Source organism: Dreissena polymorpha, chromosome 3 (assembly GCF_020536995.1).
Source record: "Dreissena polymorpha isolate Duluth1 chromosome 3, UMN_Dpol_1.0, whole genome shotgun sequence".
NCBI classification, from domain to species: domain Eukaryota; kingdom Metazoa; phylum Mollusca; class Bivalvia; order Myida; family Dreissenidae; genus Dreissena; species Dreissena polymorpha.
In genome coordinates, this window is record NC_068357.1 from 51,488,287 (window position 1) to 51,632,465 (window position 144,179).

A 144,179-nucleotide genomic window follows, 5' to 3' on the forward strand; every position below is an offset into this window, starting at 1 on the left:
TGCAAATTTGTAGGTAGGCTTTCCATGCTTTAAAAAAAAAAAATACTGTTTTTTTCAAAACCACCCCCACGCTCAGCTTTTGTACAGTTTATTTTCACCCCTGGGGTATATAAAAGTTCCATAATTCATTCAAATTTCCAAATATGGGCATGCTGTTGGTGTGTATAGATGCAGTAAAGGTGTTTAAAATTTAAACAAGATGAAATAAGTATTCTTTTACAGACATTTATTTTTTTAACAAATTTTTATCTATGGAAGAGCGCCATGAAATGTAAGTGATTTCAGCCAAGTAAAAATTGGGTCGGTTAAAAACAAAGTGTCATAAAATTCAAAATAGTATCATTTAAGTTATATTTTAAACATAGTTTTTATAGAAACACTATATACAGCAAAAATACCAAGAAATAGACAGATTTACCATTTACTTTTTGAAATAAAAATAAAAATGCAACATGCATCATTCGTATTTTCAGCAGTAAATCACCCAATTTAGCCATAACGTTGTTTTAATTTTAAAAATTGAAGGATGTGCATAAAAATTTCAACATATTAAACAAAAAACATAACATATATGCTACATTGAATCAAATTACTTTAGAAAAGAAATAAAACGTGTCGCAAAAAGTATGCGATGTCGGCAGGATTCGAACCTGCGCGGGAAGATCCCAAAAGATTTGTAGACCATCGCCTTAACCACTAGGCAACGACAACTTCACATTTTTGCGCAAGCTTAAATTAGATATCCATAAGTAAACAGGTAAAAAAACTTTGAAGAAATCGCGAAATCATTTTTTTTCAGATGATATTTGGATCAAAGTCAATATTTATTGTGAAAATAATGTATTCTAAAGGGATTGCGTAAACATATAACAAAATTTGAACTTTGAAAAAAATAAAATGCATCTCTCGGAAATGACCGATCATTGAAGATCGGCAATGATCGTAAAATAAATCGCGGGAAATCATTAGAGGTGCGCTACCTTAAGTGCAATTAATTCATATCATGACTTTTATTGACTAAATGCAGTCATATGAATATTCTGCCCATAATATATATCGTCACAAAACATTGCTTCAGTTTGGTTCATTCTGAAGAGGACTACCGGTATGTTGATAATGATGACAAGAAGCTTGTAACTTGAAGAAAAACAAACTAACAAAACAATATAGCAGAGTAGTATTAAATTGCTGTTAGTTGTTTGCTTAATTCAAATGAAATAGTTTCAAGTCTTCAAAATGCTGTGAAAACAATCAGACATCTTTACAAATGAACCTTAAAGGGACTGTCAACCATGATGACAAAAAAAAGTTGTAAAATACCGTATTTTTTTTCAATTATTAGTTTATATTGATTGAAATATCACAACTGGTATATTACATTACTTGAAAAAAGTTGTTAAGTTTTCATATATTCAGTATATTTGGCAATAAATTTTACTGGGTATGTCTACCAGGTAGTCAACTATAAATAACGCCAGTAGATTGATCATCGACACGTGGTAAACCCAGAAATGCATATAAATAAAGCCAGTAGATTAATCATCATCGACACGTGGTAAACCCAGAAATGCAAATTGTGCATGTGTAGTGAATTGTATATATATGTATATATATATATGTATGTATATATTTTATATAAAATTATCAATCTACTTGCGTTATTTATAGCGTGTAAATCGTTACATCACCTATTTTCGCGATGAACTTTCGATTTCACAACACAAAATTATATTACTGAAAATATTAACTTTTTTCAAGTTGTTATATACCAGTCGTGATATTTCAATCAATATTCACAAACAATTGTAAAAAATACGGTATTTTAGAACTTTTCTTTTTTCGTCATTCGTGGTTGACAGTCCCATTAAATCCTCTAAAAAAGGTGTCTGTCTTGTTTGTGGGTATTGTTTGTTGGACCAACTTTGTTTGTCTCATACAGGTTAACATTTGGGCAAGGTTATTTCAATACCTTGATCGCTTGAGGAAGTTACAGTCCAGACCAGTTTAAGGACTCTAATATAACAAGGGCTGTTTGTAAAACATGCATGCCCCCCATATGGGCTGTCCGTTGTAGTGGCAGCCATTGTGTGAATACGATTTTTGTCACTGTGACCTTGACCTTTGACCTAGTGACCTGAAAATCAATAGGGGTCATCTGCTTGCACGATCAATGTACCTATGAAGTGTCAGTGATCCTAGGCAAAAGCGTTCTTGAGTTATCATCCGAAAATCATTTTACTATTTCGGGTCACCGTGACCTTTGACCTTGTGACCTCAAAATCAATAGAGGTAATCTGCAAGTCATGATCAATCTACCTATGAAGTTTCATGATCCTAGGCGTATGCGTTCTTGAGTTATCATCCGAAAACCATTTTACTATTTCGGGTCACCGTGACCTTGACCTTGACCTAGTGACCTCAAAATCAATAGGGGTCATCTGCGAGTCATGATCAATCTACCCATAAAGTTTCATGATCCTAGGCGTATGCGTTCTTGAGTAATCATCCGGAAACCATTTTACTATTTGGTCACCGTGACCTTGACCTTTGACCTAGTGACCTCAAAATCAATAGGGGTCATCTGCGAGTCATGATCAATGTACCTATGAAGTTTCATGATCCTAGGCCCAAGCGTTCTTGAGTTATCGTCTGACAACCACCTGGTGGACGGACCGACCGGCAGACCGACATGAGCAAAGCAATATACCCCCTCTTCTTCGAAGGGGGGCATAATAATAATTAAGTGACTCTAATATAGCTTCACCCTGCCTATGTAATTTCTGTAGTCAATCATGACCATATAAATATTGCCCGTTTCATATCTTTTTGAAACATCTCATGTGGATATTGTTGTTTTATGGAGATAATTAACAACAAACATTCATCATTGAAAACGTTTTATTTTCTGAAGTCCTACAATTCGACAAAAAACTGAGAAACTTTTAACATGATAGAAACTATGCATTACGTCACATACAACTGAAGGAATAAATGTACACATTCATACAAGCTGGTATATATATTCCAGAATCATATTTATCACTGCTTGAATAAAAGTTGTAGACAAATATAGTAATGCTATAACGGTTAACGTATTTATTTTTTAAATTAAATATATTTCATTTTCACCAAGGGTTTTACAGTGTAGTTGCCATATTTGTATAGCAATTAGTGCATGCATGAACATGCACAACATTTTTATTGTCTTCGTTTAACACTCACTAACGACAAAAAGGATTTAATGAAAGCACTTAACAATCAAACATCTAACAAAATATAGGAAACAATATCAAAGTATACTTGTTTAATTATTACAAAAATAGTTCATATTGTACAACAGTTAAAGAAGCCCAATATGACATAGAATTAAACCACACATCTTTGAACAAAAAATAACAATTCGAAAATGACATATCCATACAATTTATAATTATGTCAAGCAAAATGAATGATTTCTTGAAAGGACAGACAATACATGTCACTTTATGAAATTTAGTAACAAACAAGCCCTAGTCCATTTCTATATTTGCACAGTCAACAATTATGTGCTTTTATGCCATTTTCATACTCTTCAACTCATCTATCCTAATTTCATCTAGCTTATCAACAAGTCTTCAAAACATTCTATGTTACATTTCCTGATTATAACAGAATTATTTACATATTTTAAAGACATTCGCACCTATTAAAGACTGAAAGTTTAAATATACATCTAAGTCAATGAACAAAATATAAATATGACAAAGCTTCATTTAATATTAAACTACATATTTGTTAACAATCGAACATTACTAGTCGTCTAGCACAGGTAAGCGCGGTTATGGCTATACAATTGTTACTTTACAATTAGATCATATGAGCATTGTTATGAGAAAACTGGGCTTAATGCATGTGCATAAAGTGTCATCCAAGATTAGCCTGTGCAGTCGCACAGGCTAATCAGGAACGACACTTTCCGCCTAAACTTGATTTTCGGTAAGGAAACTAAAACTACCATAAAAGTGGAAAGTGTGGTCCCTGATTAGCCTGTGCGGACTGCACAGGCTTATATGTGACAACACTTAACGCACATGCATTATGCCCAGTTTTCTCAGAACACGACTCATATTTAATCTGACTGACATCATGCAGTCAACAAGTGCTATTTGGTAAGATTCAACAACATCACATTCAAACAAATAAACGGCTACATAAACAAGTTCATGCTGAATTTAATCAAATATCAAAATTTTGCATGGGATGACCCAAAAACACTGGCCGCACTATTCTATCAAGAGGATATTCAATACGCAGTATGCTAAATATTTGGCATCATGTTTGTTTCATGAAGTTAAACAAACTCCGGACATATCGTCTACTGAATGTAATATCCTTTGTATTTAAACTTACGAACAAATATTTTGTATATACATGAATTGTATACATTTAAGAAAAGACGTATACATTAAAGAAAAGATATCATCTTTGTTCAAGTATTCAAATACCACATGTAAGCAACTCAAAATTACAAACAAATAGTCTGCAGCAGTTATTGTGAATTTTAAAATCATGATGTAATAAACCACTTTGCATTATATTTTGCAAATCATTAAAAATTCCTTGAAAATCAAACATGTGCTGTTGCTTTTCAAAAATAGACTCATTCGATTATTTCAACAAAAATCACATCACTTCTTTCCAATCCAATCATTTTGATTTCCAACAGAGCTGAATTTCCCAACTTACAAACAGAACTATGCATATCTATGATCGAGAAGGGTGATGGTGTTTTATTACAAAATGAAACTGATTCCACCAGCTCAGTCATGTGCACAAAATGGTTCATACACAGAAATACCGCGAGTGATCATATGCTCATGATACAACTTCATGCAAATGTATGCACAACTCACTCATTTGCAGCATAAAGTGAATGAAATAACATTTCTTTTCATTTTGTTCATTTATATCTCACAATAAATTAACACAGAAGGTAATAAAGTATAACTCTATTTTGAAGACAAAGTAAATCAAAAAAAGAATTATATGCTGATAATTAATTAATGCAGAAGGTAATAAAGTATACCGTAATTCTATTATGAAGACTTTTAATCAAAGAGACAATTACATTTTGTATATGCTGATTGTGTCTGTAAAAGACATATAAATACTCCTTTACAGCTTACAGGTGCAGTTTTCATAGCAGATAAATTGCACCCGCACTGCTGTAAACAAGGCTTAGATCCCTTGGGTAAAGAGTAGGCTCCCTGTATTATATAAATAACAAATCAAAGCTAATTCCATAAGTGCTCATATAATTCAATATCTGACACTAAAACAAATGTAAGTTAAATTCTCTGTAAGAAATATACCTTAATTCTCTTATGCTTAACTGCAAAACCCTATACAAGAATATTGCAGAGTTAACACACTCTAAATCTTCCGATCCAATTTACTTTTAAACCAACGGCCTGACAAGTCCAACAAAATAGCTCTCTGTAAACTGCGAGGAAATATCGACAGAAAGCCTGAAGTCTATATCAGCAGCACACAAACCGGAACACTGTCCAAACTTTCCATGCAAAACTGCACGAACACGTTCCATAATGCCTCTGGTTTGTGTCGCACATAATGTTCGGCTGTTCACTGTCCTCTAGAAGTCTGCAAAATCCTTTGAACATTTCTCAGTTGATGAGATCCGCAGAGGCTCCTCTTCGTAGTCGTCGAAGTTGCTCGTGTCACCCGGTCCTTTGCATTTTGGAACGAACGGAGCTTCAACCTGGAATGGTGCAGACACTGGCATGAAATTGCAGACAAATGATCAAATCTCGTAATCACATCTTGGAGGACAGTGCGCTTGAATCCTCTCACAATTTGCAGGCATATTTGCTCTCATTCTCTTAAGCAGTATGTGGCTCTCTTTAAAACCAACCTTAAGGACAGTAGAGGCCAGTGAAACAAAATTCCATTATTGAGTTAACAGGAAGCATGTTGTTACACTGGTAATCACTAAATTCAGACTTGCCCAGCCATAATATGAACATAAATTACATGATCAAAGGGAATTAATTCAACTTTGGTTCTTAAGGGCAAAAAAAGTGTAAATCACTTAACATCCAACCAAGCAACATTTATTAGTTGCAAATGAAGAAATAATTATATGAAACGGTGGGATCCTTGGGAAATTTATAAATTTTATATATCTTTACCTACAGAGCTTGGTAAAAACATCTCCAGGACAAGATTACCTTTTTCTGGTAGATTGCAATCCAGTCTGTGGTAGAGAACCACTTGTGGTTCTTGATGTCGTTGACGCCGTTCTTCAAGTTGCCGAAGCGCTTTGTGAGGTCCACCTGGAGAAGACTGCGCAACAAGTCCTTGAGGTCTGAGCTGAAGTGCGAGGGGAACCGGACCTGAAACACAAAACAACACTCCTTGTACTGAACACGTCAATCAGTCAACTTAACTAAATGATTAACTAACAAGAGGGCCTCAAAGGCCCAAAGTCGCTCACCTGAGATAAAAAGAAATGACCTGTTCTTTGCAGCCCAAGATATCAATGAAACACAATAATGTTCTAACCAAGTTTCATGAAGAATAAACAACAAATGGCCCCCTGGCGGCCATGTTTTTTTTAACAGACCTAAACCATTTTTGAACTCTTCCAAGATATGTCCAAATTTCATGAAGATAATTTGTCTTCTAGACTGTTCACATGTTTTCACTTTATACATATAAAGAAAACTACCCCACCACCTGGTGCCCATGTTTTTCCACTTATCACGACCATTTTCAAACTTGTCCGAGACATCCACATAGCTAATGTTTTGACAAAATTTCATGATGATTAGGCAAAAAATGTGACTTCTAGAGTGTTCACAAGCTTTTTTACTATATAAATATAAGAAAAAAGACTCCCCCTAGCAGCCATGTTTTTTTACTGATCCAAACCATTTCGAACTCAACTGTAGTATCCAGGTGTGGTATTGCGGTCTTGTTTGCTTACGCAAGTGAACCGGTCACGGGATGGTTACGGGTTATGTTACTTTGTGAGCACTTATGTAATGCGGAAATATTTATTCGACAAACGCTTATTTCCGGTCAGAATGACACCGCTGATTGGGAATTTTACCCTTTCCCCCATAAGAAGCAAAGTAAAAATGGCTTTTGTAACCAGCATAAAACCAGAACAGCCTTCGAGTAACACAAGTAACTTGCCGTCTGTCAAGGATTTAGGCTGTTTGCTGTCCATCAGTAACTAAGGGTTGGAAATGAAGCCTTTAAAACTTGAATTTACCCCGGTAGTAAGAAAGGTATTGACTTAAATATAACTTTTTAAAGAGATACAAGTGCGTAAAAGTAGGTCTCTAAGTGGTAAAGGGTTAACCCATTTATGCCTAGCATCTAGAAAAAAGGCCTTGGCAAACAGCGTAGATCCAAATGAGACACCGCATAATGCGACGTCTCAACAGGGTCTGCGCTGTTTGCTTAACGGAATTTCTTTAAGAAATATTCTAAATATAGAAATAAATAAACTAGACATCCCTAATTTTGGAAATACATTGATCCAATTTAGAAGAATGGGAGAGTCCACTAGGCATAAATGGGCTAATTAACCTACTACCAAACTTCTGACACAGGGCATATTGATGCACAGGTAAGATAAGACAATCTAATTTAATCAGTCTATAATTTGATGATAGGATCTGGAACATTTACACTGTAACCTCTTGCTACAATGTTGACCTTGTGACCTGTACATGTATTTGGCCATTATTATAAGTATCCTAGTTGAAATTCAGTTGGAAATGTTCAACTCGGGGATAAGGGCAATCATAAACAAACACAAGAGATATACCTATTTAAAGTTGAACTTTAAGACAATCACTGTTATTATAGGTGAATCAACAAATGTTTGCTTACATTACAATAAAACATTAATGATTTTGGGGCAAACAAGTGGAGTACATGAAAACGTATCTGTCATTCACCTTCTTAGTGCTGTCATTAAAGGTAATGGTTTGGCTATTGACTCTTAAAACTATTTGTCTGTGAAAAATCTGGATTAAATATCTTAAGCTTTGTTTTCTTTAGCTGTCAGATTTTATGGTCATTATTTGGTTAGAGATTATAAAAGTTTCTTTTTCCCCAAAATCCAGTCCCAAAATTCCCACTTGATGGACTTTCATAAAAATGGAAATAGTGTTGTTGGTTTGGAAATAAAGACTTAAGAGAATTCAAGTTATATCATTTAGTACTAATCAATTATACTTTTTTCCCAATTTTAAATCAATTGACACTAATTTTCACTCGTTTACGGGTATTAGACATAAACATCCCAAAAGGTGGAAAAATGAGTAATGATTTTAACTGGTAATTTACAATTTTTAACTCAACAACTAGTCAATTTTACGTTTGCCTAACTACTTTTCCATTATGCTGCCAAACCTTGCATGCAAATGACTTATTAACAATACATGAACCTGGTAAACAGTTTTATTATGTCTGGAATAAACTGTTAACAAATCAATACACATTGATGAAACAAGCAAGATTTTCTACAATGGCAGGCTTATGCATTCTAAGAAATTATTGTCAAGCAGGTTAGTTTTGTGAAGCCAAATATTGTATACTTTTCAGGGGTGGCGAAATCAAATGTCCAAGTTGCCCGAGTCGTACATTTGCTTGTCTGGGCAACTGATATTTTTCAATTAAGTTGTCCGTGGACAACAATTTTTTAAAAGTTGGGTCCAGGTATACAAAAAAATACATTGTATTAAAGCCGTAATTAAGTTTTACAAAACCGGATGTTGACATGCGATTACATTGTCAGTGCTATTTGCGGAGCAATCAAGCTAAAATACGGGCACTCTCCTGCGCAGTGATCTCCATTATTCTATAAGAGACCAGGAGCATGCCGCATTTTAAACATTCGGCCCGACTGTTAGACAGTGTACAGACTGGTTTCTTTATTTTTACAATCAGACGGAAATAAAAAGTATCAAAGTAAGATAATCAAAACACGGTCTACCTTGTTATTTAAGACGACTTTAATGGTAAAAATGGAACATTTAGTTTTTTTTAATCTTCAACAACGGAGCAGTAACCCGAAGCTTTGAGCAGTCCACCTCCCAAAAAAACTAAGAAAGATTATGATAAAAAATATGATCTATTAAACGCACCAGAACTTTTCAAGAAACTTGGCTCACAGATTTTCAATGGTTACCAGTTGATGATAATCAAATTGCTACCAGTAAAACAGAGCCTCAGTCTGATGAGGTCGACATATTGAACTAGTTTAATTTGTTAAGATTACGTTGTACTTATGTTCAACACATGTTTTAATAACACTTATATTTGCAAGATTAAAAGTTTTAGAAAGTCTTTATATTGTTTATAATATACTGCTATAATGAATGTACTTTTGAAATACAACTATAAACAAAACTAGCAAATCATACTCATTTTGGTATATTCCACATTGTTTTACATTAATCAATAAATGCATTTATAATTTATATAAACATTAACGGACAAGTGTAGTTCAGCAACAGACAAGTTAAATTTCCTAAATGGTTGTCCGTGGACAAGTATAGTTTTTTGAGATTTCGCCACCCCTGCTTTTGAACATTATTTTTGAAATTGTTATTTTGAAAATCTATGAGCAAGTACCTTTAAGACTCATTGATTTGCTATAACACCTTCATATCAAGGTGCTTTCTATTTCCGTTACATTAATTATGCACTTGAAATGTAATAAAATTTAATGTTACGCATAAGAGCCTCAAATAGAATTGCATTTCATCTATTTTGAATCAATGAAGGCAACGACCATAAATTTTATTGCACATAAAGTTGCACCATCCTGACAAAAATAGATTAGATTTGCATGTAAATTAATTGTTTTCGGCTATTTACACCCAAGGCATGTTTTAAATTAGCAATAATAATATATTTTTTGTCGTTTGGTTTACCACAAACAGGTAAAACATTAATTGCCAACTTTATGTACGTAAATATAATTGTGGTTTGGTAATTTCATATGATTCAGAGAGCACAAATGGGAAGTTCATGTTATATCTCACAATGCATGGACCCACTGCAAAGTGCATAAGAAATATGATATTATTCTATGGATATATATAGTTCTATTGTTCGAGCACAGGTAAATCTCCAATTGTTTGACAAATGTAATGTTTACATAGAGCCACAGAAAAGTAATCCATTGAATTTAGTAAAAATGAACCTAGCCTGCTCAACAGCATGCAACACATAAACAACATTTTTTTAAAGAAATAATAACACTTTTTAATTAGTGGGAAATGTCTCTTGCATCAGATTTTGAGGACATTTGTCAGAGGTTGCAAAGAAACACCCATTTTTGCACATTTTTATACTAAGGTAAAATAAACCAGAGTTGTCTCCAAAGGATGACATATGCCCTCGATAAACGCTTTGATAGAAATTATGTCATTTTTCAAAACCTAAACGCATTTTTCGAAATCTAAACGCGGACCCTAAGTTCAAGGTCGAATTCAAAGGGGTCGAAATGTGTGTGCGTATGTAAAGGCCTTGTCCATAAACACATGCATACCAAATATGAATGTTACATCTGAAGTGACATAGAAGTTATGAGCATTTTTCAAACCTAAACGCAAAGTGTGACGGACAGTGCGATCACTATATGACCTCTTTCGGGGGCATACAAATTGGAACCTGAATCACAATTATTAATAGACTATCCACCACTGTACAGAGAAACCATCCTCTAGAAACCGGACAACACATCCACAATGCATACCTTCCCAGAGACGATCTTTTCGTATATCTGGATGGGCTGGTCAGCAAAGAATGGCGGATAGCCGGCGGCCATTTCATACACAAGCACTCCAAGAGCCCACCAGTCCACAGCCTTGTTGTAGCCCTGTTGGGAGAAAAACATAAACATCTGAGCCTCGCTCCGGGAAAAGGTGGTTAAATACATGTGCCTGAAATGTCCTCCAAGATTAGCCTATGCAGTCTGCACAGGCTTAAAAGAGACAAGAATTTCTGCCTTTATGGTACTTTTTGTTTAAAGGAAGTCCATTTTTAGCTTATAGTTTAGACAGAAACTGTCATCCCTAATAAGCCTGTGCATACCACACAGGCTTCAGGGCTCACGCTGGGCTCAAATTTTAGGGAGAAGTGACTTCTCCCTGGACACTGATTTAGGGAGAAGTGAGGAGACTCTAGGGAGAAGTGGAGAGACTCGGACACAAGGGTTTGCATGTAGGGCGTTACAACACACATATATGTGTATCACATTATTGAAGTATACCACTGTAGAACACATAATTATATTTTTTTGTGTATCTTAATTTTTCCAGCAGTTCTAATTACCCAAGTTATAATAGACACGACAGATAAATAACTAAAATTTTACTAGCTCTATATTCAATCCATTTTGATGTAAATATCATATTATACAGATTAAAGTATTTCAAAGATAATATGTTTATGAAGCAGTAGATAACATAAGCTTAATAAAACTGTCAGACCAGATAAATATTTATGTTTGAAATATGACATTTAGCATATGCTTTCTTAATAATTATTTGTTATGTTTTATAGTCTTTCCAATTGCAATTTCATGTGAATACAATTTGAAATATGATAAACCACACCGTCCGCATCACCCCATCTATATTCTTCATTCTATTTCTTTTTTAAAGAACTTCGAAATTAAATTATCATCGACGAAAAATAATGTATCCGTAAATTTGTACGCGTTACGCACATGAAACAAATTGTGCATATCGTTTGACAGCAAAAAAATGAAAATCAGAAACCTAGCAAATACGTAATTAATATACAATTTAATTGACATATTGCTTTACAATAGCATAGTTTGTGGGTAAAAAAACTACTTAATTATCACCTTTTAATTTCAAACAATAATTGGCAGAAAGGTGTAACATCATTGACATAGATCTAATTATTTATTTATCATCCTTTTGTTAATTCAGATCTATAGTCGGTAGAAATGTAAAGTGATCAACTTAGAAATACATTTTTTTTATCCTTAGGCTCCTTTTTATTTGTTTATCTTTAAATAAGACGTTTGCCATCGGCCGCTGTGTTGGCGGACGACAGTATCAACTGTGTATTTCCAGGTATACAGTGTCTGCGCATGAATGACCCAATATTATGTGTGAGCAAATTCAATGTTGATTGGCCAGCCACCATGTGACTTGAATGCTGACTTGACCAATATCGATCTCCGATTAGATAAGTTCGGAGGTTGGGAGAATCGGAGCGGGGTTTACCTTAAAATACCTGTCGCTCATTTGCGACACACTCCGGGCTGCGACAGTGTGTATTGGAAAATTGAGTCAGACCTTGACATCGAGAAAACCGGATGTAAACAAATTCCGATAAGAGGGAGACTGGAAGTCGCTTTTTATCTACAATTTCTTATATTTTAGGCGACGTTTGGCGTAAGAAAGCGGCTTAGTCGCTCACGTCACCCCCTAGCGCGAGCCCTGGGCTTATCTGGGACAACCCTCAACACACAAGAATTAAGCCCTGTTTTCCCAGAATGTGGCACATATAAAGCTGCCCTTTTGGTAAGGTTAACTAAGAGGTGGTAGTGGGGGGGGGGGGGGGGGGACTTGTACAAGCACTTTGAGAAATTACTACTTCAGGGGAATTTTGTGGCCTTGTCAGGGCAGAGAAAAGGAAACATACCAGTCCTGCACTTATCAATAGTATTCTGGTCTTGTGGAAGAGTGAAACATTATAATACGGTCATCAAATATCACAGGGGTACAGGAGAATGTTTGAAAGGGGGATGGATTTTAGGCAGTATTCAGTACTATTCAAGTCATATCAGAGTGCCCAGTAAATCTACTCAATCTTTCACTGGATAATCCTAGCCAATCTAAACATCAAAGCCGTTATATAATCAGCACTAGTGCACTTACTTATGCAAGTAACTGACCACTGCCTTTTATACGTATCTATGTAATTGTATTTCTGATTTATTGATAAATTATCCAAGATTTCCAATGTAAAGGTTACTTATTAAGAAATAAATCTATAAGTAAAACAGTTACGTACAATGCAGGTGTTGTTTACTCGACAGGATTTATCACTTTTGTTAGATATGGAATTGATGTGAGAGAACAAATAACCCAACAGACAAACGAATTCATATTGGAGACTAATGACCCAAACAATAAACTTCATAGTAATTTTCATAATTATATTGTTTGGAAAAACTTGCCATTTCAAAGTGCCCAAACCCAACTGTATTTGTCCCAAACTAGGTTATAAACCCTCTCTAAAGATTATTGGGGTACCTAAAACTGTACTGAAAAAATAATGATGTTGTTCTGAACAACAGCAAAGATAAATGTTCTATTACTTTGTGATAGCGCAAAACAACTTTATTTATCAAAATAAACATTTCAGGAACCAACTTGTCAGAAGTGCCTGGAAATCAAAACAGGTAAAATTGCGCTATAAAATATGAACTCTGATGACTTGATGCTATTTCTTATCTATCAAGGAAACATGGACTGCTGCCAAGCAAGCAAACAATGGAAACGTGTAAATGGCAGAACAATTATTTTTATTGATAAATTTCTGGGAAACTCCAATGTCCTGGACACCAACATATGCTAGGAATTAGAAGCATATGATATACCGTACTTAACAACGAATAACGAGCAGCCGTCTGATTTTTTAATGCCAAATGATAAGTTATAATAAAAAACCCAATGCTTGTATATTAAGAAAAAGGCAAAGGTTTATAGTCTGATTATGATACTAGACTCATCTTCTACCGACTTCTACATTTATCCCTCGATCACTGGGATATAAGTCGTCCCTTTACATTCGGCGCAGTATGCAGCCACTGCACATTGGCTTATTTCCCTCACAGGTACCCATTTATGCTCCAAGAGACCATGTGCTTTTTTCTATTCTTTATATTATCTTTTCATTGGTATGTCTTATTTACATATTTTGCTATAATTAAGTTAAAATACAATGTTATTATATAAACATATGGTAACTTTGTACTAAAACTTTCACTTTATTTCACAATATGATAATTAACCGGGCCATTAATCAGCAAATGAATTTTTTCAATGTAAATTACATTTAGTTGCAATTAAGTAACTGCACTTTTTTATCTCCAAGGCCATTAGAAACCCATGTCTGGGAAGTATAACAAAGCCAACAAACTGCTACAAAAACAATCCAATTATGGATCAATACCGGTAGTTGCACAGTGGGGTTTTACAAGCCTCACTGGTTGACTTGCATTTGCACCTACACTGACTTAGAACCATCATAATAAGCCTTGTATAGGATTATGGCGATGTTTACAGCAACAGAACCATTTTTACAAAACTGTGGGACCAAATGTCTGTAATTTTAGTCGGTCTCATTCAAACCCAATCAGACTCAAACCGAAAAAAAGTAAATAATAACTCCAGTGTCTATATTTACATGTTAAAAACTTTCAACGGTCAATTAAGGAAAGCAAAAACACAAACAAAGACATTTTCATATTCAGGGATGGAAATAAGTGGTTGCCCGTGAGCCCGGGGCCAGTACATTTTTGCCTGGGCAACTCAAATTCAAAAGTTTGCAGTCCGGCTGGGCAACTTGCTTTTTAAGCTTAAACCAATTGAGTGCAATTAAAAATTTTAATGAAATTGGCGAATGTGAGTTAATAATTTGTTTAATAAAATTCATTAATCGAAGCCAATGAAATGAGTTAACTCAGACTTATATTAGGACATAATACACAGAAAGTTTGTCAATTAAGCAATGCTGTTGTTTAGTTATCTTTAATTTTATTTAAAGCAAGTCTTGCATACACATGACACTACATGAACATCGTACTGGGCTCGTTAGTCTTTAGCTAGGCAACCAAAATATTAAAGATGGTTGCCTGTGTGGGCAACCAATTGTTGAACGTTAAGTTTCCATCCCTGATATTGCTTTCTCATTCACACCAACAGTTACCCAGAATCCTTATGTCAATAACAGGAATTTCAGCCTTAGAGATAATAGGGTATAGTCTTCAAGATATCAATCATGGTGTCTATAATGAATATTTATGCACAATGACTTTTTGGCTGATTAATTTAACAGCAAGATTAGCATAACATCAATGCATACATGTATAACGACCCGGGAAAATACTTTATACATTTTAAACTGTTTAAATTGAAATTTCGCAGTAAAAAAGCGTGTTATACACAGTAACTATGGTACTTGTGATTCTTAAAACAATCCAGATTCCTGCTTTAATAAAGTCTGTAATTAGATAGAGGTCATGTTTCTCTTCTGAGTTATTGAGAGTGGATTTTTAATATAATTATTTAAACTGAAAATTTGAGATGGTTCTGTTTTTCATTGCAAATCTACCAATAAAACGTGTATTGCTTAAAGGAAAAGGAAATGTGTGTGTTTTCAAAACCAATCAACAAGGAAATAAAACATTGTACACACCAATATCTTTTTTGTTTGTTAAAAAACAACAAAAACTGAAGCTACATAAGAATTCTATGAGATTTTTCTCAGAATTCACAAATGAAAACCTATATTGGGAAAAAAAATCTCCATTAAAGAATACAACTATGGTGTTTCATCCAATTTGATTTTCATGACAATCTTTTGGACACATCCATTATTGGAAGCCCCACAAATCCTAAATCTGGTCACATTTGAGCTTTAGTTTAACATTACACTATAAATATATCAATTCCAATTAGCCAACATCAATTGTGTTATTCATGAAAACAGCTGAGACAAAATTAGCCAATACTTGTTTATAAAACTCTAAGGGTAGCTTTGCACTTTGTGATCACTTTTAAGGAAATTATGGGATGTAGATGTATAGCAAACAACACGGTTTCACAGTACATTGACTCTGCATAATAGGATGTTGCAAAAGTCACATTATATTGGTAAGGGGTGGATGACATGGCAAAAAAACACCATTCTCAGTGTATCTAATGTCTGGCAGAGACTGTCAATACTTATACCTAGTACATTCAACCACAAATGTCCAAAGCCCCCACACCACATCGGTTTCATAACACATGCAGCGTATTGATCATTTTGAGTTTTATATATGGTAATCAATCACATGTTCTTAATTATATATTTGGTATTCTATCAGAAATAATTACCTATTTCTGTAGTATTATTTGCATTTAAGATCTGCTTTTACCACTGCCCCTGCTGATCACCTAAGCATATGACATTACCAATGGGATTATGTCAAAGGCAATATCCGAACATCCATCTGGAACTGTCATTTCCAGACAGGTTTGAATGTTAACCCTTTGCATGCTGGGAAATTTGTCTTCTGCTAAAATGTCTTCTGCTGAATTTCTAAAATTAGCATTTTCTGTGATTTTTTTCAAAGAACACTATCAGAATAGCAAACAGTTTGGATCCTGATGAGATGCCACGTTCTGTGGCGTCTCATCTGGATATAAACTGTTTGCAAAGGCCTTCAAAATTCGGTTCCAGCACTGAAAGGGTTAATGGCATTGTCCTCTAGTGCTGGATTTCAGACATTACAAAATGACCAGTGCTTCACCAGACAATAATTGTGTATGTCAGTTATTATGTAGACAGCATGATCATTTATGGTTTTCTAATATCATGATACTCCTAATGAGAATAAGGCCCTTGTATCAGAACCAGTGATAACAAGAAACCATCGGAGACGGGTGATGCTCCCCAAGGTTGTTTTTTGTCACAATATTGCACTATATATTCAGATAAAAGGAAATGTCTTGAGGGCACAGTAGTTGGGGGGAGGAATTTTTTATAGAAAATTTCAAAGGGCCATGACCAAAACCCGCTGATAATATGCACATCTTCTCTTGGTAGTGAAGCTTCCCATAAAGTTTCATTGAATTCCGGTCATTAGTTGCTGAGAAATAGCCCGGACAAAAATTGTGCACAGACGGACACACGGATGGACAGACGAAGTGGCGACTATATGCTCCCCCCAAGATAAATTTAGGAGGAGCATAAAAATCAGCAGTCCCAACAAAAAAGCCCAAAGTCTGATATGAGCCTTATTCAGAGATAACTGGACTTAATGCAATCGCGTTATTTGTTGTCCCAGATTTGACTGTGCAGTCCACGCAGGCTAATCGGGGACAATCCTTTCCATTTTTATGGAATTTTTGGTGTATAAGAAATCTCTTTTAAACAAAAATCAAGTTAAGATAGAAAGTGTCAGCCCTGAGTTTGCACAGATAGCGCAGTTTGCACAGGCTAATCAGGGACAAAACTTTACAAACATGCATTTAGCCCAGTTTTACCAGAAAAAGGCTCATCTCATTACTTGACACCAAGGAAATGTCAACCCCTGCCTATATGTAACAAGAGCAACCTCAGCAAATCCATTTCTATATTTTAATACAAGTACAGGGCTGGCATGTTGTACTTGGTCGGATAATTGCTTTCCCACCACAAGATTCATTTATAAGCACTGCCCCTTACCTTGCTTAGGATGATTTCTGGGGCCAGGTACTCAGGGGTACCACATAGGGTCCAAGTGCGCCCTTTTACTCGCTTCGCAAACCCAAAGTCTGTCACCTAGATGATGAAAACAAGACGATTAGTGTTAATTATTGCAGAAACATTGCAGTCTGTTTCAAAGACTGGCATCACATTTGATTCTTTTAAAACATATGGGCTGTGCTCTGTGAAAAGGGGATTTCATGCATGTGGGTAAAGTGTCATCCCAGATTAGCCTGTGAAGTATGCACGGGCTAATCAGGGACGATACTTTCTGCTTTTTTGATATTTTGGTTTAAAGAATGTCTCTTCTTAGCAAAAATTAAGTTTAGGCAAAAAGTGTCGTCCTTGATTAGCCTGTGCGGACTGCACGGGCTATTCTGGGACAACACTTTACACACTGCACGGGCTATTCTGGGACAACACTTTACACACATGCATTAAGTCTCCTTTTCACAGAGCACGGTTTCTATTCATTACAAGTATAAATCTTCCAGTATATTCAAAACTGTTTCAAATCGTAAAATTAGATCTTTAAATTATATAAGTGTCTTTAAATTGGATTATATCATAATGTCTAAGAAATTGCTGTATTTTGTTAACAACCAAAGATAAACATAGAAATACATTCAAACATTGTAGAAAACTGCCTTTAAATAAGTTTCTCTAAATTAAGATACTGGTCAACATCAGTTCATCAAGGCATAAGCATTTCTTCTTGTATTTAAAGTACACTTTGATTTTTCTTTAAAACATGTAATTGAAGTTTAAAGTAAAAGATAAAATGAAGTTAAAATGGTCCGCATGATTAAAAAGCAGTCTAATAACATTTGACTTTTCAAATCACAAGTTTAAGAATTTAGCAAGATATAATTAGCATATGTATAAGATTCATTAGTCTACACATCAACTTGTAGTTATTCCAAATATAAATCATGATAAAAGTGTAATTACTTGTAACTTTGTGTGTAAGGAGTCAACTGTATGTGCCAGTATGCTGTTAAGTGGAAAGATAAACTAAATGAAGTTTAAATTAATTGCAATTTTCAAAAAAAGCTTTTCTTATCAAAACTGATAAAATGGAGATGTAACAAACTGTTTTGTATATATTGAAGCATTCACACAATGTGTTCATTACACAGGTTGTACATTTATACATATATCCACTTTTGTAAAATGCGTCGGTCAAACAAATGGAGACATTTTACTCATTCGTTGAAAAGTCAAATGATTTTTAGAACATTTATTTCATTTAAATGTACCTATTTATTTAGCATAGTATAAGGATGCTTTCGAAGAGTATATTAATATCATAAAACTATGTTACTATCAGCTGCAAGAAGGAAAACAACTGCATGTATACAGCAACAAGAAAATCAATACAGTTTGATCAATACAAGAAATGGTTATCGTTTTCTCAAATTTCTGTGCACCATAATCACCTGTCTGAGATTGTTTTGAATGTAAAGGAATACATTTAAATGTCAAACACAGAGTAGGTTTTACGTCATCAGAACACATGATAAACAAACAGGGTGATAAAATGACACCTTGTGAAAGGACATCAGCAAACTGTTTTGTCTTTTAAGAAAAATAAAATAAATTGTGGTTTGCATGATAAACAACAAAAATTTAATGTTTATTAATTGATTAATAGATTATATTATCCCATATAATAATAATGTAAGTTGATTCATCCAAAATAGTGATTACTTATTACACCCTGTATGTTTGCAACACACAATTAAATGAAAGTCCATCTTAGAAACAGTCTGATCATTGAAATGGAAAAATTGCCTACTGCTAGTTATTTTAAATTCAAATATTTAAAACTATAATAAATTAAACTTGATTGAATGTATTAAAATTGTTATAGATCAATTTTCAGAATAAGCGACAGGATTACCATTAAATATTTGAAACTTTTAATAACAACAAATTAAATGCACAGATTGTTTCAATCAGTGACATTCATGTAATTGTGTGTTTCTTTACAAAGAAGTACCGGTACTAGCGCTTACACTTTTCTAGCATAATGTTTGGAGACTGAAATTATACTTTATTGTTTTTAACCCTTTGCATGCTGGGAAATTTTGTCGTCTGTTAAAATGTTGTCTGCTGAATTTCTAAAATTAGCATTTTCTTCGATTTTTTTCAAAGAATACTATCAGAATAGCAAACAGTTTGGATCCTGATGAGATGCCACATTCTGTGGCGTCTCATCTGGATCCAAACTGTTTGCAAAGGCCTTCAAAATTTGGTTCCCGCACTGAAAGGGTTAAAGCTCTTCAAAATAAAACGAAAATTCTGTCTATTGGACAATTTGAATAAATGTGCTTATAACATGTATAATTTATTATTGTCATTAAAGAGTAAAGTATCCTTACACATTAATAACATAAGATTTTATATAGACTAAAAATGCATTCAGTGAGTGAACAAATAATGACTAGAAGCTTTTTTATCATTAATCAAACCGACACCATCAAAAATAAAAATAGAAAACTAAATTGATTAATTCAAACATAAAAACAAGTCAGTTGTTATTTCTCACATTAGTGCTGTTAGTGCACTAATCAGATCTGAAAAAAGATTGCCAATTAGTAAATTACGTCTTGTTTTGAAAAAACTGGGCATAAGCATGTGCGCAAAGTGTCGTCCCAGATTAGCCACTATTTTGCTTTTTTTTAGTTTCAAGGAAGTCCCTCCTTACCGAAAATCAAGTTTAGGTGGAAAGTGCCGTCCCTGATTAACCTGTGCGGACTGCACAGGCTTATCTAGGACGGCACTTTACGCACATGCATTATGCCCAGTTTTCTCAGAACACGGCTCAAATTAAGATTTTGGAAAATACAAGTTTACAAGCCTTCAAACGAGGTGATTACAAAAATGCATATTTTACATGAGTTTCACAACATTGAGCTAGGTTACATAACACTCAAATGGAAACATAAATATAAAAGTATAAACCCAAAATTACACATTTTAAATACAATCCTGTACAAAGGAACTGAAATTGAATGTTAAATCTAAGAAATACATTGTTTTTTTTGTTGTTTTTTTAAACCGGAAACTCAAGACAATATTTTTCTCATGTCATGATTTACGTAAAAGTTGATTTTGATTATAACATGCTTCTTTTAATTAGCAAACAACTTTATTAAACATTGCACTACTCAGGTTATAATTATGACATTTATGATTATTGATATTTTATTGTATTGTCTCAGATATGTGTTTTCTTTTTCAATAAAGCAATCAGTGTATGAAGAGCTATTTTGACAAGTTTGCTATTGTCAATTTTTGAAAGGAGATTGACATTCATGTCTATCAATAAATTATAGAAACATTCTTTTTAATGTAAACATAGCTACCACTTTAAAGTATATTACTTTTATTGGCTTCTGATTTGACCAGGTGTGCAGTATTAATGGACATTAACGGAGAAAACTTGTAAAAACTAAACACGAGTCTACTACTAAACCTCATGAAAAATATTACTTCTCCTTATATTGTTTACATTTCAATGATAATTGAGGCACCAGAGTGATTGCCTTGGGCAAAGGACATTTGTTAATGTTTGCACTAAAATATGGTTCAAATGGCTCGAAGTTTTCAACTGGAAGTCAATATTTAAACGGATCCTCTTTTGTTCGAATGAAATTCGTGCTTTAAATATGCATTTATAAACATCAAAAGGAAGTCAAAATTTGTCTTGACAAATTAAACAATATAAACATTATAATGAAACTGCTAAATCTGGCTTATGCTAAACAACCAAAGGCAAAAAGTGATTTTCTTAAACCAAATGAGGCTTGTTATTATATACGACAGACTTTGATAATGTATGTAATTTGGGGGAAATAAGTTTCTCTCCTTAAAGTAAACTAATGGTTGTGTGTTTGAGTTATACTCTGCATTATATTAACCTCATGTGATCCAAAAATAGTTACATCATTAGAGGAAAATACTACTTCTGTAGTCCACTAAATCTAAGAACAAAGGTCCTAGTGTAATGTAAATTGAAAGTATACTATTTGAACAGTACACACTGTTGAACACTGAACAGAAATCAAATTTCTTGTTATTTTTATTAACATTGCTGTTTTTACATTTACCAATGTCCTATCATGTATATTTGTTAGTTTGTGTGAATGTCTGCAATATTTAACATTATTTCAGTCATATAACAATAGTAAGTAAACCTACACAGATTTCCTGGGTAAGCTGGTTTACCAGTCCTAAGTTGACATAATTAAATGTGCCAGTTATTGGTAACTGACCTACTTTAACCCAAGAATGCCTAGTGGACTCTCCCATCCTTCTAAATTGGATCAATTTATTTCCAACATTAGGGATCTCTAATATATTTATTTCTATATTTAGAATATTTCTTACAGAAATTCCTTTAAGCTAACAGCGCAGACACTGATGAGACGCCGCATCATGCAGTGTCTCATCTGGGTCTACGCTGTTTGCCAAGGCCTTTTTTCTTGACGCTAGGCATAAATGGGTTAATTAGATGTAGGCAAAGAATGACCATATAAATAATAAATTGACCAATGCCAGGCTAGGAACCAAACCACCGAGATCCTCTAATGTGTAGAACAGCACTACATCAACTGTGCTAGCGGGGTATATGTACAAAAAAATTCTATTTCTTTTGTCTTAATGTTATAAAATCAAAAAACTTACTTTTAAATATGATATTTGAAATTAATTTTATGTAATTATTGTTTCTAATGAAATAGTGCTTTTAGTATAAACTATAATTTGTTGTTGATTTCATGCAAATTTTGTCAGAAACACAATGCCCCCTATTGCGCCGCTTTGAAGCCATATATTTGACCTTTGACCTGGAAGGATGACCTTGACCTTTCACCACTCAAAATGTGCAGCTCCATGAGATACGCATGCATGCCAAATATCAGGTTGCTATCTTCAATAATGCAAAAGTTATTGCAAAACTTTAAGGTTAAGGATAAAGTTTTGGGACACACACATACAATAAATGACAGACAGACAGAAAGACAGACAGACAGGCCAAATACAATATGCCCCCGATCTTTGGATCTGGGGGCATAAAAAAAAACACTAGTTCAAACATAATGAAATGAAATTGCTTGTGTACGATTATCAAAAAGACTTTATTTACTTGTCAGCTTAGAAAAAGTATGTTGCCTGATTCATAATGTCTATACAGGAACCAAATAAACAGCTGTTATCGCCACATGAAGACAAAAACAACGGCTGTGACAGAAAATACGTTATCGATTTTCCATGAGATTTGTTTGATGGTCCTGTAAGCACCCTGCTCAGAAATAATGCATCAGTTGTTAGGATCAATAACCCCAGCAAAAGTAATCCCTTGGCCTCTGGTAGAGCATTACTAGGAAACTTGGAGAAAAGGCTGGCAAATGACTGAGCATGCTTGGTGATATCCTCTCAATAACAAATCTCACTTCTGGGAATTGTTTGCCCATATAATTGGACCATTTTAATGTCAATTGTATTGGGTTTCTTTTGTGATGAGACAGCTATTTTTTATTTTTTTGTGTGCATGTATTAACCCATTTATGCCTAGTGTCTAGAAAAAAGGCCTTGGCAAACAATGTAGACCCAGATGAGACGCCGCATGATGCGGTGTCTCATCTGGGTCTGCGCTGTTTTCTTAAAGGAATTTCTGTAACAAATATTCTAAATATTGAAATTAATATACTAGACATCCCTAATTTTGGAAATAAATTGATCCAATTTAGAAAGATGGGAGAGTCCACTAGGCATAAATGGGTTAAATCTTGTTCAAAATTATTGTTCTAAATTGCAGTGCCATTTTTAACAAATGACTGTCTTTAGTAAGAAAGATCATTCTTTTCCACATTCTCTATATTGTTCATGTCATAAACAACAAGATGTGTTTGAGAAACACTATGTCCCCGTATATGATGTTTGACCTTGGAGGATGACCTTGACCTTTCACCACTCAAAATGTGCAGCTCCATGAGATACACATGCATGTCAAATATAAAACTGCTAGCTTCAATTGCAAAATGACATTACATGAGCAATTTTGACCCATATATTTGACCTTGAAGGATGACCTTGACCTTTCACCACTCAAAATGTGCAGCTCCATGAGATACACATGCATGCCAAATATCAAGTTGCTATCTTCAATATTGCAAAAGTACTCATCAAATGAGCAATTTTGGCCACATATATTTGACCTCTGACCTTGAAGGATGACCTTGACCTTTCACCACTCAAAATGTGCAGCTCCATGAGATACACATGCATGCCAACTATCAAGTTGCTATTTTCAATAATGCAAAAGTTATTGCAAATGTTAAAGTTGGCGCAAACAAACCAACAGACCAACAGACAGGGCAAAAACAATATGTCCCCCACTACTAAAGTGGGGGACATAAAAATCAACAACAATATTCAAGAAAGGCATGTTTTTATAGACAATAGAAATCTCTTCATAATAATATATTTTTCATTTCCTTTTTGCCCATTTAACAACACAACAGGGCATATAAACATCATACTTATGTTGTCCTGAAGCAGTTAACGCTTGATTTACTGATTTAGGTCAGTGCACAGGTAACAATTAGCTTGAAAAGATGCACACCTGACTGAATTATACAAACAGAAGAGAAGTTGGACTTTTGACAGGCCCTTTACAAATGTATAGTAACATGTCATGCGCTGTATTCTGGTTTTATTCATTTGTAAAACTCAATATTGTTGTCATTTTTATATGATAAAAAAGGCTATAAGTGAATAATATATGCACCAAAATACAACTGGTTAAACTAAAACCTTGTATATATTTAGTTTGCAATGAAAAATGCAGTAAGTATTTTCAAAAGAATATTTGTTGTTGAAAATTGAGAGTTGGTTATACAATTAAGTTAATAACAAACACATTTTTTTGGCAAAAATATTTCAACAAAAATAATTGATTTGCACAAGTGTTTTAATATTCTTGAAAAATTAATGTAAATGAAACTCATGTACAATTTTCAGAATGTCTTTTACAGCATGAACATTTCACAAATCAGTGCTCACGCTGCTGCCAGACATTATCGCCAATGGCGATTATTTTATCCAACTGGCTATTATTTCTTAAAATTGTCTAGAAAAAATGGCGATTATTTTATCCTCCTACATCAAAAAACAAATTGCCTCTTAATGTTGTCCGGCGAATGCGAAACGCCTGCAAATCGGGCCATCAAGCAGGAAAAATCGATAAACGAGATTACCTGTGTACACACTCGACCCTGTGTATCAAAAAACAATTGCCTCTTAATGTTGTCCGGCAAATGCGAAACGCCTGCAAATCGGGCCATCAAGCAGGATAATCGATAAACGAGATTACCTGTGTACACACTCGACCCTGTGTATTGTCATACACGCGTCAATAACTTTTGCGACATTGTGGCCTGGAGCGTTTTTCTCAATCAGTGTCCGACAGCAGTGATATATTTCGGAAAAAACGTTTTTAATCTCCCCGTGCTTTACCAATTATCGGTAACTGTTAGATCTTTGATAAATTTTCGCCAATTATTATTTAATCGTCATGAAATCGCCGCTTATATTGTCGGCTGGTTTAATTTTTCACGCCGTTTTTTCTGCAATTAGATTACGTTGAACATTGCTTGATGAAATAATTATTTAATCGCCATCAACTAATTATCCCCGTAATTACCGCTGTTGTCGTCTGCTTTAACATAATGATTTCAATTTTTAACCAGGTAACCTGGTTTTTCCAATTCAAAGGGACCCGGCATATTCCATGGCCAGCAAACACGTGTTTGGAATTACACTGAGGTGGTGTATTTTAACTCACGCGCTGTGACGTTAATTGATGGAATAAATCATTTACAATTGATATTGGCCTCTGCCTACAATATTGCGGCCGATGGCAAACGTCGTATAAAGAGATAAAGTAGTCGAACGATATGCACATTTTTGATTTTGCATATTAATATTTTATATTATGCATATTTCATGTGCAAAACGCGTACAATTTTTCGGATTACCGTTTTCGGATTCTGTATTTTTTCGTCGATTATGATTTATTTTCGAAGTTCATAATAGCAAAAATAGAATGACGAATACACATGCGGTGATACGGAAGGTGTGGTTGATATTATTGAGTTGTATTCACCAAAAATTGCAATTGGAAAAACTATAAAAAATAGTATAGCCCAGGGCTCTGGGTGGGTTGGGGCCTCTGCCCTTAATTCTTATGTGTATGTAACAGGCGCTTAGATCTGGTTTGTTAAGTCACACCCACATCATTGAATGTATTCTTTATTGTAAAGCCATGATAATATTTTATAAGAAAATGACACACTGATATTATGCTTGTTTTTAAGTATATATTTATATTATAACTTAAAACCAATAGATATACATTTCATAAAACATAGATAAAATGAGATTCATTGTTTTTCTTTTTTTTTTGCCTTCAGTACCGTTTTGCGGAAAAGTCCGCATATGTTTTGGCTATTATTTTTTTAAGGAAAAAAATTATGGCTATTATTTTCTGAAGGCCAGAGTGAGCACTGACAAATATTGGCAAAATTGCATTAAAAAAAAACACCTAAATAATAAACGTTACAAATTTCATACTCTTAATGCAAAGAATTAAGATTATAAAGAAATACTTGGAAAGTTCTGAAATAAATCTGATTAATATTCAGGCAGTCACTAAAAGCGGCACACACTTAATACAAGGTAGAGATGCCAACACACAGCAAGATGCACTGGAAGAGATTTCCAGAAATCACAAAGTAAATAAATCAAGCAAAGAATGAAAACTTTATAGACTTCACATTACTATGCATAAAGAAGCTGGTTGGCAAACATTATTCCCTCCTTTGCTGAGAGTGATTTTGTCAACCTTAATTTTAATTAAATACTAATGTTTATTTTAATTTATGCCTGCAAATATTGCTTCAAAACCTCAAAGTTAAAGTAAAAATTCTGTCAAGAGCCATTGTGAGATGTTGTTGCAAAAAGCCCAATGACCAATATAAATTTTACAAGATGTGTTTGTGAAACACAATGTCCCCCTATATGATGTTTGACCTTGTAGGATGACCTTGACCCTTCACCATTCAAAATGTGCAGCTCTATGAGATACACATGCATCTCAAATATAAAATTGCTAGCTTCAGTATTGCAAAAGTGACATTACATAAGCAATTTTGACCCATATATTTGACCTTGAAGGATGACCTTGACCCTTCACCACTAAAAATGTGCAGCTCCATGAGATACACATGCATGCCAAATATCAAGTTGCTATCTTCAATATTGCAAATGTATTCATAAAATTAGCGATTTGGGCCACATATATTTGACCTCTGACCTTGAAGGATGACCTTGACCTTTCACCACTAAAAATGTGCAGCTCCATGAGATACACATGCATGCCAAATATCAAGTTGCTATCTTCAATATTGCAAAAGTACTCATAAAATGAGCGATTTTGGCCACATATATTTGACATCTGACCTTGAAGGATGACCTTGACCTTGACCTTTCACCACTCAAATTGTGCAGCTCCATGAGATACACATGCATCCCAAATATCAAGTTGCTATCTTGAATATTAAAAATACTGCAAAAGTGTACATTAAATGAGCGGTTTTGACCTATATATTTGACCTTTGACCTTGAAGGATGACCTTGACCTTTCACCACTCAAAATGTGCAGCTCTATGAGATACATATGCATGCCAAATATCAAGTTCCTATCTTCAATATTGCAAAAGTTATTGAAAATGTTAAAGTTGGCGCAAACCAACCAACAGACCAACAGACAGGGCAAAAACAATATGTCCCCCACTACTTTAGTGGGGGACATAAAAATTACACCAAGACCATATATCATACATAATAAACTTTATTTTGTTATGACCAGTTTGTCCTTGGGCTTTCTAATTAAATATTTTCATGGTATTCTTCAGTTTTGTATTTTGCAGTTTTATTATCAAGAAGGTACCTACATTTGTATATGTGTGTTCTTGTATTTTTAAGTGTGTAAATAGCTTATTCAGCGAAATAGATTGATATTTTTACAAAACTGCTTTTGAAACTCTTATTTCCACAATAAAAGGGGAAGTGATCAAATTTTTACATACTAAATTGTATTATTTAAATACAAAACCTCAAGGTTACATTAGAAACAGCATTGATCTCTTCTACAAAAGAACCTCCTACTTCAAAATGCACGAATTTTTCTATAAATTATATTAAATGCCCCAAGCACATTTAGCAAATATTCTAAAATTAACTTTAAATTAACTTAAAATGATCTTAATATGATCTTAAACAAACTTTGTGAATACAGGTCAAGAATAAGAATTATGAAACAAGAGGGCCAAACGGTCTAAAGCACTCACCTCAGACCACAAGGAACATAACTGCTTTGAGAAGGTAGTGTTCCCAAGGTTTCACAATAGACTACTAAGGAAAACTGCCAACACATTGCTGCCATGTTATTGAACAACCAACAGTCATTTTCTAACCAAAATTTACATTATTTTCAAATGTTTTCAACAATTTTCAAGATGAATTGGAATTATGTTAAATTTTTGAGTGTTCAATTGGTTTAACTTAAGCCACATAAGGAAAACTGCCCGCCTCATTCTGGCCATACTTTTCAATTGACATGGACAACATCTTTCTCGTCTGAGAAATCATTGCAAGAATGAAAGAGAAAGTTTCATGAAGATTGTGCAAATTAACATGACTTCTAGAATGTTCACAAGCTATTCCTTCATTTTTACCCAATGAACTAGTTTTTTATGTCACATGACCTAGTTTTGAAATTGTTTGGACCAAGTTTTATGAAAATTGGGTTATAAAAATTGCCTCTAGAGTTCACACGCTTTTTCATAAATTTGACCTTTTGAGTTACCTAGTGTTTTGGGAAAATCTTCTGAAATAGTCTGATGATGATTTGGGGATAAATGTGGCCTTAATAGTGTTAACAAACTTTTTTTAACTTTTACCCAGATTTTTAACCCACATGGCCCATTTCAGGACATTTTGGAGGCCCAGTTTCAATTTCAGCCACAATTTCTTTGGCACAAACCTTCTGACAAAGATTCACAAGGATGGAGTTATAAGAAATGCTGATAGAGTGTAGAATGTTCACAAGACTTCTTTTATATGACCTTGTGACCTAGTACTTCACCCTACACAACACATTTAAAATCGGCTGAGCTATCATTTGGACAAATGTTCTGACCAAGTTTCATGAACATGTTGGGCAGTTAATGTGTTCTCAAAAGTGTTCACAAGCCAATGATTGACTTGTGTCTGTTGTTTGTTGTGTGTGGTCTCCACACACAACAAACAACAGACACAAGTCAATCACAAAAACTCACCATGAAAAATTTGTGCTTAAGTGAGCTAAAAAGTATACTGAAGAAATATATTCATGGAAGATGGAGTTTTAAGTTGATTGAACTTGTAGGGTTTGTAGGTTAAAGCAATAAGGAATATCAAAACAGACTGGCTTTCCTTTTGCCTCTTGGCAAATTAAATGCAAACAAATTAACATTGGATTTTACTAACTCGTGCATAATGTTGACATCTTGTGTCTTCAGTGCAGGAAAGTAAGACGTGCTCATGCATAACTTAAATATATATAAACAAGAGGGCCGGAAAGGCCCAAAGTCGCTCACCTGAAATAAAAAGAAATGACCAGTTCTTTGCAGCCCATGATATCAATGGAACAAAGTTCTAACCAAGTATCATGAAGAATGAACAACAAATGGCCCCTTGGCGTCCATGTTTTTAACAGACCTGAATCATTTTTTAACTCTTCCAAGGTATGTCCAAATTTCATGAAGATTGGGAAAAAAATGTGTCTTCTAGCCTGTTCACATGTTGTCACTATATACATATAAAGAAAACTGCCCCACTCCCTGGTGGCCATGTTTTTTCACTGATCATGACCATTTTCAAACTCGTCTGAGACATCCACATAACTACCGTATTTTACCATGTATAGCGCGCTACCATGTATAACGCGCATGCGATTTTTTAAAGCCAAAATGGAGAAAAAAAAGAATTCAAGACCAAAAACCTGAAAATTTGGCCGAAAATGGCCGCCATTCTTATATTGCGCAATCATTTAATCTGAGTTTTTCGGGCGCTTAATTTTTTGTTTTAAAGTAGGGAGCGTTTATACGATCAGGAGCATGGGTTGCAAAGCACTATATTTTCGACAATTTTTAAGATTATTCTCTCGAGAACACCGTTATGTCCTTATTGCCGCTGCGCATGTTTGCGTTAAATTCGAACCACTATTACCTATTCCTCACATTTGAACAGTGTAACATTTTCATTACCTGCCACTCACAACATCGTATGACATCTTCTTCTGCAGACCCGCAACATCTCAATGTCCAATTTTACGCAAATCGTCCGTGGATCCCATTTTATTTTTCATCGACTTAAATATTTCCCCATTAAGAGATGCTCCCCAATAAATCCAGTTTGACCCGGTATTTCGCGCCTTCACTGCGTCTAGTTGATAAGTATTTATAGTAAGACAAACAATACACCCGAACGCTCAATTCCATACAGTTGGCGTTATCCGCGTAAAGCCATTTGACAAATATCATTTTTTTGTCTCTATTGAAAGAAAATAAAACGAGTCTATATCTCTATTGTTGGTTTGTAACCTACGTAGTATACTCGCACAGTAGCATATTTATGCAGAGATCGGAAAATCATTGATAAATGTATTCGTCGTTTCAATGCTTAGGGCCTAGTAATTTCGGCAAATCGGAACTCAACTTACGTAAAACACTTGCTCAATTAACCGTTGAACTCCACCTCCGTTCTTTGCAAAAGGTTCGAAGGTGGAGCTTTGCACGTGCTATTATTTAATTGGACGATTGCCATTGAGGAACAAACACACGATTGGTTCGGCATGTTGATTGCTAGACAAAGGAAGCCAATTTTGTCGGCGAGAAACTTGTCGCTTTATTGCTTCAGACAGGAAGCGGCTTTCCTTTGATGACGTCAAACTGTCAATTCACATAGAGTGCAAATTTTCGGAAATGCTAACATTAAACTTTGGATTAAATTATCAAAATAAAGCAAAAGCGAAGTTGAGAAATACTTATTGAAATAATTAGCCTTAGTTCAAATAAGACGTTTTGCGTTGTAAATCAACGAGTTTTCATGACAACGAAAACTTTAACAAACAATACCGCGGCGCACAGGGATCGATATACCTCGATTTTTTTTAATGAACAATCAATGAAGAAGTGTGAAAACACCAACAAAGACATTTTTTTCATCTTTTAATTTTTGTCAAAACTATTACTACCCCGTTCATTCCTAACCTTTCCCGCTATTTGTTGTTTCGACAACGGCCCCTTCAGTCTATAACATTATAGGGTGTAGTTTTTTTGCAATAACAAAAATGGCGGCAATTGTGAAGATTTACGATTACGAAATGGATTTTTTGCAATTTAGCAACCAGGAAAGCGTTGTGTCAATGTATTACGCGCACTGAATTTTTATTTTGAAATTTGAAGGTAAAAAACTGCGCGCTATGCATGGTAAAATACGGTAATGTTTTTACAAAATTTCATACAGTTCAGAAGAGATCAATGGCAGAGTAGTCAATTTTCCCTCAGCATTTATCAATGATCAATATCTTCCCAAATTCCAGAGCAGAACTAAAAATAGATTACTGAACCAGGTTAAACAAGGGAGATAAATACTGCATAAATACTACAAAATCATGTACATGTTGTCTTTCTTTCAGTATCTTAGTTGAAAGGCTTATCTTAAGTGTTAATGACTAAAACAGTTATGTTAACTATGAAAATTCTGTGTTATGAAAAATTACATAATACAGTTAATGTCACATAATATTGACATAATAAAACCAAACTTTACTACACAGGAAACAAATGTTCTGACCAAATTTCATGAAGATTGAGCAAACTAGAAAGTTAACAAGATTTTACTATAGCCATATAAGGAAAAATGCCCCGCCCCTTGGCAGCCATGTTTTTCAAGCCAAGGTTACCAATTTTGAACTCATCCAAGATATCATTGGGACAAATCATCTGAGCAAGTTTCATGAAGATCGGAAAATAAATGTGGCCTCTAGAGTGTTAACAAGGTTTTACTATAGCCATATAAGGAAAAATGCCCCGCCCCCTGGCGGCCATGTTTTTCAACCAACCGACATCATTTTCGAACTCTTCCAAGATATCATTGGGATGAATCTTCTGACCAAGTTTCATGAGTATCGGACAATAAATGTGGCCTCTAAAGTGTTAACAAGATTTTGCTATAGCCATAAATAGCCATATAAGGATAAATGCCCGGCCCTTTGGCAGCCATGTTTTTCAAGCAAACGCAACCATTTTCGAACTCATCCAATATATCGTTGAAAGCAATCTTCTGACCAAATTTCATGAAGATTGGACAATAAATGTGGCCTCTAGAGAGTGAACAAGGTAAATGTTGACGTCGCACAACGGACAACGCACGACGGATAACGCACGGTGGACGACGGACAAATGGCGATCACAAAAGCTCACCATGAGCACGTTGTGCTCAGGTGAGCTAAAAATACAGTTAAACTTAATGCACTAACAGCCATAATTATTTATTTGTTATGATACAATAACATGGTGAATTGTTGATAGTGTAAGTTGTGTTTTTTGCAAGGTGAAAGCATAATTATACAAATTATAATGTAAACAAGATAAACTGTACAACAATGTGTCAAAAATACACACAAAACTTTGTTTAAAATAAATATTTTGTATAAATTGCTAAGCGCAAAAGTTAAATTTCATTAAAATATTGTAATTACACTCTGCACAGTTTTTCACTCAAGCATTACATTTTTGTGAATGCCATCTTTATTCACTGCTAAAGTCTTTGATGACTTCTATTTTATATTTTAATGTGTGTTTTTCACCATTTTAAAATAGGGCTGTGGCTTTTGGAGTGAGTAATGTTTATGTGAAAAAAATTGGGAAATTGGTGTTGACATTTTTTTGCTAACAAATACTTTATAACTGGGAATAAAAGTGTTTTTAATACTACAATAACATTAAAATCTCAAATAAGAAAGCTGGATAGGGGAATGAACTAAAAGTAAAAAAATATATTTTTAAATTAAATTTGATTTGGCATTTTAGGCAATCATTTGTGATTTTTTTATACTTTTTGTGATTACAATTGGGGCCAATTTTTTTTTGCCCCAAATTTTACCAAAAAACCCAATGCTTGCACACATAAAAGATAGCCAAAACTAAACATAATGTGATTTAAAAAATGAAAAACATTGACAGCAAGTGTCTGCCACCAGAGAAGATCAAAAGAAAAAACTAAAACATGTGAGAAATTGTTAGCAAACACATACATAGCCAACATGTATTATTAACACTGACCCCTGCACCAAGTCAGTGCGAACATAAAAAGCAAACCATCGACCGATGAATAACCAGTGCTTGGGCATTGCGATAGCGACAGAATGGTGGGGTAGTATTTGCTGCTATACATGTTCAAAAATAGCATCACAGCCTTGCCATACCTTGCAGTACCCAAGAATATCAAGAAGCACATTCTCGGGTTTTAAATCCCTGTACATAATTTCTAGGTGGTGTAAGTACTCCAACACCAAGACGATTTGAGCGGCATAAAACCGCGAGTGAGGCTCACTGTCGGGGAAAAAAGGATGAAAAGAAAAACATTAATACTGTTACAACTGGTCTTAGCACATATCCTGACCTTTAAGCATGAGAAGGGCCTATCAAACTAGAGTTAAAGGATTGATAGGGTCCTTAGCAGAACTCAGGTGGCGATATACGTCTATGTGTGCGTAAAGGCTAAAACTGAAACGAACAATACACGTAACTAACAAAAACTTATCGAGCCATAAAATGCTGGCCCGTGTAGGCTAACAAGACAACATGCATCTGAGCTAAACTCTGTGAAAACGGGGCTAAATGCAAGTGTGGAAAGTCTCATCCCTGATTAGACTGTGCAGCCTGCACAGTCTGATCACAGACAACACTTTAAACCTAGGCTGGATTTTAGTTTAGAATAGACTTCCTTAAAACAAAAAAAATCATTTAAGCAGAAAGTGTTGTTTCACATTAGCCTGAGTGGCCTTCACAGGCTAATCTGGCACTACACTTTACGTGCATACATTAAGCCCAGTTTGTCCAGTACACCACTCGTATATAAGCTGGCAGATCTGTAGGAGAAGGAGGATACATTCGGCACCATGGTCACTGCACGGAGGATCACACACGCTGACATACAAGAAACGAAAACTAAATATGACAAATAAACATCAACAGCTGTAGAAAAATAGGAACTGTTAAATAAACCATAAAAAGCATAACACAATTAAATGCATACAATTTATCAACCCTGATGACAACAAATTAATACACATTTAGAATCATGCACCACATTTTACTGAGCCTGGTAAGTTTTGAAACAGGAAATTTCCCATTTTAAGCCTTTCCCCAGCATTAATTGTTTAAGCACAGGGGAAAAGACCCGAAGGTGGCTGCAGCAATAGGATGAACTTTTTGTAAGTGCCCTGTATTAATTTCTTCATTATTTCAGAGCTTAAACATAAAGAACAAAATATACTATTATGGAAATAAAGGGACACAGGGGCAACCCAATGCTTTGGAAATTCAGGGGTACCCGTGTGCTTAAGGGCCCTGTGGAAAGGCCTGGTTCATGTATATTGTATAAGGAGTCAAATTGAAACCCATGAAACAGACTGTGCTCAGTGGCCCACAGATGATTCTAAAGGTGATTTATCATCAAAGTTGAAAGTATGGAACAAAAATATAGGGTACATATACATGACTACTACACTGACCTACACTGCTATAGGCCACAATGAGTGGGTGGGGTAAATCTAAGCCCCAGCCGTTACTTACTTTCAGGTACCCTGTTGAGTCAATTAGAAGGTTCTCAGGCTTTAGATCTCGGTATATGAGATCCAAATAATGCAGATACTCAAAAGCCAAGACAATTTGTGCTGCGTAAAATCGGGAATGTGGTTCACTGTAGAGGCAAAGAAAAACAAAATGGCATCATTTATATGAAATTTCACGAGCTGAATAAAAGACAATGCACAATTGTTCAACGCAAATGGTACAAACAGCAGAGTAAGAATAGTTTTACAGTATCAGATGGATGCAAGTTTTCTTGCCGTTGCGCAATAACTTGGATAATGGTTAATGTGGAAAACTGCGCAGGGATGACAAACAAATCATGGCTCAGTACATAATTGCTGAAATGAAGAAAGCAGCAACCGCATACATGTAGCATGTTTTAGATGGGAACAAGCACCAATTACAAGCTTAACTGCACAACAATCAGTGACAGGAGGATCATTCAACACTACATTTGCTGGATGTCAGTTACAAGAAACATGTTTTATGTTGGTTACTTTGTTAGCATCAAGAAATTTAATGCAAATCAGATATTTATGATCAGAAATTTAATTTATTGCTGACATTTAAGATATACATTGGCAAAACAAAGAAAGAATGTTCAACTTTATATTATTTTTGCCTTATTATGATAAGATTTAGTTTATATTAATGTGATAGTGGTTTATTTTCCATCAGCACCAAAATATTTAAATATACCAGAATTTGAGTATCTTTCATCATTAAAGTACCCATTCTTGTACATATCACTGACTTTTAGCAAGTGGAATGGCACAGTGATGTTAATGTATACTTATGTTAGTAAATCCACCTTCACCCAAGTTCTGCATAATTATGGACATTTTTAACAAATAAGATTGCCTTTTTTTACAGAAATTCAGTAAGAAAGTTAAAGCTTGAACACAAAAGTAACTTCAATGAAAAGAAATGTCTGATATGTACACATTTGCATAATCCCTGCAGAACTTTGAAAGAAGTCGGAATGTCAATCATTTTGTAACGAAGGTATTCAAACTGTTTACTGTGGATTCAAACTGTGGATTTTCAAGGACTAAATTCAATTCACAAACAGTGAAAATGGGTTTTGGCGACCAATGGTAAGAACTTACACTACAATAACCGTCAGGGCCAATTAGGATGTTCTCAGGTTTCAAATCTCTATACACAATGTCCAGGGAATGTAGATACTCAAAACTGAGCACAATTTGGGAAGCATAGAACCTCGAATGACTCTCACTAAATAAGAAAACGTAAATCAGCGGTTACGGACAGTATTATACATTGTTTACATGTATTTTACATGTATACAGAAACACTCGAAATGTTTGAACTAGAAAAGTTCTTGGACATGGTTATAGACTTTCCATGGGCCAAAGAAAACTTACACTGTTAATAAAACAATTAATTTGCAATATTATTTTGATATTTGTTGTATCTACTTGACAATTTGCACCACACCAAATAAAAAGATATACAGATGTTAGCCTTATAGTGAACTATAGTGATCTTTATAGAAAATGTTGAGTCATGGCATGCTTTATTCATAATTTTGTCGAGGGAAAAAGCAGCAGCTGGGACATTCTGAAACTATATTAATGATATGCAAGCATGCTACTAATTAATATACACCATTAAACCACATTCAGAACTTAGATATTGATGAGCATATTGGACAAATACGTCTGCTGAAGAGAGATACTATAAATGGAAATACAAAAATGGTTGCTTCAGGTTACAGTAAAAATTTTAATAACAATAATAATCAATAACAATATCCTTTAAAGTAATTTTGAAGAGGTTGCTACTGTATAACACAAAACACTAAAAAATTCTACATATAAAATAAAAAGAGATGTGTTTGTCAGAAAAACAATGCCCCCTATTGCGCCGCTTTGAAGCCATATATTTGACCTTTGACCTTAAAGGATGATCTTGACCTTTCAACACTCAAAATGTGCAGCTCTATGAGATACACATGCATGCCAAATATCAAGTTGCTATCTTCAATATAGCAAAAGTTATGGTTAATGTAAAAGCTTTTGGACAGCCGCACATTCTGACAGATAGAAGGACAGTTCAACTGTTATATGCCACCCTACCGTGGGGCATAAAAACGAAAAAAAGAAATCTGACAACATTAATAAACATTTTTGTCTTAATGGCTTTTATGCCATTGACTGAATAAACTGAAACAAACGTATTTTTATGCCAGACATTAGACTGTTCACAGTAAGTTTCTTATCTATGGTCATCTATGAAAATATAAACAAGTCTTTTGTTGAAAAAAATACTTCAGTAAAAAAGCAAGAATTAATACATCTTTTTGTAAACACTAGGAAAAAATGCTAAACTTAAGCAAAATAGGATTGAAAAAAATCTAATAATCAAAAAATTAAACTATGTAAAGAGGTTGGTACTTTATTTAAACGGAGCACTTCCAGACTTTTGACAACCTTTCTACTTCCGATAGCCCTTTCCCACTTAGAAGCAAAGTGAAAATGGCTATGTGCAAACAGCATAAAACCAGAACAGCCTGCAAGTTACTAGCAGTATGTTCAGGTTTTAAGCTGTTTGCTGCTCAACAGTATCTAAGGGTTGAAAATTTTAAACTTCCATCTAGTAAGACAGGTCCTTAATTAAACAAGCAAATTTGTTGAATTGATATCCCACGCCAATATACTTCTGGACACAAAAGTTTTCTGGACACACACAAAAAAGCATTTTTTCAAGATACAAAGGGCCATACCGTTATTATCCGATGGTCTACAATGCCATTTGGCGTGCATCATCCTCTTATCCATACATATATATATATACTCATACCAAGTCTCAATGAAATCCGCCAAAGCACTTCCAAGATATGGCTGCGGACACAAAAAAGCATTTTTTCAAGATACCAAGGGCCAAAACTCCGTTATTAACAGATGGTTTACAATGCCATTTGGCGTGCATCATCAACTTATCCATATATATACTCATTCAAAGGTTCAATGAAATCCGCCGAAGCACTTCCAAGATATGGCTCCAGACACAAAAGTGCCGGACGGAAGGACGGACAACGCCAAAACAATATCCCTCCACCTATGGCGGGGGATAATTAAACTTTCTGCTGGACTACAAATGCGTCAAAATACGTTTTTAAGTGGTAAAGGTTTAACTTGTAAATTCCTGATGTTCTCTCTTTACCAAAGATACTACTCATTCTCACAAACCTATCTTAACAATATTAACATAGACAGGTTAACAAGTACTTAGCAGTATGTTATTCAATTATTTATAATAGAAACATGTGTTTTTTAAAGCAGGCATGTTTTCTTCATAATAAATGTATCACCTACAAGCAGGGCAACTTAAAGATGAACACAAGAAACTTTGGGATGGACATAAAAAACTTAGGGATGGACATAGCATTCATCATGCGTATCTTTGAAAATAATAGTAGTAATAACTCTGTAAAAAAAATATTATATCTTGTATATACCTGTTTTACATTATTCTAAGCAATAGCCCTATACCTGCAAATGTTCTCTTTAAAAAGAAAAGGAACAAACATCTATATACAGTATTTAATGTGAAACAGCCGAATTTTCTTTGCATTCCAATATCAGATTCAAAAGTTTCAAACTAAATTCTCAATATGTAGCTACTTATAATTAGCCGTATCAAGAATTATTATGCACACACCTAATTAAATATGTTTTTAAATAAACCATGTATCAGCTTGCCATTCACATCAATAGGTCAACATGCAGGATACAACAGCCTTTTTAAGAATTTCTCTTTTGATATTTATCAAATACATACTAATAAGTAGGCCCCAGTATTATGCTTTTATTCTTTTTATAACTGTGTCTACCTAACAAAATGCTATTCATCATGATTTAAATTGGCAATATCTTTGACATTCTGTGATTTACATAGTGTCATGTGAGTATACATACAGTACTATTTTAAGACTATTTCAACATTTTCAAAGCCCTCCGCTATGATCGTATATCAATATAAAGAAATTGCATGGCCCTATGACAAACCATAGCTGGCATAATGGGCGAGTGACACTTGTGTTCACAATATGTAATGAGATGTAAGTACTTTATTACTATATTTAAACTCTATATACTTGTATACTGTTATAAATTACAATCCACTTTTTTAATCTGCCCACGATTGCATTTTTATTTTAAAATACAGCATAAACATAACAGTGTAAATACATGTAGTTTACATTGATATGGAACGTTGCTTTAGTCAAACCATATTTAAATCTATTTTCAACGATTTTCAGATAAAGTAATAAAATTCAGCAAACATTTCCTTGGTAATTTAATGTATCACTTTCCATAACTGCAACAACAAAGCTGACTTGACAACAATTCTGGATGTTTCATATATTGCACCAGACAACCTTGTCTACCCTTGTGTCTAACAAAAACAGGCACATTCTTGCCACGTGCCACATGCCACATCTCAGTGATACAGTTCTTGGCAAAATCAATTACGCTTTATTATATTACACACAAAAGCCAGAGCCTGCACAAAACCTCATTCATTGTTGAAGTCTTGCAAAAATTACACAAATTACAGAAATTAACAAATTCTGTGTTCCCGTGTTAAGACTCTATTAAAGGGATCTTTTCACGCTTTGGTAAATTGACAAAATTGAAAAAAGTTGTTTCAGATTCGCAAATTTTCTTTTTAGTTAGGATATTTGTGAGGAAACAGTAATACTGAACATTTACCATGGTCTAATAGAGCCATTATATGCATCTTTTGACGATTTTAAAACCTAAAAATTATAAAGCGTTGCAACGCGAAACGATTGAATAATTTGGAGAGTTCTGTTTTTGTCGTTAAATTTTGTGAAACTACGAAGATTGCTTATATAGGGTATAAAATACGTTCAGCATGTGTACTCGGCGGAATAGTTCAGTAGGCTAAAGCGTTTTTACTTCAGGACTCTGGCAGGACACCAGGGGTCACTGGTTCGAAACCTGCTCCGGGCAATGTTCTTTTCCTTTTTTTATTTTTTTTCTTGATTTTTTACTGGAGCTTTTACGATCCAATGTTTACATTTATCAATATAAAGCATTTAATGAATAAGTTTAAAAAATGCCAAAATCTGTGAAAAGGCCCCTTTAAGAGTATGTCAAAACAAAAGAAATATGGACTGTCAGAAGAGTGAATATATCAAACTTGTGAAAGACCTTCAGTAAACAAACATAATTACTGAATATAGGCAATAAAATCATAATTAATCATTTGACAACATAAAACACATTGGAAAAAAACATTTAGGAAATTAGTAATTTTCCATACCACTTGTCATAAGACATATATTAATGGTATAAGCACATGGAGTGGCTAAAATAATGAGTCAAAACTGCTGTCATAATTTCATTCGTGGTTGGTTTGGTTTTGTTGTAACTTTTAATGAGGGGTCTTGAATGTCAGAGGCTTTTTATTTGTAAAGAATATGTAATTCAAAGATTGCCAATCAACGAAAAATCACATTGTTACTGACAATTACAAAATTGTCAACAACCCCTTTAAACTCAAACTACATGTATGATGTTAACTAGCAAAATATAACTATCCAACATTCAAACGGCTTAGAATAGAATGCTCTTATCCATTTTTATTGCAATATTGTCTCAAAGACTGCATGATGTTTTATTGATATGGGGAATACAAAAATGATTTAGTGTGCGCATTTTAGAGAACATTTCCAAGGTATGGGATATTGCTTTACATATCATAAATCTAAGAATAAATATTGATTTATGCATGTACACAGTCAAAAGTGCGTTGAAGGTAATACAGTACACTTTTTATAATCATTCAATACAGTTTAGACATGACAAGTATTAAACATTTTAGCAAAACAAACAAACAAGTTTTAAATTAGAATAAAAACATTTAAAACAATAATATTTAATGTTAATGCTTCTGAAGTTTTGTTCATTTTCTATTTTATCAAAATGATCTTCATGAAATGTTAAAATTAACATACCTAAACCGTCCTATCCGTCTTAAATGGGAGAACATTTCACCGCCTGTGACGAATTCTAACACCATATACAAGTTGGAGTTATCCTGGAAGAGAAACAAGACACAAATGAGCACACATATCAAAGAATCAGGGACGACACTTTCCCTTTTTTATCACATTTTTATTTTAAAGAGAGTCTCTTCTGAACTAAATTCCAGTGGAGGCTGAACATGTTGTCCTTGAAAAGCCTGTGCAGACTGCACAGGCTTATCTGGGGCGACATGTTACGCACATGCATTAAGCCCATTTTGCAAAGAAAAGGCTCCATTAAACAATATTCTACAATATTTGATAGACATTGGGGAATACCAATAACACAGTATACAGGTATATGAAGTCATCAAAATTAGCAGTTTGCCAAAACAAGTCAAAATATGAATACTTTCACTTAACCAAGAAATGTTAATAGCCTGCCCATATGGAACCTGGAATCTAGGCAAGAAAGTCGGGTTAAAATTTACCCATGCAGGGCTAGCAGGCTGGGGATGGCATCTGTCACTACTTTACTGTTTGCTGCGGTAAGATAAAACTATAAATGTGTGACTTGAGTTGATATGCTATTTATCCCTACCCTACAGTCTTGGCAGAAGTGGTCCAGTGCAACTTGACCCAATTATCTTCACTGATCTCCTAACCAGTGCTTTCCACAGGATTTTTGTCCCCTCCCGACGTAGATTTTTTTAAAATTTAACGTGTAAATTCACGTTCTGTGGTGTGTTATAACTAAAAGAAAAACAGCGTCAAAAGATGTCATTTTGTGCACTATGACTCTTCAAGAAAATCCCCCAGTCATTAAAAAATATATATAATTTTTTTAATTGTTTAATTGTTTTTAAACTTTCCCGCACAGATAGTAAAATCCCGACTCGAACGATTCCCCAATACATCTGTTTCAACCTAACTCTTTTACTGTAAACTTACTACTTTTCAAGTTTCTATTTATTACCCGATAATCCCGTTTATTCCGAAATCATTTTCTGGTAAATATTTACGATAAAAGCTCTCAATTATTTCTTTAACACAAACCTTGCCATTTTTCTATATTATCAAATAAATTTTAAGTGACTATTTATAGATTTGATGAAATATTGCCTCTGCACATGCGTCAATCCCCTGACGTGTTGTGTGCTTGTTAAAACGCTCAATACACGCACGCTTTCTTAGTAAGCAAATGACATGACGTTGTACATGCTGCATAATTTTTGCGCTCTTTTTAATTGAGAAAAAGATTCGACACAAAATAAATTTGCACTGCTAATTTGAAGCAAGAAATATTTTAACGTTGCTGTAACATTTACATTTGGAAGTGTGTTTCAGATTAAAAACGCGTTAACATCATCTTACGGGAATGGGTTTCGGATAACAAATTTAATTATTCCCATTTGAGATTTCAACAAATATTAACAGTTGCGTTATGAATTCAACGATAATTTGTTTAAAGACTTTATGAGTCGAATAAATGTTTTGACAGAATTATGCATGAAATTGACGTTGTCCACGAGGATTACGGCCGGTTGCCATCATCAGTCTTAAAAGTATCGATTACCGAACGAAACATTTACAAATGTGCGTAATTAATTCAACGAAAATTTGTTAAAGCGCATTACGTGTCGAATAATTCAGAAAAATGAGGTGAATGAGTTCTATAAATGGACATGATGAAATATACATGTACTGGAATTAAATTGTTATCGCATAATTGTAACCGGGACTTATTTGCACAACTTACTCGCTAAAAGTAATTAATTGTTTACCACTTGCAATTAATTTCTCGTATTAATTATGAGTCATATGTAACACTTGTTTATAGTAAAAAGGTGTGATGATGATGCCCGAAACAGTCTTAAATGTACTGTTCTAGTTACCGGTTTTATATTACGTAAACGGTACAACTTCTTGCTAATCAAGCTGCAATATACTCTAACTTCCTGCTCGACGTCAATAAAAAATAATGGTCGATAGTTAACCCCGCCCTCATAAGCATTCACATAACCGATTGGACGATGAACATCACAGTTTGACGACTGGAAAGTTACCTGATACATCCTTGTCAGCATTTAAATGACTGTGTAATGTGGCTAGAATAATCGATGCGCGCGTCATGCTATTCTCTTATCAGTGGATTATCCATTACGCCATGTGGTGTTTATGGCGATTACTTGTGACTGTAGGTACCGAGTGCTCTTTTAAACAGGGAATATTGATGCACTGAAGGAGAAACCTTGATTGTTTTTGACAATCTCCACTTTCTTTTACTGAAAAATACACTAATCGCAAAATTTCAAGCGCCCCGGGGACTCTGATTTCGAAATTCAAGCGCCCCGGCGAGGGATAGTTAAATGGCCTGTGGAAAGCCCTGCTAACAGTTTCTCATTAGCACTGTTGTTTATGATGATTAGATGAAAACAGATGAACAAAAATGTTTATTGGGTTCTGTAAAATCAGCTCAAATTTTCCTCCTGAACTTACTTCCTGATTGTTTTTTGTCATCCACCTTAACAAATAAATCCAATCAACTTTTATAAAATATCCTGAAATGCTGAATATTTTAGTTTCTAAAACCTTTTGGGTAATTGGTAAAACAGAAAAACTATATGTAGGAAGTAATTAAGGATGCAATTTGAAGAACATTGAATGATTCCCTTTTAAAGAAGACAATAAGCTTGAATATCTTCACAGGAACTTTGGTTGAAAATAATATCTCATCACAATAAATGGTAGTCAGCTCTGTTTTACAAATGCCATCTGTCGGTACTGGACAGGCTATTGCTAAGACAAGGTAAAGTTAGGTCAAGGTCAGAGAGTCAGAGAGGATTATTAATAACAGTGGAAAGGGTTCGGCCATGAGCAAATTTATTTACCAAAGCAATAAGTTCTGGTGCTAGAGAAAGTGGTTAGGTTTTATTCAACCCTTTCCCACTCAGAAGCAAAGTGAAAATGGCTCTGTGCAAACAGCATAAAACCAGAACAGCCTGCAAGTAACTCGCAGTCTGTTCAGGTTTTATTGCTGTTTGCTGCTCATCATTATCTAAGTGATGGAAATGAAGCCTTTAAAACTTGAATCTAGTAAGAAAGGTCTTACATTAAATTTAACTTTCTGAGGGACTACAAATGCTCAAAAATACACATCTAAGTGGTGAAGGGTTAACATGTCAATGATGCAAAGACATAATGACCAACAGGATTATCCCTTCTTATCCTAACAAAAGATTTGATTAGATTATGTTTTTGCTTTATACTATAACTGTTCACCAAAAAAAAGTTTATTAAACAATAAAAATTATGTCTTTGCTTTGAAATAATAAACCAATGGTGCATGTTCCACCAAATGGCTAAATGTACTGTTCCATGTTCACATAAAAAATGTACTGAAAAATTGTGGCTTTCTTTTCTAATGTAAACATCTCCTATCTAAGTGTGTTTTGATGTAATTTGTTTTTACTACTCTTTTGAATATTCTCAAGTGGTTTGTTCAAATGTCATTTAAAACTACAAACTAAAACATGGCCATTTATGTAGGCAATTTTCTTCAGACATAGAACTTAATCTTTAAAAATTCCGTAAAATGATCAATAAAAACAATCCGCCCTCACATAATTCCCAGACAATACAAAACAAGGATCAAATGGAAATTAAAAAAGATTACATCAATTAAATCTGATTTCGTTCATGTAGTAATCACATAAGCAATACAAAATGCTGGCTAAATATGGGACCGATATGTGACAACTCAATTTGTTGATGAAGCTCTCCTGGAGAGAAATATTGGATTTCAAAGCATTACAGTATTCTTGGACGTATCTTTGGCTGCATCCTTGATTATAATTTTGAAAACAATGTGTCGATTTAAGGATAAATGTCCACAATTGAGTTACAACATGGAGGAAACAGGCATTCTATTCGCACCAAATGTATTAGTGAACGCGGTTATTCAGATCTCAATATATCAATGTTTTAATTATTGAAACGAATATTTGTCTGAATACTTATTTTTTTTATATAAAATGTCCACCATTTATTTAAATAAGAAAATTTGTTAAATTTGCATCATAAATTGTTTACATCTTGCCTGGAACCAAAGTAACAGACATTCATAAAGACTGACATTCAGTATGGATGATCGTTTCAATGGAAAAACAATAAAAAAAAGCAATTTGAAACCTTGACCAACAGAACTGCAGTTACATAAAGTAGCATTTGGACTGTGAACAAAGCAGAGATAAAAATTATAAAGCATAAATTTCATCAAAAGCTTCTTACCTTAAAGTGGTATTCTAAACTAACAAGAAATGGAAACGTGATGGCCTGTAAAATTCTCTTCTCATTCAGTGTGTGTTCAACCTGTTTTAACTTGACCACCTGAAAAAGGGAATAACACATGGATATCACAAGCCGTGAAGCGTTTTAACAGCATTTGATTCTTGAATGCTAGATTGGTGAGGAGAAATACAAGTGACATGCCAAAATGTATGATACAAAAACACTATATAGGCCTTACAAGTTGCCAAAATAGCCATTAGCTATCAAATTTCCTATTGGCTGCTATTTTGTGCAAAAATGATTCACAATAATGCTTAATTCTGGAGGAAAGTATTTGCTATTTAGGAATATTTCAAACATGAATGTGTGACAGTAATTCAACTAGTCTCAATAAGCCCAATCGCATTATAGATGTGATGTCTACCTAGCAATCAGAAAATGTCTGGTTTTATCCCCATGCTTAGAGAGCATTCAAAATACATGTATCTTGCCATAAGACACCCAAGTACTGATTTTACCCAGGACAAGAGATGTGTTGTCAGAAACACAATGCCCCCTATTGTGCCACTTTGAAATTAAATTTCAATATATCATTTGGCAGGTTGAGAAATTACATGTATCTCCATTTTTTAAGCTTATTACTTCCCTTGGATTGTATTTTTTTACTTTTGACCTTGAAGGATGACCTTGACCTTTCACCACTAAAAATGTGCAGCTTCATCAGATACACATGCATGCCAAATATCAAGTTGCTATCTTCAATATTGCAAAAATTATGGCAAATGTCAAAGTTTTCGGACGGACGCACAGACTGACAGACGGACTGACAGTTCAACTGCTATATGCCACCCTACCGGGGGAGGGGGGGGGGATGGGATGGGGGGGGGGCATAAAAACAGACTCAAGATGCAGAGGAGCTAAAATAATTAGGTTAAAACTACAGTGATAAAATAGGTATTAACTTTGGCTAGTGGTAGTGCCAGACCATGCCTATTTTCACTGATGTATGGATTGTATTTGTATTTAAGTGCTTCTGGAAAATGTAAACACCTATGCTTTTAAACATACCGTTAAATGTACTTTAATTTCCTGTTTTTCAGGATATACAGTTCACCTCTTCCAATCTGAAAATGCTGGCAAAGCCAGTTCAGGGAGTTGCCTCAAAGAGAAAATCAAAACCAACTTGTGTTTACAGATCTGTCCTTATCTAATTCATTTCTGTAGGGGATGTTTGGAAAATAGATATACCACCCAATCTATGCAACTCTATTAAAAACAAGACTATTGCCAAGCAATACTTGTCCCCTACCAGCTCCACCATTGTCAGATATTCCAAAATTGTCAGATTATGTTTTTTTATTTGTTGCCATAGCAACCAGAATTTTTGACGTAGGAACAAAATGAAATGACGTGCATAATGTCCATATTGCCATCTATCCATGTTTCAAGTTTCATGAAAAAATATGAAGAACTTTTAAAGTTATAGCAGGATCCAGAAAACCACCATTTTCAGCAGTATTTCTAGTCTAGTTGTTGCCATAGCAACCAGAATTTTTGACATAGGAACAAAACGAAATGACGTGCATAATGTCCATATTGCCATCTATCCATGTTTCAAGTTTCATGAAAAAATATGAAGATCTTTTAAAGTTATCACAGGATCCAGAAAAGTGTGACAGACAGACAGACAGACGCACAAAGCACAAACCATAGGTCCCCTCCGGTGAAACCGGTAGGGGACAAAAATGCAACAGGGTAGCTCTATGCTCTACTGGTTATTTTCTTTCAGATTCTGTAGATACCCATAACAAACACCACTAAATAAGGTCCCCATCTCCTAGTTTAATCGTGCCCCCATTTTTACCCCCATGCCTTCTTAAAATGATAAACCGAACTCAAGTGCTTTACAGTGGGGTTTTTTCATTCAAAATTGGGTCCGGTAATCAGCCACATTCCCAATGGAAAAAAGTGTATATTTTTCCCAAATGGGAGTTAAAAATTACCAACAGAAGGTTTCCAACAAAAAAAAGAAATATGCCAACAAATGTTTTCATGAAGTTTTGTGAAGATCAATTTACCAAAACCAGCACAGTAAAGAAATTACCATCGTCAATACGTGTACGTGGCATTGTAGATATCCATAAAATTGTTGCATGCATTGTTGTAGACGTATTCAAATACTTTCAGTTTCTGTAATTGTATGTGTGGATGATTTGAATGAGAGTACCTTTTACATAAATAATCAAGATTCATTGATCTACATTGTAGCATTGAAAGATCATCATGCAAAAACGAGGTGTACATGTAAATAACATCGGAAATCTATAACATGGAATTATGAACACCTTGTGCTAAATACATGTAGGCTTGTATGTTTTCTTAAAACCTCTGTGAACATTGTCAGAAATAATTGTAGTTTTCTGCTGTTTGTCCATACCTTTTGTTTGTCTAATATTTTCATGGCATAGTACTCCTTGTTTTCTTTACGTTGCACCAGCATCACTCTGCCAAATGAACCTGTACCCAGTGTTTTGATTCTTTCGAAATCGTCCAGCCCTGCGGTGTTCTAAAAACAGATATACACACTTTGAAAGTAGATCGGTAACACGACTTTAAAAATCAATAAACATTTAACCAACACAAAGACAGTGCTTCAATGCCTATAACCAATTCCAAGATTTTTTAAGATTTTTTTTACTTCACATTTATTAAGTTGGGAAAAATTCAAATCATTGACAAGTTAAGAATGGTTTCCTAAACTAATACGTTTATTTAACATTTTTTCAATAATTGCTTTACAAAAAAATAAGATTAAAATTATCAAATATTGAATATCTGAATATGAATTTTTTAAGGGACAGTTCAACAAAAAATGAAAGGATTTGAAGTCAAACATTATGTACTGCACTGTTGGTCAAAATATAAGTTCCACCACATGTACATGTAGAAGTTCCACCACATGTACATGTAGAGTGAAAATGCCCTAGGCCTATTAAGTTTATAGTGGATCGCCTCCAAATTGCAAGACATTTAGCTTCAACCATGTTAACAACCACTTAGTAGCTTACAGCAACTGCCCAATGAAAGCTTGCTATTTATAGATTGTATCCCGCTCATTGATGTTATCTACATATGCTATCGACAAGTACTGAAGGCTGCTTTTGTGGACACAATCTTTATTACACTGATCAAAAGTCCTTGACAAAATAACATCACAAGCTTTCTCAATACATTTGTGTATGCTCATATCAACTTAAAATGGTGTATTTACATGTACCTACATGTACCTTATTTAAAGTGACACTGAGTTCCACGTGTGAGTTGATTTTGGAGTTCAAAAATAGTTATCAAAAATGGAACTTAACAACTAAAGTTACCAGAAACTATCAAAACATTTTATTTAGAGTTTTTGGTTGCCATACAGTGATTTTTTTACGTGCAAGCCCTGTGTCCTGGACTCACAAAAACCTCTGGGGATGCAAAGTTTCGATATTATGTGAGTCCCAAAAATGCATTAAAATTTCTCAAAAAAATAATATCTTTTAATATTTAGTTTAAACCTATTTATTTTTAGCTTGATTGCATCGAAAGCCTTAGGCTTATATAAACGCTCTCGAGTCCGTTTCCTGGGCCTAGAACCAGTACTTGGTGTCTTTGGGGGAGATCTAAAGCACGCTTCCACGGTGGGGATTGAACCCGTGACCTCCCGGTCGCTAGGCGGACATCATCTCCATAACACCACGGCGACCTGTTAATATTTGGACTCATTCTTTTAACTCAGGGACTCATAGATTTGCAAGTTATAGAGTTCCAGGACTCTGATGAGAAAATTTGTAAAAATATCACTGGCCATATTATTTTCATATTTTGATAATTTAGGAGTATTGTGATTTTCAAGTTTTATATATTCTAAGACAGTATGTATTTCATGTAGTTTTTTTTCTATAAAAATGTTAGCACAATCAATCTGCATGCAAGCTATAAAAAAATAACAAAAGATATATTATAATTTTTTATCACAATAATGCATTTTTAGAACAAAACTTTGTTAAGCCAAAACATATATCTCTAACAGCATCATGATGTTATGTTAATTCAAAGACTCTAAACTGATTCTTAACCAGCTTTGCTATTTTAACAGCTTAACTGTCAACAGTTAGTCGTCTTCAAACAATAAAAGCTCAATTTAAGGAGCACACCATTTTTTAGCAGAATATAACACCTTTCAAACACAGTATGGTTCAACCTGTAATGGAGTTAAGAATTGTTATCCGTTTGAATTCCATCCCTTGTGAAAAAGAGCCATATATGTTGTTTAAACCCAACAAGCTTACATGTGCATTACCCTAACCCAAAAGCATTTGCTACTTGCTAGATAATCTCTAGTGGATATTTCCTGTTATGAGCTATAATAGACTATCATGTTTTTCAAGACCTGTGTTAGACTCAGTGATCAAATTCTTAATAATTGTGTCATGACCTTAAAATGTGACTGTGTGCAAACTGTTATTTGACAAATTATATATAACTGTATGAAATATTCTGTCAATTATTATTCTAAATTAAGATACACTTGTTCGTGAAAGACTGAACACTTTCTACATTATTTCTCACATAAGTAACTGTAAATAACAACACTGTCACCTTACTGTTTTCTAATTATTTATCCAAGATTCCCATGATCATGCAAATTTGTTCACAACTTCATGTTTAGTCAACCTCTTTCTGAGATACAATTTCCCAGCCCAACATCAATATAACTCGTTAATTTACCTGGCCTGGGTGATCCCATTTTGCTGTGAAATCTTCCTTAGCCTTCGCAAGGAACTCTTTGACTGGAAATATAAGAACAACAGATTACATATTTTTCTTCATGGCATCATGACATGTCTTCCGAAACCTATAGCTTCAGCTTGAGGTACAATTACATGTGGCATAATAGTTAAACAACAGATGATTTGCATAATTTCCTGCATTTATTACATACAACTGTGTTTGTTATGTATCACACAGCTTTGTCTATAAGAAATCAAAATTGTGTTCATGCATACTAGTGCATGCATGATAGTGTTTGCCACAAACTTACATTCCAAGAGTAAGGGTAACAGCATAAATTGATACATGTAACTGACAAATGACAGTTTGCAATACAGCAAACAAATTAAATATTTTCTGCATTTGCTATATGTCCTCATTTATTTTTTAACTTTAAGCAAATCAAAACCAGCAGATAAGGAACACAATTCATATACTGCAAGATATTTTTCTTAAAATTAAAATGATGATAAAAAAAGTTATTGCCAAGATGATGTTGACCATATTCAGGGAATTATCTAGAATTTACTATCTTTGGGTCCCTGAACTTGCAGATTTTAGACCAATGTGTCCCAGACCAAAATTACCTTGAAAACGAATGGGTCCCAAATTTTGAAAGATACCAAGTTAGTAGTGAAGAAAATATGTCTAAATCACACTTGCTCAATAACTATACTGGCATTAAACTTGTAATAATCTCAAAAACTTGTTGAAACCAAAAAAAAAAAAATTCAGAGTTATCACTATCTTGTTTGCCTTCACATAGGCTATAACATTATCTGTTACATGAATGTAACCTGTTATAACATTTCAACTTGATTCAAATCGATGATAATATTATTGTTAACATCCGAATTGCGAGCTTGATAATATTATTGTTTACGTCCGAATTGCGAGCCTTTGACCTACCATTATTAAAGTTTAGATTTGTTTGTTTTGGATTAAGCGTCAACACCTTATTTCGGAGGCATTTTATTCTGTATTATTTATGACTAAGTTACACAAAGTTAAAGCAGGTTTTCATCCGGAGACTCGAGAAAATATCATAACACATTCTATTGAAAAGGTCGATTCTAATTGGTTCCTATTATACATCAGCGGCTCGACTAGAGCCAATCAAAAGACTTGCCGGAGTCTTCAGGCCTCATTTGGTTAAACTCTGCGTTCATTGCTACACTTTTGACTCGTACACAGGATGGTTCGTACTTATCGTGATTCCCGTATGCGTTAATGGATACAGTTCAGCAATGCGTCGACTCCGAGTGGACGCACATATTTCAAAACGATGCGTCTATTTCGATATTTGTGCGTCATAGACGCGGAACGCAGATGTAGATTATTCCCTGCATATTAATCAATTGAAATATAAGTCATGAACTAATGATGATTTATATCATAGCCAAATATTGCAAGACAGTCCATAATGATTTTATAGTATTGAAGAGACTGTTATGATGTAAATTTAGCATAGTTGAAGTTTTGATAATTAAATTTGTCTACAATTGAAATATGCTTTAAGATTTATATCTGTACATGTACATGAGGAAATTATCATTCATCATCATGATAAAGTTGATACTTAAGTGACATTTGTAAACATCTTGTTTTCCAATGAACTTTAATATTAAAAGTGACTCACATAACATAAAGAAATATAAATAATGTCATGCTTTTATACAACTATATATAATTCCATGGCCGTTGCTTTGCCACTTTCTCTGCATAATTACTAAGGTCATGACAGTAATGAGAACAGAAAACACTGAATTTTACCATTTTCAGCTGGGTCCCCTTTCTTTGCATTAGCTGAATTACCCATGACAGCACAAGGTTTGTATACAGATTAAAATCCACCAAGTGTCTTAGTTGTAAACACCATATAAAGCAGAAATCACTAGACAAAACTAAATTGCCAACTGTAATCCAATATGAACCTAATCATCTATGCAAGGTGCTTGCTAGATTGTTGACAGCAGTATGTATTCCTGTACTAGACAAGCAAACAAATAACACACAATTATTTATCATCTATTGTGGTTGTAAACATATTTCTAATTCCGGAAACATTTGCTTTTTTAATTAACGATAGCAAATGAATATTATACTGTGTGGTATAATCAAACATACACATATACTGGGACTATTTTTGCCGCGGAGGTAAAAGTTCGATACACAGGATAGAAAATGTGATTTATGATTCTTATGTGTGCTAAAAATAGATTCCAATCGCCATTTTTAGCACACTTATTTCAGTTTGTTTACAAAAACGGTTAAAAGCGAACTCGTGCAGATTTCATAAAACTAATAGCGAGAAAAACATACACCATGGATCTAAATTGCGTTCGTAGTCGCTTTCTTCTTCTGCTTTTCCCATGCTTTCATAAAAATCAACTTTATGTTGACAACTTTTGCGCAGACGGTTTTCCTATGAAGAGCGCTGTAAAAGGGAGCTTACTCTAAACAACGAGTCAAAGAATAGCTCTCACTTCTTATGTCCCATGCGCATAATAGTTGATGGCCTAACGTAAGTTTTTAAGAGCTTAATATATTTAATTAAACTATATATTTATTTATGCTTTTAGTTATTTTTACATTTTATTTTTACATTAATTTATTATTGCATACATTCATGGATTATTCATCATCACAGCAGTCGTTTGAACACGTCGTGATATTCATTTCTTCCATAAAAAATAACGATCAACTTTAATTTCAGTCGAGTTATTTATTTAAAAAAAACTAAGCAGCAAGGTTTATTCACCAACCGGTAGTACAGTCGACAAAGTATGTCATCTTGTATACTAGCGCCAGTTCAGATTCCGTTCTCGAGTGGGTCATTTATATTTGGATATGTTTATATTTATAAAAATATCTGTAAAAAATACGGCGGTGATATTGCTTTTAGTGGACACGGATCCGGAACGATCCGGAAGTATCCGTGGACTTTTTTTAATTGTTTAGCGTCCAACCTGTACCAACACGGACAGTCCCAGCAGCAATATGCAATCAACACGGCGTCCACACGGACTGTCCCGGACCAACACGGCAGGAACACGGATAGCACATGTATATCTAAAACGTCAAAATGGCAGCCAAAAGGAAGCGTAATGTAAAAGTGGACATTTCAGTCCCCAAACGTTCGTTACGAGCACCATGCATTTACGATGCAGAACCGCAGAAACAAGAAGAAATTAGCTCGACGTCCAGATCGCCATCAGCTTCACGAGTAGATCGAAATGTATCGACTCCACCCACGGAAAATGATGCTAAAAGTAAAATGTACACGTCCTGATATTAATTGGTTTTTGTTGTTTAAAACGATAGTGAATACAATCAAAGGGTAATGATCAATATTCCTGGTGTTTTTCTGAACAAGTGTAAGCCCCATTACATCAACATAAAAATATGGACCGTGCTCTGTGGAAAGGGGGTTTAATGCATGTGCGTAGAGTGTCGTTCCGGATTAGCATGTGTAGTTCGCACAGGCTAATCAGGGACGACACCGCTTTTATGTTGGTTTTGTTTTCGCTTAAAGAAAGTCTCTAATTTGAAAAAATCCAGTTTAGGTGGAAAGTGTCCCAGATTAGCCTGTGCGAACTGCACAGGCTAATGTGGGACGACACCTAACGCACATGCATTAAACCACCTTTTCACAGAGCACGGGCAATAGATATTCAGATTTATGTCGAAAAGTAACATTTCTTTCATCCGTGTTTGTCAAGCCCTACGCCACGCGCATCGCATTCATTTTAATTAAATATCCAACATACCAGGTAAACAAGGTTTACTTCACGCTCGAATTATAGTGTGAGTTTTTTTACTGTGACGTACATAGCCTGTAGGGCGTCATTTATGCGACCAATTGTTTATTGTAACTCATACATCCTTGTCATAGTAATAAATACCGTCACGGGCTTCTCTGAAATAAACATACGGATATATGAAGTCTTTATATAGCTATACCGCATTCTAAAGGGCGAATTTACCATAGTTGTGCTACTAGTGGTTTTCTTGTATTGTGTATTCATGTTTACCAATGCATAATTCGGAAAACGGTAATTAATGAACGCTTGATGTCATGTCATTTTTGCTCAAATCAGAGATCAGATGAAGTTTTGCGTATAACAAAGACATCAATGGCAGCGCTTTTCAACATTGTCAACATTTACATAAAATACAATTCATATTAACAACAAATTATAACTTGATTCTCGCAGATTATGTTTGCAACAATAGAATTGCGTATATCAGGGAAATTTTAAACGTCGTTTATGTATGCACTATGTTTATGAAACACTGTTATATTAAAGATAGTACAGAAGGACCAAAATTGATCATATTACATATAATATATGTCATTTACTAGACAGAGGTCGTGGTGACATTGATCTTTTAACCATGACTTGTTCACATATTTTTGCATTTTTGAAAAATGTTATTAAGTATGTTTACTAAGAAATCTATAATGTTATCAATAATCGTAACTCATGATAGTGGCATATAAAATGTTGAATACCAAATAATGCAATCTCTGGGATGCGAACCCTCTGGAAGCAATATATGGTGACCTATATCTGCGCCACGCAGGCAGTTATCTTTGTATTACAAACGGTAAGAAAGAAGTATATATGTTATGTCAGTTCTTAACGAATTATCTTAATTTTCGAAGAAAAGTGTCACAAACAATGCATGATTTTACCGTGTGTAAACTATGATTGCACAGTGTTTTTACCGTGGTTGAACGATGATTTCACAGTGTTTTCATCGTGTTTTAACTATGATTGCACAGTGTTTTTATCGTATTTGAACAATGATTGCACAGTGTTTTTACCGTGGTTAAACGATGATTGCACAGTGTTTTTACCGTGGTTGAACGATGAATGCACAGTGTTTTTACCGTGGTTGAACGATGATTGCACAGTGTTTTTACCGTGGTTGAACGATGGTTGCACAGTGTTTTTACCGTGGTTGAACGATGATTGCACAGTGTTTTTACCGTGGTTGAACGATGATTGCACAGCGTGTTTTCGCTTCTTTAAACGTTATTTATAAAATCTGTTTTGAATCAATGACAATTATTTTGCAAATCATTATTTTACCAAATTGTGAACAAGATCCTATCAAACGCATGTTTCTTTAAACAATTTTGCATCAACGCGTAGTATTCTTACGTAATTTAGTGTTATCATTTAGTCGAGGGCAGTTAATACACGTCAACACAACCGCAATGCCGTCCTACTTGACGTTATTCTATACATTACACAATTATCCTGTACGCGTATATGTATGTGAATGAAAAAGCAAAAGATTAGGTACACGACCAAAAACACAAGATCAGTATCCCCCCACAATCCACTATTACAAAAAAAAAACTTATTCTTGTTTAGTCCATTCTGGCGTATATAGAATTTAATAAGGCGTTTGAACCCGAAGAGTACAGTTCATAAATTTCATCGGTCATTGACTTCTTATTTACATACTTGTGCATATTACATTAAAGGGCGTTCGCTTTTCGGTCAACGCCAAATAACGTTAAAATGGTACATATGGTTAATGAAACGGAACGCATTTTCTTAATTTTCTGTAAAACCTCATGTTCACCTGTCTGTGGATATGGAATGCCACATATGGCATTGGGTGGAATAACTGCTTAAACCGAAAGACAAACGACTTTAAAGGGCCTGGGGCCTTTTCACAGATATTGGCATGTATTAAAGTTTGTCATTAAATGCTTTATATTGATAAATGTAAACATTGGATATAAAAAGCTCCAGTAAAAAACCAAGAATACAATTAAAGAAAGAAAAAATGTAACCCTCAACTGGACTCGAACCACTGACACCTGGAGTCTATCGCTTAGACAACTCGGCCATCCGTGCTCGTAAATTGAGTTTTGGTTTTTAAACTTTATGTAAGCAATCCTCGTAGTATCAAAAAATAAAACGACAACAACAGAACTCTCCAAAATATTCAAGCGTTTCGCGTTGCAACGTTTTATAATTTTCAGGTTTTCAAATCGTCAAAAGATGCATAATTATCATGGATATTTTAGAGCATGGTAAATGTTCAGTACCACTGTTTTCTCACACATATCATAACTAAAACAAAAATTTGCGAATCTGAAACAACTTTTCTTAATTTTGACAATTTACTAAAACGTGAGAAGGCTTAAGTGTTCATAACAAAAATTGCGTTCATACCAATTTAAAGCACTATAATATTCAACACGATCAATATAGGTATACACACTACCTGACATAATTATACCTTTACATATATATTATAGGCAATTAACGTATAGATATGAACGTGCACGTGTATGTGCAATTAAAAGTAAGGTTGTTTGTAATTACTTACAAAACCGTTCATGTTCTAATGTTTTCTGTGATTTTGGCTTATCCTTGTCCTTAGCCTTTCTCTTCTCCGACTTTTCTTTGTCAATCATGTCAAGTAAGAAATCCATGGCGTCTTAAGATAGTCTTACGATTTCACTTTAAGTTTCTAAGGATGTCACGACAGATTTCTTACGATGTCACTACAGATTTCTTACGAGGTCAATACAGATTTCTTACGATGTCACTTCAGATTTCTTACGATGTCACTACAGATTTCTAACGATGTCACTACAGATTTCTTACGATGTCACTACAGATTTCTTACTATGTCACTGCAAATTTCTTACGATGTCACTACAAATGTCTATTGAAACATTCGTATTCACAGTAGATAGTCTTACAATGCCAGTTTAGGTTTCTTACGATGTTACTTTAGATTTCTTACGATGTCACTCCTGATTTCTTACGATGTCAGTACAGCTTTCTATTAAAACCTTCGTATTCTCAATAGTCTAGATAATTATTTTAATCGTTTCGTATGTACAGTAGGTTTCAACCATTTCTTAACAGCTAAGTTTTGTTTCGCTTGCTCTGTCGATAAAGTTGTTGTTGTTGCTGCCGATGACGTTCATTTTGATGCTGATAATGGCTGATGTGTCGGTGTATGTTTAGGTATATTTATGTCTCCAAAAACGCGTCCATAAAACTGATTCAAATCCAAATCAAAATAAAGCCCGAATATAATCCTCGCTGTGAATTGGAAGTAGAGCTACATGCAAATTTCTGGTCAACGCGTTTATTTTATTTTTTAACCAACGCTGTAAATGATGATTTAGCGCACCGATTCTTATCCGAATAGTTCACTGACCGTTCTACATATTGCGAACAACAGACACAAATGTTGTTGACAGCTCTGAAGTTCACTAAAAGTTCTAAAATCTCCAACACACTTTAATCGCATGAAATAATCAGTATAAAAATTACGACGATGTCATTAAAGTGCTACATTGAAGAGCTCTAAATTATAATGTTGCCCACTCGACTACAGCTATTTTACTAAATCACAAATATATTTATAAACATTTTTTTACATCCGCATACTCAGATTCACGCTCACGCTTCGTGAAAAAGAAATACTTGGATTCTTGAATAACGATAAGTTTAAAAGCGTTCTATTCGTGGATACGTATAATGTGACAATGTACCTTTTTTGTTGTCACAGTTTACGAATAACAGGTAGGTAGATTTATCGGGAGGGGGATTTTATGTCGCAAAAACACAAGTTAACCCATTTATGCCTAGTGGTTTCTCCCATCCTTCTAAATTGGATCAATTTATTTCCAAAATTAGGAATGTCTAGTATATTTATTTCTATATTTAGAATATTTATTTCAGAAATTTCTTTAAGCAAACAGCGCAGACCCTGATGAAACGCCGCATCATGTGACGTCTCATCTGGGTCTACGCTGTTTGCCAAGGCCTTTTTTCTAGACGCTAGGCATTAATGGGTAAATGTGCATCTTGTCACCTGCATTAATAACTCAATGGCAAACACAAGATGAGCCATGCTCTGACAAAAACGGGACTTAAACACATGCGCGTAAAATGTCATCCCAGATTTGCCTGTGCAGTCCGTACAGTCTAATCCGGAGCGACATTTTCCGCTTTTTGTGTTTTTTTTCTTTTTAAGGAATTTTCTTCTAATAGATAATACAGCATAGGGGACAGTGTCGTCCATGATAAGCCTATGCGGACTGCACAGGCTAATCTGGGACATTTTACACTGAAGCATATTAAGTCACGTTTTTTACAGAACATTGCTCATATAATTGGGTTAAGCCCCAACAGTGACACGCAGCATACTTTGCATTTTTGTTCGCCTTTCATGTCATGTTTGTATCAATCGGTTCAGATGCGTTCATGTTTCTTGCAGGCAGTAACTTGAGTAAGGACAGCTTAATGCATTAAACATTTACATTTTAAGTTGCTGTCAAATCTATTTATCCTTTCAAATATATTCATGCGCAACGTTTAAAAAAATGGTACTGTTTCACATTACACAAAGCATGGGTGGCATTATTGGCAGGATTCTTAAAACGCGGAAAAAACAGCATTGGCAGTACAAAAAAGCTGCAACCTGTTCTGGCTTTCTGTTGTTGTTTTTTTTACATTTGAATCGTATGCTTTGGCGATTATGTCCGAGAAAATTCATGAAAAAGTAGATAAGGAATACTCAGAAAACTAAGGCTTTCAAGGATAGAAATCGCCGTGGTGTAATGGATATGGTGTCCGCCTAGCGACCGGGAGGTCACGGGTTCGATCCCCACCGTGGGAACGTTCTTTAGATCTCCCCCAAAGACACCAAGTACTGGCCCAGGAAACGAACTCGAGAGCGTTTATATAAGGCTTTCGATGCAATCGAGCTAAAATAAATAGGTTTAAACTAAACTATGGATAGAAATCGGATAGCATGCGAAGTGTAAACGAACAGGCGTTCTGACTGGTCAGATTTAAAGGCTATAAAACACTAACGATTTTTGAGATGAGTCAACTATTGTATCAAAAGTCATTTTCAGTGTAGATCTTTCAAAATGCGTTTATTTGGAAAACAGTGGTATAATTTTGCACATTCAGCATCTTTAAGACATTATTTGCAAAGTTACATTAATTGAATTACTTCGGATGCAAGATCACTATAGCTATGGGTACATATATAAAATACGCGTTAAGGCAAAGTACTAATGCAGTGTTTGGAGGTGAAAATGAACAGTATTGAGTCGATTGAAAGACGAATGGAGAATTTCGAAAAGAATATTAAAAGGCTGTGGGTGGTGCATGAAGACAGGTCCAAGAAGGTGGAAGAGCGGGTATCACGCAAGACAAGATGGAAGGGACAGACATCCATGCTGCGGAGTTAGCGGAGAGGGTACAGGAACTGGAGAAGGAGCGTAACACACTGCGGGACAATGTAAGCTAATGTTGCGCATTGATTGCGATTGTAGGTACCGTAATAACTCTATGTTTTCGGGCACTTAAAATTTTGTTTTTTCGTGTCCGAAAACTTAGATTCGAAAAATATTCACAAAATACAGGTGTCCGAAAACTTAGAGTCGAAAATTGAAGTGTCCGAAAATAGCGTCAATTGTATCATCGACTAACAGTAATAGCACGCGCTTGTAAAATACCATGCCGTACAGTATAAATTACAATAATATATGTTTGCACTGCAGTTTAAATAATTTTAAATGCTTAATTTATTTGACAGAAAGTTACTACAAGTTTGTACTTTGACAAACGAGTTCAAATATTAGCATGTGATGTACCAATACTCACTAGTTTGAACCTGTAATTAACGCAATAAAAAAGCAAACAATCGTTGTTTGTTCATTTCCGATAGTTGTTATCTAACAACTTCCATTGTTCGTAAAAAATTGCAATAGGGTGCATCACGCTTTGGAGCGTTTAGTATTTGTCACAATTATTTTACTGAGAAGGGGTAGTACCAATGCGGTAGATAATTGAACTGTTAATTGGCACTACCCCTGGTAATTGTCATAACGCTTATGCTATCGGGCGAAACCATTGTTTAATACCGGTTTACAAGGTTATTTACCCAATAACGCAAATGTGATGGTCCATTACCCTCAGGCATGCACCTGTCATGTTTTATGAAGTTAATCTGGTTGTAAAACCCCATGTCATTAGATATCGAAAACAGGACCGAAATTTGGTAAAATAGCGCTGTAAAATATACTGTCCGAAAACTTAGAGACAATAATTATGAACGAAAACTCGTGTGTCCGAAAATTAAGAGTCACGAAAACTAATTATTTTTGCTAAAAAAGGGTTTTTTCGAAAACTTAGAGTGTCCGAAAACATAGAGTACTTACGGTACTTAAAAATAAAATATCTTTAGAAGAATTTACAAAGTTTTTTGAAAACCTTAGTTACAATAAGTCTGATTTTCGCAATACTGAAGCAGAAGATTTCTGTTCAAATAATGATTTTGAATTAGAAAATTCTGCATTTCCAGAATTTGACCTATCTATTGAGGAAGTTAACTATGCAATAAAACATTTAAAACGTAATAAATCATCGGGAAGCGATTGTATTTTGAACGAATTTTTTATTAAATGAAGTGATATTTTATCAACCCATTTGTGTGATGTGTTTGACGGTATTTTTGTATCGGGATGTTTCGCTGATAAGTGGACAGAAGGGTTAATAATCCCCTTGCATAAAAAAGGTGCTGTTAATGATGTAAATAATCATAGAGGGATTACATTAGTTAGTTGCTTTTCAAAATTATTTACCACGATTTTAAATAAGCGCATTGAAACGATTTGCATTGAAATTGAGTTATGCTTCAGAAGTATGAGGATTCACAAAGTCTGATGATATCGAACGCATACATTAAAAATTTTGTAAACGATTGTTACAGGTTAAAATAAATACATGTAATGTAGCTGTTTAATATGGAGAATAAGGTAGATACCCATTGTATGTAAACCGGTTTGCTAAAATTATAAAATACTTGTTTAAAATTATTAACAATGAAAATATCATAATGAAAGTTGTTTACAATCAAGCTTTAAACGATTGTAATAGAGGTTATACAAATTGGGTCTCTAATGTTAAGAACATGTTTAATAACTTTGGAGTTGGTTATGTATTTGAAAATCCAAACAATGTACACGTTAATAGTTTTATTAGCGAGTTCAAATGTAGACTTGTAGATAACTTTAAAAAGGAGTGGTTTGGCAAAATGAATAACAGTCCTGTATTAGATATGTATAAAGTTTTTAAAACATCTTTGATATATGAAGAATATTTAAATTTTACTTCCTAGACGTCTGCGCTTATTTTTTTGTAAGATTACGAGTGTCTGCACAAAGTTGAGGATCCAAACTGGCAGATACGCTCAGAATAACACACCATGGAATGAACGTTATTGTTTATGTTGTCATGAATTGGATTTAGAAGATGAATACCATTTTATATGTATATGCCGATGTTACACTGATTTAAAGAAAAACTATATAAGCCGTAAATATTATATAAACCAATCTGTATATAAATACCAAAAGGTATTAGTTAAATGTGACAAATCAGTTATTTCAAATGTATATAAATATATATGAAGGAAGCTCTTGCTATAAGAAATATAATTCTAAATAATGTTGTTTAAAAAAAATAATTACCGCTTTGATGGAATTCACGTATTCATGCAATTGATTGTGTATATTTATTTTTGTATTCTTAAATGACCATTTATGTTTTTTATGTTAAAAAATTCATTACGGCTTTGATGGAATTTACGTATCCTTGCAATTGATTGTGTTTATTTATAAACACCGCCTTGATGGAATTTACGTATTCTTGCCATTGGCTGTGTTTATTTACATTTGTATTTTCAAATGACCATTTATGCTATGTTATTTAAAAAAAAATAATTACCGCTTTGATGGAATTTACGTATTTTGCAATGTATTGTGTTTATTTATATTTGTATTCTTTAATGACCATTTATGTTATGTTATGTAATGTTGTTATACCTATTTACGTGACAGAAAATAATGTGTATATTTGTGTATGAAGACGATGTACTTATGTATAAGTCTGAATAAACTGTCGGTCTGTCTTTCTGACTTATACATACGATCCAAACATAGGCGTTTATACTTTTTTTCCGATCTATTAGATACCGCTTTCAACTCCGTCGAAAACAAGATGTGAAATAGATAACTCTAGATTTAATGCACCTACATTTAACGACATCGCTATCTCGTACGCGTATATTACCATGACAACTTATTTAAATCTTCGCGGGCGTAGCCAGAATTTTTATATGAACACCGTTTCTCCGATACATTCGCGATCGCGGTCAATGGCCAGTCCGGCTGAGTAGCAGAACGGAACAGAAAGTTTATTCATGTAACTTGAAAAAGTCCAGGTCATCGTTATATCTACGAAATGTTACGTATAAGCAATAACCACATGCATAGTAATGCGAAAGTGACCACAATAGTATACACAAAGGTGATAACAAAGGCCATTATATCACTCCACGTTTGCATTCAATGCCGCGGTTCTCATTTTAAAGGCATTTTTACTATATATCGCGAGTTTAGTTAGAACTTAAGTATAAATAATAGAAAAGCTTATGATGAGGATTGGTCATTGAATCATTTCTTCGTCTCTTATGTCAATACCCCAGATTTAATTAGGACAGTGGTCAATTAGTGGCGCTTAGTTTGTGCACTTTTTACGGATAAACCAAATGGCATATGAAAAATCTGTCAAACACCGCTTTTATAAAATAAATACAGTTGAAATTATCGAAAAATTCAAAAGAAAAAAAAGTAAAAAAAGAAGATGCCCAAGACGTTCAATAAATGCACATGCATCCCCAGTGAAATACCTGCCGGTATTGATTACTGACCCGCTTGAACAGGTCCAAAAATAGGTCAATATTAGGTCTAAATGATGTCTGGTATATCACCAGACATTTGACCTATTATTGACCTACCTGGGGTAGTGTTGATGGTGTTCACAGACATCATCCATGCAAATATAAAATATAAACCCATTTATGTCTAGTGGACCCTCCCATCCATCTAAATTGGATCAATTTATTTCCAAAGTTAGGGATGTCTAGTATATTAATTTCTATATTTAGAATATTTCTTACAGAAATTCCTCTAAGCAAACAGTGCAGACCCTACTGAGACGCCGCATCATGCGGCGTCTCATCGGGGTCTACGCTGTTTGCCAAGGCCTTTTTTTTTCGAGACGCTAGGCATAAATGGGTTAAGGGATGAATGACACATGTAAAACGAAATGAGTTATTGTGTGTGCATCAAGTACGAACGGACAGGAAAAATAACGGACAGTCCAATCACTTTGTGCGCCGGGAATCTGAAGATTGCTGGGGGCATGATACATGAAAACTTATACAAAAACAGACCATTCAGATCTCATCACTGCACTTTTGTTTTAAGCCTGAAAGATACGTTTACTTTCCATTTATTTGCGAATAACGCTCTATTTCAGTTTGTCATTAACCCATTTATGCCTAGTGGACTCTCCCATCCTTCTATATTGGATCAATTTATTTCCAAAATTAGGGATGTCTAGTATATTGATTTCTATATTTAGAATATTTCTTACAAAAATTCCTTTAAGCAAACAGCGCGGACCCTGATGAGACGCCGCATCATGCGTCGACTCATCTGGGTCTACGCTGTTTGCCAATGCTTTTTTTCTAGACGCTAGGCATAAATGGGTTAACGTTCTATTTCAGTTTGTAAATTCAAATGATAGCGGTCAATGATAATTATTTTTTGTAAGTGCTAAGTTGAGAAGCTAATACTATCCCCACACTCTATGAAAAGGGTACTTGGGGCTAACGCTGTAAGCTTACATTTAAACCAAGTGCTTAACGTCTTTGAATGCTATCAAAACACAGAGAAACAGTCAAATCGCCCCATTGGTGCAAAAAGGTACCATGTGCCTTCTATTTTCAATGTCACGTGGTACCTTTTTGCACCAAGGGGACGAAATAATCTTGTCTGTGTTTTTTTTTAACAATAGGCACACAACAAATATTGTTGCCAAATATATTCACCGAAAAACAACAACACATGGGGCTTTTAACTACCGAAGGTACGCAAATCTCGTCAAGTAAATCCATTCGCTTATGATGCAGTTTAAGTACAGTTAACGCTCTTTTGTTGATAAACAGATCGCTTTATATCGATGGCTTAATGCAATCAAAGCGCTGAAGGCACTGAAGTTGTTCGCTGTTGTCGTCCATGATTAGCTTGTGCGCATTGCACAAGCTAATCTTATTTGACGTGCATTACGCCCCGTTTTCCTTGAAAGCAGCCAATATGTACAGATTTCAATGATAAACACTGGACTGGCCAATGTCGTCTTATAAGCTGGTATATACACTCACTGCTAGAGTAGAATCATTTGTCGTCTGCTGCAGACAGGCAGCGGTAATCGTCCCTAGCAGAGTGAGTTGCGGTTCTTACCGTAGCTAAGGCTTCTAAGCACATACTGATTTGCAAAATATGCTCTGTAAATTTAGTCGGCCGCTAATGCGACCAACAAAAAAAACACGAAATTGACTACGTATCTGATCATGTTACCCACAAGTGTTTTTGTTCACTATACTCAATCATGAGTATTTCACAGTGTGTCAAAAGTTTAGACAATCTTATTTAGTTATTGAAATCAAACCTGGTATCTGTTTTATTGTATTTGTCTGCCCCCATATCTCTTTTTTTTAAATCTCAGTATCTATATGAATACAATTGAATTGAAGTTTCAATAATATCCAAAATGTCAAAAATTACTCGTTTAACTTCAGCTGATTTTGGTTTAACGAAAAGAAAGGCAGCACTACCTATTTTGTTTAATTATAGGCAAGTAGTTTTGGATTGTTCGATTTGGTTCAATGTTAAAATAAAATACTAATTAATATAATGACGTTAAAACCTTAAACTTCATATAATGGTGCAAAACCGCGTACTAGCATAATATGGAAATATTATTTTATGTAACGCCAAAAAAGGCCTTGGCATACAGCGTAGATCCAGATGAGACGCCGCATGATGCGGCGTCTCATCAGGGTCTGCGCTGTTTGCTTTAAAGGAATTTCTGTAAGAAATATTCTAGATATAGAAATAACTATACAAGACATCCCTAATTTTGGAAATAAATTGATCCAATTTAGAAGGATGGGAGAGTCCACTAGGCATAAATGGGTTTAGAAAGTCTAAAACAGTGCATCATCTGTTTAACTAATCTGGCCTATACATTTCTCGTTATTTTCACCTTCTTGTTACTGCTAAACAATTGCATGTGTGGCTAATTAGTTCTGTTAGTAAACCAATAGCCGGTGAGAGAGTTAATTTGATTTGATATCCAGGTTTATCGAGGTTTCCGCCCCAACGGGAGTTTGTTTACAAAAGACGAAAATAATCCATAAAAGCGGAAAAGGTCGTCCCTGAATAGCTTGTGCGGACTACACAGGTTAATCTGGGATGGCGCTTTAGGACATGCATTAAGCCTTGTTTTTCCAGAACAAAGTCCAATTTGTTTTACAGCTAAGTCCTACATCATGATCATATTAACAATTACAATAGTTTTGGAGAAGAAGAATGCACTTTTAAACTTTGTATAAAGTACAGTATCAACTCATCGTAACAAATAAAATGGGTCAAATCTGATTGATCGATCATCGACTATGGGGCTTCAATAGTCGATATTCAATAAGAATTGATTAACGCTGAGTGTTCTATTCATCAGATTGATACAATGAACATGCGAGATAAACGTTTGAATTCCGCCATGAATTTTGCATGAATTATATGCATGCCGAACTATGAAAGGTTGGTCAATTTTTCCCAAATGAACGCAATATACTCGTGATACTGCAAGTTATTGTTTGACCAAATACCGTATTTATGCTATAATAAATTGGTGATTAAAAGCTTGCGTACTAAGATTAACTGATTAATTATTAAGATTATTCGATGTAAGCTGCACTGACTTTATGCACACATTACATAAAAGTAACAAAACACGGCGTCCAAACGAAATAAACACCTCGCGATTGTGCCAATATTGAACCACGTGCAGGCACGATGACTGCTGTGAACTTAATAAACTAAGTGTTCGAGTGTGTCCCAAAACGAGGTCCAAAAGTTAATATTTGGCAAAAATTTATAGGTTGTTCAAACACGTTCTTAATCGTTAACCACATGTGAACGAGAATTCTTACTAATGGATTCATTCAAACCGAATGCATGTTGTCGTGTATCCACCCGCCATTCGTTATGTTGTTTCATTTTATAATGTTGTGTGTTTCATCCGAAAGACAATTTTATACATACTCGACGCTGTTATTCTTGCTTCGCATTGAATCATTGTTGCTAAACATATGATAAATTTATCAACAACAATTAATACTTTTATGTTTTTTTCAATGATTACTGCTGGAACCGCATAAAGGAGACGCATACGTTTTGTTTTGTTCGTGTCACGTGTATGCTTCTGTCATCCACGTCCATGCGTCAATGTAAATATTTGATATGTTCAGAAGAAATAACGCAGGACTTAAAAGACATGCACGCACGTATCGGATGATATTTGTCATTGCATGCAGACCAAACTCGCATAAGAAAAAACTAACGCGGATTTGTAGATAAGAAGTTGAATACCTGACATTTGCACATTAAACGAAACAACTTGACCTGTTTGCTAAATTACAAAATGCTTAACCGAACGGGACTGTTAAAATATTTTTGAAAGAAGGCAGTGAATTTGTAAACGCATTATTTCAAGTACAATAAATGATTTTGGAATGCAAATTCACACATCAAGCGGTCATCGATACAGATTTCAGACACCCCACTCGCAATAACGCGTCCAAACAAACGTAATTACAATAATCTTGTTCTTTAATCTATACATGCAACAATTCCGTTTCCTAGGTTTTATTTAACGATTCTACTTGGACAAATATATATATCGGACTCGCGCATTAAAGTCATATTAATTGTGGTTCTTCACTAGATTAGTATCAGTTTGAATCAAATTTGTCATTTTTTATAAGATCTATTTAAAATAAACACATTTATATGCACACGAAATGTACAATGTTGACAAATCCGAAAAGTCTGTGCAGATTCGTTCATACGGCACAACTTTGGTTTCACAATAAATATCAATAAACGTGTAAGTACCGACTCGTTAACTGCATTGGCTTGATATAAATTTCATTGAAGAAAACACGCTCGTACGTACGCACGCGCGCACTCATCAACACCACAACAACAGTGGAAACAACAAAGAAATAACAGGCAAAGTCGTAATATCTACAAGAAATACTTGCGACCAAGCAGATAATATAAGTGAAACGATGGATTAAGCGACACGCCCATATGGGTCTTTTGTTTTCATTTCACCTTTGAACAACATACCGGATCAAATATGCCACTGCATGCATCCGTCAGGAAAATGTCCAAACTCTCATCATAAAAAACAAATTTCGGTTTGTAGACAAGAAGTTGAATACCTGACATCGCACTTAAAAGTTAAAACGAATCAACTTGACCTTTTTGCTAATAAAATAACCTTACCTAACGGAATCGTTAAAATATGTTTGAAAGCAGGCAGTAAATTTATAAACGCATTATTTCTTTTGCAATAAAAGCTTTTGTACTACCAATTCACAGGTCAAACGGTCATCGACACGGATTCCAGACACACCACTCGCAACTAACAATGAAGCGTCGAAACAATTATAATTGCAATAATATTCAACTTCAACAAACCAGAACATATATACTTGGTACAACTCTATGTCTATTTCCAATTATACTAACGTATTGTGCAAATATAAGACTTACGTATTGAAATGTAGGTTTTAAATAAAACAATTTGTGTATGTATTGATTATATACATTAAAACAGCGAAGACTTACTTTTAAAATTGCACTTACAAGCGCAAAAATTGCAAGGTAAAAAAATGGACTTAAGCTCAACGCCCACAAATTGCGTAGGCAACCATGTAAAACAATCCTATGTCACGAAAACAAACAGTCACGCCAGTGGGATAGATAATTATCCTTTTGAAAGTAAAATAAAATTGATACATGTGATAGATCATTACCCTTTTGAAAGCAAAATAAACACAACACATGATAGATCATTACCCTTTTAAAAACAGAATAAAAACAATACACGTATACTTAAGTTTGTGCACGTGTGTAATATATCAACAGTATGAACCAAATGCGATAGCTGGACTAAAAGAAGGCTAAAACGAGCTGTTAACCCATTTATTCCTAGTGGACTCTCCCATCCTTCGAAATTGGATCAATTTATTTCCAAAATTAGGGATGTCTAGTATATTTATTTATATATTTATAATATTTCTTACAGAAATTCCTTTACGCAAACAACGCAGACCCTGATGAGACGCCGCATCATGCGGCGTCTCATCTGGGTCTACGCTGTTTGCCAAGGCCTTTTTTTCTAGACACTAGGCATATATGGGTTAATTAATGTTGTAAAATTTGCACAACCTTACAAGACTTCCACTGTGAAAAATACCGGGAATCAGACCAATGACTTTCGCGTCTTTTTCGGCGTAAGCTGCATTAAGCCAGCTTTTCACCCTGACTTGACCTTCGTAAGTGTCCAATAATATTCAAATAAAATTTCCCGCGGCTAGGTACGAATGAATACACTTCATTTATTCCATTGGCTGATTTGAGTATAACACCAGAACATTGGAAACATATCCGCGTCTTTGTAACACTGTTTTACTGCATGAAACAATTTTATCTCTAATGAAAAGGCTCAATAGATAGAACAGTTTTACAATCAATTTTCGACATAAATACAGTTTGTGCGTTCACCTTTTATTTTCAGAGAATTACCAGCGCAAAAGCGTTTATACTAAAGGCTATATTCTCATATTTAGTACTTACTTACATTGCATTTCAACCCGCGAGGTTTCGGGTCAATTCGCGGCCAGTGTGTGAAAGTCAGAGTTTGAGTTTATATACAGTTCATCACCGGAGTTCGCAGAAGGGGTTGCGATCTTTTCATTGAAGGAAAAAATTGGAATCTATGCTATTTTTGTCTGATGAAGTAAATAGTTCGTTTAGTCGCTTTGTCGATATATCAATATTTTAGGCACAGCTGTTGCCTTGGTCGTGTACAGTTGGCGTAAACAAGCCGTCGTTTCAGCAGCAGCATTGTTACCTAACTTTAATGCATCGCATTCCAATCCGCAAGGTATCAAGGTCAGTTTGCGGTCAGTTGCAGAAATCTTTATATAAACGCCGTCTCGTAAACTTTGTGCACTGTTTTGATCAGAAAGATACTAAATAAAGATATTCGGCGATATTATTGTGGTATGTCAATCATCGAATTTTAATATGTTTTCAACATTTGCATGATAAGGACAAATTTTGATAAAATTAATTAGAAATATTTATCCATTTAGACCAGTTTATTAAGCATGAGCACAATAATTCACTATACTATAATTATGCAATTAAATAAAATTCGAGTATTGCCGGCTGACCTATATGCTCTCGTTTATTTTCATGTTTCTTGTGTTTTTCTATTCTGTAAATATAGATATCTGAGAAATAATATCACATAAAGAACAAGGGCTGTTTGTAAAACATGCATGCCCCCCATATGGGCTGTCCGTTGTAGTGGCAGCCATTGTGTGAATACGATTTTTGTCACTGTGACCTTGACCTTTGACCTAGTGACCTGAAAATCAATAGGGGTCGTCTGCGGGTCACGATCAATGTACCTATGAAGTGTCATGATCCTAGGCAAAAGCGTTCTTGAGTTATCATCCGAAAATCATTTTACTATTTCGGGTCACCGTGACCTTGACCTTTGACCTTGTGACCTCAAAATCAATAGGGGTCATCTGCAAGTCATGATCAATCTACCTATGAAGTTTCATGATCCTAGGCGTATGCGTTCTTGAGTTATCATCCGAAAACCATTTTACTATTTCGGGTCACCGTGACCTTGACCTTTGACCTAGTGACCTCAAAATCAATAGGGGTCATCTGCGAGTCATGATCAATCTACCCATGAAGTTTCATGATCCTAGGCGTATGCGTTCTTGAGCTATCATCCGGAAACCATTTTACTATTTCGGGTCACCGTGACCTTGACCTTTGACCTAGTGACCTAAAAATCAATAGGGGTCATCTGCAAGTCATGATCAATCTACCCATGAAGTTTCATGATCCTAGGTGTATGCGTTCTTGAGTTATCATTCAAAAACCATTTTACTATTTCTGGTCACCGTGACCTTGACCTTTGACCTAGTGACCTCAAAATCAATAGGGGTCATCAGCGAGTCATGATCAATGTACCTATGAAGTTTCATGATCCTAGGCCCAAGCGTTCTTGAGTTATCGTCTGACAACCACCTGGTGGACGGACCGACAGACAGACCGACAGACCGACATGAGCAAAGCAATATACCCCTAAATATAAGCCACGAAATCTGGCGCAACACCCCGTAATTGAATTGCTTGTGATGTAGCTAAGAACTGCGCAGAAAAAAGGCATCCGCTACTTTTTATCTCATAGAGATAACTTTTGATCGTTCATAAACATCGACCACAATCAACGCCGTATATCTTTTTTAAAGATATTTCTTGTCTTTAAATATGACCACATCGTTAAATCCGTTTCGATCGAAGTTCGGGATTCATCGTTGTTGTTGTTGTTGTTATTATTGTACGAGGCTCGATGCATCGCGTTCATAGCCGGTTGTAAGATAGAAGAGGAGATCGCCGGAAGGAAGTGCCTCTTCATTTTGTCAAATCTACGTATACATGTACTTGAGTTTTAAGTGATTGTGGACAATCCTTAACACGCACATTTTATACGGCTTGAAATGTTAAATAATATACTGATATATCTCTTTCATGACTGGGACACAAAATGGAGCTGAACGTATAAATTCAATAAATGTACTCATATACATGTCCTATTAAGCCAGTATATAAGATCTTATTACTTTTCATAACCGATAAAGTTTTGATGAATTGAACACAGGAATAAAGGTACAGAAGAATCAGTACCAGGACATAAAAGCCATAAGTTTTATGCAATTGCAAATAATTTTCTGCTACACAGAAGACAGCTTTATGTACACAGTACATGAACTCTGTTGGGCAATCCCACTAAGTCTGTGTAGATTTGGTCATACTACACAATGTTGGTTATACAAAAAATACGGGTAAACGTGTTGTTATCGGCTCATAATGTTACTTTTTATTATTGTCACTGAAGTCAACACTATTTAAATGATGGATCGATATACTGATTGTTAATTAATTTTAAATAACACTTATTGGTTATGTTTACATATTGGTTTAACCCATTTATGTCTAGCGTCTAGAAAAAAGGTTTTGGCAAACAGCATAGACCCAGATGAGACGCCGCATAAAATGGCGTCTCATCTGGGTCTGCGATGTTTGCTTAAAGGAATTTCTTTAAGAAATATTATAAATATAGAAATAATTATACCAGAAATCCCTAATTTTGGATATAAATTGATCCAATTTAGAAGGATGGGGGAGTCCACTAGGCATAAATGGGTTAAGATTGCGAGAAGAAAATTGATGCATTGACATCTCATATACTGAGTACTCGCTTCAAAAGAAAAGAACACATGTATGTTTTCAATATGTTAAATCAAACAAACGTCACCAATGTAGTTAAATTATTGTCTCTATGAATGCGATTAAAACGTAAATAAATAACTTAAAGGGATCTTTTCACGCTTTGGTAAATTGACAAAATTGAAAAAAGTTGTTTCAGATTCGCAAATTTTCGTTTTAGTTATGATATTTGTGAGGAAACAGTAATACTGAACATTTACCATGGTCTAATATAGCCATTATATGCATCTTTTGACGATTTTAAAACCTAAAAATTATAAAGCGTTGCAACGCGAAACGATTGAATAATTTGGAGAGTTCTTTTTTTTGTCGTTAAATTTTGTGAAACTACGAAGATTGCTTATATAAGGTATAAAATACTTCCACTGTGTACACGGCGGAATAGCTCAGTAGGCTAAAGCGTTTTTACTTCAGGACTCTGGCAGGACTCCAGGGGTCACTGGTTCGAAACCTGGTCCGGGCAATGTTCTTTTTTTAAATTTTATTCTTGATTTTTTACTGGAGCTTTTACGATCCAATGTTTACATTTATCGATATAAAGCATTTAATGAATAAGTTAAAAAAATGCCAAAATCTGTGAAAAGGCCCCTTTAATAGAATAATATGAGAAAACCCGACATTAAACCTTGTTTGTGCTATCGTTTCAGATTTTCAGTACACAATGAAACATATCAGTGAAAATATATGCAGTTTACGAAAAGGCAAAACAAAACTTACAATCTGGTTTCTTTTTTGATGACTTCCCGTTGCTACTTGCTACACTACTCATTCTTTAAGTTTCCTTTCAACCCACAGCGTGCTAATTGGTTCGTATCCACCACTATCAAAACATATGCGCGAACGTCTTTAGTGACTTGTTTAAAGAATACAGGCTGCACTTGTCTTTAACAACCCGTTGACAAAAGTTCAAACGCTTATCTGAATTTCACTTCTTGCGCGTCCAGTTTAGAAATACATACGACTGAAATGGTACAACTCTGTTGTTTATATTTATATATAATCTCACTCAGATCTTCGTCAGATCTATTTTTCGCACGCGCTTAATTTACCAAAGAAAAATAAAATATAAAGCTGCTTTACTTTGAAGTACAATTTAAAGCGTTTCTAATTAGATAAAACAGTAAGTAAAATAGAACAAATTAACGCATAATATCTGATTTTGGCGTCATATACATGTTACAACATTTTGACGGATTTGCATTTTAGTTCTTTTCAATACTTTAGCAACAAAAGCACCTACACTGGTTTGAAATGACATGCAATTCTAATTGTATCCTCCTATCCTAGCTAGCCAATCGCTTGTTTATCTCGATAAAGTCTCGATAGATTTAACAAACAGTTTGGCATATGCCCTTTGTCTCGGCGCATTTACAATATTGATTGATTCTCGTATTGATTTTGTATAGGTATTAATGCTGGATTAACAACTTCTAAATGAAATTTGGAAGAAGCACAAAGCCTATGTATTCTGAATACCCGTATATCGCGCAGTTCGAATAGGGGATGGCCTTGTTTATAAAATTTTCGTTACAGCATTGAATCATGCTACACACACAGAAAGGGTTTTGCAATATTGCATATAAAGGACGGGTCTTATGCACGTTGCGGATCTATGACTTGATTTTGGCGTAATAACTCCTGGTATTATCCGACCTTTTCACAGATTTTGGCATGCATTAAAGTTTGTCATTCAATGCTTTCATTTTGATAAAAGTAAACATGGGAACTTAATAGCACCATAAAAAAAACTAGAATAAATTTAAAGAAAACAAGTAATCCGCAAATGGGCTCGAACCACTGACTCTTGGAGTAAAAGGTAAACGCATACACCAGTCGACCATCCGTGCTCTACCAGTGAGTGATGTATTTTAAACATTATTTAAGCAATCCTTGTTAAGTAACAAAATATAACAATAACATCAGAACTCTTCAAATATTTAAATCGTTTAGTGGTTTTAACGCAGGTTTTTCAGGTTTTCAGGTTTTTAAATCGATGCATATAATTGATATTTTGGAGCCTGGTAAATGGTAAGTATTAATTTTAGCTCGCAAATATCAAAACTACAACGAAAGTTTGCAAATTTGAAACACGTATTTTTTTCAATTTTGTAAATTAACTAAAACATTATAAGGTAATACTGGTTCATAATTGATAATTATATGTAATATGTAAGTAAAACCTCTCAATCCAGTACTTTACAGAAAACCCCCGATATCCATTAAATTTATAATGAAATATAAAGTTGTCAACTTTCATTAAATTCATACGTATTAAGAAAAATGCGAGTATGCTATGGCTGCATTATAAAATATCGCACTCAAATAATGAAAGGCCTTTTTTACATGCAACTTTTTCGTCAGTCAAAGTAGACCAACTTTTCACATTCTTTATAATTATCATATTGGGAATAAAACACGGACCAGACTCATGCTGTGACATAGTGAAAACTGTGGGCCTCGTAACGGAGGGCATGTAGATTTCTTTTCAAATGCACCAATGCAAAGAAATGCAGTGTATTTATTAATGTAAAATATTATGTTCGCGTTTAAGGTTTAAGTATTGATAGCGTCACGTTTTCCTACATTGGTTAATTAAAGGCAAAATGTATTATGGGACTACGCATTCATAAACATCAGCATTTGTTTGATGGGATATAAAGTCGGCTCAAGATTAATTGAGTCGCGTTCTGATAAAACTGGGCATAATCCATGTGCGTAAAGTGTCGTCCCAGATTAGCCTGTGAAGTCCGTGCAATCCGGGACGACACTTTCCGCCTTAACTGGATTTTCGTGTCTAGAAAAGACTTCCTTTTAACGAAAAATACCATAAAAGCGGAAAGTGTCGTCCCTGATTAGGCTGTGCGGACTGCACAGGCTAATCTGGGATGACACTTTACGCACATGCATTATGCCCGGTTTTCTCAGAACACGACTCAATTGTGCGCAACCTGAGTCAACACCTAAAGGACCACTCCAAATATCAGTCAAAATAATGGAATATGAAAAAAAAATTATGTTAGTTATTTGATAACAATGCACCGTTGGAAACCGTGGAAACCATGGTTGTTTTTTTTTGTCTAGCAACGAATCATCCAATGTGCTATCAAACACCTAACGGTTCTCCTTTTTACAAGAAATTACATATTCATCATGCATTACTTACGATAAATGGTCTTGTTCACATAGAGGGTCATTTTGAGCGAGCCATTGAATGACTTAAATTCCTATATTTTAATTACGGGCTTGTATAGTCACATTATATTTAAGTGACATTAGACGCATCTAACAGTATATGCTATGTTTATAGGTGTCTATCGCAACCGTTGTTAATTGTTGGTGTTTTCACTTCATATGTACACTTATATTTGTTAATGCAGCATCAACATACTAAAACAATAGCCCGGAAAGAGGAAAATAATGCATTTGAATATCAACAGTCGAATTCGCCAGCATGTATATCATGCATGCACAATGTGAATCTAAATTTAGTTTTAGTGCAGATTCGTTCATTCGACACAAAGACACAATTTTGTTTTACGGATCATTTTATTTGCTGCAACGATATATATTCATACGACACACGAACACTAACTCCGATCCTAATAAAAAGACAGTTCCGCCGGCTAAGAGGACTGGGACAGTCATGTAAAATATCGAATATAAAATATATATTTTTTATAAACAACTGGTAGCAAGATGAGTTGCAAATAATTGGTCAGTTACCGCATTTCAACTAATTCTTGACCTGTTAATTCTTTTCAGCTCAATTCAACAGTGAAAAATGACCATACGTTCACTTAAACAAAATATAAATCAAGAAAGAACTAAACAGAAAAAGGTGTGTCTCCAGTGGTGCTCGAACATGTGTCATTAGGGTTTAAAGTCTAGTACGTACATTTGTACGCACTAATAAACTAGGCACTGTTATACCGCCAATAATTGTATGCTTTATAGACTGAAGTGACCCAGTAATGAATCAACATATAACTTGAACAAAAAAAGAATGATTCCACCCGTTTCGCGTTTGTAACGCTTTGTTTAGTTTAAACGTATGCATTGAAAGCTTTAGTCTTATTGAAACGCCCTCATGTCCGTTTCTGGGTAGAACCTATACGTTGTATATAAGGGGGAAAGTTAAACTAAGCCTCCAACATTAAAGATCGAACACCCGAGACCTCCCGGTCGCCAGGCGGACACTATACCCTTTACCAATAGGCGATCTCAATTTGTGTTACAGTATGAAGTAAATTGCAATACACAGGCAATACCATTCGTAATATTACTTGAAATATACTCAATCGTATGTGACATTATCGTAAATAAAATCGCTAATCGACCAGTTGTCGTGGCCGAGTGGTTAAGACGATGGACTAGAAATCCATTGGGATCTTCCGGCGTAGGTTCGAATCCAGCCGACAACGAAATATTTTAGTGTAATGCTTGTAATGCTGAATAATAGCATCTAATTCAAATGAGGCTAATTAATAAACGATTCGTTTTCCAAAATGTGACAACCAGTTGGAACAAGAGATGTGTTTGTCAGAAACACAATGCCCCCTACTGCGCCGCTTTGAAGCCATATATTCGACCTTTTACCTTGAAGGATGACCTTGACCGTTAACCACTCAAAATGTGCAGCTCCGTGAGATACACATGCATGCCAAATATCAAGTTGCTATCTTCAAAATTGCAAAAGTTATGGCCAATGTTAAAGTTTTCGGACGAACGCACAGAGTGACAGACAGACTGACGGACAGTTCAACTGCTATATGCCACCCTACCGGGGGCATAAAAACAAGAGGGCCATGATGGCCCTGTATCGCTCCACTGTTTTTTTCTTTGCGAAAAAAACGTGTAATGCGCATTGGTTGAAATGTACTCAAGCATGTGATTTTCTCTTTCTATCTTTCATCCCACTGGGCGCTTAAAGTTGGAAGGGTGAGCATTTTTATGTATGGAAAAAGTTACTACCGTGTTAACTAAACAGATAACGTAGGTACATTTATCTCTCCAAAAGGTATTGTCGTTCTTTCTATTTCACATATTTTTAGATGCTGAAGATCAAATCTACGCATTTGATTTGAAACAGATTCACAAGACCCATTGGAATCAAAATGCCTTAACCCTTTACCAAACAACACATTTTGGACTTTCCCAATTTAAAAGAGGTTGCAGACGTCAATTGAATTAAAATGGAATATGAAGGAAATGATCAGGTAGGGTAGAAATAATTGTGATAAAAGGAGAAATTGCTCATCAACCCACACATCCCTTAGACCAACAGGCCTGAGAATATTATGATAATCTAAAGATTATTTCTTTATATTTAATATATGTATTTAATTAAGTAATACATTTGACTTCTAAGATCAATTCATAACTTATATTAAGAAAATTATAAAATGGTCAGAAATATATATGGATTGTTGAGCAATTGACAATCATTTCAACAATTCATGATCAGTCACGATTCACAAATGGAACAATGAATCATTAGTTATTAAAAAGCAGCATATACGATAGTTAAGAACATTGCACTCCATTAATTTCAAAACCTTCTCTTGGATACAAAGTTTGAGTTTACCGTGCAGTATCATATATTGACTTTCCTTGAAATAATTATGTTCATGGAAGTTGTGTTTTTAAAATCAATAATATATTATTAAACTGGTTTTAACACTACAAAAAAGACATGAAATTAACATGTCATCCAAAATATTTTCATCCGGATATATGGTCACTTTCGACATATTTAAATAAAACCTGACTTTTTTCAGTTTATAAGAAAAACATTCATAACACATGTTCTTACTTCAATGCCTTTGTAAGCAGTCAACATCTGACCTAAAATGGCACTAAATGACAGGGTTTTATCTCATGTTTACAAAATGTTGATGTTGTTGTTGGTCACAGCCAAACTGCCGCAGTAATCTCCACTAGTAAACGTCATATGTTCAGTTTTGTGACCCCCGGGGCCGGGTCAAATTTGAGCCCAGGGAAATAATTTTAACAAATTTGGTAGAGAACTATTAGATATCACTACATACCAAATTTAGTAGCCCTAGGCTCTATAATTAAGAACAAGAAGATTTTTAAAGTTTGCACAAAATAGGACATATTTAAGCATATGTTCATTTTTGTGACCCCTGGGGCAAGGTCAAATTTGTTCCTAGGGGCATAATTTGAACAAACTAAGTAGAGAACTATTAGATGTCACTACCAACCGAATTTGGTAGAAATAGGCCCAATGGTTATGGACAAGATTTTTATAGTTTGCACAAAATGGGCCCAATATAAGCATATGTTCAATTTTGTGACCCCTGGGGAACGGTCAAATTTGATCCCAGGGGCTTAATATGAACAATCTTGGTAGAGGACTATAAGATGTCGTTACATACCAAATTTGGTAGCCCTATGCCATACAGTTATGGACAAGAAGATTTTTAAAGTTTGCACAAAATAGGCCTTATATCAGCAAATTTTCGATTTTTTGACCCCCAGGGCAGGGTCAAATTTGACCCCAGGGGCATAATTTGAACAAACTTGATGGAGGACTATTAGATGTCACTAAATACAAAATTTGGTAGCCCTAGGCCCAATGGTTATGGACAAGAAGATTTTTAAAGATGGCACAAAATAGGCCTTATATAAGCAAATTTTCAATTTTTTAACCCCCCGGGACAGGGTCAAATTTAACCCCAGGGGCATAATTTGAACAAACTTGGTAGAGGACTATAAGATGTCCTTACATAGCAAATTTGGTAGCCCTAGGCCCAATGGTTATGGACAAGAAGATTTTTAAAGTTTGCACAAAATAGGCCTTATATAAGCAAATGTTCAATTTTTTAACCTCCCAGGGCAGGGTCAAATTTGACATAGGGGCATAATTTGAACAAACTTGGTAGAGGACTATAAGATGTCACTACATGGCAAATTGGGTAGCCCTAGGCCCAATGGTTATGGACAAGAAGATTTTTAAAGTTTGCACAAAATAGGCCTTATATAAGAAATTTTTCAATTTTTTAACCCCCCGGGGCAGGGTCAAATTTTACCCCAGGGGCATAATTTGAACAAACTTGGTAGAGGACAATAAGATGTCACTACATACCAAATTTGGTAGCCCTATGCCATACGGTTATGGACAAGAAGATTTTTAAAGTGTGCACAAATAGGCCTTATATAAGCAAATTTTCAATGTTTTGACCCCCCGGGGCAGGGTAAAATTTAACCCCAGGGGCTTAATTTGAACAAACTTGGTAGAGGACTATAAGATGTCACTACATAGCAAATTTGGTAGCCCTAGGCCCAATGGTTACGGACAAGAAGATTTTTAAAGTTTGCACAAAACAGGCCTTATATAAGCAAATTTTCAATTTTTTGACCCCCCGGGGCAGGGTCAAATTTGACCCCAGGGGCATAATTTGAACAAACTTGGTAGAGGACTATAAGATGTCACTACATACCAAATTTGGTAGCCCTAGGCCTAATGGTTATGGACAAGAAGATTTATAAAGTTTCCAAAAAATAGGCCTTATATAAGCAAATTTTCAATTTTTTGACCCCCCGGGGCAGGGTCAAATTTGACCCCAGGGGCATAATTTGAACAAACTTGGTAGAGGACTATAAGATGTCACTACATGGCAAATTTGGTAGCCCTAGGCCTAATGGTTATGGACAAGAAGATTTTTAAAGTTTGCACAAAATAGGCCTTATATAAGAACATTTTCAATTTTTTAACCCCCCGGGGCAGGGTCAAATTTGACCCCAGGGGCATAATTTGAACAAACTTGGTAGAGGACAATAAGATGTCACTACATACCAAATTTGGTAGCCCTATGCCATACGGTTATGGACAAGAAGATTTTTAAAGTTTGCACAAATAGGCCTTATATAAGCAAATTTTCAATGATTTGACCCCCCGGGGGCAGGGTAAAATTTAACCCCAGGGGCTTAATTTGAACAAACTTGGTAGAGGACTATAAGATGTCACTACATAGCAAATTTGGTAGCCCTAGGCCCAATGGTTACGGACAAGAAGATTTTTAAAGTTTGCACAGAACAGGCCTTATATAAGCAAATTTTCAATTTTTTGACCCCCCGGGCAGGGTCAAATTTGACCCCAGGGGCATAATTTGTACAAACTTGGTAGAGGACTATAAGATGTCAATACATACCTTATTTGGTAGCCCTAGGCCTAATGGTTATGGACAAGACGATTTATAAAGTTTCCACAAAATAGGCCTTATATATGCAAATTTTCAAATTTTTGACCCCCCGGGGCAGGGTCAAATTTGATCCCAGGGGCATTATTTGAACAAATTTGAAAGAGGTTCACCACAGGAACATTCCTGAGAAATTTCATCAGATATGGACCAGTAGTTTAGGAGAAGAAGATGCTTAAAGAAAAAGTTAACGCACGCACGCACGGACGCACGCACACACAACGGACACAGGACCATGACATAAGCCCCGCTGGCCTTTGGCCAGTGGAGCTAATGATATTCCGACACTCGGTTTTAAGCATTCATGAGAATGTTCCGTTAGCTTCAATGTAGACAATTAGCTACAATGTGTCCTGTTTTAATGACCACCGTGAAGATACGTATTGACAAGCAATCAAAGGGCTAGTAGCACTTGCGAATATTGGCTTAAACAATTAACGATTAAAACAATTCATTACCAACGAAATTAAGCAGGCACACAATGAATGTGTTTTTTCCATTTTATATCACCATTTTTTGCGTTTAACCCATTTATGTCTAGCGTCTAGAAAAAGGAATTGGCAAACAGCGTAGATCATGATGAGACGCCGCATGATGCGGCATCTCATCAGGGTCTGCGCTGTTTGCTTAAGGAATTTCTGTAAGAAATATTATAAATATATAAATAATATATACTAGACACCCCTAATTTTGGAAATAAATTGATCCAATTTAGAAGGATGGGAGAGTCAACTAGGCATAAATGGGTAAATCTTGAATTATCGGTCCTACCTGCCAAAGAGACGAGCTATGGAAATAAGTGTATTACGCATATGTCGTAAAAGTGCTCATGTCTTTAATTACTAGCCCATTTAAATGACTAAGGTATCATATTTTGTTTCCATTTATAATGCTTGCTATGCCATGGTATGACGTACATTATAATAGCGATATCACAAATACGTTGGAATTCCAATGTCGTCGAGTGAACACCGCAAATACAAGGTCAGATTTGAGAACAACATGAATTTGTCTAAACTCTTACCACGTTAAACGAAATATACAAACGATATTTTGGCTAAACGAAGCAGTAAAAATACAAATAATAAAATATATATACAGACCAAACAGTCAAAATAACGTACAAATAAATTCAGAATCAATAACAAATACATTCATTAAGATTCAAAAGTCTAAACCACGTACAAATATATGAATATAGACTCAACAGTAAAACTATCTAAAAATTACAGCTTGATATAGATGCTATTTAAATCAGTAATTATACATTTAAAGAAGTCAAACTCACGACCCTATATATAACTATAGACCAAACAATCAAAACCATCACCCAATATATTCACATGCAGCTGACGGTGAAGGCAACTAAGCGAAGGTCTTATTAGTCGTCCGCACGACACAACTGTCAAATTCACGATCCGATATAATTATATCGACCTAGAAGTCGAAATCACGCCCAATAATACATATCACGAACGAATATAATAATCATGACCAATTATAACGGCCTAGAATTCGAAATCACGCACAACAATACATATCACGAACCAATGTAAAAATCGTGACCTAACTGTTTCATGACCAAACAGGCAAATTCGAATATAATATTATCCATGATCCCATGGTCGACCCATTCTACCTCGTCTCCCTCATCAGACAAACCTATGTGCCATGTAGTTGGTGCTTCCCACTGGGCAGTTTAAACCTAGGGTCGTCACTTGAATAGACCGTCTCCGGTACCCGACACAATCCCTCGTAACCAAACAAACAACGCTTCTGGGGTCGAGGACCAGGAAATTACATTTGAAATCACTCCATACACATATACAGTCGATTCAATAATCAGACCATGTGTTAAAATTTAGAACGATTAAAAACTGAATTCATATCGCTTCGTTGAAATGTACTTTTGTCTAGTTTGCAAAAAAAACACAACAAGACTGCTATAAACACGTTTAAAAATGAATTTTTTGTCAGGGATTAAAATTTCTATTTCAAATGCACTTCTGGTTGATATTAAACACATAAAAATACTTTTTAAAGCATCATTTTACATAACTGTTATGAATGACAATGTGTTTCTATGTACGAAGCAAACAAAAGCGCAGACACTTAAGCGACAAAAGAAATAAACAAATTAATGCTAACACTGCTATCAGTAAAACTTGTTTACTTAACACAGCGGCTTAAACATCGTAACAAAAAGTGTTCTAAACGACCATATAAAACGATAATCCTTATTATCGGAAATATTAAAGAAAATAAATATCTTATTATGTTAAGACCCCCCATGTCGTTTTATTTTTATTTTTTTCGAGACGGTCTTAATAAATACTTTGTCACTTAAGTCATAAAACATTGGTCAAGCCCATAAAAAGCAAAAAAGATGAGGTCCAATGATACAAAATAATACATCGGACAAGTCGAGCTATGGGTCATATACACAGATTGTGTCAATAATTTGTATTGTCCTTTAAAAATATTTGATGTTATCCGCTTAGATATCGGTCGAAGTTTTTTTTGAAATTCGAAAGCAATTTATCCAAAGGAATTAAACCTATGCAAACAAGAACATCAAGTACACAGAGGAATGATGACTTTAGAAATTGATTTAGATAGACTAAGAAAGTAGCATTAATATGCCCGGATTATTTGGAAAATCATTGAGTGATATTTCAAACAATATCACTCTGGTGGCATCAATTAAACTACATTGAACCTTTCAAGGACAAATTCTGTACTCAGAGATATGTCGAGTTAAAAAAAAAGTTGTCTTCAAATTGAACGCTAGTTCATTATTTCACTTTACATACGATAAACGTACCGATCTTACGAATATCATCGTTGTTAAACTATTTCAATTATGTTTAGTACTGAATGGTACAGCTTTACATTATCTGAAATTGAGTTTTAAAGAAACCCACCTAATGTATCAATCTCCGCGCAAAGTTGTCGTTCCTTGCTCTCACAGACAATCTCTGCCATCACAAGAAAATCCTACCAGATTTGGTAGGATTTTATATTTTTTGCTTTTAGTATAATATTATGAAAAGTAGTATAATTTGCTTTGATATTTTGAAAATAGTGTATAAATTAGGTTCATTATAAAAAAATCCTTAATTAAACAAAATAAAAAGTAACAACGATACAATTATTGTACCGCGTGGCTAGGCTATCATCAAGTGGTTGGTTATGAAGGCAGGGATTTGGTCAAGCTATTCTGGTTCCAGTCAAATATCTGTGCGGAGGTTGCTAATGTATTTTCGAAGGTTATACCATAATGCCCTTTACCTCCCTTTGCACATGGTCCAGACTTTGAAAAGTAATCTCCCTTTCCTCGTCAAAACCTGTCTGTATAAGGTTACATGCCAAGAAAAATAGGGAAGACATAATGTTATTTGTATTGGGTTTATCGAATAACATGAACATTCTTGAAGTGAATGGACCATCAAAATATGAACATGTACTTTAAACTTGTTTTAAATCGATGTTTGATTAGTGAAAAAAACTGTGCTAATAAAACAAAAGTTCATTTTGACAAAATCAAAAAGCTACTTGGAAATATATAATAATTTAAGAAACACTGATTTCACTATAATTCACAAGCCGCAAATGCAAACCGCACACAATATCAGCACACTACGTCCATCCACACTTAAGTTAACTGAATGGAAATAGTTAATTTTACCTTTGGAAACAGTGACATGGACCTAGACAAGAGCTATACAAAATACACAATTTCAAAGCAATACCATAATATAATCTCAAGTTATTTCGTGAACATCGTTTATTGATCTTTAGTAATATCGACCTTTACCTTGACCCGAATAGCCCTTTTTTTAATTCGGCTATGTAAACAACATTGATGTGAGCCGTGCTCTGTTAAAAAAGGAGTTTAATGCATGTTCGTTAAGTGTCGACCCAGATTAGCCTATGCAGTCCGCACAGGATAATCAGGGACGACACTGTCCGCCTAAACTGGTTTTTTGCTAAGAAGAGAATTACTTGAAGCGAAAAATATCCATAAAACGGAAAGTGTCGTCCCTGATTAGCCTGTGCGGAATGCAGTGTCGTCCCTGATTAGCCTGTGCGGACTGCAAAGGCTAATCTGGAGCAACACTTTACGCACATTCATTAAACCTCTTTTTCACAGAGTACGGCCCATATATTCCTAAACACAATCCACAGCTAGTTCTCCACGCAAGCTTGATATTGAAAATGTTTCATTTAACTAAATTTATTAATCATATAGCACATTTTCGCCCGTCCGTCAAACACGTCCTTATAACCAGATTCTTAGAGTCATATCAAGCGGTAACTGCGTGTAAATGGTCTCGGCTTGGTGGTTTTGTGGGGAGCTCGAGTAATACGAATCAAGCACGTCTTGAGTCGCAGTAGGGGAGAGAACATAACTTAAAATACAATAACTTTCCTACAGAGTTATATTTCTTTCAACTATATATTACAGGTTACGCATGCGCAATTAATTCCTTCTATATTACATATAAAATAGTTGAAGTTCGATATCAATTTTTACCATGATCAAGCGCATACCCACTATATCATCATACATCCTTGGAAAGATAAATGCATAATCTTTTGAAAAAATGCATGTCATTAAATTCTATGTGTGCTAACTCAAAATATTTACCTTAGGATAGGCAAACCGGTTTTGACAGCTGTGCAGACAACCCTTTTGGGCTCAAATAGTATGACCTACTTTCAAAGCCGGGAACCATCAACACAAAAAGTAGAGCACACAAATGGCTTATTTTTTATTGCTTACAAATATACCTTCAAGTTGATACCAAAACTAACCATTTGCAATGTATTTTACAAATCCTAGGCAGCATGCACTCAACAATGTGTGCTAAGTATCAAACTGACTGCATGTAACCCTAAAAACAGGAGTTCCGGTTTGTGGTTATGTGACCTTCATGGACACACACACATCTCAGGGACGGGTTATTATGTGTTGGAATTCTATTATATGGTATTCTCGTTGCATGCATATTGCAAATGCCGAATATGCACGCTATGCCAATCAAGATTGTCAACCATAGACCCCGAACCAAAATAAGCAGGCATCATTCAAGTGTATACCGGTACATGAACTTTACAGTTCACGTATTTAACAGCTTCAAGTAACGAACATACAATTTTACAGTCACTATGGTGTTAAATGAACGTTTATTTGTTAAATTAAGTCTACTTATTTATTTATTGAACAACACAAATTACAAGTTTAAACCTTAATCACCTTGCGAACAGTTTTATGTCGTCAAGGTAAACGAAATTGCAAAGAAATCTCGTTATGCCTTCTCAATGGCCAATTGTTACAAAAATATTTCTTTTCTGCTGGTGGAGCTTAACCCATTTATGCCTAGCGTCTAGAAAAAAGGCACTGGCAAACAGCGTAGACCCAGATGAGACGTCACATGATGCGGCGTTTCATCAGGGTCTGCGCTGTTTGCTTAAAGAAATTTCTGAAATAAATATTCTAAATATAGAAATAAATATGCTAGCCATCCCTAATTTTGGAAATAAATTGAGCCAATTTCTAGAAGGATAGGAGAGTCCACTAGGCATAAATGGGTTAACGTTCATTTTGTAAATATTTGAAGGGATTTGTTCACTGATATTGGCATATTTTGAATATTTTTGTGCATAATCGAATGCATTGATCACTTGACACTTAAGGGTAGATACAAGGTTCAATGCATTGGATAACACATATATTAGCATTCCACGTGATGCCGAATTTTTTACTTCATCAACGAAAACTCGTTTAATTGTTAAGCGTTAGTAACATTTTATTATATTGCCCGTTTCAAATAATGATCATAGAACAGTTGTTGTTATTAAAAATATTACAAAAATATGGTAAATTGTCATTTTAACCATATGTGAAGACGTCCCTTTAAAATCATATTGACCCCATTTTGAATAAGGACACAGACCAAAAAGTTTGATAAACAAGCGATACTAGCAATTGTTTCAATCCTTTATCGCTGAAATATCTAGATTTTCTCTTATCTGATTTAGAAATCAAATCCTGTACGATAAGGTGGGTCCCTTAACCCATTTATGCCTAGCGTCTAGACAAAAGGCCTTGGCAAACAGCGTAGACCCAGATGAGACGCCGCATGATGCGGCGTCTCATCAGGGTCTGCGCTGTTTTCTTAAAGACATTTCTGTAAGAAATATTTTAAATATAGAAATAAATATACTAGACATCCCTAATTTTGGAAATAAATTGATCCAATTTAGAAGGATGGGAGAGTCCACTAGGCATAAATGGGTTAACTCTAGTTGTCAAATCTCAGAGGTGATGAAAGATAATTTCCCGGAGTTTTTGTGCATGAATTGGGGATTTAAGTTCGTTTCCTACGGGGTTTGTGCAAATATCGGGTAAAACATCATGTCCCTTTTGACAGACGGACGTACGGACTGAAAAACAGACAGACAGACAGACAGCAAGACGGACGGACGGACGGTCGGTCGGTTTGACCGACAGACATACAGACCTGACTGACTGACTGACTGACTGACTGACTGACTGACTGACTGACTGACTGACTGACTGACTGACTGACTGACTGACTGACTGACTGACTGACTGACTGACTGACTGACTGACAGTTTATTAAAGTCTCATTTTTGTACATTTAATTTTATATACGATTAAACATGGGTTATTTAGTAACATATAATTAAAGATAGTTTCATTAAAGTATACACAATAAAATGTGGTTATTCAGTTCTCATTATCAAAATTTGCATTTCACATCATTGTACATTCATTTGAATAGAAACGTACCGCTTGTTCAAAAATGTCAACAAATATCGACCATATAATCACTACATAGATATGCATTATCGCCTTAAAAGTACGGGTGCATCATTCGCGTTCACTGCATATTGACAATGATACATATGACTAGTAATTTATATTTGTTGAAATAAAGAGTTCCTTTTCGAACAGTTTAAATAGTTCAAGAAGGATGGAAATATACATGTTATATATCATATGCATGTGTTGTTTATTCATTATTGTTATCTCAAGATGCGACAGGGCGTGGAGGCACGGTGGTCACGTGTAACATGAAAACGAGGAACGGAAGTTATAAATTACGTTTATAGACTAGGTCGTATCCTCTTTCTCGTAACCCTCTAAAAACTAGCTCAAAACAAAGATATCGTTATCTATGCTTTAAAATGGTAAGGAGTAAAAAATGTTTCAAGTTTACATTTCATTAAAAATGTCACGACCAAAGGACATTGAGCCTCAGTTTGAGGCCGCGTTGTATGGAAACGGGACGTCGGACATACCGGTCTGCAACCAAATACTCTCACGAGGGGTCATAATGTCCGCAAATGAGACCACGAAACCATTCGTGACTTAATAACGTGCATGTTTCTTCTGACCAGACTGTGCACGTGTCAGTTTTGCTTATACAACGCGATTTTTAAAAATGAACGCAATAATACAACGTCATTGTCCATTGCCAAAATATACTAGTAATGCGGTGATAACAAGCAGAAAATTTGTACGACGTTGTTTTGTCGGGCTATTAATGCAATCAGGCAATATCGATATCATCACATGTCAGATACAAATTACAATCTCTATATATGGAAGTATGGGGGCGTATATGGTACACCCTGATTGTGTGATGATGTCAACATTCTATGCAGCATGATATGAAAAAGGTGTCATGGCGTAAAAAATAACTCGTGTCGACTTAAACTATGATGGCAAGTCATTTTCACAAGAGCATGGCGTCAAAAATTATGTTGATTTGTCGATGTAGATCATGTCAACCAAATATTTTTTCGGGAAAAGCCGGAAATATTTATGTCCATAATTTAACTTAATGTCGTTTTAGCGATTCAAACTAAGAGGGAAAAACCTACAAAACTATGACGACATACCATGTTATTTCACAGTAAGTCGATATAAACTAATCCGGCATGACCATAATATTGGGGTGTACCATATACGCTTCCGTATCTATACGATGAAGCATTGGGTGTTTGATTATCTTAGCCCCGTGAAGTTTGTTATGTTTTGATATCCCTTCTTGCAATACAAATATAATTTACAATCAAAATGGTGACATAACACAAATGACCTTCTTTTCCTCCGCTAACCCCATACAATTAATACCTAAATCCTAAGTGCGTACAATCTTTGTATATCCGGAAACTTGTTGAGTTTGTATACGTTATTTGTTTTGTTCATAGTTCTCGTGTTTATAAAGAACACACTGAAGTACCTCAAACAGTCTTCTGTACAGCCTCTATCTGTCTGCACAACCTTAAAGGGATCTTTTCACGGTTTGGTAAATTGACAAAATTGAAAAAAGTTGTTTCAGATTCGCAAATTTTCGTTTTAGTTATGATATTTGTGAGACAACAGTATTACTGAACATTTACCATAGTCCAATATAGCCATTATATGTATCTTTTGACGATTTGAAAACCTTAAAATTATAAAGCGTTGCAACGCGAAACGATTGAATAATTTGGAGAGTTCTGTTGTTGTCGTTTAATTTTACGAAACTACGAAGATTGCTTATATAAGGTATAAAATACATAAACTGTGTATAATTGGCGCAATAGCCGAGAGGGCTAATGCGTTTTTACTTCAGACTAACTCCAGGACTCCGGGGGTTACTGGTTCGAGCCCTGGTATCGGCTACATTTATTTCCTTTTTTTAATTTTATTCTTGATTTTTGACGATGCTGGAACAGCAGCGTCCAAGGTTTGATAACCAGTAAAAAAAATCTTCACAATGGCGACCTATGTAAAAGACCGAGCCAGTCCGATTGAGATAACTCGATTTTTCAGTTACTTCCCTTGGCATTCGCCACTGCGTAGGAGATTGCTCGTTGATTTTCATTGATAACATTCTCCTAGCAGAGTTGTCGTTCGTGTTGATAATGGTAAATATTAATAGAACAGCATATCCTGGGGAAACAAATTCAATAAGTGTATCAGAACGTTAATTTCAAATTAGTAATTTTACATCCATTTTATTTTTATGGACCAATGAAACAACTATATATTTTCTCTATTTTGTTTGATATTTGTTCTCGATTTAGTAAATAAATTGCGAATAAAAACATGTAAAATTAACATTTTACGTGATCACAAAACTAAAGAATGCGAACGATTTCGAACCTGCAAATTGTAAACGCCGCACTGCTATGATATATATAGATAAAACAACATTGCCTTGCGTGATTGTCCGTCCCGCTAGCGCAGTGGTAAGGACGTTCGCCTTTTCACCTTTACGACACCGGTTCGATTCCCGCTCCCGGCGCAATGTTATATTTTGTATGTTTTGTGGTCACCATTCCTGACAGTTGTTTTTTTTCCGGAAAATCTCACCCTCCCCCCGCAGCATTTGACGCTAATTTCAAATTAGTAATTTTACATCCATTTTATTTTTATGGACCAATGAAACAACTATATATTTTCTCTATTTTGTTTGATATTTGTTCTCGATTTAGTAAATAAATTGCGAATAAAAACACGTAAAATTAACATTTTACGTGATCACAAAACTAAAGAATGCGAACGATTTCGAACCTGCAAATTGTAAACGCTGCACTGCTATGATATATATAGATAAAACAAAATTGCCTTGCGTAATTGTCCGTCCCGCTAGCGCAGTGGTAAGGACGTTCGCCTTTTCACCTTTACGACACCTGTTCGATTCCCGCTCCCGGCGCAATGTTATATTTTGTATGTTTTGTGGTCACCATTCCTGACAGTTTTTTTTTCCGGAAAATCTCACACCCCCCCCCCCCCCCGCAGTATTTGACCATAAAGAAAATTAAAAAGTATTTAAGTACAAAACAAATAGCTGGAAATTGCAGCTATCATTCAAAATTCGTCCCAACTGTCGTCAATCTAATCTTATTAGGTAGGAGTGCTGGACACACTCCGGGTCCCAACATTATGCAGCCTCAGCGCGGAGGTAACTCATTACCTTGGAAAAACACAAATACACACACTGGGTGCAGCCTAGGCGCGTATAGACTCAAACAAGGCAACAAACTCAAGTGCGGGCACAATCATTTAAAATTTACATATTAAATACGATATTCTAACAGAAATTACACAACCACCTAAGTGTACATACCATGTTTGATATTTCGTTCGATTGTTAGATTTCAGCATATACATGTATAAGGTCATTTCGCTATTAGTTAACTTATCCATATGTTCGTGGGCGAACTCGGATAGTCAAGTGCTCATACGATTGAGCTCACATGGTCCGGCTATGTGCTCATACCTACTTTCGAGAATCATCATGAATGTATTGCCATACTTAATGAACAAGAATGTGACCCGCCTCCCAGTTTCGCTCAATGGGTCAAGTTACCCACGGGTACTACTTCCCCGTACCCCTAAACTTTTTTTCGTACCAAAAATGTTTCGTACGAAAAAAATTTTCGTACCAATTTTTTTTTCGTACCCAAAATTTTCGCACCCAAATTTTTTATCGTACCCAAATGTTCGTATCAACATACACAATTGTGGTGAAATAGATAAACTTAAATTGATGTTTTATATCCATCCTCTTCAAAAGCATCGTCACACCAGTACTGCCAGTACTTTGATTTACTGGAGCCTTTAAGATCCAATGTTAACATTTATCAATATAAAGCATTTAATGACAAACTTCAAAACATGCCAAAATCTGTGAAAAGGCCCCTTTAATCTGTCTGTACAGCCTCTATATGTCTATACAGTCTCTATATGTCTGTACAGCCACTATCTGTCTGTACAGCCTCAATCTGTCTATGTAGCCTCTTTCTGTCCGTACAGCCCCTATCTGTCCGTACAGCCTCTATATGTCCGTACAGGCTCTATCTGTCCGTACAGGCTCTATCTGTCCGTACAGTCTCTATCTGTCTTTACAGCCTCTATCTGTCTGTACAACCTCTATCTGTCTGCACATCCTCTTTTTGCCTGAACAGCCTCTTTCTGTCTTTACAGCCTCTATCTGTCTGAACAACCTCAATATGTATGTACAGCCTTTATCTGTCTGTACAGCCTTTATCTGTCTGTACAGCCTCTATCTGTCTGTACAGCCTCTATCTGTCTGTACAGCCTCTATATGTCTGTACAGCCTCTATCTGTCTGTACATCCTCTTTTTACATGTACAGCCTATATCTGTCTGTACAGCCTCTATAATGTCTGTACAGCATCTATATGTCTGTACAGCCTCTATCTATCTGAACAACCTCTATCTGTCCGTACAGCCTCTTTCTGTCTGTACAGCCTCTATATGTCTGTACAGCATCTATATGTCTGCACAGCCTCTATCTGTCTGTACAGTCTCAATATGTCTGTACAGCCTCTATCTGTCTGTACAGCCTCTATCTGTCTGTATAGCCTCTTAGAGCCTCTAAAACATGTGATAAAATTGAGTTACCCCCACCCCTCCCCCGAAATTAATTGCTGGAGTTGTGTCATTTTCTCCGAAAAGAGTAAACGGTGCTAAAGTTTTATTATTTTTCCCTATAAAACGTGTGCTGAAGTTGAGCTTATTTCCTGTATGAAATATTTGTTAGTAAACCCATTTATGCCTAGCGTCTAGAAAAAAGGCCTTGGCAAACAGCGTAGACCGAGAAGGGTCTGCGCTGCTTGCTTACAGGAATTTATGTAAGAAATATTCTAAATACAGAAATAAATATACTAGACATCCCTAATTTTGGAAATAAATTGATCTAATTTAGAAGGATGGGTGAGTCCACTAGGCATAAATGGGTTAAGTAATTTCCCTCTGTATATAATGCGTACATTTTTGTTGTGTATTTATTTCGATAACAAATGAATGCCTTGCTACTGTGTCATTTCTTTCTGAACAGCGTGTGCTGAAATTTTGTTATATATTTGAAGACAATTTTGGTAGTATTACTGTTTATGTTATTGAAGTCTGTATACTATTATTTATATATACTAGTATAACGTTAGGAAATGTTGTCAACTTCCTTAGTCCATATCACACTACCCCGAGCACTTAACGCATACGGACATTCAAATATTAGCTCAACATTTGCCGTGCAAACATAACAGTCTCATTGGTCGAGACGGGCAAATACTTGGTTGGCGTTGGAAGGGCTGTTAATTCAGTTTGAATTACAAATGAGCAAACATTAAGTGCTTTTACAAAGAACAGTTTTGCGATTCAGTACCGGAAGAGACCGATTTAAGCCTAGTGCGGAACAGCGTAATATGAACCCTGTCGCATCAGCCATATGTTGACTGTTACAGACTACCACCGATGTTTTATGTACGAATGTAAAGGGGCATAACAAAAATGCATTATCTATGTTGAGTACGAATTTAAAGGGGCATTATATAAATGCAACATCAATGCTGTGTAAGAATTAATATGGACATTACAGAAATGCACCATCGGTCTTGTACACGAAGGGGCCTTTTCACGTTTTGGTAAATTGACAAAATTGAAAAAAGTTGTTTCATATTCGCAATTTTTTGTTTTAGTTATGATATTTGTGAGGAAATCGTAATACTGAACATTTACCATGCTCTAAAATAGCATTAATATGTAATACATATAATGGCTATATTGGACTATGGTAAATGTTCAGTAATACTGTTTCCTCACAAATATCATAACTTAAACGAAAATTTGCGAATCTGAAACAACTTTTTTCAATTTTGTCAATTTACCAAACCGTGAAAAGATCCCTTTAATTAACATTTTGGTAAATTGACAAAATGTAAAAAGTGTTTTAGAATCGCACATTTTCGTTATAGTTATGATATTTGCGAGGAGCAGTAAAACTGAACATTTACCATGCTCTAAAATATCCGTTAAATACATTTTTTACGATTAAAAAACTTGAAAATTATAAATCGTTGCAACGCGAAACGATTGAATAATTTGGAGAGTTCTGTTGATGTCGTTATATTTTGTGATACTTCGGTGTGTATTGCATTGTGTAAAGGCAGGGTGCAGGATCAGTTTTGTTCTCATTGGTTTACTTACTGGTTGGACAGAATGCAAACAGTTGATGGTTACTTTTTTTCTTTCTTTAACTTTACTTTTTGTACTGGAGCTTTTGAGATCCAATGTTAACATTGATCAATATAAAGCATTTAATGACAAACTACAATACATGCCAAAATCTCTGAATTTGCCAGACGTTCAAACTTCCTGTAACACATGCGACCATTAGGAGTAAAATCAAATTTTGATATACACTTTCAAACAAATATGAGAATGTTCATAAGTTTCATAACAAGATGAATATACAAAACATCACCACCTTAATTAAACCCATAGCAACGAAGTAGGGTGTAATACTGCATCCACCATTTACATTCGTCCGTTTGCATGTCCGTGGACGCAAACTTGTCAGACAAATTAATCCTACCTAATTCAAAGTACAGCATTCAAACTCGCACGAATTGTTCCTGGTGATATAAAGTTGTGCATATGTGTTTTTGTGTTATCCTACGTTTAAAAGTGCAGGAGCTGTGCCGCTGTTTCAATTCAACGTTCACTTTTATGGCATATGTATCATTTGATACAGAATGCTACACGCGTCATCTTGGCGTATTCTGCGACAAGCTTTACTATTCACAGGCTAAGGAGTTGATCTGCTCCTTAAACACGTGAAATCAAGATCCTTCCATGACGAAATGCACTCAAATCTATTTTAAATTAATCACATTTATCTCCTTTTTGAATTTCATATTATCACAAAGAAATGTTTTTAAAGAAATACTGTTATAACAGAGATAAAATGAAATAAACCCACACGTTAAGACTGAAATCTTATTATGTTCACAACTATATTAACTACGAAGCGTAGCTAAAACTATTTCATGACGTTTTATTACACTCTTGAGTTAAATGAGAGTTGATGTATTATGATGAATCCCCATATATTGAACAAACAAGTACTGGACTACTTACAAAACTCCATCACCAATAGCTGCTCAGGCGTTGGTTCCGTGCTTTCTGCTGTCACAGTAGGTGTCTTTTTTTGCTCTTTTGCCATTCTAGGACGTCGTTAATCCAAAAAATGTATCCAAATCCCCAAACGTATATTTAAACTCCACAAAACCTCACTTCACGAAAAGTACATACACGCTAAAACAATAAACCCCCGACTCCAAATCCGACGAATCCTGCGTCGCTTCTTGTTGTGTGTTTGTTGATGATGATTTACAAAGAAATTAAGAAATTAAAAACCCATCTTTTTGGCACGCCACCAAATTGTTGAGTCCATGAAAGCAGCGTCTTGTAACGATCAGCCAACAGTTTATGTCTCTGTTGTTTCTGTACACAATCCGGTATTTCTCATTGAACTTTGTTTTGTAATATCCCCGAAATGAAATCACCGAAACACTCCAGACACTTTTTGCCAGCAGCGATTATATATTTAGTTACTCTATGCCAAAGCGGCAGGTATAGCTCTGAAGTCGGAGTAGAAAATCACAGTTGTTCAGATCGCGGACTCAGTTAATAGCTTTTTCAGAGTTTCTAATTTTAGCCCAATAACAGAAGTACAGTACAGTGCTGTGCTGTAAAAAAAGTAAAGCTGCTTATATTCGCGTACATATACTTCCTAACTACTCGCTTTTTCCGGCCACAACAAGCCGCAAATGTAGTGCTAATAATCGCGCTATTTATACCAAAATGATAGCGAAATATTGTACGCTATGAGACCGCAATCTACGTTATCTTAATTTAATGGGTTGGTTGTGTGCAGGTTCACCAGATGATTACGTTTTATTTATCGGTAGTGAAAACTCGGGTATGTTCGCGGATAGCAAAATACAGGAAAACACCCTTGCGAGCATAGAAAACATTGAATAAGTTTGCTTCATTTTAAAGTGACTTGTTCAAATATATGGGCATACGACAGAGAATATCTTCATTTGGAAAATAGACTTTTAAGTTCAAGAATCGTAACCGTAACATATTTATTTTTAGACGCAGAAAATATACACCATCGGGACTCGCTCCCGGACATCGTGAATCCAAAGACTAACGTCTTAACCACACAATCAATGCTAAACATTCTAATAACAGAGCATTATTAACCGGAACTTTTAAAATCAATTACGTATGGTCAGTTATTTTAAAGAAAACAACATAAACATTCTAAATAAGTGCTTTTTGCATTGCATATTGATAATGTGTACGTTTTAATTTAAATCGATAATAATTCAATACAAACGGTACTTTAATGTATCTTTCTAAGAACGTAACGTTATTCAACCTATTCTTTAATATGAATGTTTGAGAAAATCTTGGAAAGTTGTACATTCGTCAATCTGTGAACAGGGTCCTTTAAGAGAACTACACTAGTTAGGTGTGACAATCGTTAGAAATATTCCATTTATGCCTAGTGGACTCTCCCATCCTTCTTAATTGTATCAATTTATTTCCAAAATTAGGGATGTCAAGTATATTTATTTATCTATTTAAAATATTTCTTACAGAAATTCCTTTAAGCAAACAGCGTAGACCCTGATGAGACGCCGCATCATGCGGCGTCTCATCTGGGTCTACTCTGTTTGCAAAGGCCTTTTTCTAGACGTTAGGCATAAATGGATTAAAACGATATTATTCGGTTACAAGTAGTATCAGAGCGCGAAACGGATATTTAAACTACGTTTTGATAAACAAAGAGCCTTGAAAAAACAAGACAGAAAAACTAAATTGGGCATCGAAATTAAGGCGGTACTTGCAAAAAAGCAACGTTCTCATTTTGTGCTGAAACTGGCAGCGCAGCATAGCATGTGCAAAACGTAAAAAATCTTTATTTTGTATATTTTTCGACTCAAGACTATTCATAAACAAAAATACTTTGTATATTTGTTCAGCCATGCGATATATTTGCATGTTTAAATATAATGTTTGCAATATCGACGAACAAATCTCTTAAATCCACAAAACTTGTGTCGTTGAATTTTTTTTTGGCCGAAATAACCATTTAAAATATATGGGAAAACTTAGCTTCAAATGAACGCATTTTACTAAGATGCATAGTTATAAAAACAGATCTGACAGAACAATTACCATTCGATAAATCCAAATATTGAATCCATTCGAGACTCACGAACACTATTAATGCGACAAGTAATTCTTTCCAACGCTTTAAGTCATCGAATTTCGCATTTGTACTTCGATGACTTTATGTAACATCCTGTTTTTTTAACGCAATTACCGGTAAACATGAAATGCATCACAATGTAACCTTCGATCACCCTATCCATCAATACGGTCAATGTACGTTATGATGCATACGTTAGCTTTATTACAAAACAGTTTTCAGTTAACATGAGTGCGACAAATACAGCGAAACACACCTGAGCCAAAACGTAAAACTTCGATTTGAAATACGTTTGTATTTACAGTTGTTATAATCAAGCCATTGACCGATATCTTATTATTGATTATTATTTACTATTTAAATATACGGTGTAACAGAGCTGAAAAGTATGGATTTCCCTTTTTACCTGAACGTGAACAACACCCATATGCGATTAAAGGTTGAACCATTTTCTTAAAGCGAGATTATACGATTTGTATGTGTTAAATTGTAATACATTTTTACAAATATGTTACAATAACACAAAATAGGCAAGAAAAAGTATATATTGAAGACGAATTTCATAAAATGCAGCAAAGACAAATTAGCGCCCCGAGTCGATTGTGACGAAGATATTTCGTACATATTTTCCTACAATAATCGAAGCATTCGTCTTTTTATTAGGATCGAAGTCAATGTTCGTGTGTCGTATTAATAGATATCGATTCAGGAATTATAAACTATCCGTAAAACTAAATTTAGATTCACATTGTAAATTCATGATATACATGCTTGCGAATTCGACTGTACAGACATTTTCGATTTCAGAATTAGATATCTGGCTGATTTCGCATTTTCGACACATGTTCCTCTTAACTTCTATTTTAATTTATATTGAAATTTATGTATAATAAGTTTTTTACACACTTTCATACATTCATGAATATTTAACAAAATCGTATAATCTCGCTTTAAACTTATCAATAATCTGTGATGTATCATCTATAAGAACTAACCACTGGGCATGTTTAACTAATGCAGCAGCATACTTTATTCGGATAAGTGAGTCCCTTTCACGGTTTAATACTGGTAAATGTATATAGAAATAAGATTTCGCCACGTTCAAAATTAAATGTTTTCCAATGGGCCTGAACCATAGTTGAACTCAGCCGAGTTAAAATTTGAACAAAGGTTCTTGGTAAGTTTCATGAAAACAAAACACGCGACTTTTAGGGTGTCCACATGGGTTCACTATTGCCATATAAGGAAACCTTTCAATAAGAGCTTTAACATTGTGATGATGGCGCTAAATGACACATGTATTAATGTAACAATGAGGGGTTATTATAAAATTGGACACAATAACGTAACTATTAAAGATGAAACAAACCAAGGCAGCATCTTTTATTTCGCTTAACCCTTTGCATGCTGGGAAATTTTTCGTCTGCTAAAATGTCGTCTGCAGAATTTCTAAAATTAGCATTTTCTTCGATTTTTTTCAAAGAAAACTATCAGAATAGCAAACAGTTTGTATCCTGATGAGACACCACGTTTTGTGGCGTCTCATCTGGATCCAAACTGTTTGCAAAGGCCTTCAAAATTCGGTTCCAGCACTGAAAGAGTTAAACCAATGCATACCCGTGCCAAGAAAGTATTCGTTCCAGTATCCTCGATCCCGACATTGCTAAGGCTGTGAGAAGCCATCACACGCGGAATGTTGGCAGGCGTTAACGTTAATGAATAACCGTGACATCTACCACCGCGATACGCCGTTGCCAGGGCCCAAACATATATAACTCCGTAGAATAATCAAAAGTGTCACTTAGAAAATCGTAAATGTCACTTAAAATCAATGCATTATATTAAAAAAATGTTATGTTTTATGCATTATATATTTATTAAGAGTAATTACTAGAAAAAAGAACTAAACAAATTACACATCGGAAACAAAATAAACGTGAAATAGTCCTGCCGAGGTATCCGTGTGTACATACGACACTAACATTATGAATTTTATGGACACAACCATTTATAGCGTGTAAAGAAAGGCGTAAAAAGACAAGTATGTACTATAATGTACTTTAAGTGGCCTAAGCACAAATTAACGAATTCACTTGTTTTCTTCTCCCTGGGTACAGTAATAACACTCACAAAGAACAGTGTACTACTGAAGGGCGAGAAATAACATTACGTTCTGGATATGTTATGAATACGTTTTCGTTTATTACTAATAATCAGTTTGAATTTGTAAAACTTATAAAGGGTTTTTAATGCGAAACTATGAAATAATTTAAAGAGTCTATGCATTCTCCGTTAAAAGTTGTAACATCACGTGACTCGTTTACTTAAATTTAAAATGTAATAGCAAAATTGCCCGAGAAGTTACAATGCTAAAATCTTAATCATCAGAACTCCTATTCCAATCTCGCTTTGGTCGTTTTATAAGTTGTTGATTTTGTTTCGGTTAGCTTTTTGAGCTTTTTAGTAAAAGATATAAAGTTGTGTATGATAAACTGCGAGAAAATGCCACAAATATGGTCCCTAAAATAGAAAGAAGAGTCAGTTAACTGTAAAGAAACAAAGGCATGTAAGCATAGAAAACAAAGGTCAGTTCAAATCAAACCAGTTCAGTTCAGAATCAACGGGCATAAACTTTGGAAAACGAAGGTCATGAACTTGTGCGGAAACAAATGACTTTAACTATGGCAAACTGCGTAAAGTTGCACGAACAGACACAAGTGCCGGTAAGTATTGAAAACAGATTTCTAAATGCAGATTTGTAAAGAAACTCCTCACAGCAGTTACTTCCCTTGCTTCGCCCGGTCAGTAACTTCTAGTATAAGGGAGGCCACTGCGTAGGAGATTGAGATTTATAGTGCAGATAGAATTGTTTTACGAACGAAATTTGTTTCAGGTTATAAGAAGATTTTTTGACATAAAACGGTCTTAGAAAAATTCACTAAAAACGGTGTCAGCAATATTCTTGGAAGAAAACGTTAGAAAAACGTTTCCAAATTTTTTTTGTAAGAATGACCATATACTAAATTAAATAGATATTTCGTCTGATTTTTGATCAGGTAAGGCTTCATAAAGGGCAACCGATATATGTGGATTTTCGAAATGTGGTATATACCATAAGCATAGGTGCGTAAACGCACCTATGCTAAAAAACCATCATAACAGCAATACTTATGGAAAGCCAATCTAATAAGTTGAACATAAACAATTGGCAGAATTATTGGTGAATAATTGTCGGTAACGTGTACAAAATAACTATATGGAAAACAAACACCAATAACTCGTACTGATACAAAGGACGGTGACAATAGAAAACAAAGGTCAGACACAAGATAACAAAGGTCAGACACTCGTAAAGAAACAAAGGACACTAGCAATGGAAAACCGTGCAAAGACTTTAGCATAACCATGACATCCGAGCAATCTTAACCCATTTATGCCTAGCGTCTAGAAAAAAAAGGCATTGGCAAACAGCGTAGACGCATGATGCGGGGTCTCATCAGGGCCTGCGCTGTTTGCTTTAAGGAATTTATGTAAGAAATATTCTAAATATAGAAATAAATATACTAGACATCCCTAATTTTGGAAATAAATTGATCAAAATTAGAAGGATGGGAGAGTCCACTAGGCATACATGGGTTAAAGTGCTTACTCAACTAACGATGATTTTGCGTTTTTGCGAGGCTTCCTTTTCACTTTATATATGTTAATAGTAGCTATAGGGGGCATATTACCATATTCGTGAATAACTATGAAATTAAGAAGATAAAAACGAAGTCAATCGACAATGTATGGCATATTTATACACATTCACGTAGGATCTCTTTTTAAGTGGTTCTTTAAACTCGCGTTAAATCGCTTAATTCTGGAAGAGCACTTTCAACGCATGCATTTCACTTAGCTAAACCAATGAAATATAGCGGTAAATGTTCACAATGGGTTTTCTTACAAGTTACTTGTGTTAACTGTCGGCTAAGAACGAGGTTTTCATTAGTTCGAACGAATAGTTTAAAAACATATACAAATTAGTTGAAATTATCTCAAGTGCATGCTAAAAATAACATGTGTTGCTTTATTTCGGTGTGTTTATTTTTTTCTCAAAACTGTTCATTGATAGCTGGCGTTTAGTGAGTTTACGAGGAAGAAGAATTTTAAATACAATAAAGACATACATTAAATTAAATTGTAATATTTCCTTGTTGAACTTTTTATCACATATAATTGATGCCTCGAAAATACACGAATGAAGTTATACAGACGTTTGCAAACCAATCATAAGTTTATCGTTGTATTGTTCTCAAAAAGTTTTGTATTGAAACGAAAAATATACATCAATATGTTAAATTTAAGATTAAAGGCTAGTTTAAACAGATTGTACATCGACTGAATACGAACACAAACCCTCGCGCTTCTTCAAACTGAAAGAACACTACTTATCACATTGTAACGCAAACATCAATAATCCGAAAATATTTCAAATTGATTTCACCACTTTTTACACTTGCAGTTCAGCGTATCCAAATAAAGGCACTTTTGTTACAATAAAGGCGAGTTTCCAAACACCATAGTATGCGAGAAAGTCATGTATTTATCGACAGTGTGTAAACATGTGTCGATCTAAAGTTTAGGTCCTGTTTGTCAGTCGAAGAATTTTCACTCAGAGTATTCACTGGGGGCTGACGAGGTCAAAGCGTAGTCCGTTTCGCTACGACGTCGGGTATATGTTTTACTACGAAAACATTGTTTAAAAACATATGACATCGAGAACGGATTAGTCGAAAATTGTGTTTTAAACATGTAAGATCGTGCTTTTCTAATAACAAAACTCTGAATTTAAGCATAATGACATTTCATAGGTTTGTTACATCAAATTATAATCCAAGATTTGTCTGGTTTATGCGGTTAAACATGAAATATACCGCTGATTTTCAAAGCGAAGTCAAGTTTCACTTTTAAAAATGCAATTAAGGTTTACAACTGTGTTTAATTGACACAATTTTACAATTTCCATATTGATCTATGTATCGTTAAGCCACTGGTGTGTTTAGAAATGTGTGGGGTGACTCAGTTATCAGAAATAAAGGCTAAATATTATTATTAGGCATGATCATGTCTCTGACAGTATACGTATAAGCCTCGCTACGACAACGCTTTAGCGTGTATGCGTTTCTCACAGAAGACGTATTGGTTATCTCTCGAAGGCAAAATGAAGAAAAAAAAAGTTAATACAGAGTCATGGAGTGGCTGGATGTTTCCTTTGAGGAAGAGGTAGTAACAACGGCACAACATGATTCGAAGCGCACAGTCGACATTGTATTGCACATTATTGCGCATGATATAATTAAATTCACGACTAGGCCAAATGAAACGATTAAACTCGAAAATCCATATAATATAAGATGACAGTTGAGAGTCGATAACCTAATGTCGTCGGTCTCAATAAAAATGACGCATCTTTACCTCGTGGCAATCCCTTATACGTTCATTTTGATACAGACCGACGATAGGTTTTCAGCATACGGTACTCTTTATCAAATAACATTCGATTCTCGTTATCCCCAACTCGCTTATCTCAAAACTCTGCTTATGTCAAAGTAAATCCCATGTCCCAACTTCGATCATTATGTATCTCATACGGAATTTGATTTTTACATTGTATATATCAAAGCGATTTTCTTGAAAATCGGTTATCGTCAACTAATTTTGAGATGAATTTCATGTTCGTATACATGATTTTACCTGTAAAATCCACACCTGTAACAGCCGTAAGGTGTGGAAAGTAGGACCCCAATGGCACAAATCCGCAATTGCATAACCAATATATTGTTGTAAAGGTGTGGCAGTGGGTTCTGTCACAGGCTATTGTTTACTGCGTACATGACAGCCGGTAAATTTACCTCGTGTTACAATGCGGTTAAGGCCCAGTCTCACTATGATGCCGGCGGAGCCCCAGTGCGTGATCAGGCATCTACCGGGTTGAACCGGGGGCCCTACCGGGATGAACCGGTGCTCCACCGGGATGAACCGTGGACGACCGGGGACAACCGGGGCTCCACCGGGAGTATTAAAATGTTTAATACCTCCGGGATGAACCGGGAGTCACCGGGTAGGACCGGCAACGACCGGCTTGGCACCGGGAACAACCGGGACTGTATCGGGAACAACCGGTATGAAACATTTGAATACTTTCCCGGTGGAGTCCCGGTTGTCCCCGGTTAAACCGGGGCGTTGCCGCAGCTCTGCCGGGGTCTGATGCCGGTATAGTCCCGGTGAGTGCCGGCGTAGTGACGGTATACCAGGACTCTGCCGGGACTACCGGCTTTCACCGGGTTCAACCTTTTCGTTTGGATGTTCATGCGCACAGTGAAGCACGGCATCTTTTGCACTGGGAAATGGCAGTCTGCAGTAACTGCAAACTGCATGTGATTTGTCCTGAAATGTATACAGAAACTTCGTTGAGCAACCTATACATTATATTTGTACTTCGTTGCGCAACCAATACCTACTCTGTGCGAAACCTATACATAAAGTGACTTGTAATTTCCTTCGAAAGAAAGCATTTGAATAATTAAAAAATATGTTCGTAACCTGTTTTGCACTTTAAAATGTGTAATGTACACTGAATCAAAGTAACATGTAGTTTTATTTTATTTAAGTAACCGTAATTAGCTATTTTAACAGAATAACCACCTTATGCATTGCTTCAAATCAAAATATTTCGATTTTAGCTTAAAATAAACTTAAAGGTTGCAATTAAGCGTATTTGTTATTAGTTTGTTATTGAAAATAAGTACCTACTATTACTGGATGTTCCGTTCTCTAATCCATAAACACCAGAAAAGATGAAACTCGCCTGATTAAGTAGTGTATTTACACAATGTTTTCGTAGTAAAACCTATACCCGACGTCGTAGCGAAACGGACTACGATTTGACCTCGTCAGCCCCCAGTGGTATTAGCATTTCACAAACAAAGGTTGTTCTATTTTGGTCGCTGGCTTATATTGGCGAACTTGCGAATGCTATTTATAACAACGCAATCTGTCGGTTTATTGTGTCAAGATGATAAGTTTATTTTAAAGGGAATTTTTGAGGTGATAAAGTGCTGAGCATATCAATGCATGCTTCAAGCTATATATATTCTGATAGAAATCGAGATAAACGCAATTTAATGGCGTGTTTAACGACGACTAGAAGAAATAACGAAAACATCCCCATCAACCATAACACAATCATTATCATTTACAACAACATATATAGTCAACGATATATTTTTCTATAATTTCACGGCAATTCATAACTTACACGCGTTTATAGTACATGTAACACACGCATGTATTTAATTTAATGACTCAAACGTGTTATATAATATGTGTGTAATGCAGTGAGAGAAAAAAACATGTCGATCTAATTCCCGAGAAGTACAGAGAGAAGAAACAACAATGCGACCTAATGGCTGAAAAGTAAAGATAAAAGAAACAGCATTGCGTACTTATTCTCGAATAGTTAAGAGAGACGAAAAACAACATGTCGATCTAATTCCTGAAAAATACAGAAAGAAGAAACAACAATTCAATCTAATGGCTGAAAAGTCAAGAGAGAAGACACAGTAATGCGTCCTAATTCTTGAAAAGTAAAGAGGGAAGAAACGCCGTGTCGATTTTATAATTGAATATTTCAGACTGGAAAAACAAAAAAAAATATTGATCTTAAGTCTGAATAGAACATGAAGAAAACATGTCGATTTAATCGCTGAAAAGCAAAGAGAGGAAACAACTTTACGGTCTAGCGACCGATGATATAGTGACATTAAAGTAATGGCTTATGCATATGATGACTAAAGCCATCCGATCTAATAACAAAATAATACAGAGATAATTAACCCATTTATGCCTAGCGTCTAGAAAAAAGGCCTTGGCAAAAAGCGTAGAGCCAGATGAGACGCCGCATAATGCGGCGTCTCATCAGGGTCTGCGCTGTTTGCTTAAAGAAATTTATGATAGAAATATTCTAAATATAGAAATAAATATACTATACATCCCTATTTGTGGAAATAAATTTATCCAAATTAGAAGGATGGGAGAGTCCACTAGGCATAAATGGGTTAAAACCTTTTCACAGATTTTGGCATATTTTGAAGTTTGTCATTAAATGCTTTATATTGATAAATGTAAACATTGGATCTTAAAAGCTCCAGTAAAAAAAAAAGAATAAAATTGAAAAAAAGGAGCCGGTACCAGGGCTCGAACCAGTGACCCCCGGAGTCCTGAAATTAGTCTGAAGTAAAAACACATTAGCCGTCTCGGCTGTTCCGCCGAGTAAACACAGGCTTAGTATTTTATACCTTGTATAAGCAATCTTCGTAGTTTCGTGAATTTAAACGACAACAAACGAACTCTCCAAATTATTCAATCGTTTCGCGTTGCAACGCTTTATAATTTTTAGGTTTTCAAATCGTCAAAAGATACAAATAATGGCTATATTGGACTATGGTAAATGTTCAGTAATACTGTTTCCTCACAAATATCATAACGAAAACGAAAATTTGCGAAACTGAAACAACTTTTTTCAATTTTGTCAATTAACCAAACCGTAAAAAGATTGCTTTAAGACGCGTAAAAGCTTTTGTTTTGTTGAAAAATGCACGTGCAAATATTTACACAAATATAATCCCATTTAAATGAAAACTCGCCAGTTTATTTTTCAACTTATACCTTAGCCTACTTTTAATACCTTTAAGAATACAATCTTATCCCAATATAATATAAATAGACGGCAGTTTTCGTTGATAAAGAAATATTTGTTTTGTAATTAAAACGACAGCCAGGTAGATTTTCGAAATACATTCGGCTCCACGTGATAAGTGCGACTTACATGATGTAACACACAGTCTTGTTGATAATATGACCCGACCCGACCCGACCTATACTACCTTAGTTGTTATCATATACCTTCCCCGATTACTGTGTTACACCTTTTTGATACATCAAACACACATCAAACGTTTAAAATACATTTACTGTTGTTCCATTTAATATTAATATATATGAAATCAATTGACGTTTTACTTCTTTTTGTCGTTTCGTAGTTTATAGACTTAACGCCCATTATGTACCCTCGATTAGTCATTGTCGGCTCGGGTACTACTAACATGTACCCCGGGTACTCTTAAGTATACTTACATGTACCCCGGGTACGGTAAATAAACTAAAACGTACCCGGAAATTTTAACGCTAAATAGGTTGTTGTCGGCTATTATTATTATTTAAATTAATTGTGTGCACATGTATGTCAAATTTTCTGTTAAATGACCTCTATATTACCGAAACTCATACTAAAAAATCATGCAGTTTTTTAAAAGAAAAGTTTGTTTAAGATAAACAATATCGTTTTACGGTAATCGGTAGCGCGTTTTACGACATCGGATTTTGGGCTTGAATGCAACTCGGGTACAGCCTAATATCGACCGGGTACGTGAAAGTATATTTACAGTACCCGGGGTACATGTAAGAATACTTAAGAGTACCCGGGGTATATTTAAGTACTACCCGAGCCGACAATGACCAATCGAGCATTATTTACGATTCACATAGTTGCGTACGTACGTACCATACGTACGACTTATGTCATTACCGTCAACATTTAAAATAAATTAAAACTAACATACTAACTTAAACCAATAATAGACGCTAGAAAACCTTTTCTATCATAAAAACTGGTGTATTGTTCGGGGTAGGGGGTGCAGGAATTTTACTATAAATAATAGGCTCTGGACCAGTCAAATATCTGCGTGGACGTTGGATCCTTTGACGAGGTTCAACAAACGACACTTCTTTATGCGTGTAGGAAAATGCATTTGAACCGAAGATTCTTAGTTCTTATGGACAACACATTTATGCCTAGCGTCCAGAAAAAAGGCCTTTGCAAACAGCGTAGACCCAGATGAGACGCCGCATGATGCGGCGTCTTATCTGGGTCTGCGCCGTTTGCTTATAGGAATTTCTTTAATAAATAATATAAATATAGAAATAAATATACTAGACATCTCTTATTTGGGAAATAAATTGATCCAATTTAGAAGGATGGGAGAGTCCACTAGGCTTAAATGGGTTAAAGGAACTGGCACCGTTTTTAGCACCTCGCACATCCTCTGCAACATGCTTACACCAAGGTATCAAACTTTTTATTCGGAAACGACCTGATACGAAAAATCTTAAATGACTTTATCGCCGCCATTTATCCAGCTTGCCACGCTGACATTACGGGAAATATAACTGCGCTTAAAGGGATCTTTTCACGCTTTGGTAAATTGACAAAATTGAAAAAAGTTGTTTCAGATTCGCAAATTTTCGTTTTAGTTATGATATTTGTGAGAAAACAGTAATACTGAACATTTACCATGGTCTAATATAGCCTTTATATGCATCTTTTGACGATTTTAAAACCTAAAAATTATAAAGCGTTGCAACGCGAAACGATTGAATAATTTGGAGAGTTCTGTTTTTGTCGTTAAATTTTGTGAAACTACGAAGATTGCTTATATAAGGTATAAAATACTTCAAGTATATGTACTCGGCGGAATAGCTCAGTAGGCTAAAGCGTTTTACTTCAGGACTCTGGCAGGACTCCAGGGGTCACTGGTTCGAAACCTGGTCCGGGCAATGTTCTTTTTCTTTTTTTAATTTTATTCTTGATTTTTTACTGTAGCTTTTACGATCCAATGTTTACATTTATCGATATAAAGCATTTAATGAATAAGTTAAAAAATGCCAAAATCTGTGAAAAGGCCCCTTTAACCCATTTATGCCTAGTGGACTATTCCATCCTTCTAAATTGAATCAATTTATTTCCAAAATTAGGGATGTCTAGTATATTTATTTCTATATTTAGAATATTTCTTACAGAAATTCCTTAAAGCAAACAGCGCAGACCGTGATGAGACGCCGCATCATGCGGCGTCTGATCTGGGTATACGCTGTTTGCAAAGGCCTTTTTTCTAGAAGCTAGGCATAAATGGGTTAACGGGAAACAGAACTGCGCTTACACTTGTCAACAGTCCAAATAACACGACAGTTACACGCCAAGGAACGCGTTAATCTTTTACGCCAACGAAGTTCGCAAAGTCCAGTGTCCCTGTAATATTTGTATAGATTTGTTAACGTGCATGTCAGCTTTACCCAACCTGATTTCAGACACAAAATAACGCCTGGGAAACCCAATCTACCCTAACTAAATCCCAACCCTAGAACATTTATTAAGTATGTTAGTAATATTGCGAAAACACTTTGCGATCCGTTTAGTTTTTTCATCAGGACACACCCAGCGTTATATTCCGCGAGTGCTTCTATTTTTAGAAACGTAAATTCAACCTCTGGCAAAGCAACGAACAATTTTCCACATCACTTCCCGGTGCGAAAAGTGAAGGTTGCCATGAACATAGCTACATGGTATCAACCCATATAAACGGTAAACAACGAAACTGTACTTGTGGGACGTAAAGGCCACTCTAAACCCATTTAAGCCTAGTGGACTCTCTCATCCTTCTAAATGGAATCAATTTATTTCCAAAATTAGGATGTCTAGTATATTTATTTCTATATTTAGAATATTTCTTACAGAAATTCCTTTAAGCAAACAGCGCAGACCCTGATGAGACGCCGCATCATGCGGCGTCTGATCTGGGTATACGCTGATTGCAAAGGCCTTTTTGTAGAAGCTAGGCATAAATGAGCTATGCAGGAAACCATAATCTCTAAATTAAGGAATCATATGTAATGTACATAATTACGATAATTATATTATGACTGTCATAAATTTTATCTTCTCATTCTCTTTCTTCTCGTTCCTACTTTTTTTCTCCTGAGCTCAACGTGGACCTTTTGTGGTCACCTTTGTCCAACGTTCTTCGTCAACATTTTTCTTGTGAACATCTCATAGGTTGCATTTTTTTCTCATTCTCGATGTAACTTTGTGATTAACCCTAATGATATCTCGGACGATTTTGAAACATATCAATACAATGTTTTCATAATTACAGACATTTAAATAAATCCGGTAAATGGCGATGCAAATGGTATTTTGAACGCCAAATATCAACAACTGCTTCTTCTTTACATAAGCTTCCAAATTTTTATTGGCTACACATTTACCATAATATATTTAGAAAATAACGCGATAAATTATCTCGTCAGTGCCGATAGGTTCTTCTTGCTCATCGTCCACAGAGGTTTCTAGTTCAGAAAATGAGTCAGTGTATTATTTGTTTCTTCCATAAACAAGATAGCTAATTCTGAAACGAGCGCGAGACGTATTTATTGTACGCGTAAACAATTTACCTGGCCAGAGAACACGATGTTTAGTATCTATCCAAGACTAAAACTTAATTAAACCATACCTGCACATCGCAAAATTGTATTGTACGTGTAAGCTGGTGTAATTTTGTGGCGGAAAATGTTAACCCTTTGCATGCTGGGAAATTAGTCGTCGCTAAAATGTCGTCTGCTGAATTTCTAAAATAAGCATTTTCTTCATTTTTTCAAAGAATACTATAAAAATAGCAAACAGTTTGGATCCTGATGAGACGCCACGTTCCGTTCAAAATTCGGTTCCAGCATTGAAAGAGTTAAACATGTGATGTGCACTTGTTATTCTACTGTTTCTTGCACAATCAAGCCAAATACGGATGATTTAGACTAAACCATTTCTGCAAAAAGATATCTTCATGTATCCTAAGAAACACGTTGCAATCTGTCATATCTTTCATGTGCAATTGTTTTATTATTATTATCGGTGCTCCAGTTGGTTCGTATCGTATAAGATAACTACAAACAAGATACACTAAAAGAAACCGTTCATGCAATGGTGTACCATAAGTGCAAATGTATAAGCGAAGACAAAGCAACACTTTTGTCTCGGATATGCAGATGTTTTTTTTTTATTGTTAACGCAGGTCCTTGACAGTTTACGAATGTGCAGTTTGTGCATTCACATGGTGCCGGGTGGAGTGAAGTGGCGGGTTCAGGTTGGAGTGAAGTGGCGAGTGCAGGGTGAAGGAGTGTGGCGGATGCAAGGGTGGAGTGAAGTAGCGGATGCAGTGGTAGAGTGAAGTGACGGGTGCAAGGGTGGAGTGAAGTTGCGGTGCAGGGGTAAAGGGGAGTGGCAGGTGCAGCGTGTATGAGTGTGGCGGGCGCAGGGTTGGAGGGAAGTGGCGGCCGCTGGGGTGTTGGGATGTGGACTGATGCAGTCGTTTCTTGTGTTATGTCGTATTAATTATGCACTTAGCATGATTATATGGTAACAGGAAACTTATGGCGCGAAATATAGTTTTGTGTTTTTAATTCACCCCGTGTATAAAAAATCGATCTTACTCAAGACCGGAAAAACTTTCTATTAATTTAGTGAGGCAACATATTTGTTGGTCGTTACATATGAGCCGCGTTCTGAGAAAACTAGACTTAATGCATGTGCGTAAAGTGTCGTAACAGATTAACCTGTGCAGTCTGCACAGGCTAATCAGGAACGACACTTTTCGCTTTCATGGTATTTTTAGTTTCAAGGAATTCCCTTCTTACCGAAAATCACGTTTAGGCGGAAAGTGTCGTCCCTGATTAGCCTGTGCGGACTGCACAGGCTAATCTGGGATGACACTTTACGCACATGCATTAAGCCCAGTTTTCCCAGAACGCGGCTCACATTATGCATATACCATATATCATACTGAGCTGTTTAATGTCAGACTAGATTTAATAACGTGTGGAGCGTATTAATACCTCAAACAATATTTAACTTTCGATTCGGTACATCTGAGGCATACTTATACGAAAAATATTGTACTTAAAATTTGCAGTTGGCACTCGTTATTAAAAATATTCATACTCCTAAACGTTCGTTATTCAATATCAATGTTATATAAAACATTATGGTAAGTTTTCGGATCGCCCTAAAGGAATCTGTACCAGATATAGGATAAGCTGGGGTGAGCAGTCTAAGGGAGAAAACTGCTCATATTCAAACCGAAATGTCATTCAATCATAGGCTCCATTTATACCATATCGTTCAATTAGTTCAGTATTATATTTGAGAATATTTAGTTGGATAGTTCCGAAGAGCTGTAAAAAGTGGATGGACCAGCTGTATGACACTAACCCATTTATGCCTAGTGGACTCTTCCATCCTCCTAAATTGAATCAATTTATTTCGAGAATAAGGGATGTCTAGTATATTTATTTCTATATTTAGAATAGTTCTTATAGAAATGCCTTTAAGCAAACAGCGCAGACCCTGATGAGACGCCGCATCATGCGGCGTCTCATCTGGGTCTGCGCTGTTTGCCAAGGCCTTTTTTCTAGACGCTAGGCATAAATGGGTTAAAGCTCTCAGCATTTATATGTGTTTCTTATTTACAGGTGTAAGGAATACACGACTTTCCAAATAATTGATTAACGATTTATTGCGTAGCACAACTTGATACAGTAGCTACTTTTTATATATGACAATATAGTCGTAGGAACTTATCCCCATATAAATCAAAGTACTGATTGTACTGGTGTGGCGATGCTTTTGAAGAGGATTGATATAAAAGCATCTATTTAAGTTTATCTACATCACCACAATTGTGTATGTGGGTACGAAAATTTTGGGTAGGAAAATAATGGGTACGAAAATTTTGGGTACAACAAATATGCCAAAAAAAATTAAGTACGTAATAAGATTTGGTTACGAAAAAAATTTGGGTACGAACAAAATTGGGTACGAAATAAAATTGGTTACGAGCAAAAATTTGGGTACGAAAAAAAATGGGTACGAAAAAAATTTGGTACGAAAAATGTAGGGTACGAAAAAAACATTGGGGGTACGGGGAAGTAGTACCTGTGGGGAACTTGATCCTTTCAGCGAAACTGGGAGGCGGGTTACATTCTCGATCAAATATAACAAGAAATATCTTTAAAAAGGTATTCGACGTGTATTTTCTGTACCACTTATCTTAAAAAACTGTTTGTTACAGTAAAACGCTTGTGGGTTATAACATTACGTTTCGGAATATAAATTCAAAACTTGACATGCTCTTTAATTACACCATGCTCTTTAATTTCACATGTATATCATACCAAACTTTATATTTCTTTGTTTCCTTTCCTAAGTTAATGATGCTATGTGTACGGACGTGATTTCACAATCCAATGTGCATGGACATATACTTTTTCTCTTTTGATCATGGTTCTTTTTCTCTTATTCAATAAGCTTAGGCATGTTTGTTCGTTAAGTACGGCAATAATTTCATGATGATTCCCGATCGAAAGTATGTTTGAGCACATAGTCGTAAGAGCACTTGAATACGTTAGTTCGCCCATGAACACATGGTAAGGTTAACTAAATCTCCGCGAAATGACCTAATATGTGTTTAAAACAGCAAACAATATCCAACAAACGAATGAATTGTCAAACATAGTATGTGCACTGATGTGGCTCTGTAATTTATGTTTTAAAAGTTTATAAAATAAGCAAAATGTGAAAGCACGCAGAAGAGCGAGTATCACAAATATGTTACGGCTATTATGCTGTTTATATACCATAGTCGCTACAACGTTTACAAATGGCAGGTTCGAAATAATTCGTTTTCTTTACACTCATAATCGCGTTGAAAGTTAATTATACACGTTTTGATTCGCAATTTATTTACTGAATCACGACAAATGTCAAATACAATACAGAAAATGCATAGTTGTTTCATTGATCTATAAACATATAATAGATTAAATATAACTGATTTAAAATTAACGTTTTAAAACTATTATTAAATCTTTTCCCAGAATATGCTGTCCTATTTATAGCTGAGCTTCCTATACCTTTAACAATGATAATAAGCGAGGTATGCCGATTTGAAAAATCGAGCTATCTCAATCGGACTGGATCGGTCTTTTGCATAGGTTGCCATTGTGAAGAATTTTTTAATTATATGATTACTTAGACGATGCTTCTCAGCATCGTCAAAAACTATAGGGGAGATGAACCCAAGGTATTGTCCGTTGTAAACGCTGGTCCATACTTTAACGGACGTACCGGGCCCTCAACTCGCGTTTACTCTTTCAGTGCTGGAGCCGAATTTCGAATGCCTTTGCAAACAGTTTGGATCCAGATGAAACGCTACAGAACGTGGCGTCTCATGGGGTCTAAACTGTTTGCTATTCTGATAGTATTCTTTGAAAAAAAATCGAAGAAAATGCTAATTTCAGAAATTCAGCAGACGACATTTTAGCAGACGAAAAATTTCCCAGCATGCAAAGGGTTAAACACCAACAGTTGATGCTTAAGCTATCACTCCTTCTTTTCACGGTAACAGCCCACTAATGAACATCCAATGATACAGAAATAATACTTGTTCGAATAGGTGTTATCTCAGTCGAACAGAAACGACGAGCTGGCAGAAAACCACACACGTAGTGATAACAAAAGATGCAATTTTACGGTTCTTTAGGTTACAAATAGCGCGGCGCACGGTTGTTACCCTTGACGCCAGCTTTGAAACGATGTTTGTTTACAGTGGTCTGTTTTGCCAATGCTACAGAATGTACTTTTTATAGTTGAAGACACGACAAAATGTGGCCATCTTGCATATAACGGAGTGAAGCAAGCGGATAACCATCATCATGTTTTGTCACTGAATTGTAAACAACAACAACAACAACAACAACAACATCATCAGCAACAACAAAGCAATAAACAGATAAATCAATCAGTTTCTCGTTCAATCTATCGACCCACCGAGCAATCACACTGCAACGGATTGATTTTAAGTACATTTGAGTACCTACTAACAACAAATACACTGGACAAAAAAAACAATGCCGAACATTCAACGCGTTACATTGATAACGGTACATATGACTTAATACACATGTCTTTCAAGACACGCGGCGTTATTTCCTCAACAAAGACATACTGTATACCTTCAATTTTTTTCCCCACTTCCCCCACATATATTTATATAGTACAATCATATATTGATGAATTCATACAGACAAAATTATATGAACTGCCGATACCCGTTTAAATAAAGATTCGAACTTATGTCTTAAAACATCCGCTTATCAATTAGCAAACTCCGCGCAGCGGTTATCTTACCACGGCTACTGGCGATAACCACTGCCATCAAAAGAAAATCATGCCTGATCATGAAGGATTTTTTTTAAAGTATAATATTATGAAAAGTAATATCAGTTTCCTTTATATTTTGCAAATAGTGTATTACTTTATTTTCATAATAAAAATAATAAGTTACCTAAATAAAAAGGTAAAAATATAAAAGGGCAAAAATTATTGTACCACGAGGCTCGGCTATCATCGCGTGGTAAGTTATAACGACAGGGATCTGACAACGAGCTTTGTTCGAAACAAGTAAAATCTCTGCGCGAATGTTGATTTAATAAGAGTCTTTTCATTTATTAAGTTGTGTTATCTATAATGCGCATGTATATAGAGATACTTGATGTAGGTTTTATTAGTTTTGTTATTATTTTTATTACCACTATTCAGGTTATCCTGCCGTCGGCGAAAAGTACCGGTGCACCTTTTAGTACAGAGCACATATTTTTAACGAGCATTAATAGAAGACCCAAGTGTTTAAAAACATTAATTAACAACTAACTAAAAGATAATATTATTTTTGGAAAACACAATACCCTTTAAGTTGTTTACCTGCCACTTGAACACAGAAATGTGTCGACGGCGCATACAAATAAAACATCTACGTAGATGTCAGCAATCTGACAGACGTATAAACTACAACAAAAACGAGCAGTCAGCATGTTGACAGGCGAATAACTTACAACGAAACCGAGCATTTTAGCCTCGGGCGCTGCTAGATTTAGACTGTCCGTATTTGATTTTGCGAAAGTCAGCAACACTTATCTGCCGGTTTAAATCAATAAAGATAGTAGTTTATTTCTTTAAACCAAATGTAATGCTCATTCGTTTTGCGTTGGGTCCTAGTTGTATTAATGTCGCTGATCTGGTATTTCTTTCGGTTTAATGAAACATAAGTATTTTCTCAACGTGTTTTTGCAATGTTAAAATTTTTAATACATTTTGCGGCTACGACAATTGTATTATTCCTATGGTCTCATATAATTGTGTTGTTCATTTCTGCATGCTCTAATATGATAAAAGAACGAAAATAAATTGAGTGTTGTCAATGTGGATAGTAACTACAATGATCTGTGTTACAAAGAAATGACGTAAAATATTTTGATCGCAATACAAGTAGGCATGAAAGAAGGCCAATTATACATTAATAATGTTGTTTAACTAAATTCGTTGGAACAATTAAACGCCATAAACCTTCAGAGAGAAATTCATACCTTCAACCAAAAGCTAGTCTTGAAAGTAATGTAACTGAAATACACAATTTATAAACTAATGAGTATATTATTTTTAATTCTCAATTCAGTGTATGAAAACGTATATGCCCATCTTTATTGCAAACACAGCCAGGGGTTTAACTCATTTATGCCTAGTGGACTCTCCCATCCTTCTAAATTGGATCAATTTATTTCCAAAATTAGGAATGTCTAGTATATATTTCTATTTTTAGAATATTTCTTACAGAAATTCCTTTAAGCAAACAGCGCAGACCCTGATGTGACGCCGCAAAATGCGGCGTCTCATTTAGGTCTACGCTGTTTGCCAAGGCCTTTTTTCGAGACGCTAGGCATAAATAGGTTAGAATACTCAATAAAAAGCCATTTGCAACAACACCAATAAATAACAATACCATGCCGTGTACCAGTTCATACTAGACTCGTTCAGAATCACCATTTTTTATGGCAATATAGTTTACATATTCGTACACGCATGTTGTTTTCTAGGACACATGCCCATGTTTACATCGTTCGGCTTGTATTATTACCAGACGTCAATCCCAACATTAAACGCGAACGCACAATGACTTTGTTTACTGCATATGTTTACATCAATCATTGAAATAAAATCTATCAAACTAACTCTAGGGCAAATTATCGCAACGAAAATCCCGAATTCATAACAACAGCTTTTGCTTAAAGTAATATTATGAATGACCATGCTAAAACTGTCAATATGGAGTGTTTATAAACAACAGCAGATTGTTTGTAATACTTGTGTGACAAATGTTGAGATATGCAACGTGCATATGTTGGTTAATGAATTCCATATTTGTAATTAAGGTATTAAAATTTCATTCAAGGAAATTTATTTCTAAACTTGAAAATCGCGCTCAATCCAACCGCATCAATATTAAACCTTTTCACCCAACTGCAATACTTAACGCTTTCAACCCAACACCAAATAACATTCACCTTGTTAAACCAAATTGCAGGATTAATCAACTTGTTCAATCCAACCGTAACCACTGTCTACGTTTCCAACCAAAGTGCCGCAAAACGCAACATTTTAACCGAATTGAAAAAAAAACTCTTAACGTTTTAACCCATCTCCTACAATATCACCAACATGTTCAAAAAGCTGCAACGTTGATCACGTTTTCAAGTAACACAAGTGCCGTATATAGCTACAGAACACACAACAAAAATGGTGGACGGAACCGACTACTTACAGAAATCACTCTGCAGTTTGCTGTATCCCTCCGACGTCATTTCTTTCTCTTTTTCTTTCTCCTCTTTCTTGCTTGAGTCCGAATGCTTGCTACTGTGGCCGTGCTGCTTGCCGAATATCTTGTGTATGATGTCCGCCATCTTGAACACCGTTATATTATTCTTTACTCGCTTTATACTGCAATGATATGATTATGAAACGGATTAAAACAACAGCAACAAAACTGCTTCTTCTGTTCTTCATCCAGATTCTTATTTTGCTCCTCATGCTGCTGCAATAACAAACAAAGGGCAGCAACATCATCAAAACAACAACTGCAAAAATCGCAACAAAAACAATTGTCATAGCCTCTATTACTTTTACTAGTACTACTACTGCTGCTTTTTCTACTACTACTTCTTCTTCTTTTACTACTTCTACTACTTTTTCTTTAACTAATACTCTCCTTAGATTACTTCCACACTGCTACTATTACCGCAACTACTGCTGCTACGACATATATTACTTCTGATACTACTACTAATAATAATAACATTACTACTTTAACCCATTTATGCCTAGCGTCTAATAAAAAGGCCTTGGCAAACAGCGTAGACCCAGATGAGACGCCGCACGATGCAGCGTCTCATCAGGGTCTGCGCTGTTTGCTTAAAGGAATTTCCGTAAGATAATATATTCTAAATATATAAATAAATATACTAGACATCACTAATTTTGGAAATAAATTGATCCAATTTAAAAGGATGGGAGAGTCCACTAGGCATAAAATGGGTTAAACACTACTTCCTACATTACAATTATCACTAACACCATTTCATATCAGATCTATTCTCTCCTATCATTTTTATCGAAAGATCAATAATCTAAGTAGTAGGATTTAACCATTGACCATCCATCGTAAATTAATTTACCTCGTATTTGCATTCATAACTTCCAAACAACGATTCTTATGATAAATGAAATTACAGTCGAGTTCACATTAACTGATGTTCCTTGTAAACAACTGAACTAGTTTGGGCTGAGGTATCGGGTTAAACTGAAAATAAAAACAACAAATCTAGAAATTTGCGGATGCAGGCTGGGGGGGGGGTATCTTTTTATTTCGGGGTTTAACTCAATATACACTCTACAAAATCTACCAAATAATTCGGATAAAATGTCGTCACATTGCGAATCATACTCTTTATAAAACAAAACTACCGAACTACATAGCAGTAACATTTGTTTTGCATTTTTGTTCATAGCAGCACGCGTGATTAATGTAAGACTGCTTTTTCACAACCGTCGCATTATTAAAGTGCATTCAAGGCCTGTATTTTTGTCAACTTTTTTGTTTTGTTGCGTATACCGATTTCATAGAATACGATATAATTTTGCGTCGTTTATACAAATGACTTTTTTCTATATTCAATCATAAGTTTATTCATGATATTTCACTACGGTAAAACAGTGGTTTAGTCGTATAAATATAAGTTCCTGGCATTTCACTTCTGTACAATAGTGGTTTACTTGTATAAAACTCAGCTCAATATTGCAGAGTACTGCCATTCATTGATTATGTCTACATGGTTGTTGTTCTGAATCATTATTTTTAAAGACACGATTTTTTTTCAAATATATTAAAATATTTTCAAATAGAGTAAATATATCGTATTATTATTTTGTCAAATATATTGTAATATATTTACTATCAAATAGTATGCTATATTGAATAGTTTAAGATAATTATAATATTGTTGTGTAACAAAACATCATAAACAAATCATAGATTCTACTTAAGTCTGTTTCCAAAGTTCAGTCTTTTAATATATTCTACGAAACATCAATTTCTATTCATAAGAAAACATATCTCACGTTGAAAAGCGAAAACGTGAAAATTTCATTACATGTATAACGAAGCATTACTTCAAAAGAATATTGTAACAAAAATGCGTTTCAGCGCAAAATAAATGTGTTCAAATGCATATATACATTATAAATAGTTAATAAAAACACTTTATATCGATAAATACAAATATAATCAATGTGAAATGTCACTGAAAATACTGATGAAATAAGGTAACCATTTTAGAACCGTGAGCCTAGGTTACATGGTTTAGTATTAAAGCATACAGAACAGTAAATAATAAACCGGGGAAAGCACGCAACGTAAAAATATATACATGATATAAATTTCATGATTGATTGACGATAGAGATGATTTTTTTTAGTTCAATTCTACATTATTCATGCAAGACCATTAATAAATTAACCATATGCACACGCTGTTTATCATCTTATTAATTTTGCAAGTGTTCGTGCTTATTAAAAATTGATAAACGATCTCCTGTCTGTTTTAAGACATTAATGTTGAAACTTAATCATTTTTTTATTTTTATTTTTTTTTAAATCGCGTCTCTTCAAACGCTACAAAGTGCGTCATTATAATGAGCCAACGTTACGTGTTTAACTTAAAACTTTACGATGCGTTCGCGACAAGGGTGACGCTGAGGTTGACAACCAGGGTCTTGAAAGACGCCCGGATACGAAAAATAGGACCAACTGTTCTACGGTGAGAATATAATTAATAAGTGCCAAAATGTCAGATTTTTTGCTTCTTAAACAGTTCAAGTTGGGGACATGGAAAATAACAGTCACGCGGTCATAAACCAAAGACAACCGTTGCAAGATGCTGCGATTCAGCGATGGTAATAACACGAATGTGCGTTTTCCACGATTTAAAACAAGGTTAAGTTATGACGCAATAATATGATGTATATATGATGTAGATGTGTTAATGTCAACGCATTTAGTTATAGGAACTTTTTTACATTTTGTCAAAATGACAATTTTAAAAATTCATTAAAAAAAAGTATGTATTATATTCAAACGAGCAAGAAAACACACACGACTAAAAGAATGTTAATATGAGTCGTGTCCTGAGAAAACTAGACATAATGCATGTGCGAAAAGTGTCGTCCCAGATTAGCCTGTGCAGTTCGCACAGGCTAATCAGGGACGACACTTTCCGCCTAAATTGGATTTTTGCTAAGAAGAGACTTCATTTAAACGAAAAATGTCAATAAAGCGGAAAGTGTCGTCCCTGATTAGCCTGTGCGGACTGCACAGGCTAATCTGGGACGACACTTTACGCAAATGAATTAAGTCCAGTTATCCCAGTACTATGCTCATATGCGTTCGTTTATTGATACGTGCGTGTTTATGTTTTTTGATTTTAAGTTAAAATGGTTCTTCCATCTGTTACTTCCAACTAAATACAAATTATTGAACCGAGTGTGCATATACACAATTTTAGTTTAATACAATATCATGGTAGTCTTGTTCGAGCATTGTTAGGTAGATAATGATCTTCCATAAATTGAAATAATTTATTAGAAATTAAGTAAAATTCCAGTCAGAAACTCATGACATTCATTAGCAATACACTTGGGTGAAACTTCACTTATAATTGATATGAAAAATGTAATAGTGCAAAATGTTATAGCCTCAATTCAAAACTATCATTGTATCAGTCGCAAATATCCTGAATGGTCGTTTTGTTCGGAGTTAGTGATCCATAAATTCCGCTCAGGCATTAGGGATAAATCGCCAATTATACCCACTAGGGGGCAAAACTCGTTAAAACCGATTTATGGTCACTTAATACCGATGACCATCGTAAGTACTTAAGCTGTTCACTTAATAAAATGTGACGACAACATTTTCATTCTTACAATGAAATTAAATAAAAAAGTAAGAGAAAGTTCATATGTATTACATATTTTATTTATATGGCAGTCGTAGATATATCGCCTTACATGAAACATTTCAAGTTTAGTGAACAATGGTTTCAAGTTCAGATCTAACAGCACTGAATGATACATTCTTTCACAGCCATTCAGCATCACCAAGACGACTGTTATAATGGCCGACTAGTGCACTTGCCTGTTTGGGTTACTTATTTACCTGAGGATTTTATTTTAGGTGAATTTTAATTCTTCAACACACATTTTTTTCAAATGAGTCACGTTTGATAAAACTGGGTTCAATACATGTGCGACACTTCGCGTTAACGGATGTTTCCATTTGGACTACACAGGCAGATCTGGTACGCACATGCATTAAGACAGGCAGATCTGGTACGCACATGCATTAAGACAGGCAGATCTGGTACGCACGTGCATTAAGACAGGCAGATCTGGGACTCACATGCATTAAAACAGGCAGATCTGGTACGCACATTCATTAAGACAGGCAGATCTGGTACGCACATGCATTAAGACAGGCAGATCTGGTACGCACATGCATTAAGACAGGCAGATCTGGTACGCACGTGCATTAAGACAGGCAGATCTGGGACTCACATGCATTAAGACAGGCATATCTGGTACGCACATGCATTAAGACAGGCAGATTTGGTACGCACATTAATTAAGACAGGCAGATCTGGTACGCACATGCATTAAGACAGGCAGATCTGGTACGCACATGCATTAAGACAGGCAGATCTGGGACTCACATGCATTAAGACAGGCGGATCTGGGACTCACATGCATTAACACAGGCAGATCTGGTACGCACATGCATTAAGACAGGCAGATCTGGGACTCACATGCATTAAGACAGGCACATGCATTAAGACAGGCAGATCTGGGACGCACATGCATTAAGACAGGCAGATCTGGGACGCACATGCATTAAGACAGGCAGATCTGGTACGCACATGCATTAAGACAGGCACATGCATTAAGACAGGCACATGCATTAAGACAGGCAAATCTGGGACGCACATGCATTAAGACAGGCAGATCTGGTACGCACATGCATTAAGACAGGCAGATCTGGTACGCACATGCATTAAGACAGGCAGATCTGGTACGCACATGCATTAAGACAGGCAGATCTGGTACGCACGTGCATTAAGACAGGCAGATCTGGGACTCACATGCATTAAGACAGGCAGATCTGGGACGAACATGCATTAAGACAGGTGGATCTGGGACGCACGTGCATTAAGCCCAGTTTTCACATGCATTAAGCCCAGTTTTTACATGCATTAAGCCCAGTTTTCACATGCATTAAGCCCAGTTTTCACATGCATTAAGCCCAGTTTTCACATGCATTAAGCCCAGTTTTTCCAGAACGAGGCTCAATTGAACTCTTGATCTGATAGCAATAGATATAAACTTTCAAATTAACAGCGTTAAGCTATAATCATCTGCAATACACTTCCTTGTTTGAGGAACTTGCTAACAGATTATATTTGAAAAATCAATAATCTAATTATATTTGCCTTTAGCATGTCCGTGCATATTTTTAAACCACATGTTTATATAGCTGCAAATATTTATCATCTAGTTTTATGACCTCAATCATTTTTGGCATGTAATTTAAGCGAAACAAAATGAATATATAAGTGTGTTTAAATCGCTGTTTGCTGAAAAACAATGAACATCGCGTCTTTAAGTTTAAGGGAACGTTGTTTTGACCGACCAAACAATCATATTAAACAGTCTGTCCTATTCTAGTGTAAGTGTTTTTTTCTCATAACTTCAGCTCTTTAGTTTAGAGGCAGTTTTGTCCAACTAAGCCATGTAACAAAATATATACCAAAACGATATTGTAAACCTACGCAAACCTGAAAATACGATCATCTAGCAAGGTGAAGGTTAAAATGAGTACGGTTATGGGCACAAATGTACATGACGAAAAAAACGTGATACTTGATCTTTTAAAATACACGCACACTTCACATTTAAACTTTGAGTAAACTTCACAACAGAATGTGTTTACCAATAAAGCAAACCAATCTAGCCGTAAATCCTAAAATCTTAAACATGAAAATAAACGAAACATGATACTCAAGCGTGAATACAACTTTATCATTTAAATTAGTTTGAAAGTATAGCTTTCTAAAGGTTAGAAAAACATAAATCTATCGCTAGAAGCATTATACTTTTTCAATTTTTATTGTTGTATCTCTGAAATATGTGATCTCAGAAGTCACACTTTGAATGCGAAGATTGTGATCGTCCCAACACGGACTATGCAAGGAGATCTCCTTAGTTTATGAGTTGTGATCGTCCCTACACGGGATATGCAAAGAGATCTCCTCAGTTTATGAGTTGATTGTGATCGTCCCAGCACGCGATATGCAAAGAGATCTCCTCAGTTTATTAGTTGATTGTGATCGTCCCAACACGGGATATGCAAGGAGATCTCCTTAGTTTATTAGTTGATTGTGATCGTCCCAACACGGGATATGCAAATAGATCTCCTCAGTTTATGAATTGATTGTGATCACCCCAACACGGGATATTCAAGGAGATCTCCTTAGTTCATTAGTTGATTGTGATTGCCCCAACACGGGATATGCAAGATCTCCTGAGTTTATAAGTTGATTGTGATCGTCCCATCACGGGATATGCAAGGAGATCTCCTTAGTTTATGAGTTGATTGTGATCGTCCCAACACGGGATATGCAAGGAGATCTCCTTAGTTTATGAGTTGATTGTGATCGTCCCAACACGGGATATGCAAGGAGATCTCCTTAGTTTATGAGTTGATTGTGATCGTCCCAACACGGGATATGCAAGGAGATCTCCTTAGTTTATGAGTTGAATGTGATCGTCCCAACACGGGATATGCAAGGAGATCTCCTTAGTTTACGAGTTGATTGTGATCGTCCCAACACGGTATATGCAAGGAGATCTCCTTAGTTTAATAGCTGATTGTGATCGTCCCAACACGGGATATGCCAAGAGATCTCCTCAGTTTATAAGTTGATTGTGATCGTCCCAACACGGGATATGCAAGATCTCCTCAGTTTATAAGTTGATTGTGATCGTCCCAACACGGGGTATGCAAGGAAATCTCCTGAGTTTATGAGTTCATTCTAATCGTCCCAACACGGGATATGCAAGATCTCCCGAGTTTGTAAGTTGATTGTGATTGCCCCAACACGGGATATGCAAGATCTCCTGAGTTTATAAGTTGTTTGTGATCGTCCCAACAAGGGATATGCAAGGAAATCTCCTTAGTTTATGAGTTTATTGTAATCGTCCCAACACGGGATATGCAAGGCGATCTCCTGAGTTTATGAGTTGATTGTTATTGTCCCAACACAGGATATGCAAGGAAATCTCCTTAGTTTATTAGTTGATTGTGATCGTCCAAACACGGGATATGCAAAGAGATCTCATTACTTTATAAGTTGATTGTGATCGCCCCAACACGGGATATGCAAGGAGATCTCCTTAGTTCATTAGTTGATTGTGTTCCTCCCAAGACGGGATATGCAAGGAGAACTCCTTAGCTCATTAGTTGATTGTGATTGCCCCACCACGGGATACGCAAGGAGATCTCCTTAGTTTATGAGTTGATTGTGATCGTCCCAACACGGGATATGCAAGGAGATCTCCTTAGTTTATGAGTTGATTGTGATCGCCCCAACACGGGATATGCAAGCAGAACTCCTTAGTTTATGAGTTGATTGTGATCGTCCCAACACGGGATATGCAAGGAGATCTCCTTAGTTTATGAGTTGATTGTGATCGCCCCAACACGGGATATGCAAGGAGATCTCCTTATTATGAGCTGATTGTGATTGTCCCAACACGGTTTATGCAAGGAGATCTTTTAGTTTATGAGCTGATTGTGATTGTCCCAACACGGGATATGCAAGGAGATCTCCTTAGATAATGAGTTGATTGCATATCAAAACTCTCAAGCGATTACAGATTCCTAAGAAAGTTGACAGAATAAGAGAATAATATTGAGCAATAAATAGAACTATATTTTTATAACTGTGACAATCATAAAATCATAAATATGAATCAACTTAACACAACCACAATCACCAGTTTGTCTTTCTGCAGATTAATCACACAATTCATTTGCATGTTAATTTTTTCATTAACCCATTTATGCCTAGAGTCTAGAAAAAGTCCTTGGCAAACAGCGCAGACCCAGATGAGATGCCGCATGATACGGGGTCTGCACTGTTTGCTTAAAGGAATTACTGAATGAAATATTCTAAATATAGAAATTAATATTATAGACATCCCTAATTGGAAATAAATTGATCCATTTTAGAAGGATTGGAGAGTCCACTAGGCATAAATGGGTTAAATAACTCAAAGTGGAAACAAAAATAGCACCTTTTGTTACATAATTTAAAAACATAAACCGATGGCAATGAGATTTTGCATGAACGAAGCACTTGTATTGATCAATATTTTAGCGTGTTATTGCAACTCACATTTATATTGTTCATTTTTTTTCATTTCCAACTTATTATGTTATCATGTTGCAAGATTTAGACACAGTGATTAATTGATATATTTTGCAAGTTGTTTTAACTTGCCCTCCTCCCCTCTTCCCCAAAACAGTAAGATGTGAACCTCGCTGTAAGAAAATTGGTTTTGATGCATGTGTATAAAGTGTCCTCTCCGATTTGCCTGTGCAAGTGGCAAAGGCTTATCAGGCAAGACACTTTTCACATAAACTAGATTTTGCTAAAAATTCTTCATTTAAAAGGAAAATTACATAAAACAGGAAAGTGTCGTCCATGATTAGCCTGTGCAGTCCGCACGCGCCAATGTGAGAATACATTTTAGGCACATGCATAAGCCCCGTTTTCTTAGAGCGCAAACATGCAATCAATGGAGAGTCTGATACTTAACTACATGTGTAGTTTACCAGACACCGATTGAGATTTCACCCCGGCCGACCATGTTTTACTGAGTGTAGTCTACCAGACACTGAAGGAGATTTCACCCCGGCCGACCATGTTTTACTCAGTGTAGTTTACCAGACACTGAAGGAGATTTCACCCCGGCCGACCATGTTTTACTCAGTGTAGTTTACCAGACACTAATGGAGATTTCACCCCGGCCGACCATGTTTTACTCAGTGTAGTTTACCAGACACTGAAGGAGATTTCACCCCGGCCGACCATGTTTTACTCAGTGTAGTTTACCAGACACTAATGGAGATTTCATCCCGGCCGACCATGTTTTACTGAGTGTAGTTTACCAGGCACTGATGGAGATTTCACCCCGGCCGACCATGTTTTACTGAGTGTAGTCTACCAGACACTGAAGGAGATTTCATCCCGGCCGACCATGTTTTACTGATTGTAGTTTACCAGACACTGATGGAGATTTCACCCCGTCCGACCATGTTTTACTGAGTGTAGTTTACCAGACACTGAAGGAGATTTCACCCCGGCCGACCATGTTTTACTGAGTGTAGTTTACCAGACACTGAAGGAGATTTAACCCCGTCCGACCATGTTTTACTGAGTGTAGTTTACAAGACACTGATGGAGATTTCACCCCGGCCGACCATGTTTTACTGAGTGTAGTTTACCAGACACTAATGGAGATTTCACCCCGGCCGACCATGTTTTACTGAGTGTAGTTTACCAGACACTGAAGGAGATTTCACCCCGGCCGACCATGTTTTACTGAGTGTAGTTTACCAGACACTATTGGAGATTTCACCCCGGCCGACCATGTTTTACTGAGTGTAGTTTACCAGACACTATTGGAGATTTCACCCCGGCCGACCATGTTTTACTGAGTGTAGTTTACCAGACACTGAAGGAGATTTCACCCCGTCCGACCATGTTTTACTGAGTGTAGTTTACCAGACACTGATGGAGATTTCATCCCAGCCGACCATGTTTTACTGAGTGTAGTTTACCAGACACTGAAGGAGATTTCACCCCGGCCGACCATGTTTTACTGAGTGTAGTTTACCAGACACTGATGGAGATTTCATCCCGTCCGACCATGTTTTACTGAGTGTAGTTTACCAGACACTGAAGGAGATTTCACCCCGGCCGACCATGTTTTACTGAGTGTAGTTTACCAGACACAGGAGGAGATTTAACCCCGTCCGACCATGTTTTACTGAGTGTAGTTTACCAGACACTGATGGAGATTTCACCCCGTCCGACCATGTTTTACTGAGTGTAGTTTACCAGACACTGATGGAGATTTCACCCCGTCCGACCATGTTTTACTGAGTGTAGTTTACCAGACACAGGAGGAGATTTAACCCCGTCCGACCATGTTTTACTGAGTGTAGTTTACCAGATAGTGATGGAGATTTCACCCCGGCCGACCATGTTTTACGGAGTGTAGTTTACCAGACACTGATTGAGATTTCACCCCGGCCGACCATTTTTAACTGACAGATATTTGAAAGGCGACACGGGATGTCGTGGTCAGTTACCAGCATCATCACAATTATGGCCATGTGCTCACTGACACCATGTTTCCGCAGCATTTACTTGTTTATGAAAGTCTAAGGTCATATGTAGCTCGTTTCGTCGGGCAGTTGGCAGTCACAAGGTTAATAACGAATGCGTATAAAACAACCTACGAACTTATACTTACATAAGTTGTAAAATTTTATAAGGGCAATCTTTATTAATGATCAAATGACATGTTATATGCAGCAAGATGTATGTTGATGTCGTATAACGCAACGTGCAAGGTATAATACGTCTTGTAAGCAAACCGGAGGTATTTGAATTAAACGTAGTTTTAAACTTTGAAACAACGTAGAAGATCTAAAATGCAAACAATCGAACATTTGAGTGGCCCAAACTATGGAGATTGATCTCACCGTGACTGAAAGGACATCGACTCGTTTGTTACTGATTAAATATAGATTTAAATGAGTAAAACTTATATAGTTGTGAGAAATAGAAGTCAAAGCCGAAACTCCAATTAACATAATTTATATTCCTTTCACATTTGAATATCTCGGCATTAAATTCACATGTTCGCAATGCTCGTTAAATTTCTAGTGATGGTCTGAATCATCTAATGTTAACTCTTTCAGTGCTGGAACCGAATTTTGAATGCCTTTGCAAACAGTTTGGATACAAAACTGGATACAGGATCCAAACTGTTTGCTATTCTGATAGTATTCTTTGAAAAAAATCGAAGACAATGCTAATTTTAGAAATTCAGCAGACGTAATTTTAGCAGACGACAAATTTCCCAGCTTGCAAAGGGTTAAAATCTCGTGATGACTTACCCGTTTTAATAGTGCTTTAAAACCAACGACACCACAATAATCCAAATTTAAAACACTACACGTAGTTGATTGCGAAACAGTACAATACAATTTTGTTTTTCTGACAAACAGTAAGAAACACTTTGGACCGAGTCATCCGCACGGACGCTTTACACTGATAGCGGTTCACAAAGACTAAATCTACAACCCCGACATCTATAAAACACAGTTTTTTCTTGTCAAGCGTCATTTATTTTCATGTGCTAAGTATAGCGAAAACAGACGTAAATGAAGTCGCGGTAACCCTTGGACAGTATTAAGGCCAGAGGTATACATCTTTTCAGTTGAAGATCTGTGTAGATCTTAGTAAATGATAGTAGCCAAACAATTACTGCATGTATAGCTTTAGGCGACAAATACGCTCCAGGTGACTATCAATCCATCTTTAATGATTAGCATGTATTTTAGTAATAAAATCCACATTTTTGCCATGTGGTAAAATTAATTTTGCGTTTACAAAGAAAAAAAAATAACTCCACGAATTAGAAATATGTCTTACGATTAATCACTTTTAATTTCACGATTTTTTATTGTAGATTTAAATTAGTTTGACATTGCTATGAAAGCATAGGCTTTAATGATGTTTCTTTCGTAAACTATATTTTGGGATGGTTTTGTGACCAGATATCATGTATGCATTATTAACAAACAAAATCGCTTACTCGTATGTTGAAACAATGAGTCGCTTCAAAATTAAACGTTTGAGGCAGAACAAACTTAATTTTCTGCTACGACTATCCTTATATATGTTTATTGTGGCAAAACACGATTAAGCTATTTGGTCGCGATTTTCAGTAAACGGTCCGTTTTATTCATTTGACGGACGTGTCTATTGCAAATATCTTTAAAGTAATAGATGATATTTTGATATCAAACGATCCAATAATGCAAAAGCGGTCCATGAATATACTTCAGCTAGTTGGTGAAAATGTAGCGAACAGAGGGTTCCAGAAAAACACAGCTCTTGTAACCTTGCCCTAAACATGACAAACCATGTCCATTTAGATAATACTTCGTTTTTTATTGATTATTTATTATAATTATACTTATTTATACCACACGTAACTCATTTATTGTAATAAACAGAGTGTTCACAAAATGTTCTGCGGTTGGTTTACCTTTACAGGTTCGTTGTTAACTTGCACGGGCGTTCAAAAGCTATTAGCATATACTAACAAATCGGCTGACATCTAACACCAGTGTGTTCTTGTCTACCAACGTATATATTTATGAGCTTAGTACAGCCGAACCAGTCATAAATGTAGCCGCTTGGTAACCTTTGGACAGTATTTAAGCCAACGCTATATGTTACTTTAATGTGAAGTATAAGTCATATCCTTGCAGATTGTTGAAAATCAAAGAAACCAAAATTACCACATGCAGATTTTAGTATAAAAGTACTTTCCCTTGGACAGTTGTCGATTAACAGACAGAACAGCACAGAAAAGAACAGAATCGTTTATTTCTACGATTTAAGCATGTCACATTTACATACGTATACAATAACAGCGTGAAGTAAATACAAAATATAATCATTTCGAAGAAATTTCAAAATATACACTATAAGGAGTAAACATGTTATCGTGTTTTCGTGAGAATGTTTTTACATAATTTCAAACGTAGTATAATAATTGAAACACTTATTATATTATTCTGCAATAAATTTCACTATTGAAAAAAATTTAAGTTCATACTTCATATGAAAGATGATACTCGTTTTTTATGTATTCAAACCTTTGAGTCTTTTAAACATAGACAAATACATTAATATGAAGTCATATTATGAGCTGTCGATTAACGATATGACGTACTTCATCGCATTAATGCATGTTTTAGTTTAAGTTTTACTGATGCAGAGTGGACACAACTTTATACCTACAGCAGAATAAGAATGATCTTCGTTATCTCGAATACGATTGAGTCAACATTTCGGTTAAGTCTTCCTGGTTTTGATTACAAATAAAATATAATTGTTAATCTCGAATATTAAACTCGAATAATCGCATAAGTCAGTGTGCGTTTTCAGTTCCTATGCATGTTTTTACACATATTAGTGTGTGTCTATTTGAAATGTCAACAATTTATCTGGTCCACACTTGGAATGATCTAATCGCGGACCTCCGTTAAAGTGTTCACTCTTGCAACACACTGTCAGCACCTGCATCTAAAATAAATTCTTTTAATTTTTATGTGGGCTTTCATTTGATACGTACAACGAGGCAACGAAATTGAAAATACCGATGTGAAGGAAAAGTCCGTCTTAGAAACGCCAGTCAAGTGTGTCACCATATTCAAAAGCGGCGGACCTAAAGGTTGATTTTTTCGAGAAACTGTCAGGTACCGAAGAAATGATTTTATGAAGATGATCTATTCATAGCGAAACACCATCTGTGAGTTGCCTTTGTCAAACAGAAAAAAAGCATCACATCGTTTGCGAACATAAAGGACTACCACGTGAGCCGTTTTATATGTGATACGGCTAATTAATTTTGTCTGTTTTAGCATCCTCAGTGTTTAATTTGTCAAGTATTTGTTTGAAGAGAAAGTTTGCGCAAAAAGTATTATTATGTATGAATGGTTCTTTTATTGATCTATATAAATGTGATCAAATATATATAAGCACACTTGCTTATACATGAGCGTAAGAATAAGCATTTTGATATCAATTTAGCAATAATGCCAATATCGCTATAGATAATATAACGAGGTGGGATAAGTCGCATCCTTCGGATATGTCGAAGTTGAAATGATACGCAAGGGACAGTAACATTTTCCTTACTCAAATAGGTAACTAAGAACAAGAAACCCGCTTACCATCTATTATGTCGCGACTCGATTCCGGTAGACTTCGAGATAATGAAGTTCAGCTTTACAGGACAATACCACTACATACACCATAAGATTAAAGATAACCATTATGCGGGTTCATCACCTTGGAACGGTCAATGTCAAACGTTGTGGTTTAAACCGGTTTAAAAACTATTGATTTTATGACAAACGTAAGTAATTTGTTGTAGGAAACACTTTATGTGTTTACAGAATGTGGTGCGGTTGGTTGCTTCCTATAGGTTCGTTGTCAACTTGCATTGCATTGCACTGCAAACGCATTGGGTTCATTCACACGTCACTCAATTCATTAAACGTTAAATTGCTGTGTGTGTGTGCGTGTGTGTGTGTGTGTGTGTGTGTGTGTGTGTGTGTGTGTGTGTGTGTGTGTGTGTGTGTGTGTGTGTGTGTGTGTGTGTGTGTGTGTGTGTGTGTGTGTGTGTGTGTGTGTGTGTGTGTGTGTGTGTGTGTGTGTGTGTGTGTGTGTGTGTGTGTGCGCGTGTAAACTGTTTATTTCGAATAAGACTTTAAAAAACCTCCGTCATGTTGCCATGAAGCAGTTGTCAAATATATACATATCTTAATAAGGGTAAAATGTTAAGTCGAACCGTATACAAGACATGTATTTGTTGTCTTCTTTGACAGCTAACGTATCAAAATCGCTGTGCATGTAGATTGACGACAAACACCCCTTTTAATGTTGCGTGCGTGTTGTAATTAAAACGAGTGCGAAAATTTACTGAGTACGCAAGTTTTCATATTTTTGACGTTTTCTTTCGTGACATCTGACTATGTTCCTACATCAACTGTTAGACACATTATGCTATTCTTCAAACTATAAATGAACTGAGACAGAAGTCTTCAAACGGACATTACGCCATGATTCTGTTAGGTTGAAAACAAAACTATCCTCTAGCTTTGGTTATCATTTTGAAAACATGCGGGCGAAAACGACGAAGAGATCTCGTCCACAATCTTCATTATAACAACCTAAAACGACTCATAACCGAAGCGTGATTGATCCAATAGATTCATTTTACATGAAAAACCATTCCCACCAACAAACTTTAAAATGTGTTGGACTGAAAACTACGAAAAAACTACATTGACATAAAAGTAGGATACGTGCCCTACAGTTTTGATTGTTATATAGCCTGATGTTATTTTACACCATAGAAAATCTAAAGAAAATCCGGAAAATTAGTATTTCCAAGACTGAATAATTTTGGTTAAGGGCTAACAAATAAAATCATTGTTTATCGCAAAAATGTGATGAACAAGTACGTGAAACGATTGTTAAAACTTAACGTCGTTTTTCTCGGAACTGACGCCCGCGCTAAATGGGACAAAGCCTCGTGCACAAACACATATATAACAAGTCATCATTGAATGTTACTGATTTTTAGGTCGAATAATCTCATGTTCCGAAAATGACCGAAAGCCAAACCTGGAGTAACAACGAACAAGTTTCATGTCGGTACCAGAACAAAGGATTGGTCGGGAAAGTGGAAACAAGCAACCTTTTGAAGACTTGACCAGTCATCATTTGTAATAAATTGCATAAGATGCATCAAACGAGGTAAATAAAATAGACCATGTATATTTAAATTTAGAGTTTCCTTCATATGATGCACAACTATGATGGTCAGTGACTGTCCACTGAACATTTGGTTTAGTTACGAGATACACTATAAACTAAAATATAAACGAAGAAAAGATACCTTTCCATGGGACTACATAACACAAGGCCAATATTTATAAATGATTAGATGATTAGATGACATGGTATCAATAAATATTCTATAATAATGTAATGCAATCCCTTATGATATGGTATATTGTACGATGAAACAAAAATCAAGTTTCAAGTTTGAAAACAAAAAAGAAGAAAACGTATGCAAACACAATTTTGTGCAAGGAACTTATCGTGTATAAACATACACATGCCCCTGATCAAAATTAATTTTTAATCAAGAATAGGAATTTAATCGTAGGAAATTGCAACGAAATTTGCTATCGATAATTTTCAACTAATATTTCTTTGAGTTTTTTTCTATGTATGACACGTGTTTGCCAAAGTTAGAACAAATTCATGTCACGGGCAGCAAATCTCATAACCTGGCGTTTGCTTACCTGCAGAAAAACATTGAAATCTCAAACCCACACTAATATAACAATCGAAAGCTACATATAGCTTACATACTTTTCAAAGTATTAAAAATACATATTCCAAATCAACGGTCAGTAAAAAAAATAAAACAATCGGCATTCGCTCGGGCGTTCAACAGCAATTGGAAAAACACACAACAACAACAGCAATTAATTAACAAAGACTAACAAATTGGTTGACATCTAACACCAGTGATACCCTGTCAAGCCTCATTGATATGTATGAGCTGAGAACAGCGAAATTAGCCATTAATGAAGCCGCATTGTTACCTTTGGACACTATTGAGGCCAACAGTATATAATTACGTTAATGTAAAAATGCAAATTATAGATATCCTTGCAGGGTGTGGAAAATCGAAAAATCCAAATAATTACCACAGAAAGCATCTAGCATCAAAACACATTCCAGTGTACAACTATGTATTCGCAATATGATGTACCTCATCACAAAAATAATTATTTAAAGTTAAATATGAACGTTTATTATCAGAAAACTCAAAAGTAATGGAACTTTCGTTCTGCATGAGCAAGAACGTGCATGGTTATATATTCAGTTATCCTTATATAAAACCAATTCTTTGTGTGTTTTGTTTTGTGAGAAGCTATTAAGTACCATCAACCATAATGTTTGCATGGACCTTGACAATTCGGAAACTTATTAATTAACATGCGAAAGAAGCATGAAATATGTAGTTTTACACAGTGATTCCCGACTCGACACAGACGGTTGACAATTAATCCGCAATTGTATACACTTGAATAATAAAAATCATTTTGTTGACACAAAATGTACACAAGAAAGTGAAAAAAAAAACGAAACTGAAAAAGAAGATAAACGAACAAAGCCTAAATACGATTACTATAAGGAAGTACAAGCAGAAAACACACAGTTGATGATTTAATAAAATACGATGAAAGTGCAGAAAACTTCAGAAAAAGAGAAATAAGTGAGCAAACTCATAAGCTAATAATTAAGAAAGGATTAATACCTCAAACTGTATAAAGTTGTTTTTTATGCTAAATTATGTTTTTCTGAAGCGGCTGAACTGAATCAAAATTAAATGTTCATCGTTGCAAGAGAACCATTTTAAATCATCCACATCGTTTCGGATAAGTCACACGCAAGGTATACAAAGGTAGAGCACTCGTAACATGCTCGAATATTATTTATGCAAGTACTTGTTTCCCTTGATAAACATTTTACTACATCCCGAAGTGTAATACAAATGAATTGTTTTTTTATAAATTAACAATCATCGTAGGTGTATGGTTTTATTGTCCCATTGTGTAAAAGAGAGGAATTTAGTGAATATACGTCAATCGCAATGAAAAATTCCGTTACTGTTCGTTAATACATTGAGTGATCAATTGCCTTTTCAAGACAGGAAAGTACACGGCCAAAACATTACCATAACATATTAATTTAAATTGCGGTCATCGCTTTGGTCCGTTCTTTTCAAAGACACGCCAAACATCACAAACAGGCCAGAATTATTCACATAAACCCATTGTGAATAAAGATTTAATGCATATCATTGTAATTAAAATTAAACGTAAGAGTAAATTAAACTGAATATATATATATATATATATATATATATATATATATATATATATATATATATATATATAAAATCAATTTAATTGCGATTAATTTACTTACTAGTTCAATTGAATTGCAACATGACCGCGTTACGGTAATGCAATATCAATCCAAGAGTTACTTGTAGTTTATATTACTCAACATATCAAATAAAAGTAAAAACAGTTAAGTGTAGATACTGTTTTGAAAGAAATCACTGCCATCCAGAAATATGTTATTGTTTTTATCAATTGGTTATTTACATCAATACCTTCACATAATTTGTATATTTTTAGTTGATTGACGTTATGAAAAGTCGACGAAGATCAATTTATTGAAGAAAATCCCTGATATGTTTCAAAGTTTCAAGTTTCAAAGTTTATTGGCAATCGGCAATAAAAACATGCCTTTAGCCATTTACAACATAATTATGGCAAAGACAAAAAGAACGGTTAAGTAGTATCATCACACACAACTATGTACATATATACATATTCAAGCATAATATACATGCATACATAAAATTTATTTATGTAACGAAACGTTGATATACTTTGGATTAAGGAACAGATAGTTCAGTAAGGGTATTATTTCTATATAACATAGCTTCTTTTAGGTATTTACAAATTCCTAATATTTTATTTATTTTTTTCGATGTCATAGTAGTTTGGAATAAATTTAAGGTAGGCCAAAAGATATGTCCAATAAATTTCAGTCTTAAGTGTCTATAATTGTCACAACAAAGTAGGAAGTGATACTCAGATTCAACAACGTTCATATTGCAGCATCGACAAAGTCTCTGATCGCGATCAATACCTTGGAATCTGCCAACTTCAATTTCTAGATGGTGCGACGATAGTCTAAAACGGGCAAATTGTTTCAGCAGGTCATATTTTTGTATTTCTAATAGGTACTTTTCACAGACAAATTCAGATTTGAATAAGCAATACTGCTGTAATTTAGACATTGATTGAATAGTTCCCTTCCATTCTTGAACAAAAATATCTCTAAGTTTATTTTTCAAGCTTGGAAAGTAGTTAATTTCATAATTGAAATTATGACGAATATTGTTAAAATCTAAATGGTCAATCAAGGTATTGATTCTGTTGGCCCAGCAGCCACTGCTACCAGTGTTACACAGATAGGGGAATTTCTATTTTTCATAATTTTTAACCAAAAGCGTATCGCCCTTTCTTTACATAAAATAGAGAGGGGGAAACGACCAAATTCACCAAGGACAGCATAGTTTGGAGTCTGCTGTTTGACGCCGAGGAGGTTTTTCAAAAATCGCACATGTAATTTATCAACATCTTTTATGTTATAGACACCCCAGATTTCGGAGCCATACAGGAGAATTGGAACGACCATGGCGTCAAATAATGAAAGCTTGGTTTTAATGTCTAATTGCACTTTATCAAAAATAGATAATAAACTACAATAGGCTTTAAGAGCCTGGTCCTGTAACATTTTAACAGCGTTTTTCATGTTTCCTGTATAGGTAAAATTTATGCCCAAGTAAGTAAAATCGTCGACAGTTTCGATGCTTTCTCCATTAATACTTAAGTTTATTTCAGAATTTACAACTGTTTTACGTTTTTCGAAAACACAAATTTTTGTTTTATTGACATTTATTTTCAAGCCCCATTTTACTGAATACGAATATATAGCATCTAGTTGGGCTTGTAAACTAAGCTGATTTGTCGTGAATAATACAATGTCGTCAGCAAACAAAATCATGTACATAGAGAGAAGTTCTACATCTTTTCCAGTTAAATCATCCAAATTGATGGTTTTAAAAACGTCATTGATAAATAAGATAAATAATATCGGCGAGAGTGTTTCAAGCCCATTGTTACTTCAAAGAAATCTGAGTAAGAAGTATTAGCAGTATTTGCCTTTGAAAAGTTAGGCAGCTTGAGACACGACTGGACATTTTTATAAATACATTGTAACATATTAATCATTTTGCAACTGATACCGGCTTTAACAAGTTTAACCCATAATGCATCATGGTTAACGGTATCGAATGCACGTTGATAATCAATGAACGCACACCAAAGTTTTTCCTTTGAGTTAAGTACTTTTTGAATAATTGCATGCAGAAGAAAGATTGCATCAGTCGTCGAATGGTTATCTCTAAAACCAAATTGGCAACTTTCAAAAACGTTTTCATTCTCACACCATTTGTTAATGCGATTTCGTAATACAAGGGAAAAAATCTTTGCAGTAATATTAATAAGAGTTATCCCTCTATAGTTAGCTGGATTTGATTTGTCGCCCTTTTTATGAATAGGGACGATTACACCTTTTGTCCACGATGTGGGATAAGATCCAACATCGAACAAGTAATTAAATATTTTACACAAATATGGCGATATAATCTCATTTGCATCGATAAAAAAATCAGCTATATTGTTATCAAAATCACAGGACTTAAAACGGTGTATGGACTTAATAGACTTAGTAATATCTTCTATTGTCAATGGGCAGTCGAGCTGTTCAATATAAACAGGATTAACTCTATCCGAGTTATGTTCATCGGGCGTGAAATTGCCCTCACGGGTATTCGAAATGTCGAAATTCGAAATATATGAATAGCAGATATCGAGCTGATTAATATGTAAGTGTAATTGTTTTGAATTTAAAAAAATGTGATTATTAATCTATAACAAACAAATCTATAACACACCGAAGAATGACAGTTTTACCTCTTTGATTTTATGGCAAATACACGTTTACACATTCTGTATTGTTTAGCATGAAACTGCAACAGCCATTATTTGGCATAGTAATTATTTAAATCAAAGGACTTAACTACGTTGAAATAGAAACTATAACAAACCTGTCCTGAAGGCGGCCTATTGCCTATGATTGCATATATCGAAAGGATGGTAAGTCGAACTGTTACCATGTCTTCACACGAATATGTTGCATTTTAAGGTACAAGCCATGTTCATATGTTGGGCATACGTGTTAATTTCCCATCTGTCGACCTGCAATATAATAATAACGCATGTTTTAAATACGCACACATGTGGTTTTCTATGTGGAAACATATTGACCGTTGAGTTGAAGTCAAAGTTAATAGGAAGCATCGATCAATTAACTGGTGGAATTTTTTTAGACCTTCAATGTGTAACGTAATGGATGTCATTATATTTGAAGTTAAAAAAAGCACGATTAGTATAGTAAGGATATGAAACTTGAGGTGTATCAAAGTAGAACACGTATTGTAGGCGGAACAGCCTCTGGCATATATAGCAAGTCATCAAATGCCAATATGCCACGGCACCCTACGAATGCACGTACCTTTATGCTTGTTTTAAGCATCCTTTCAATAATGTGTTTAAATTATTATATTATATTATAAATAATCAACAGAGGACATCTTAACGATAAAAATACAGAAAATCGCATGGAGGTGTTTTATATATCAATCTTACTAGGTTATTCAGATGTTAATTTCTAAATTCGATGGATTTTAAATGCACCAAGAGTAAATCGTTTTGTATCTTTACTCAATTTCCGTCAGCAACAAATGCTTTTGAATTATTAGAAAACACCAATAAATTAATGGAAAAACAACAGTACAATATAGAGAAATTAACTCCAAACACGCGTATTAGCACCTTTCAATAAAAAAGTCTTTAATTTATATTGATTAGAATGCGGCATATACTTTCAAGAAAAGTAATGATATTTCATACTCGACATAAACTAAACAGTAAGAATCTACTTAGCAGAAAACGGCAATTGGTAACATATAATTAAATGAAAGCTGTGATATAACGTATTTATGCTTTTTGATGAGTTTTGAATAAAATTTAAGAATTGCCGAAGGAACAAGAACAACGAGAGTCGTTAGAAAAAGTTATATTTTGTTTTGTGCTTTCGGAATTTTCTTAATAATGCCTCGAAGTAGAAAGCCTTCAAATTGAGTTAATTGTAACAAGATCATTTTTGGTAACTGCAAATGTACATAAGGACAATGCGATGTCATGCATCGTTTGAGAATTTAAAATGTCACAAAACATTCACGAACGCTCTCGTTCAAACACGGTGCCGATCATTGGCCAGTCAAACGTATTTGACAATTCATCATGACATGTATTGTGTAATGGAAAATAGTGCTCAAATACGAAGTGAGAGAGAGTCTCATCCACTTACGGTGCCGATCATTGGCCATTCAAACGTTTTTGATCATCCATCATGACCTGTATTGTGTAATGGAAAATAGTACTCAAATACGAAGTGAGAGAGAAGCTTTTGGAACAAATTCTTTTTGCGATCAATAACAATGCCATGCAATCCTGGATTTCATCAGGTTTAGTGGAATGGTAATTGAAACAAAAGAAGATCGAAACTTGTTCTGGATCACGAGAATTATTAGCGACCAATGACTCTTGAGTTCTGCTATCTACTGTCAAATGTCAAATGTTTAGTGTTTCGGGGATTAGTACAACAAAACAAGTGTTCGAGGCCAACAATTGTTTTTTATATATAATAACTGCATGATACAAGTATTATATTTCTGCGCAGGTAAAAGTTTGGTCAGGAAAGTAAATTAATTTAAAAGACTTATTGATCATTAAAAGATTGAAACCTATTAACACATACTTATATTTTTTAAACGGCCGCTTATTTTTTTAATGAACTACACGAACAACTAAAACTGAACATCAAAACCATACCCGTTTTGTTGTAACATTAATACACTATGTCTGAAATAAGCTGCAACGAGGTAATGTTGAATAATTCTACATGAAATAATGTATATTATGTATTATTATAAGGATTAGACCTTTCTAAAACACTCGCATAACACAAAATAGCTCTACCCATAGAGAAAACTAGTTTCTGTTTTGGTAATTGTATCGACGCGCTTTGCAAATCATCTGAAACGTAATAGGTGATTTTAGGTTGCATAAATGGCTAAAATATTTCAAGTTTGATTATGAAAAACAACGTTTATTGAACAATTATCATCACTTACTCGTAAACAAAAACAAATTTTAATTGCTTAAAGTTGGTTCACATTTTTATGAAGTTCGGGTCATCTTAGAGAAACCTATTTGCCGCCACATTGCTTACGCTCCTGTAGTTTTACACTCTTAAAACAATGATGTGCACAACGGTACTAGAGTGGAACATGAGACATACATGAGACATGGGACATTTTGTTTATGAGACGCTGGAAAGAACGTCCGCAATAAAGCAAATAATATAGCAGAATACTGCCCGAAAAGTATTCAGTTCATCATTACAAGGCAGAAACCTATCTGGCGTCACAGTTATAGGAACACGAAATCCATGGAAAGACGATATAATGCTTATAGACACGATAAACACGGATCAAAGCCATCTGCATATTTTCTTTTAGGACAATTGTTGCTTTGCACATATGCTATTGTTGCACACTTTTCAGCTGTTTTTAAGATTCAATGTCATAAGCTGGTTATTATTGTGTTTCTTCTGAAAAACAAAATACAAAATTATATTGCAGAAAAGTGATTTTCAAACTATTTTTAAAAGCAAAATATTGAACAAATTCAATACATTTGACGCAACTGTATGTTATTACACTTCAAACGCAATTGACGTATTCACTATTATTGCTTGCGTTTCATATCAATCTTCATATCTCATACACAATTCAATATATTAAACACTTTAAAAAACTCATTTTTAATAATCAATTCTCGACAAGGTCTAATACTGCTAAATTGGATGTGGAAATCTAGAACGCGTTTAAAATATCATATCAGAATCTAATGGGAATTGCAGGAATCATGAAACAAGTAATTTCCAGTGAATTTCTCCACAACACGAATGTCTTTGATGACGCTCTTGAAGAAATGATTATACGGGTTTCAAGTAAACACGTCAAGAAAATGTTTCCATTTTCTAAATAAGCGGTTTAGCCATAGACCCACACCAATTGATTTTGAAACAATAGGCTTATGATTTGGTCCATGGTTCACACATTCGTTTGCACAGAAAATTTATATAGCAGTTAAACAATTTCCATTTTAAATACCTTCAGCCTGAGAACGCTGGTCAGCGAGGTCATATGAACTCAATAGGTTTTCGAATAAGTATAGCTTAAGTGATAATTGGTACGACTGTAGTTGAACTTACTAAATATGTCATGTTAATTAAAGGTTAAACGTAAGAAATAATACAATCCTTCAAAGGTGTGGCACATAACACTTGTCGACCGATTTAAAGCCAAATAGAATGAAAATCTTATGTTTGCGAAGTGCATATATTTTTACAACTAGATATACACATTTGCTTAATTGATATGATATGCTTGAACTACGACAATTGGTTTTGATATTTTATTGAGTCCAGTTACAAGCCACAACACATATTTGTATACGTTTATATTTGTTATACACTTTTCGACACTGAACTCAAGACAAAAACTTGAAAAAATATTTGATTATAAAAAAATGTTATTTGGCATAAAATTAAGCGATTGATATAACATCAATATTCAACTCAGACGTCAAATTCTTATTGTAAAAACAGAGCTATGTACGACTTTACGAAATTTTAATCACCTATATATATTTAAAGACTAGTAAGCGTTTTATTAAATTAACTGATTTCTTTATAATAATGCAATAAATCATGACTCACATATAATAAGCAGACGTGATAGTTATCATTATATTTATCTTACACATGTTTGACACTTAAATCATGATATTGAGTAACATTTATCAAATTATCACATGCCATACCCTGTTTCCCATGTAATATAATAATTACATTTATCCTGTCACATGCCTTTAAATCAGCCCGATAACCAGGTAACCTAATATCCCAAAAGATATTAGGCTAGATGACCATGTGACCTCGAATATCCGTCAGTTGCTGTCCGCGCATGCGCAAGCCTGTACTATTTTCTATTTATAAAATATACTTGTTTTCAATTAAAAAAATTACAACATACGTGCAAAATACTGTTTGTTTAAAAATTTATTATTTTAACAGCATAATTTCGTCTTTGTGTATTGAATTAATAACGATTGACTCGATTTCTGTGTTGTTTAACAAAATGGAAGCTAGCCTTAGCGTTTTGCATTACGTGACGTCACAATGTTTTTGCTGCGGCGTGTTTTTTCCATATTAAATATTTAAACACAAAATACTGGAAAACTATATATTTTAGAAACATGTTAACGAATGTTGTAAATGTGACAGGATAAATAGAATAATAGGTTGGTGACGTGGATGGAGAATGGTTATCTGGCTCGTCGGAGGATCTTATCGGGTTCGCCTTCGGCTCACCCGATAACTTCCTCCGACTTGCCAGATAACCATTCTCCATCTTCGTCACCAACCTTCGGCTCACCGAATAACTTCCTCCGACTTGCCAGATAACCATTCTCCATCCACGTCACCAACCTATTATTCTCTGTATATTTTTATCTTAAACATGTGTAATATACTTTTTAAGCGTTTTCATTGGCTTAGTTTTCGTTTATTGAACAATCGAATTTTGTTATTTTGCTGAAATGACGTTGCAACGTCAAATGACGTCACGAAATGTAAACAACATTCGGGATTTATCATTATGTTTTGTAAATATTTATTTAATTTGGTCATTTAAAAGCATGTGATAAAAAGATCTGACACTCGTAGTCATATCGTACCATATTTTATTAAACTCGTCCAGGAAATTCGTTAGTAAGCTCGCCAAAGGCTCGCTTACTAACACAATTCCAGAACTTGTTTAATAGAATATGTTATGATATGACAACTCGTGCCAGATCCTATATATATTACTTTTTGGTGCAATAACATCGCTAATATCAATTTACGTAACGTCATTATACAACTTTTAGCAGATAGGAACACGTTTTGATCAATTTATGGCGTTGTCTTTATCAGATCTCGGTAAAAATTAAAAAAATATATCTTTGCTCGTTCACATATTATTCACTTAACCTCGTTCAAAAATCCTGTCGAAAAAATATGACTTGCTATCGTAAAATATGGTGTAAAATAACAACTCTGTAAGTTCATATATATCAGTTGATTACTTTACAGTAAGTTAAATGACAAATAGGCTTGATAATTTGCAATTTCTCCTCACTTCTGAAACATTCATCACAGAACGTCGTTTGGAATCCGAAAAATGATATAGTTTCAACTTGTGTAGAAAATGGTGTGGTCTACTAAGTCAAATGCTTTTTTGAAGTCCACAAAAACAGTTCCTATCAAATAACCATCGTCCATACAATTTAACGATGAATCAACGAGTTTGATTAAAGCTGTTTTGCATGAGTGGTTTTGTCTAAAACCCGATTGGTGTTCATTTAGTATACAGGTTTCTTTTAATTATTTATGTTATTGAATGGCTACATGTCTTTCAATTATTTTAGAAATTGTAGGTAATAAAGAGATAGGTCTACAATTATTAGGATCATGTTTATCTCCTCCTTTATAGAGAGGTGCGACACTTGCTAATTTAAGTAAGTCTGGAAAGATTCCAGTTGAAATTGAAGTATTTATTAATGTCGTTAGAGGTTTTACAATATAATCTTTGCAAAGTTTTAGGATATAAGGTCCTTTTCTGCCTAAGCCACTACTTTTATTAGGATTAAGTTTATCAATTAGTGTTAGAAATTCCACAGGCTATATATGTTCTAATTGGAACTCTCGATTTCCCAATTTTTAATCTAAGAAACATTTTAAATATTCACAATTTTTAGGTTTGAAAACTGTTTTCTTAATTAAATGAGATATGTTAACAAAGTGTTTGTTAAGTTCATTAGCCACAATAAATGCGGCGCTGAACGTATGATTTGAATGTGTCAAAAGCAAACTGCGTGTTAAGCAAATACACAAAACCATACATTTCGATGCTGAAGAAATAGACTCATAATTAAGCATGTGCGGACCAATATGATGTGACCTGCGGCACAATAATTTTTATCGGAACACACTATTGTTTGTTTTGAATATACGTGCACTTAATAACACGATTGTCATGTGGTGGATATGCGACTAATAATTGATAAGTAGCAGCATTATTAAACCATCGTTTTCAATTTAATTATTTAAAAAGTAATTTTTCTTACTTTATTTCAAAGTCAGGAAAAGCGTCGAATTACGTGTTTAATGATTTTTTTTCTACTCGGCATTCGCACATATCTTATATTTTAAAAAAGACATGGAAACGATTTCATATTAAATACCTATTGATGTGCTTAATAAAACAGTACTTAAAACATTCTCTGAATCTATGAGACGAATTATTTAGCATTTCGACGTTTTATTTGAAACTGTACACAATACGAAAGTTTATTTAGAAAGAAATTAAAGTCGCGTGTATAACATTTGGCTGCTCTCGACTAGTCTCCTTAAAAGATCTTTATTATGAGATAGGAATCTTTCACTCAAATAAAACGCAAACATAAATCAATATTAATGTATAAAATGAATTCCAGCGATGCAATTAGATTGTATTATGGAAAGAACAAATGGATCATCCGTTACAAGCTGAGAAATCCGACACATTACCAAAATTTCCAAACCCGACCATCAATGTATTCATATTTATTCCAACCTTCTAGTATCTGGATTAAAGTTTTTGTCCAATAACAAACACATGCGTCATCGGTCATGGCCACCCGAAAGGCTAATTGATTATTAAGGGTCGATTAAGTCGAAAATTAGTTGAATCCGCTGTATGTCTATGTGGAACTGTAAAGTTTGGGACCGTACAAGCGATTTAAACCCTGAATGCTTCAAATTTACTGTTTCAAAGCAGTGACAAGAGTTGTGTTTTTCTTGTGTTTGTTCCGCGCCTGTGTTAAAGTTTTGACCATAGTTTTACTTACCATTAAATAGGTCTTAGCGTTACATTATATTAACAAGTATTCATATCATCCTATGAGTCTTTATACAAGTAAAAACAATGAGAAAAACGACACGTGTAGCTCAGTTCAAACAGGTTTTTAATTTTGAGATTCTTTGTATTTACAATATACCACTTATAAATATGATACCGTTATGCCACTGAGTAAAAACGTAAATGTGCGTCCTCATTGACATACCGGCATTATATCAATTCAGCTAATGGTGAATGTCACATATTTGTTACACCAAATAAACAAATAGAATTGTATTTCCATAAATAATTATTGCACGACACACCATGCCTACTGTTTTCTGTTCTGACAGTACGCATTTGAACACCTCAAAGACTTGGTGAAACACATCTTAACGTCTTATGACGCATCGTTGCGACATTACTAATCTATTTACGTCTGAATGCTTAAATCTACATAGACATTAAGTGATGTCCATTTAGAAACCTCTGCATTTCCTGATTCAAAACTAACAATATAACATGGGCAAGCATCGAAATAGCTAGATTAGGTTTCCAGACGTATTTTGTTACTGCCCGCCTTGTTAATGTAACGATCTGAAGATGGAACAACGATTCACTAAATGCGTGTCAGTGTTATCTCAGTGTTTAAATAATGTAAGCGAATAAGCAGTATGGAACTAGGAATATATTAAAATTTATTATACATTCGTAAATATCAAATAGCTCTTTTGTAAAAAAAGTTGTTGTTTTCAGTTGTTAACATCTCGGAATTATGTCATAGTAAACGTAAATAAAAAAGAAAATATTGTTTTCCCAACAATCTCCTGATTAATATGCTCGTCTGAATCTAATGTTTTGTACACGTAGGTCGTGAGATGGGAACTATGAAATATGGTATTGAAATGTATACAAAAACAAAAGTGACATCATGCCTTCGTGATTTAATATTTTGTACTTGAAAATGAATATTTGTAATGCTTAAAGGAACATGTTTATCCGTGTGATTGGTAAATTAATTATGTGAACTTTTGCCAAGACAAATTTGTGCCCATTATGGATTTGTGATGTATACCAATTGGCAAACATGTAAAACACTGCTAAAGGAAAATGATATAATTAGCGGTAAATAAACTCATTGGTCGGGTATATTAATTGGTTCCATAACAAAAGTTTCATCACTTATAATGGTGGTTTCCATTATGCGCCTGATTCTCGGTTCTCAACGATTGTCAGATCGGTTTTATCACAAGTAATTGAAAGACGATACAAAGTATGAACACATTTGTTGAACATATGCTAAAAAGGGCTTTTATACTGACGTTATGTCAGCTTGAATTGATGACATTATTTCGCGTAAATAACATCGCGTCTCTAAGGAAATATATACCATATTAAATTGGCAAAAAATGTAAAATACTGCTAAAGGAAAATGATATAATCAATGATAAATAAACTCATTGGTCGGGGATATTCATGGATATTAATGGTGGTTTCCATTATGCGCCTGTATAATAATATTGAATAGTAAAGC

General features: G+C 35.1%; 1 protein-coding gene and 1 non-coding gene across 11 annotated transcripts; one reads left to right on the top strand and one right to left on the bottom strand.

Moving 5' to 3' along the window:
• Positions 1–2,884: 2,884 nt before the first annotated feature.
• LOC127874137 (cAMP-dependent protein kinase catalytic subunit alpha) lies at positions 2,885–115,303 on the bottom strand. Of its 10 annotated transcripts, none has more exons than XM_052418324.1 (11): positions 100,056–100,143; positions 93,418–94,028; positions 49,597–49,658; positions 47,261–47,389; positions 44,824–44,922; positions 40,525–40,607; positions 33,125–33,251; positions 17,503–17,598; positions 10,781–10,903; positions 6,228–6,392; positions 2,885–5,758 (listed from the first exon to the last, which is right to left on the bottom strand). In XM_052418324.1, exons 2-11 carry the CDS (start codon positions 93,500–93,502, stop codon positions 5,633–5,635), a joined length of 1,095 nt encoding a protein of 364 aa, XP_052274284.1. In that variant the 5' UTR covers positions 93,503–94,028; positions 100,056–100,143; the 3' UTR covers positions 2,885–5,632. The 10 variants fall into 10 exon arrangements, with proteins under 10 accessions (XP_052274284.1, XP_052274283.1, XP_052274279.1 ...); XM_052418323.1 differs by having other exon boundaries at positions 99,965–100,085; XM_052418319.1 differs by lacking the exons at positions 93,418–94,028; positions 100,056–100,143 and adding an exon at positions 115,150–115,303.
• Trnas-aga (transfer RNA serine (anticodon AGA)) lies at positions 75,564–75,645 on the top strand. The gene has a single exon. It is a non-coding gene; the product is annotated as a tRNA-Ser (tRNA).
• Positions 115,304–144,179: the final 28,876 nt, after the last annotated feature.

Bases quoted from the DNA above. Each gene is read 5' to 3' on its own strand.
- LOC127874137 (XM_052418319.1), bottom strand. From the start codon at position 115,288: ATGGCGGACATCATACACAAGATATTCGGCAAGCAGCACGGCCACAGT. The intron at 49,659-115,149 runs GTAAGTAGTCGG...TTATATTTCCAG, and splicing joins CAAACTGCAGAGTGATTTCT to TCAAAGAGTTCCTTGCGAAG. The intron at 17,599-33,124 runs GTATGGCAAGGC...TTCATCATCTAG, and splicing joins ATATTCTTGGGTACTGCAAG to GTGACAGACTTTGGGTTTGC.